Raw genomic sequence first — 121,896 nt, forward strand, 5'->3', positions numbered from 1 at the left:
GATCTATGTTAGTTATGGATAAGGAATACAATATTTCTGCAGAAGATTCTTTCATCAATTAAGCAGCAAAAAGTAACACTTTTAAATTAGTAACTATTTAGAGTTACGGTTTTTACATGCTGAGACTCTCAACTATCAATCTCTGTATAGCTAAAGAAGTATCATGTTTGTTTCCTCAAAATGCAATGATTTTCATATGCTTTCACCAGGAAAACATTAAGCCCTTTCTAGCCATTAAACAAATGTCTGAAGAAGCATTTTACTCTGCCCCTGCTGTGTAAATTGGTGTAAATGGTGGTTGTGCCTCTGTGTTTAAGGGTGCGATGCAAACCAGGTGCCTAAAGAACTCATCCTCCAAGTCGGTCCGTGTAGAGGTACCAAAACCTCTGCAAACAGAACATGCAGCTCAGTTACTCTGCTGCAGATTAACACAGCTTTCGATCATTGCCAGCTTGCTTTGCCTTTCTTCTGCTTTAGAAAAGTATTGGATCAATTTCTTTTCCTGGGACCGGACAAATAGTTGCTGATGGAAAGTCAGAAAATCACAGCAGGGATTTCTGTGAACTGCAGGCGTTACTTCTTACCCCCCACCTCCCTCATTTCTCTTGGAGACAGAGGGGACGAGGATTGTTGTGGAGGTTTTTCTGACTGTCTAGGAATCAGCAATACGGTCACGTTCCGCACGTTGTGCTGCTATGGGCTGTGCGCGGTTCTGAACGTAGATCCAGAACGTGGCTACACACAGAAGCTAAAATACTTTGAACCTGGGATCTTTGATTGTGGATCGAGCCTGGCTTTGTGTGCATTTCCATGCCAGGGATTCAGTCTGCATTCAGAATATCCAAAGCCAGCACTTGGAAAATTTGGAAACTCAAAAGAAATTAATGAAGCTTTGGAGTATCATTCTCAGTTACTAGCTCTCACCAGGGGAAATTACATTTGCTTTTGGTAAGGAGACCTCATTAATCACACTGTTTCAAAGGCTTGGTTATTAAACTCCCTTTTGCTTTATAAAATAATCACAAGGGTCATACTGTAATGTATCAACTGGAGGAAGAAAGGCGGTCCTGCTTGGGGGAGCGGGTCTTTTCGGCTTCGGACATGTGGTATGGCCTCGAACAGTCCCACTGGAATGAGATTCATACCCAAGTGTTTGCAAAATCAGGACCTAATGTCTGGATTCTGTAATTATCACGGATGCTTAATGGCAGTTGTTCTGTCAAGCTGCCCCCATTTGCAGCCCTCTGGAGCCTATAGGAGAGTGGTAAAAGTATCTAAATAACTTACAAGGAATAACTTTGCTGCAAAGCTCAGATCTGAAAAAATTAAGAGAACCTGGAAACTTAATTAGAAATCTTTCGGAGACCCCAGTTGCCTGAATAATATATTCTCGACTGAGAACAAATGTGCACTCAAGACAGAAGGGCCTTACAGTACAGGCAGATATTCTCACCTTTGTGTGAATTATAATTTCAAAATATCTGAAAGGCTTTTATGCTGAGGGAGGGAGAGGATTTTCTTCTCCTCTTTTTGTGAAATGCTGTTTCACCCTCCCCCGAAGATCATGGTGAGGATGGGGGAACTTCGGCAAAGCAGCTGTCAAAAAGATTGAGGTTTTTTTCTTTCTTTCTTTAAATATTGCTTTGAGTCTGAATAAAGTGTCTCTGTTTCTTTAAGTAATAAGAAAAGGTCTTTTTGATCTGTATCCTTTAGATGAGAGAAATCCCAGCTTCTCTTTAGCCCAAGAGGCAGTAGGGGGAATCATCATCTTCTGGTAACTTGGTTTCAATCTCTCATTTTGTTGTCTTCCACAAGTAAAATCAGGTCAGTCCCCGAGCTCATAGTGTGAGCTATTTAGATAATGAGAAGTTAGCACTTGGGGGGCTTTGGAAGCCTTTATTCCACAAGAGCCAGCTGAAATCAAGAGCCTCTTGTTCTACAGGATAGGCTGTGATTCGCAGGCACGGTTCTCAAAGCTCAGAGACCTTTCCAGGAACGAGCAATATCTTGCAATTAGGAGCGGAAGAATGGAGGCATCAGTTTGTGCTCTCTGCGTACATCGCGCACATCAGCGATATTCGCTGTGCGAGGCGGATGTGACACCAGGTAACCGAGAGTGATCTGTGGTCTCGTGCCCTTCGTGTAATCAGCACTCAGCACTCTTAAATTAGAAATGATAAAGCAAACAGAAGGAATGCATTTTGCAATCATCATCACAACAACGACATACCAGTGACAAAAATCACTGCAGGGCTTATTTTGTTTCAAGAGCCCATCCTTCCTTTTTGGGAGAGGATGGGTTTGCACAGACCTCGCTAAAAGAGAAGGAAAGAAGACTTGTGAACAAGCCCACCATTACCCAACGAGAGCCGCGGTATGTCCTAGAAAACCTGGCGAGGGTCTGATTCCCCATGGTGCTGTGGTACAAATAGTTATTTATGCAGGACTGGAATCATGGCAACTGCTGACTGTCCACAATCCAAACCGGTTCCTAACAATTGCTCAGTGCCTCTTTGCTCTAAATATTGACAGTATTTGTGTGACGGTGCCATACAATTTCAATATTTGTAGAAAACCTCTCAGAACTAAAGGTTTTGTGGGTAAACCAGCAAAACTTTCAGACATTATTTTCATGTGATCAGCGTAATCAGTAGTGAGCTCCTCAAGATGGAGATTTCAGTCTTGCTATGTGCAAGGATATGTTGTTTATGTGGTGCAGGGTCATTCCTCGGGTGTTAAGTTGCTCTGACACTTGGTGAGCATTTGCGAAATAGCAATTAGGGCATGACAAATGTCCTGACAGCCCTGAATCAGAACTGGGAGTTTGCTTCCAGGATTAAAGGGAGGAAATTTGTCTATTCTGGAATGGTTATTGGAATAGAAAAATCAATTCATAATCTCAGAAATTATAATGAATCTTAGAATATAGATTTAGAACAACTTTAGAAATTAAAGTAGGTGGTACTAATAAAGCAATATGTATTGACTAAATGGGCTTTTTTGGTTTCTTAGGAAGCAGAGATCCTGAATACAGCCATTCTCACTGGGAAGACAGTGGCCGTCCCTGTCAAAGTGATCTCCGTGGAAGACGACGGGACTGTGAGTGATCTTCTGGAATCTGTGGAGTGCAGATCGTCGGATGAAGACGTCATTAAGGTAGGACCATAGTGCTCTGTTGCACAAAGGCCCTGCAAAACACTGGTGGTTTCTAACATAACAAGTTCTTTCACCTTCCGAACTCTTCTGCTGCTGAAAGACAAAGGTTTATCACCCCTATGCATAGATTAGTTCAGTAGAGCAGTAGTTCAGAGACTGGACCTTCAAGAAAATTGCTGCTTCTTGAAGGCTTTCAGCTTGTACTAATATTACTACCAAAAGCTTTTAGGCAGTTCTATGTATTCTTACTCAGTTTGGTTAATGGTTAATGCACGTTAGTGGTGGTGGAAGGACACGGTCAGCAGTGGCGATTGTGGGAGATACAGTGGAAATGTTCCAACATGGTGACAGAAATGTTGGCTTGTCTACAGCAGCATTTATCTTTTCACAAACTTATCTGTGGCTGTCACTTGAGAGCAGGAAATGAGAGACATGGCTACAAATAAAAGTTAAAATTGAATTCTTTTTTAACATAACCAGCATGTCACAAAACGATTACAAATACTACAGGCCACCCCTCCAGCTGCTGGAAATCACTGTTATCCCATTAACTTTTGTGAACTGCACCATATTGAGGACTTGGCCTTTGTGAAATTTGCCTTAGCCTAAAGCTGACTGGAATGCTAAGCTCTCTGCCTGTTCCGTTAGTTCGTTTTAATTTGGATTCACGCAGCTAAGGGTGGTGTTTAGCTCCAATGCAAACCTCTCTGGGTCCCATCAGCTTTTTCAGATATTTCCTAGTGGACAATTTTTGCCTTTATAGGCAAATATGGGTGCAGCTACGGGGGTTTTACTGTTGTATGGGAAACTGCTGGGAGTTGGAGACACACCTGGAATTTCAGTAACTTTGTGTCACAGGGGGGGTGACAACTGGGTAACTGAAGAACAGAGCTGGGTATGGGTTTCAATTATCTTTCTTGAGTTATCTCTAAACAGAGTTTTTTTTGTCAAAAAATTGCAATGCTTACACTCTAGGCTCGTTTTAAGTAATCTCTTCATGGTAATTTCTTGAGATGAACCCAAGCATTTTAAAAGCACAGCATTTTTGGTGTTTCCTTTTTAGAATCTATGCAGGGTTTCTATTGATCTGAATAGCCACTATGCTGGTATTTTCTGATTAAATGTGTCTTTCTGGCTGTCTTAATAGAGACATTTTATTATTTGCTTCTCTGAAGCCCTTTTCAATGTGGTAAATTTGCCACACACAGCAAACAGTGGGGCTGAATCTAGGTTTAAAAAAGTAAAGTAATTATTTGGGGTCCTTGTGTTGCAGAAGTTAAATGGACTAAGTCTTCACTCACTAACTTACTGATTAACTAACTTTAAAGCTTTTTCAGTGAACTAGAAAAAAGAATTTGGAAACAAATAGATCATTTGGAAGATACTTTAAAAATCCGTTTTGCTTTCTAAAGTTTTAGTTTATCCAAATTCTTTGGCGTGCTCACTGGCTGTTTCTGAAATGGTTTTGTGTGCTATAAATCTGGATCAGTTTAAAGTAAGCAGTATGCTCAGCTCTAACCCTCGCAAAGAGGTTAAAGTGGTACTACGGCTTAAGTGTGCATCTATCATTAATTGTAAGTATGTTAATATACCAATAAAGGTTTGTGTGCTTAATATTATTAATAGATATACCGTTGCACAATTAAACTAATGATAGGCTTGATGTCAAAACAGGAAATCACTGGTCAGAGATCAAGACATTCTGGGCTCCTGCAAACAGCCCCTGAGCTGCCGCCTCCGCAGGCGGGTTTCAGCAGCACCAAAATGAGTTGCCAGTTTCTAATGAGCTCTTAATTGAAAATGTGTCTCCGAGTTTCCAGTTTACCTGCTCTGGTTCAGACCAAGCCTTATTCACAGACATCTTAGCTAATGAAGATAAAGATATATAATTACTGGCCAGCCTTCAGCCTGCAACAGTAATTAGAGTTTCTGTTCTCTGAGCTGTAGAGTGGTGAATATAAAATGGAAGAAAAAGTCTACTTAAAATGCCCGTTGAAATATAAAGATTAAGATTACATCTGTTTGTGTCTTTACTGTTGCTGTTTTTCAATGCATCTGTCATGTAGCATCTAGCAGATTGATTACGTGTTTATGGCTTAGCTTTTATTCTGTGTGTGTGTTGATTGATGATGAGTTTAAGCTCATTTTCCTTGCAGAATGAGGATACCTCATTCTTCTTTTAGTTTCAGGGACCACATTTATTACTCATTTCTTTCACTCAGACTTCAAAGAACTTTAAAGATACCAAATTCTGCGGTGACTTGTTTTCAGATAAACTTCTCTGCTTGGACTTGGTTGAATAAGTCAGGACAGAATTTAGTCCATTAAAACAATATTGTTATTGACAAATGATTGAAGTAGATAGTAAAACTCCTACTGACCTCATGGAAAAGAGAGATGGGTGACCAGACCTTTTTTGTTGAATTGTTGATATGGATCAAATACGCAAGATTATTTAAATCAAGAGTGAGGAGAGGAGAGAGGAAAAGTCAACATCTTTTAATCTTTCATTTTGAAAAGACATTTCCATTTCAAAATGGCCATTTTTTTCAAGGCTCAACAAAGCCTAAGGTCACCAAAGCAACACTTTGCAATGCTCTGGGTTTTCAATTTGATGAGTTGATTGACAATCTGTGTTTCATTGCCCTGAAATGAAAACACATTTAGATTAATTTTGTTTGGTCAGTTAACTAAAAATTCCAATATATTCTCAGCTCTGTCCAGAAGCCACTTGCGGGGAGTCACACACTGAACGGCACCAGCTCTGGGAACAGGGTACAGTGTCTCTGCCCCTTTTTTGTATTGCAGGATTTTACTAAACCTGTGTGCTCCAAACACACCCGTGGTGGGAAGTTATTGCTGATGGACTGAAGGGCTGGTGGCTGCTTCGTTCTGTTCCCTTTGGACTGTATTAGAGAGGATAACAATGCAATTGCAATTTGTAAAGTATTGCTGCAGGCTAATAAATCTTTCAGTGTGGTTTAGCAGTGGCAAAATAACTTGTTTTTAATCAGGTGACAGACTTTACAACAAACTGAAGCGTCAGAGCACTTAAAATAGCCTGAAGTAGACCTTTTAAAAAAACGTTAAGCTTTTAGCAGCTGTTTCTCTTCTTCCTTACACTGGTGCACTTTGGGCAGAGTTGAATTCTCCTAAAGTCAGTGGGGCGACAGAGTGAAAAATCAAAGGGAGGAGATAATGGGGTCCAGGATTGTATCTGTTGCTTAGTTCAGCATTGACAGCTCCAGCGCTGGAGATTTCACAACCACATTGCCAGCAGCAGCCCATTTGATACTCTTTTTACAACACATTCTTGGGTGCACGTGATTACACAACTATTCAGTTCCAGCTTTCAACTGGCAAAGAAAGTCCTCACGGCTGCAGGTCGAAATCATGGGCCCCCAAAATGCAGGTACTGCAAAGATACACAAAAATGTAAGAACAAGAGTGTGAAGAATCCCAGTTTCCCTGTGATCTCTTGAGTTCAAGCCAAGCTAAGGGTGATCTGAGATTCATGTCACCTGTGCCACTAGGTGACCAGAACATGCAGTATCCCCATCGGATGAGTTTGTTGCGTGGGTTGCTCGGGGTTCAGAGCACCCGAACAGAAGGAAAAGCAGCTGAAATCAGCGTAGTTTGTTGAATAATATCAAAGAAAATACATCACCGTCAGCAAATGGGATTTTGTCTGGATTAAACACTTGCATATAGAATATGGTTGTGTCAGGCTGTATTTTATAATAGGAAGATAAATCTCTACCTTGAGGGCCGGGTGAAGATCAAGTTCAATCTACCATGGTTTTCCACAATATAACACAGTTTCTCTCACCAGCTGAACTGCCTTATTCTATCCCAAATAATTTTGATCTATTTTGAAACAAACATTTGATTTAAGTCAGCAAGGGGATGTTTTTATTTCCTGCGATGTCTAAACATTTCATTTCGACAGAAAATGATGAAATCATGTCCTGTCATTTCAAGTCAGTTTCAGGATTCCTGCCATCAGAATCCTTCTGAACTTTTCACCTCAGCATGAAGCAACTGTGAAAAAGAGAATACTTTTCCTGGTCTGCTCTGGTAATCAGGAGATAGGACAAACTTAGAAAAATGCACTGTATAAATAAAAGTTGTAGTAACGGTTGAGTTTAGTGCATGTGCTGTTGATGTTGGTGATAAGGGAGCAGGAGCAGTGTTCCCCCCTCTCTCTGGTATGCAGAGCAGACATGGCAAAAACGAGCTCTGCATGTCGAACTGATCTGACCATCCCACATCTCCCAGGGATCATCAGAAACACCTACAGCTGTTGAAGTTACTGCATTTGTCTCTTTGGTGTTCTGCCAGTTCATCATTCTGATGGGAATCTTGAGAAATAACAAGGTTTTCCTGGAGCCGTTTGCCTTTTTGTAATCATCCACACTGAAAATCCCGGTGTGACTGCTACCGTTGCTGTTGACTACAGTTGCTTTATGTTTATGAAAGGTTGTAAGCATATAAGATACAAAGCTCCTCTGTAACAGAAAAATCCAAATTTCTGAATTGCAACTTTCTCAGTATTCTACAGAAGATACCAAGAAATCTGTCTTTTTGTGCTTAATGGGAGTGGAAATGTGTTCTTGTAGAGCCAGGGCTGATTTCTGTGGGTATTTCTGTTCTTCATGGGAAGGAATATGTCTTAGTTCCATGAAAAAAATGAGGCCAAAATCTAAAGAATATCCCAACAGTGATGCCAACGATGATCTGAGTGGGGAATTCTTTTGAGTAATGGGGCAGAGATGGTGGCTTCGCTTCTTGTAAGCTGCTGATAGTTTATGAAGAGATACAGACAGCTGGTAGTCAGCTGTGACCATGGGAAGTAAGAAAGAAGTTATAATGACTGGACTTGTAGAGCAGGTAATTTTTCACAGGTAGATCATTGCAAGTTTTGTATTTCAGAGATAGTTTGTTAATTAATTAATTAATTAATTTTCCCCGGCGTTTATTTTGTTGTTTTTTTTGTTTTTTTTTTAAGAAAGTAGCTTTGAAATTCTGGAGAGGGTTGTTCAGCCTCAGAGCCTGAGTGTTTGCATGAGCCGACCGAGCAGATCCAGTCACTCGCTGAACCCAAAAGATGAACGTCCCTGATGTACAGAGCAATTGCTGAGGTGCAATGCTGCGAATGTTTAAAGCAAACTAACATGGAGCTGCCATCCCTGTCGTTCTGCTGACCGTGAGTGCAGCTGAGTGAAAACGAATCCATTCTTGGTTTGGTGGATGAGCTGCCTGCCTGCTCAGCTCCCCGCTCCCTCCGAGCTCACGTCGGATGCTCACAAAGCTCGTGCCAGCACCGGGAAAGAAGTAATATTGGAGTGGGAATCAGTAGCTAAGGGTGAGAGGTGGCCAGGAGTGCTTCTTTCTATTGTATATTCGCTTAAGTGGCCTGTGAAGTTACCGGTTTGCACAGACCCATCGTTAGTGTGGTACCATCCTTGTAAAAGGCTTCTCCTGGCCCTGTGGCGGTGAACGCTCCCCGTGAAGATGCTCAGGAACCACGGGTGAAGATCTTCCCAGTGCCTCACCTGTTTCTGACTGCCAGATATAGCGTTCCTACTGTTTTTAGCTGCTTTCGAAGCTGCTTTATATACCAAATCCTGGTATTGAGAAGTGCTCCATCATCTCAATGGAAAGAGATTGGAAAAATGTGCCAAGGAAATAGGGAATGGACAAGAGACATTAGTTCTTTCTTCACTGGGCTAAGCCAGCCATGCGTTATGAAGCACATGATGTCACACTGGTACAAATGAAAGCTAAATTGGGCTCAGATCATCTGATAGCACCTGTTTGCAAAACAGGAGTTTGCATTAATCATTGTAACTTGTGAGTCTCTTAAAAAGTTCCCTTTAGCTTTAAAACTCGTTGTGTTCTTCAGTTCCAGTGACCGTCTGCCACGTTTTAGAAGATGTGGTATTTATAGCTCTTTGTGCCTGCTCTAAGCCATTCTCCAGATCACAACACAAAACTCTGTGTTGCTTTATTAGCATGCAGTAAAAAGTTACAACATGCCATAGAAACTACTGTCTTCTCAGCCCCAGTTAGGATTTTTCTGGACATACTAGATACAGCATAGCCGCTAAATTACTTTGCTTTTGCTTATCATTTGCAGGACTGTCCAGAGATTGTATTTGCTATGGAAGGGATTGGTCTTATGAAAAGAAAAATCTATGTGACAAGATACTTTCAGCTGATTTAAATGTGCTTAGATCCCATGACTATATCAGTACGATACTGATTAACATTAGATGAAGATTAGTCTGGTGATCTGGAATTAGTAGAGAAATTGCTGGTAAGACCTGAAATATCCTGAATATTTGCTATGGGATATTTGGAGGATTCTTAAAGTTCTCAGAGGCAACTGGAAAAACAAGGGGCTTATTTAGGACATACATATAGGAAGAAAAAAAAGTGCTTGCAAGTGTTAGGAAGGCTAAGAGGTCAAAAGACATAATGAGCCTGGGACTTGTAATCATGTCCGGTTTCTCTTCTTCGTTGGCAATGAAGAAGGGAAGGCTGCTCCAGTGTTGAGCCTGGGTTGGGTTACAGATCCTAATAAGGGCTCAGTCTGTTTGCAGTGTTTGGCTTTTGATTTTCATTTCATTAGCCTCTGCCTTAATGAGATTGGATAACAGTCGGATAACCCATTGGATGATATTTCGGATGCTGCATTGAAATGTGCTGGTTATAATACAGGCTCTGGCGTAGGTATCAGCTGTGACATTGGTGTGCTGTTGTGATCTTTGCCACGTTATTTATTTGATCTGTCTCAGCACAGACACATACAAAAATGTAGAATGGTTCTGAGTTACCTTGACAGATAAAGAGCATTAATATTAGATCCTTGAAAATTACCTTGGGATCTTTGCAGAAAAGGTACTATCTAAGCATCATCATTGTGATTGTTAATAATATACATAACCCTAACTAGGACGGAGCACAGACTTGTTAGGAAGCACCCCTGTTAAATATAGCTTAATCACAGCACATAAAAGTGACTGTCATGATAAAATACTAGTGGCTGAGTAAGGATTTAGGGATATTTCCAGATTTCTTACGTAACGGGCTCTGTGCAGGTCTGCTACTGAAGATTTCTTTCCTTCTATGGCTCATAAGCACCACTGCCTGCACGGCTGGGTCCTGCGGTTCCTTATTTAACATCGCCAGAGTGCTCAGCATCCCCCTCGGGAGCTACATAAGCTAGGGCAGAGCAAATATATCCTATGAAAGACCAATTAACCCTTTTCCAGATACGTTTTTGGTGTGGCATAATCAAATTTTAAAAATTGCTATCCTTAAATAGCTTGGAAAAAGCATGTTCTGAGCAGATGGTGTTGCATCCTTTCTTTCTGTCGAGTGCAGTGTGGTCCTGGCTTGTGCCCTCAGCTCTCCCCTGGTTTGCCATGATGACTTTCGGCTACACGTTTACTTGTTCTCTTTGCAGTTACTTACAGAATTGATGTAGTACTTCTGAGCATGAGAAGGTGAGCAGGAAAACACCTCTGAAAAGTGCTTTGAGGTGTCAGAATACAAGAAGTTCTTGGAGTCCCATTTATTATCAATAATAATTATCTGAAATAGTTCTCACGCTTTACACGTGTAACAGGATCTGGTCTATTGCCTTTTCTAAGAATGCGGTGCGGATGTTGTATTTGTTTGTAGGAGACATCAGTGCTATTATTTTTCTCACATCAGCTACCTATGGAAGTGCTGAACAACTTTCCTGTTTCAGTCATATTTCGCAGCACCGCCTTGTTGAACTGGTTATTGGGTGATAAGCCTGATTTCTGAAGCTGTTTAGGCATTCAAATCCTATTAATTTAATTGGGAATTAGAAACCTAAGCACCTACAAAAACTGGCCTTAATGGCTCTTTAATTTTAGTTAAAAGTATAATTGTGTATTTAGAGCAGGTGAGTATTATAGAAAGCTGATATTTTCTCCCAATTTATATAATCTCTTCCATATAATAACTATTAACAATAACCCGATTGTTTGCGAGCAGGTCATTATTTTGCATCTGTAAAAGGGGTTTGTTTGAGTAAATTTAGAGCATCTTCTTCAGACTCCAGGATTTGAGTGCCTTCAGCAATTTCTTTTGTGAGCATGTGAAAAGCTGTTGTAATGTTTGAGATTTTGTGCAGACCTGGAGCTGATACCGAAATGAAACCCGTGAACATGACGTTCCATTACACGCTCCGTTTCATTCTGCTAAAAGCCAGAGAGGGAGAAGTGAAACTTCAGTAATGAAGGAAAGTACCATTTGCCTTGGTGCCTCAGCATCTAAAGGCACAGCGGATGTGTACGAAAATGCATTTTATGCGTTGTCTGTAAGCATTAGATTAATTGCACTTGACTGTCACTTAAAGGAAAAACCAGGATCAGTCTCACGTGCACACATACAGTTTCTGTTAATGATTGGATCTCATTTCTGCCACTGGAAATCCAGACTTAACCCAGTGCGGTTAATGGCATTGCTCTGGACTTTGTCTGATGAAGAGAAGAGAAAGTCTAGTCCTTATTGTGTCTAAGCACAGTTCTCACCGTCACTGGATGGTTTAGTTTGGCTTTGGCTTAATGCTGAAAGCGAAGATCAGCCAGAGCCGTTTGGAGCGGTTTCAGTGCCGTAGCCGTAAGTCAGCCCATGTTTCCTTGAAAGTTCTTCACACGTTTTGATGATGCTGAGCTGAGTTTCAAGCTTGTAACAAATCTTGAAAGCAGCTGTTTCCCGAGGGCTGAGAATTTCGTCACAAGGATTTCACACAGGCCTGCAGACGGGATCAGAATCAGCCCCTCTGGCAATACAGTTGTGTGGACTATACTAATTTTTGAAGACACCTTGACAAGTCGTTTTCTGAATTCTGCCCTTTGTTCCCGGGTTAAACAATGTGTGTGTCTAATCTCATCTTCCACTTTCCTCTAAGTAAATTCAGCTAGGCTGAATTCATTGGTATTTCTTTCTTTGGAGCTCAGGCTGGGTAGGAAAGCCATACATAGGTATGAGGAACCTCATCCTGTACTTTTTCGTGTCCAGATCTGACAGTTATTATCTGGTCTCCAGCAGATGAGGGTTTTCTTCATGGGCTGGTTGGTTGTTTGGTTGCTATTGAGGCACCAACCCAAAAGCAGGAAAAGTCTCATTCACCAGCCAGACACAGTGAGCAAATATAGAAAATTCTGCTAAATCCTCAGACTTATTACTCAGCTATCATTACATTTTCCTTCTGAAAAAGCTTTAGATGTAAAATCACCTGTTCAGAACCACCTGGTATCTGCAGCGCACATGTTGGAATTAAGAGGGGCACATTGCTGTCTTCTGGAACCTAGTCCCTGTGCAGACCAGTTTGCTGTTAGCGGATTTCATGGGTGCTTCAGGGCTGCCTTAAGTTTTAATGAGGTTTAATGAGCTAAATCATAATGAGCCCATCACTCAGGCAGGCTTTCCTGCCGTTTGCTGTGGTTTATCTTCCTGGGAACACCCCCAGCTTGGCTCTTTAGTGGGAAGCCGACAGTGCAGTGACCAGTTCGTTATCTGGAAGGGGGCAGGGGCCCAAGGCTGACCCCACTGTGTGTCTGAGGATGCTCAGAGGTACTCGCTGCTCACCAAAAATGGAAATAGGAAAAAAACTGCTGAAAATAATCCGATTCTGCCTGCACTGGTATCGTTGTAAAACAGTGGCAAACTACTGAGAGCAGTTTTGTTACAAGGATATAAACCGATATAAAATAAATGCTGGCTTGTGAGGGAGCTGGGCACCACCATGGTCTCCCCCTGCTTAGTTGCCTGTTCCACTATAGAATTATCTAGCTAGCCTGGGGCTTTTGGGGGGTTACATCAAATCTTTCATTTGTTAGAGTCATATTTTTCCCCGTGAAATATAGCCTGAAATACAGAAAAGAGCCATTTCTAATTAAACTCCCACCTAAATCCATTAGAGCTTCTGAAGTCGTTGGGACAGGGAGATAAAAGAACTGTAATGATCCCAATATGTAAATATAGATGTAAAAGTTTGTTTGGAGGGATGGAGGTTAGAGGCCAGATATGAAACCCACCATAAAGCTTCTTGGCAGAAATTGAATAGGTGCATTAGTTATCATGGATTTTCATAAAAATAAAGTAATAATGCGCATTCATGTTTCAGTTCATAAATGTGAAGTGACAGCCTATGAGTTGGCCACTGAAATGATATTATAGACCCAAAAAAGAATAATAGAGGAAATTGAGAAAGCAGAAGAGAGAGTTGTAATAGAATTGGGCATTGGCATAAATATAAATCATGAAAGGGAGACTGATTTAATGAAAGATATGAAATTCAGAAACCCAAGGTGTTAAAAAGATCATCTATTCATCTGATCGAGAATCCCTAAGGCTACACAACTTTTAGCTGAAACAGCCAGATTTACTTGAGGTAGATGAACTTTAAAATTGCATGAGGAATAACATAATACAAGGGAACATGATTCTGCAGTCCACACAGTCTATTAAGAAGCTGTGCAACAGAGGAAGAAACTTACATTGACCCACTGGAAAATTATCTTTGCTCATGAATTTTGTCAGTTGATTTCCAAGTAGATATAACAATGAGAAACTGTTGTAATCCAGAGAGCCTAAATGGCACCATTTCCATGCTAGATACGAGGATTTGGAAAAAAGCACTCTTGGAGAAATGAGTTGGCCAGGCTACTTCTGTGGATGGTGTTTGGTACATAAAAAGCAGGTAGGACAGACACAGACACCATGTGAGTGATGTCTCCATCTAAGTGTCTGCTAATGTGGAAAGATCTATTTTAGCTTGTGAAAGCCTTTCAGGATTCACACATACCCATCTATAAGTGCAAAGAAATGAAAATCTCCCTTGCCTGCACATGTCTGAGGGAGGAAGGCTCGAAGATCCAGATGAAACTGTGCTAAAATCTCCTCTCAATATCTGAGGGTGATAGAACAACTCTTTTTTAGTACTGCTTTATGCAAAAAAACATGGAAGCCACCAAGTTTGGAGTGCAGCTTCATTCCCAGCAATCCTATAGGTGTGAATAACTGCATACCCAGATCTTGCAGCAATTGTAGTTCTGTTGTAAATATCACATCTTTCATTATATGAGGACTCCGTTATATGGAGTCCTGCCTTCCAAACAAATAAAAAGAAAAGGATTAGGGAACCTCTTCTTAACTGCTGTATAACAGCCTATTGATATATGCACATATGTACACAGAGAATGGATAAGACACAGCAGAGAAGAGCCCAGGGAGGAGCTATATGTACTGTAATCAGCCTTTGTCTGTCTGGAATGTGATTTTGTGTGATGAGGATCACCCCTGCTTCTGAAAAAAAACCCAAAACTGAATAATCGTAGCATCTTCCTGAGGCAGACAACCCTTACTCACCTGGGGGAGAAATAGGGAGTTCAACAGCAAATAATCTTGGAGAAGTTCAGAAGGCTTTGTGGAGCCCACCCCGCACAAAGAAGTTTTCCCTCTTCCTCGGTCCTACTCTCCCTGCACAGAGATGAGTGGCCATTGTCAGATACGTGCACATTTTTTCATAGTAGGTCTAGAAGTGGAGTGCAGCTGGGATGGCAGAGGCACCTTCCCACAGGGACAGTGACGGGTCCCAGCAAACCTTGCAATCTGCCGCTTCGAAGCTGCAATGACACTCACATGATCAGCAAGCACAGGGATACCAAATGAGCCCAGTTGCTGCTCTGTTTTAGATAAAAAAGGTAAGTTTATGAGCAACTGGAACTGCGGTACCAGGTTGGGCTCAGTACAGTTGCAGTCATATTTAGCCCTTGGCACCAGTCATCTTCTCAGCCCACTGGTGAATGTTAAGGGTAAGACCAGGGGGAGCTCCTGCCAGCTCGCTGTGCCGAGTGCTTGGCATGAATATGGGCATTTTTTGAAGGAACTTTGCATATAGTTGAGCTGTCCAGTTTGTTCACGTTGTCTGGAGCCCGAGAGGAGAGGCTGCAGCTGCGCGCCGCTCCAGGTGCCCGCAGCACGGCCGGGGTGCGTTCTGCAGGGAACTCGCACATTAGCGTAAGCGGAGCCCTGAAGGCTGAGTGTGTCTGGCACAGCATCAGCACTAAATACGTGAGTGTTGCTGGGTTTGGGCCATGAGGTCTTTATAAAAGAGCAAGTGTATCTGTGAAATGCCAGAAAAGATCTGACAGGCTGCGCTGTCATATCACTTGCGTGCCCTGTAAAGAAGTGAAACACTCGTGTATCCACCCAACCCTTGAACAAGCAATTCCTGAAGATCCTCACTATAAAAGCTACTCCACTTACCTTCCTGCGAATTTCTTAAACTTAAGAAGTTATATTAGCATCTTGGTTAAAACTAAGCAAAATGGTTCTGCTCTTTCATGTGGGTGTATGTGAGGATCTCAGATCTCTAACATAGATCCCAAATGTGAGCACTCCTTGCCAAGCTGAAGCACCAGCGTCACGAAGTGCATTTTCCTTGCCAGCTTTCCTCCTCCCCTCTGAGCTGTACCTGCAAAGGTAAGTGCTGGAGAGGAGGCAAAATCCAGATTAGAAGGCTTCCTTATGGCTTCAACTATTTTTTTCTTTGTGTCTTTGTTGCCTGTTGCCTTTGTGTCTTTGTGCAGAATGCAAACCCAGAGCTGCTCTGCTTCTTGCAGCCAAGCTGCTGCCTGCTCCGACTCCTCCGTCAACAGGAGTTTGCTGGACGAGGTCCAGTTGCTGAGGACACAGCCCCACACCCGCTCGTTCCTGTAGCTCCTGCACCCTGGTGTCTTCACATGAAATGCAGCTTCACCAGGGCTTCTTGACCAGTTGTGCAACTTGGTTATTAAGATAATCAATCCCTAAACACTGAGGACGTGCAAGATATGTCAATCTAGCACGGTAGTGTACTTTCAGATGGAGTCCCTTTCTCATAATCTGGCTGTTCTTTCTTCTTGATTGTTTGAAGATAGTTCAGATATCGAAGTTCAGGACTGGGTTTAACAGTAAACAGATACCCTGTATGAGTGTTTGTCAGGAGGGAAAGAGCATGAAAGCATTTAGAACATCAAAGCAACATGATTCCCATCAAAGTCAGTGCGGAAAAAGCAGCTAAAATCTTACAAAAAGCTTTCAAATTATCCTCCACCTTCGATTCCTCATCCTCACTGAAATGGGCTCCTGAAATGTTTTATTAAAAGCATTCCTCTCGTCATTTCTTTGACGGTGAAAGGAAGCCCAGGGGAGCTGTGGCTCAGGTTAGCAGCAGCATCAACTGCTTTTCTCCTGGAGGCCGAGTGGCACCTTGACAGCCCCACCATGGAACCCTGTTAGCTGCAACAGGGCTGGCAGGTGAGAGCTCCAGCACAACTTGGCTTTCTCTTTGGTTACGGTGAGAATAGCTGACGTTTTTCCAATCTTATACTGACCCTCAGCACGTTGTAAGATCTGTTTTGCTTTGCTGACTGTTAGCCCCAAGCACATTGTGGCTCAAGTCCTGGATATATCTGGCCCATTGTCTTCTGCATACTAAGAGCCATAGACACAAGACAGCTCTTACCATGTTTATTACTGTCTCTTTTGGTACATTTATATGATGGTAACACCTGCATCTTCCAGCAGCACCAGCTCTCAATGATCAGGCACTGCAGTTCTCTATCGGACACTGTCCTGTGAGACTCTGAACAGCTATGAATAAAACATGAATGAACAAAGGAATGAATGATCGAAATGAGCAGAAAACAAAACCTTTTGTGAGGTCAAATGGCAGAGATGAAATTGAAACTGCATCTCTTCTGTCATCACCTGGACTTCTATCCATTCCATGAGTGTGGTTTTTGTTTCATAATTTTTTCTGGAATATGTCTGTGAGAGGAGATGGTTTCTGGCCTGCCTTTCCTATCTCTGCTAAATGTGGCTGTTTTCATCGTTTGGTTAATTATTCTCAAACCTTGGAGTAATGAGGCTTCGTTTCTAGCCCCAAATAACATTTGCAGATAGTGTTCCCCAGCACTTTGTGACCATGGGGAAGCTACGTAAACATTCCATTCATTCACTTCCACAATGAGGACAACAATTTCTACATTATATAAAGGCGTATTTCTATGAAAAAATGCACACACAGACACGTTTATGTCATGAACACTGAGACTTCACTATGATGTGCTTTACAAGGTGGTGTTGGGAGATTTTTTTGCAAAATGCTGAGACACTATTAGGTAATAGGAATAGTTCTAATATAATATGTTCATCATCATCACCATTGTTATTATTTTATTAGGCTGCACAAGGAAAGAGATACGGAAATTAAACAGTATTGATCCATAGTAATTTAACTGGTCCTAAATCAGGCCTTTTTTTAGGTCTATGAGGAGAACGGGATGGCTATGCTCCCATCTTTTTAATATGTTTTTTCCTTGAATTTTCTTGATTTAATGAAATGCAATCAATTTGCAGGCAATGGCTTGTCTTGCACATCAGAACACTTTGCAAAGTGACCTAAATTATCACCAGTGTTGCTATAAATACAGGTGCGAATAATACATTTAGCATTTTATCACATCTTATAAGGAAAGAAGAAAGTATGAAATAACATTTACTTTTTGTGCTGCAAACTTATTTAATTGCATTCTAGCAACGTAAATGACATTACTACAAAGGCTTCAGTTCGGCGCAGGGCACCAGAAAGTGCTGCAGGCTGCTGTCCTCTCCTGGCTGGACGTTCAGAAGAGCTTCACGTGGTGCCTTTCACATGGATTGCCTTGTTCTGTCTGTGAGTGTGCAAAGTACATTTTCTAGTACAACAGGACGTGATTTTCTTCACTGCTCTCACCAGGACAATCTTTCCCCATCCTGTACTTACCTGTTCTTATCCAGCTTTGTACTTTACTCTTACCTTCCTTGAATTGCATCTATTTATTTCAGTCTATTTTCTACACTATCTAGACCGCTTTGAATTCTAATCCTGTTCCCCAAAGTACTTACAACCCCTCCCAGCTTGGCATCATCTGCAAATTTAATGAAATTAATTAAATGAAAATTAAATGAAAGACTCCCATTGATTTCAAGGGGCATTGGGGTAAACCCAAAGTGTCTTACCTCTTTAAGAAGTGGTTCTAGTGAAATACACTTATTGCTTTACAGGCCATATTTGTTAAGGGAAAAAGACAGATGCACACTGAATAATTCAGGGTCATTGTTGCTGACTGAGAGAGATTTAACTAATTTGTCAAAATAATGACCTTTGTTCACGGTGGGGAGCGAGTGGTTTTGGATTATTTCTCTCCCCAGAGAGATGCTGGAGGGGGCGGGTTTAGCTCAGCACCACCGCGAGGGGCTTGTTTGGAGATGGAAAATGAAAGGTAAGCATTAGCAGCAGTGATGTCTGCAGAGGTGGGAGGCATGTTAGAATGATGATGATGTTTTCCCGTAAGCCTGATGGAAACAGCACTGCCGAACAGTCTGGGGAATACTGGGGAATACTGCGGAATACTGGGATCACTCCCGCCCCGTTCCCAACTTTGGCCTTGTGTACATGTGCAGGTGTGTACATGCACACACATACACGCCACTCGATTTATTGCTGTTTCCTCATTACAAAGAAACCAAAGGCATTCAGTTGTCCAGAAACAGGCAACTGGAGAAAGAGAAGGTTGTGATAGTGGGTCAAGTGAGGACAGAAATCTCTGGCTGCTCACCATCCTTGCCCACTGCTCCAGTGGGGAAGGATGCTCTTTCCCGTTCCAGTCCAAACTTTGCAGTCACTTTTACAGCAAGTGTTGTTTGGAAAACATTCTCTGGCATTTCAGCCTGTCCATGTTGGCTGGTGTCAGCTTTCCTCTGGCACTTGTGTGTTACGGCTGCCGCTCTGCTGTTGGAGCACAATCCTGCTTAGATATGCTTCTCTGCAAGTGATTTTTGGCTTAAAAAGGCATAGGTTTCTTTGAGAAATTTTTCGTGCTTTCCTGTTGCATTATTTTTTTCCGGTTACTGCAAGGTGTTGGCCAACATTCCAGAGCCTGGCATGTGTGCATGAGTGTACGTATATTGCAACAGATTTTTCCTTTTTCTCCTAAGTGGTACTGTTGGATATCTGAATACTTGCCAGAGGAAAAGAACTAGACTTTGCCTGCACATACTCAGTATCAGAAAGAGGACTGAATCTTCCAAGACTCTTTGAAGTCATCCTATTACCAAGATGGAAATGTCTTTGTCCTTGCAGCTCTAACTTCTAAAGCCTACCATTGCTAAACATATTTCAGCTCCTTTAACCTGTGTTGGAGGGACTGAAATGCAGTGCCCTTGCTCAGGATGGTGTCTAAGTGACACAAGTAATTTCAGCAGCATTTGGTCGCTGTTCTATTAAGTACCAGCTGATGTGGCTGAACTCGAGGAGCTGCCCGCAGCTCCGTGCTTGTGGGACACTGGAGTCTGAGAGCACTGAAGAGTTCAGACTCCTGGCCTTTCATCTCATTTCTCTTCTCACTGCAGGCTCTTTTCATTCGCTCCTCCTGTGTGGCTGTCACCTCCTTAAAGCCTGTGGAGGTCTGGTCTCATACTTGTCTTAGGTCAGATCAGTTCTCAGTGGTGTCCATAATTAAAATCTGTGTATAACCCATTATTCTGTGGAAAAAAAATCAGAAGAGCAGGACACTTCTTGTTGAGGGCAGAAGTGCTGGCTCTTTAGGGTAGGATCAAAGCTTAACAGAGTCAAAGAATTATCTGAAGTTTGGATGAAATCCTTGCTCAGAAATATTGCATCCTTAATGCTCCAGACATTAAGGTTTTCCTATGAAGTAGAAAGTCCTGTTGTCTCCACTGAATGGCTGGAAAATGGCTCTGCTAAAAACTGGATCCTTGAACATCCAATCCAATTTGTTGCCGGAGGGCTGGAGATGTGACATGCCTGCGACGTCATTGATGTGCCATGGCCTATGTCACAGAGGTACCCAAGCTACTGAGTCTACACAATGCTGTGCTCTATGGAGCAAGGTATGGAGCTGACTCGTGATCACAGCGCCACACACACAAAACTATTATTTCAGTGCTCAACTGGTTAGATATGTTGTGAATCTCCATAGCTAATGTAACTTGAGGTTTGGCACATCCATAGTCAGCCCAGGTGCACCTTGCACACGTGTGTTTGGGAAGGCTTGGCAGAGGAGGCAATATAACCAGGTCGTCCTGGTTCCATGCAACTGCTTTCACCCTCTCCTGTCTTCCCTTCTCTATGGCTCTTTTTGTTAAGAACACGGGCCAAACTTTATAATCCATTTGCAAAAGTCAAAGTGTCATTTCTGAGTGTTCGGTAACCACCTGTCGCTGCAGCACGAGCAGCATAATTAGAACTGACAATCCCTGTCTAGAGATTTCTTGGAAGCTGGAAAAATGAGAATGTTGTCAAAAAAATAGCAAAGCTTCCAGTCTGCAATGCAGTGATGGAAATGAAAGATGAGTGATTCCAAGGAGGCAGAGAATATATCAGCCCAGTGCCTTTTTCTAACTAGTTTAGAAGTTCAAAATGGTCTATAAGGATTTACATTTCTCTTATAGCCTTAAAGAAAATGTATTTTAAGCTGGCTTCTCTATTTCTCTCTCTTTACTGGACCAAACCAACAGCAAGTCTCATAGCGGTCATGCTTAAAGCCACAAAAAGGGTGCTAATTTCTTTTGTATCACTTGATGCAAAGGAATTTTTGTATTTTATTCCTTTTTCATTTTTGTAATAATTCTCCGTAAAATTATTAATACCCCTTAGAAGAGGATCTTATATTTTCTAACAGAGAGAGAAAACCTAAATTTAATTGGAGGCAGTGTTGAATCATACTCAGTTCTGAGTAACAGAAACAAATTTCAGGATATGATGTGAATTCTTTGTTGGTGGACAGTGATTTCAGCGGCCTTTAGTGCTCACATTTCAGGGCAGAAACTCGTCTGCTGGTGAGGGAGGGGTTTCTCTTCAGGGGCTGTTAGAAAGGTCAATATGTAAGAAGCGTCGCCTTGGCTGACAGTTTGAGAATTGAGCTGGGGACGTCCTGAGTTAGGAGCTCAGTCTGAGGCAGGGCAGGTAAATCACAGCGCGTGTCTGGCCGTGGGAGCGGCCGGGCTGCGGCGGAGCCGCAATGCACAGGGCTCAGCGCATCGCGCCTGCTCCACTCCCACCACCCGCACCCTCAAGCAGCACGTGTGCACTAGTCATTTGGGTTTGCGCGTGAAGGAGAGCTCTCCTTTGCACATCTACAATACATCAAAAATGACCTCGTAAGGGTAGATGAGAAATGACTGGAAGCGTGTCTCAGGGTAACAAAGAGAAAAATAGGAGTTCTTTAGAAAGACAGACTTGTTAACATAATTGTAATATATGTGATGGCGGTGCCAAAAATGAAAGCTCAACATAGCCAATGGAAATAATGTACTATGCAGATATTGCAGAGGTTCAGAGTCCAATCTGTACATCAGCCTACATGATTATAGTGCATCACCCCAAAAGGAAAATGGTATGATGACTGGTGAAGCTATGAGGGCAGCAGAAGCGTGTGTGCCTGAGGCAAAGCGTGGGGCTCCCACGGGTGGGGGGACAAGGGAACTCCCGACTGCGAGACCGGGGCCTGGCCCAGGCTGGAACGAGAGGGCACTGTGGGAGGAGAGCCCTGTGATTTCTGGATTCGTGTCTTGACTGGGTCGGAAATGTTCTGTGAAGCCTTAGGCATGTGATTTGATCTCTGCGTGATTCTGCTCTATGTCTCAAGCAGTAAATAAAAGGCTGTTTTTCTGCCTTGGTTAGATATCATGAGCGCTTTGTGAAGGGAACATCACTAGCTGGGTATCGGGGGTCTCATCTCCTCTGTGACTATAAAGTGCTGCTACAATATGTTAATCAAACATTTTTAGGAGGAACAAGTGTTTGTATTTGGTGGTTATCAAAGGGGAATGATCTCCACATTGCAGAAACCATTCCTCACTGAGGAGCAGCCTGTCACGAGGCCACAGCAGAGGCACATGTGTGGTCCTCAGCGGTGGGTCCCTGGTACACCCACCCCAAACAGGGAGGGAGAGTTCAGAGAGGTGCTCGTTTGGGATGAGCCAAGGACTCAAGCATGGATGAAACAGAAGTTTCCCAATTAAGGAAAGGCTTAGTAAACAGTGGGTCGTCTAGTCCAGCTGTGCTACCAGCACATCTCCAGCTTGTGAGGCGAGGATGAGCCTTGGTCTCTGTGGGAGGACAAGCCCCCAGCCTGCTGCAGTGGGAAGGGACATTTTGGGAGGCTGCACTCGCCCCGGGTGGCACAGATGAGAGATCTCGTTGTCATGCAGGGAAATCTTTGCTTAAAAGGAACTTTTGTTTTTGTAGAGAACAACCAGCATTCAAGTAAAACATTTCTTTTAGCAATATGTTTGTTGCCCTAGCAGGCAGCTGGGAATGATGTGCATACTTTATGTGGTCAGCATATGAGGGCATAAAGCACCTGGTAAATTCATCCAAATACAGATTTGTTGCTTAATACAGTACAAAGCAGTGTAAAATCAATAAGTATTATGGTAGCCAATAGAAATATTTTTGACCATCTGTGAATGAAAGAAATACAGTGAAAAAACTGGTACACCTTCAGCTGAATCATGTGCTGGAACAGAAAGGATTTGGCAGAAATTTTTAGTTTCCTATGGAAGAGGGGAGTATGAATTATCCTGGATATGGCAATTAGATGCTTCGCACACCTAGTTTTATTGTCGTGATAATTATAGACAAAATCAAAGTTACTGACGGCAGTAACTGCACCGCACCAGCACTGCCGGTTCTCCTGCGCCAGCCCTTTCTGCATTCGGGGAGATTCAGTCTCCTGTGGTCCTTCAGATGCCCTGGGAGAATATAGGAGGTATTTGAAATACTTGGCCTTCCTGTACCTTCGGTCAGACCCGTACTGCATGCAGTTCTGCCCATTTTCTTCTGTATATTCAATCAGAGCCGTACTGCATGCAGTTCTGCCCATTTTCTTCTGTATATTCAATCAGAGCCGTACTGCATGCAGTTCTGCCCATTTTCTTCTTAGCTGCTCCCAGAGTGGGGGTCCTCTCATACAGTGTGAGGCTATTCCAGGCTGGATGCAGCTTGGTTACCTTCCTTTCCCCAGCATTGCTTCGCTATCTGGATCTGACAAATCCAGAGGACTGACCCATCCCCTCTACAGTGTGGGTTTTTTCGGTGTTTAGCTCACCCAATTTGTCACATTCTTTATCAGCTCCGTGTCACTTGGAAGTCAGGTATTTATTACCTGCAGACAAACAAGCAGCTTGTGTGTCTCCTTTCTTTTCACAAGTGTGAAGCAAAATTGTTCTATTCTTATTACTCCTCTTGAAGCTTTACTGGAAGGAGAAATGCCATTCTCAGTTTAGTAATAAAAAGGTTGGGGTACTGGATGTGTTTAACATCCTTCTCCCACTCCACTTGAATGACTGCCGTGAGTGATACACAGTGTATGCAGTTTTCAGATCAAGAGAGAAAGAGGAAGATGTAACTTAATTAACATAGGCCAGAAAGTGTTGTCACATTCATTACAACCAATTGTGGCTTCTAAAATCTAAAGTACGAGGTGGTGGGTTGAGCTCAGCAGCTCTCCGGCTCCTCGACAGACAGTCCTTGCCTGTCTAAAGCTCTCGTACGTGACAGCGCTGACATTCCTGTGTCCCGCTGATTTAGAGGAGCAGACACCGAAGCCATCTCCTTCTTCTGCTTATCCTGTGCTGGCAGGAGCGCCGCTCGCTGAATATCAATAGCAGCAGGTGGGCAGGAAGCCGCCACCTTCCTTTTCCAGCTGGAAAGCAGGAATTGCAGCCCAGCCAACAGCAAATGAGGGATGGCCATAGCGGCGAGAGGAGCGGGGAACAGCAGGAGCGAATGAAGCCATTTGATTTCTCTGTGCATCGCCTGCTTGCCAGGGACACGGTTTCACCCTACGCTGCATCCCACAGAACTGGATTGTGCCCGTGGCGTGGTTGTGATCGAATGCTGGTGCGGCTGGAAAAAGTGAAGGACTGTCCTTAAACTACAGAGAAATTTAAGCAACAGAAAGATATACTCGTGTAACATGAGCACCTGAGCTCTGTCTTGTTTCTTATAGATTAAGCTTTGCAAAAAACCTGTAAAACAAGGGTGTAGTATCCTCATTTTACAAATACATAAGCCGGAGATTAAAGCCCAGATTCTTAAAGACATTTAACCACCAAACTCCCCTTGAGTTGCTTCAATATCCTTGAGAGTATGGATCTCAATAAATTACACACAGTCATCTAATAAGTGTGCGATGGAGTTGGGAATTAATCCCAGATTTTGGAAAGGTTGTTCTGTGCCTTTACATTCATTTCCACAAATGAGAATTGCACTATTCATTGCACTAAAGGTGCTCCAGATTTCATGTGATTGTATTTTAATTGAGCAGACTTTCATTGTGATGGTTTCAGTTTGATTTGTGGCCCCAGCTGATTATGGCTTATTGGGGGAAAATTTGGCAGAATATATTGTCAGAATTTGTAGTTGTGTAAAACAGCTCCATAAAATTATGCTGATTTCCCTGGAATTTCATCTCTGACAGAAAAAGGAAGAAAAGGATGCTAGCAGGTTCCCGTTGTGTCGAAGAAACATCTTGTTTTGACATTTCCAAAATGAAATGTTTTGATTTTTCATTTTAAAATAACTTCTTCCTTGATGTCACAGTATTTTGTACATAATTTTAATCATTTGAAATTGAAATGAAACTGAATTGCATGACCCAAAAATGAAACTGAACGTAGGTGTCTTGAAAGCCTGAAATGAAGCATCCACACCCAGGACATGGGAGGGGGGAACACGTCACCCGCGGGACGAGATCAATTGGAATGACCTTAGTGGTGGAAATGGGTGTAAAAGCAACACAAAAGGAAAAATCCACCATCATCTTACATGCTAAATCTTGATTAAAAAACAAAACGAAGCAAAACAAAGGTGATTCCCGAGGAGACACTTTTAACGAGGGCGTTTTTCAGTTAGTAACACCAACACACTGCAAACACGGTGTCAGGTTCATAACGTTCACAAAGGAAGCATTAAACTTGCAGCTGGACTTGGGTGCTTGCCCGGGATTGTAAGTCCTTCTAAAATGTGCCATTGCTTATGTCGCTCAGGTGTATTTTGCTGAGAATAACACATTGACATTTGCCACAAAGCTGTAGAACAAAGTAAAAAATTTCTTAGAAATTAATTGCCATCAGAGTTCTCTTAATCAATATGCTCTTATGATGTGCTGCAGGTGGATTAGTGCAGTAAACCCATCTCTCATTGGCATGGGTCTCTGCTAATATTGATTTATGGCTGAACTCCCTCTGAAGCAGCACTAGGTGTCCTTCCACCAGGACACTGTGGGGATGCCTGGCTGAAAACAACCTTTTAAGACCCTTAGAAACTAAGGAAGATGTTTCTCTCTGGGTAAAAAAAGCAGCTACAGCTGTAGATTACAGTGTTTTTGGTGTTGTACAGCACCTCCTCTAAAAAAGGCACAAGCTTTCTGCAGAGAGTGGAGAACCAGCTATAAAGGAACCTCATAGTGTGAAGATTCGTGAACACAGCTCATAGTTTACTGACTTTGAAACGGAATTTTCAGATTTTGGCTGATATTTTGATACAGTCTAAATTTGAAATATTTAAAATTAAGACCTTATGCAGTGTAAATCCCCCCAAACAGGGAAATCTGTCTGGAATCCAATCACTAGGGTTCAAGCTGAATCTTTCTTCTTTCAGCAGCTGAGGAGCAGCCCAGCTTGGGGCATTAACCCTGGTGAATGTGCAAGTCATTAGGTAACTGAGGAAAAGCATCCCTAAACTTGATGTGATACCCATTTACCATTATTGTTCCTTTCTGGGGGAAAAAAAAGTCTTCTCTGCAACACAGGAGGTGCTCTAATTATTCCTCAAGAGCAGCTGTTCAGTGGCTGTTCCTAATTCCAGCAGCATCCAGGGTGGTTTAACAGATTTGCTGCTGCCACCAGATCTGAGGATGGGGATTTCTTACCCTCAGGGTCCTCACAGAATCCCAGAGCAGGACAGGGCCCTTCTCGAGACATATAGTGGGCTTAGGGCTGATCTGCCTCCTGTGCTGCTGCTTCGTTATAGTCATTTATCTCTGCCATGCGTAATTTCAGGCTGGATTTGGTTATCACAAGAAGGAATCTCATTCCGACTCCGCAGGTTAGGTGTGGGTGATTAAAGGTGACTCCAGCTCCCCCGGGTCATTTATAAGTGACTCACAGAGCTAATAATGGCCTCATCCTTTTGTACCTTGGTACACAGCTTGTGTTTTGGAGTCTTTTATAGCTCAAATGAGCTGCTTTTGCTTATTTATTTCCCTCCTCATTCATTTTTAATGGTTAGGAGAGCCTCCCCCATTCTTCTTCTGACGGCAGTGATTTAGGCAGGACTCATTACCATAACTTATGTTACTAAATATCGCCATTTATGCTGGTAGACCAAGGAAAAAGTGTGCAGTGATAAATCAGAAGGGATCCCCTGAGCTTGCCACGGTGGCAGGGCTGTGTTTGAGGTGTATATTATGAACAGAGAGCACTTGTACGGGGGAAGCATCACTTACGGAAGCGTGGATTGGGGACGGTGTCCCAGAGTGTTTCCAAAACTCAGATTTTACGTGGAAATATCAGAGACTTACTTTCCTAATTGGCCACCCTTGAAATGTCTAAGCCAGAACTGCTCAAGGTACATCTTATTTTCAAAGATTTATTCACTGTGACTTCATAAGAGTTCCGGCAGAATTACTGCAGCAGAAAAGCAGTTTCCTGTGAGGGTTTTACCATTATCCCATGGGAATTTAATAATGATAATGATAATGAGGTGGGGAAAGACTGTTACAGCCACTTGAGAGACCCAGCAGTGAAATGCTGGGTATGTCTTCTGGGAGGGATGATGTACGTTCCCCTTTCCCTCCCTCCCATTAGATCTTTGGGTTCTGTTCAGCCCAAACCTCACAGGGAGTTTATGGGAGCAGAGGAAGGGTCAGCCGCACAAACCTGCATCCACCATAGGCAGCTTCTGCAAAAGCGTAATGGGAAAAGCGCTAAAATCCTTTCAGGAAAGGGATGGCAATATTTTGCACTGCAGAAGTGGATGCAGGAGGTCAGCGTGATGGGGATCACGTGTGATTTGTGAGGGGCCCTGTTGCTTCTTTCCATGTTTTTCCCGGGCTGGCTGCAGTCCTGGTACTTACAAGGCTTCAAAGGGCTGAGTGTTTTCTGTCACAGAGAGTCTTGCAAACTGTGAAATAAAATAAGAGAAATTAATAAAAACTGATTTTCCTTGCTTGTGATCACACCTGAAGAGCATACAGAATATGGGGTGTTTTGAAGGAGAGTGCTGACTTCTTTTCAAATAACACAAAAGAAGTCTTTTAAGTAAACAGAAAAACAAAGCAGCGCCTTGGACCAGCAATATTCCCCTCTTTTTCTGGTCAATATTTGCTTGCCAAGGAAATGATCCTGTGTTGGAGTGACACAGCAGCATCACTTTCACAGCTGCAAGGCTACCAGCTGAGCTCTGGGCTCCGTTTTGAGGTGCCCAGTGTACAGAGCGGCATGTGGAGCTGACAAATATTTACAGCGAGGATTCTATTGTAGGAAACAGCAGTGACTTCAGTCTATTCCCCTTTCTGCCAATAGGGCTGGGGGGCTGAATTAAATGCAGCGCTGAGCACATTTGAAATATTCCACTCTGCCCATTTAGTGGCAGTGGTGATTGAACTCGACATCCAGCTTGCCAGAAGCCACGTGTTTGGTATGTACATGGCGCACTCGGGAATCTAATTCCTAATTCTGTGCTGTGCTGGCAATAAGGGACCTCTGACCTCTGCTGCCCTGGTGCCCGGAGATTAAATGTGTGCGTGTGACTCAGGGGAAGCTGTCTCAGTTGTTCACTGGTGGAAGAAAAAGAGGTGGAGCTGCAGGAGCCAAATGAAACCCAAAGCACTTTTATAACCTACCAAGTCCCTGCCCAAAAAAGCCATTCAAACTCCAGTTCTCTCAAGAGATCAAAGCCCCCTGTATTGAGGGAATTTCTGGAGCATCTTGTGAGCACTAAGTACAGCCTCCCTTAATTAATGGAAGGCAGCTCAGTGTAGTTGTGTGAAAAGCTCCTGTGACACAAAGCCCAGAAAGGCTTTAGCAAGGGAGCACAGCACCAGAAGGGTTTAATGGTATTATAATGTCCTTGAATTACAGTGGCCACAACACAGAGAGATGTATTCCAGCAGTACATTAGCAGTAAAAGCAAATCCACTCTTTCCCTCTTGAGCCCTTGTCACCTTTGCTGACAACTGGAGTCGCCATCCCTGAGATATCAAAACACAAAGGTGGGAGGAAGGGAAAAGGAGATATAGGTGGGATTCCTGGAATCTGGAAAGAAAACAATTTTTCTCTACAAATTGCCCACCCTACTCCAGCCCCTTTGTAGTTCCTGTTGCATTTTATAATGTCATTAATAGTTTTCTGAAATCCATCTCTTTTGGGACAAAGCCTTTGCAACCTCATAATTCCCTCCCTAGCTGACTGTCGGGAAGCGGTTTGTTGGTTTAGCACAGACCCTCTCTTTCCTGCGCACACATATCCCAGGGTAAGCGCGGTCACTCCGTTCATGCGTTTAATAAACTTGAACCACAGCCATTTCTGATGTGTGTGGTGAGGCGTGTAAAGCAAGAACTGTACTACAGGAAGGAGGGTTGGTAGTTAAAGGCTGTTTATATGAATTAACACTAAAGAAAAGGAGCTGCTCAGCAGACTGAAGAACTGCAATCCATTACAGACTGAAAAGGAGACATGCGGGCTGGGAAAAGGCGGTGGCAGCGGAAGCTCCTCTGTGCTGCCCCCATCGCCATGAGGGTGGAGAAGCCGTGGGAGGGGGGACCCATCGGCCGCTCCCCCGCCCGTGTTGGCCGCGGGGCCGCCCGGGGCTGCCAGCGCTGAGCTGCAATTGCCGGCTCTGTGCTCGTGTGCGTGTTTGTCCTGCAGAGCCTCCGCTGAGTCCCGTCAAACTCATTTCACCAAGTATTTGCTCATTTCCAAGAAACAGTTTAGAAAACTCAATCTCAAAAGAGACAGAGAAGCTCGATTTTTCTTCTTTCTCTACATCTTGTTAGTCTTTCTCTTGTGCTGGAAGATGAATGGTTCGGATGTGTCTGCGGTAACACAGGCATGGCTAATCTGCCCGTCTATTGATGATCCGTTTCTGAATGTCCTGGCCTGATTTATGAAAATGTACTGTACTTTGCGCCATGTTTTGATGTTACTCTGTTAGGACTGCATGCAAGCTGCAGCAGAACAGTGATGCTTATTCATTCAAACAGTGAAGGGCTGGCTGGGAACTGAATAAGCTCATAGTTGTTGCTGTCTGCACTTAGAGAAAGGGAAACAGAAGAAAGCGGGTATCCCAGGCCTAGTGATTCTTTTCCTCACCATCAGTTTGTTTTATAAATCATAATCTTTGAAAGCACAAGGTCATGATATGTATTTAATTATTCATAGAGTAGGTTTTTAGGGATGAATTCTTATTTTAACTCTCCTTTCTGATAAAGTTGGACCTGAGGTCTGTTTGTCTGCCAGATTCCCTTTCGCTTGCTACTCCTTGAGCCTTAATGAGCTTAAAATCTGGGAGTCTGATTCTCATCTCTTACTAACGTAATTCAGCAGTTACCTCTATTGCCTGGGAGAGTCTCAGCCTTGTTCCAGCCTCTGTGTGCTGATCTGCTCTTCATACGCACAGACCAATAAACACAACAGCGAGATCCCACCTGTGCTGGCTAAGTGTGCTTGAAAAGCTGCTGCTGGGGCAGGGAAACGCTCCCCTGGTGGAAGGATGTTTGGCAGGTCATGCAAGGAGCCCAGCTGCCCGTGGAGCGGGATCAGCAGAGCTCTGCTGGGGACACTGCGCTGCTTTGGAAACATCCCTCAACCCTGAGTTCTGTGCTGCAAGGCCCTCAAGTTTACCCGTTACCTTAAATCACTAGGAAATGGTTTGAGTCGTAGGTTGATGACCCATGGGGACATTTAATTGCCTCATATTAATTAGCTAAATATGCCCTACTAAAGGAAATCGCAGTCTTCAGGCTGTTCGCTTGCGTGTGGTCCAGCCTGCAGAGCACAAAGGCGAATGAAGGACCTCAGGGCAATCAGCTCCCAGGCAGAATATTTTCCTTGGGGCCACCTTGTCTTCAGCTTTGATCTGTTGCTCTTGGGTGGAAATCAGCACTTTGAGACTCTGCCCAGTTTTTCTTCTCACTGGCATCCCAGGGAAAGAGGAAGGGTAGAAAGCAGCAGACGGAGCTTATGAGCACATCAGAGAGTTGTCTGGTTAAAATATAAAAAGGCAATGGGTATAAGTGTAGTGCCAGCAAGGAATAGACAACTTTCACAGACAGAAGCAAGGTATCCCATGGGTGGAAGGAGGAGCACGTGTCCGAGGCACTGCCCGAAGGTCTCTGACGTTCCCGTCCGTCAGACAGGCCAGCAGACATTGCAGGTAGGAAGCATGATGTAGTTCTTGGCCTGAAAATATTACACTTACATTAGCGTGCCCTCTGCAAGGATGCAAGGGCAACGTCTGCTCTCTCGCTGCTGCCCAGACACGCTGGTCCCAGAAGGGGGATGTTCCTGTGCCTCCAGCCTTCCCTGTAGCCGTTTCTGTAGCCTCACGTGAACCTTCTCCCGGAGTTCTGCGGAGTCTCATCTTGCTCAGCTCAGTCGGGCTCAGCGTTACGGTGAAGCGGGTGTTACATGAGGACACGGCCCCCAGCCGGAGCCGCTGCGAGGTCGCTCCCCTGTGTCGCACACTCCCCTGCTTTCAGGCTTTTTTGACAGAAACCAGTTTTCTTGCTGTGCAGCACAATGAGATTGGATCCTGACAGGAGCTGTTAAGAGCTAGTTTAAAACACACCGACACGAGAATATCCTGAAAAACTTAATTCTGCCTGTAAATAAACTCCTTACTTTCCTGCTGAAACCAATGGCAACTGTAAAACAGACATTGTTTGCAAGAGAAGCATTGCAAAAGTCAGGATAACCTTCTTTGATAGGTTACCTAGGCTCAGACAAGCAAGGCTGGAAATGGATTTGCTATGGATCTGTCTGTAAAGGGCTTTGTTGTTGTTTAAAGACAATAATATTAGGAATGCAAATTATCCTACAAAAGCTGGTGATATTTAAATACGATTTAAATTTATTTAGCATTTAAACAGAAAAGTAGAAAATGGCATTAAATTTAGATAAGGATAAGACTATGCATTCTGGAATCAGAAATATTAAATACCTCTACAGAATGGAATAGAAGGTCTGGCTGGTAATGGATTCTGAAAGGAGTTCAGGGTTTTAATAGATCATTCCTTCAGATCATCAATATGGTAAAGTGGTAGTTAATAAATTATTTGACATGTACATTTACTTGTATATTTTAACTAGCTGTAATGGGCAGGTCCTGTCAGCTCACCTGGATCCTCGCAATAGCTGCTAAATCGCTTGAGTGAGATTTAGTAACTCTCAGCAACATTGGTAATAAATAAAGTGACATCAGGACTAGCCTGAGCTTAATGTTGTCTGAGACCTTTGTCAGGTTTGTGGCGGTTCCCAATGAGCACCGCTGGGCATCAGTGAGCTCTGCCCTGGGATTAGTTTTTGGTTGGTGTGACCACCCCATGCCCTGGGACCTGCAACGGGACTCCTGAAGAAGCCTTTGTCCCAGTTTGGGGTTGACTAGAGAAATTCATCCCCTACTCAATGCTGTATGAACTATGAGCAATTCCCTGTTCCTCACAGGTTCGTGGTGTCCCTGGGGCTGCACACGTGGGAGAGGAGGATCGTAGAGCCCGAGCTTTGGGGAGAGAGAGGGATCCTCTCGGTGCCAATAATGCCAGGGCTGTTCTGATGTTGGAGTGGGAACTAAGGACAGAAAGAAGCTGTTCTTCTATCTTAGATTATACTGGAAATGTTTATAGCAGAAAAAGCCTGCCTGATAAAATTATGCCAAATTATACAGGCTATTAAGGACACACTAGGCACCTTTCTTGTTAGTCCTAGCTGTCCTCTGAACTCGGAGCTAGTTTAAACCTATATCCTTTCTCTTCCTCCCACTCACTTTCCCAGCATGTGGTGTACTTTATAATTTGTGAAGAGACTCGTTAATTTTTGGTTTTCTGTCTCATTTTTTCAGGTTTCTGACAGATGTGACTATGTCTTTGTCAATGGGAAGGAAATGAAAGGCAAAGTGAATGTCATAGTTAATTTTACTTACCAGCATCTGAGTGCCCCTTTAGAAATGACAGTCTGGGTTCCTCGTCTCCCGCTGCAGATAGAGGTCTCTGACACAGAACTAAATCAGATCAAGGGGTGGAGAGTCCCCATCATCTCTAATAAGAGGTAGGTTTCATTAGAGGATGTTCACTCTGGGCTGTGCACTTGCCAAAAACCTGTCAGGGCCAGTGGATCTGAACATGCTCATTTGGCCTTAATGCAATTCTGGTGTAAATTTGAAGGTCACCAGACATTTATTCAATAGGCTCCTGCACTGGACTTATGAAGGAAATGGAAGCTGCAGGTTGCACTATCCTACATTGGAAATCAATTTTGTATTATAGCGCTAGTGACTGTGATGAAAAACTGCAATTGGTCAGGTTAGGCAGGACCAGCCACGAGGCAGCAGGAGGACACCAACAAGGACCAGCTCTGGTTGATCTCCAGCCTGGTTCACAGGCCCTTCCAGTTAATTTATTCATCGTTAATGACCACAATTAGCAAATACTTGTTTCTTATCACTGTAGGGTCCAGTGGCACTGATGAGTGTCCCAAAGTGATACACTAGGGCTTTAAAAATACTTTCTGTGCCCACAGGTCAGTGACGTGAAAATGACAGCACAGAGATGGATATAGGCAGATATAGACTGTATCTGTTGTCATTGTTGTTATGAACAAGAAGAACCAAATTATAAAGCAGGTACTTGCTATTCCAACCTACCTATGAAGACATCGTTTATCACCTGGTTTCTGTTAGTATCACAGCAAAGAGATGGGGATTTTGATGGAGATTTGACTTCAACCTGAGTGCCCCACAGAAAGGGACATATGCAGGTTCAGACAGGGGAGACTTCCATGGTGACACAGAGATATTTATGGAAGATCCAGATAGAGAAAAGTGTGAAGGTCCTGAAAGTAAGGACTTAACATGGAAAATAATGGGAGGTGTTTGGAGAGGACGATGTGGTAGCGAAGCTAGCAGGCTGATCTCAGCAGCTGTTTCAAAGATACAGGCGGCATGGATGCTGTTGTAAACAAGGGAAACAGGATAAAAGTGGGGGAACCTGACTGATTTCAGAAATGCACTGAAGGAAGCAGCTTCAGCGCAGCAACAGAAGGGGCAAAGGTCCCTTGTTCCAGCAACTGGGCTGCAGACTATTGTCAGCAGGAGCTCTCCTGCTGCAAGCTCTCCCAGCATCAGTTCCGACTAATTTTTGATTCTTGGTGTCCTACCAGGCCAGCCAGGGACAGTGACGATGAAGAAGAGGATGAACGTAAGGGCAGAGGCTGCGCCCTTCAGTACCAACACGCGATGGTGCGAGTCCTCACCCAGTTCGTGGCGGAGGCCCCGGAGCCCGGCGGGCAGCTGAGCTACTTACTGGGCTCCGACTGGCAGGTGGACATCACCGACCTGGTGAGTGACTTCATGCAGGTGGAGGAGCCAAGTATCGCCAAGCTCCAGGACGGACAGGTCTTGATTGGGCAGGAGCTTGGAATGACAACCATCCAGGTAGGGAACATTAATTGCTTAATCCTTTTCCTCCATTAACCCACCACTTTGGGAACCGAGGCACTGATCAGCCGTGCAGCAGCTTCTTGCATTAGTGACAGATATTGAAGCCACGGACTTTTGAATGGAGTTGCAGTGAGGACTGGAAGACACAGAAAAGATGGTTTTCTCTTCTTATCTTGTGCCCTGACGTAGATAGATTTAGTAAATTTAGCCCAACCTGTGTACTTGAAGGCTGTTTTCTGATTGTTTTTTCCTGAGGCTGTTTTTGGACCTGGAGCCGGTATATGGGCTATCACAGGCATGCAGCAGGTGAAGCAGCTCGGTATTCTCAAAGCCTACATTGACAGAGCAAAGGGTAAAGTAAAAACTAACAGGGGGTGCCTGAGAGACTGAGACTAGAATGTGAGTCCTGTGGCATCAAATCCCTGCACATCTTGCAGTGCGTTACAAAATATAAATGTTAGAATATGCACAAATAAATGTTCAGAATATGCACAAAGCAATAGTAATAAGTGGCACCTCTAGAATGATGTTAAATGACTGACTGATTAGTGACAACTAAGCTACGTTCTCAAGGGATGCAGGTTTAGCTTCATCAGTTTCAGCCAGTATGGCCAAGAATATGGCCTATAAATAGCATTGGATATGTGGCTGTGCCTTAGTGTCCCCATTTGGAAGTAATTCACCTAAACCTGTGCCCGGTGTCGTGGGCAGCTTTTCACGTAGAGTTCCTCCTGCTGTGCAGAGAAATACTGGCCTAGATGAATCCATTGCTAGTACAAAGTAGACAACATGTTAACAAGCACTTGAACAGGAAAAAAAGCCCAGCTCTCCAAACACTCTCAAGATCCCAGACTGTCAAAGCAGAAAGCAGCAAGCACACCTGTCGATAACACAGGTTGTCAGGGCTGGAGAAATGGGATCTGAGATTTTTGACTTTCTGCAAAATCTGTGAAGGTTTTCTGAGTGACTTTCCAGAGCTCTGGGGCTTTCAGTGCTCCAACAAAAAAAAATCTAAGGGAAAAAAAGCTGAAAGCACGTTATATTTAAAGAATACCTCTTATCAACTGCTTCCAAAATGCTCTGCACCCTCTATGGATTGTTAAATTCAACTTGCTTGCTAACGAGTGTCTTTGGATGTCATGTGCACTGACCTCCTCGCACTTTTTTTTAACCAAAATAAGTTTTCTCTGTCGATTTTGTTTACAGTATCATGACTGTTCATTGTAGCAATACATTAGCCTTTCTTTCTATAGGATAGAAATAAATACTATTTATTCTATGGATTTTATGTAAATCTACAGATTGCAGAGAAATATATGCTACATAAAAACCTGATCATTATTAAAATAATTGCATGTCACATAAAGATTACATTCACAAATAATAATACATCTGCGACAGACATGATTAGCGTATCTCATAGGTGAATGGCGTAGCTGATTAAAACTACATTGGCAAAAGGTGTTATAAGCACCCTATTATTGTGAAGGAGTTATCAAATGTGACCAACCATTTTTAAAGCATATTTTAATAGTATCTGTCTGCTAAGAGTAATTCTGCCCATTACTATAAATATCACTTATCTGTACCGCAGTAGCTCCATGCAGCCGTTTTGCTTGGTGCTATGGAAAAAGGCTGCTGCTGACTTGGATATTTCTTTCCAGATCTTGTCCCCCCTTTCGGACGCTATCCTGGCTGAGAAGACAGTGACAGTTCTGGATGAGAAGGTGACAATAACGGACCTGGGGGTGCAGCTGGTGACGGGATTGTCGCTGTCTCTGCAGCTCAGTCCGGGCAGCAATAAAGCCATTTTTGCTACAGCAGTCGCACAGGAGCTGCTTCAGTCTCCAAAGCAGGTACTACTGCCCACAGGTGCTGTTTGTGGAAGGACTCTGATTCACTATACTGAACATTACAAGCTGATGGAATCAAGCAGATTTTTATTAATAATATGATAAGAAAATGTTTTACTTATGGGCACTTTATTCTGAAGGCCACAAGGTGCCTTAACAGAAAAACGAAGATCCCACAAAAATGGCACTATACCTACACAAGCTCAGTCAGCAAACATTTGTTGTCTCTGCATCCCATAAATAACACATACAAGTCAATGACGTGTCAGAATTAAGACACAAAAGTCCCCTTACACATGCCCCCGTCTCCCTTTCTGTCCCACCCAGCACCTGGTAGATCACAGGAGACATTCCCACCTAAATTGCAAGTCCAGCCTCCCACCACAGGCAAATCAAATCAACCAAAGGGTAACAACAAAAGTCTGTCTTTAAATGAGAAGGTATTTTGCATAGTGCCAACTCTCCTTCCTTTAGTTACTTTCTGTGAGCATTTTCAGAAGCTGGGGAACATCCCTCTCATTCTGATTCATTACTTGAATATGAATCAGCATCATTGACTCATTTCCTGATTTATGATTTCATAAACCAATTTGTTCTTCCTGTTATTCTCAGTTCCTATATTATGGATCACTATCATATCATGGTCCCTTTCTCTTCACTCAGATCTCCCCCTGACATGATAAATCTTACATCGTGCCTGAGGAGAATGGGAAGGTTTTCTCTCTGCTGCAGAGCAGCTTTGTTTCTGCCTTTGCTGTGGGGTTCCTCCATGAGCAATAGGAGACTTGCCCTCTTCTGGTGCAGGGAGCGGTTCACTCAAACCCCACACTACACAGACTCTCACAGATCTGAAATCCTTATGCTGAGCCACCCACATGCTGTCACTGTCCCTGTGCGAGGTTACCAAGGGCTTTTGGACTTGGCCATGGCCCCATCAGCTCCTGCTTGATGGTTTTCCTTGTGCTTCTGTCTATGTTTGAAATTTAAACCTTTTGATTTTCAACCCAAATCCATCAGTCTGGGATGTGCATCAAGGATGCACTGGGCTCTTAATGCTTAAACATGTTCTGAGCGTTAAAGGTAAATGATCATGGCGTGCATGTTTGGAACCTGCCGAACTCTTGAGATGCTTTAATTCGTCACAGGGTCTTATCCTGTGGGGTGTGGGATGAGAAATAATGCAGAACTGCAGTCTTTACAGGGTGATAAAAATCAGGCTCCCATAGTCTTCCAGGAGTTAAGAAATCAATGCCAAGCAGCTAGAAATAAGGCCAGTGAGCTAATCCATTGCTGACATGGGGAGTTAAACAAACTACCTTGAAATCAGCCCAAAAGCTGGGGTTGATGGCATTTAGTCCCAATATGCTGCCCAGCACTGACATTTCAGTGCCCAGCAGCGGAGTCTGCCTGAGTCCCCCTCTGGATGCCGAGGAACAGTCAGAACAACATCGGATCAGCGTTAAACCAGCCAGGAAGATGCGCACCCCTTACCCTGCCAGGACCGACTCTGTTTTAAAAGCATCTGATCCCTACCGTTGCTTAGTACAAGATTTTCAGAGCACAATCCCTATAAGCAAGGCAAGGCAAAATTATTAAACGATTATGCAGGGTTAAGCAACACAGTGGGAGGATGAGAGTTGATGACATAAATTCTATGCAGCCTTCAAGAAATATCCAAAGATTAATAAACACAAAGCCGGGATTTATGACAGTGTCAGCAAAGTCTTAGGGCTCTGTCCTGAAATAGAGGCAGAAGAAAATTTCCCATTGAAGCAGGGGGAGCTTTATGGCTGTAAGGATTTCAGAATCAGGCCGGTAGATTATGCACAATACAATCCCAAAAGACCAGAGGCTTATTCTCTGTGATCTGAACTGGTGAATGACTATGTGCTAGAAACAATTTCAAAGATAACGATAAATATTTATTCTCTCTATATATGTTGGGTTATAATCTAAATACCATCCGTTTGAAAACCTGCTTATTTAAAGAAAGAAGACTTTTATAATCACGCTTTGAGCAAGTATGGGTATTAATCTTTTGGTTGGGTGTTTGTCTGTCTGTCAGGCTCCCCCGCAGAGCAGGATGATCCCAGTTCTTACCAGACAGAGCTCACATCATTTCACACACCAAATAATCCACTCATCAAGCCAGGAGTCTTTCTGGTGTGGATTCTCGGGTGTTTAACGAGGTACTAATATCCCAGGCAAAACAGAGCAAGTCAGACCACCAGAAGCAGGATTTACATTCCAGGAGAGCAATCTGAATTTTGTCTGGAAAACATTTATGTGCAAATGCCAACATTTTTTCAGGTAGCACAGCAATTTTCTGTAGCCATTGGAGAGTCCTTAGAGGACCTGATTTTCAAAAATGGGTGAGTGCATGTTTTCTAAACTCTAAGAATACTTTAAAATGTTTCAGATTAGAAGCCAAAAGTCAAGGTTCCCAGGAATACTGCACCATTGCACATGTATAAGTACAGAATTAGTACTCAGGTCTGACCCATTTAAACTCAGTAAACTTCCATGCACTCCTAAGTATACAATCTGTGTTGCTGTAACACAAGATTAAACTTCATTATTGTCTTGCTTTTAATTGCTAACAAGCATGAAAATTGCCCTGGCTGTTTCCTAAAGAAGCAACTGATGGGTTTCCTCTGCTTGTACAAAATGCTTATTTAATTGAGACAAAAATCAAGGACTGAAGGTATGGAGCCATGTATGGACCTCCTTGCTATATTAGGTATTTTTTAACATGTGTTATGTGTAACAAGAGGAGACTTTGTATTTTAAGCAGTTTAGAAATAATGTAATTTTTTCTTTCATTTAAATATACAACAGTAAATGATCTCAGTCTCTGGTAATGCTTTCTGACATGCAATTTATTATGGTGCTGAAGTAGATTCTGCAGAGCCCAGGGGATACAGCTCCTTTAAGCACCTTTGGGGAAACAAATCTTATTATCAATGAGTGTTTTAAACGAGTGTTTTTCTTCATATCTTGGCAAGATATTAATTTTATTGCTTTCCCTGTTTATTTCTTTTCTGGTTATAAATGTTATATGGATCTTGTGAGGAATAGACCAGGACAGAACATATTTCCCTCAGTGTTTATTCTGAGCGTGCATATATTTGTTTTATATATTGTAGGAAGCAGCCATCAGCTGCTGGATCCAGTTCAGTGATGGGTCCGTCATGCCCCTGGATGTTTATGACTCCAAAGACTTCTCCTTGTCAGCCACATCTCTGGATGAGAAGGTGGTCTCGGTTCACCATGATCCCAAATTCAAGTGGCCTGTGATTGCTGCTGAGACAGAAGGCCAGGGGACTCTGGTGAAGGTGGAGATGGTGATCAGTGAATCGTGCCAGAAATCCAAAAGAAAGAGCATCCTCGCTGTTGGGAGTGGTAGCATCAAAGTCAAGTTTGGGCAGAGCGATGCCAACCCTAACATCAGCAACAGTAAACACAGTGGTGCTGGTGTCCACCTAGAGAACCACGCGAGTGACCGGCGGCAGAAAACCACTCTGCAGGAAAGAGCTGGGCTAGACGGTCAGTATTACAGCTCCTCAATGGGCCACGAGCAAGGCAAAGGAACCACCACTCAGAGGTCTATTTTAAGTAAAAAAGAAGACAGAGAAAGCCTCCTGGACGATGACAGTCATCTGCAGAACATCCCAATAGACTTCACAAGCTTCCCTGCACAGGTGGATCTGCCAAGAAACAATGGAGACTTGGAAGAAAATGACCTAGTCCAGACCCCGAGGGGACTCAGCGATCTGGAGATAGGGATGTATGCTCTTCTGGGAGTCTTTTGCCTGGCAATCCTGGTCTTTCTTATCAATTGTGTCACTTTTGCTTTGAAGTACAGAAACAAACAAGTTCCCTTTGAAGAGCAAGAAGGCTTGAGCCACTCGCATGACTGGGTTGGGCTGAGCAACAGGACAGAACTTCTGGAGAATCACATAAATTTCTCATCCCAACAAGATGAACGTATCACAGCCATTGACAGAGGAGTGGACTACGAAGAGAGCAAATATCTCCTCAACACAAATACCACCAAAAATATTAATGGACAATCTTTCAGGTCTACTGAGTCCACATTCACTGAAGGGAAAGAACAGAAAAGTGAACCAACTACTTCTCCTACCTCTAAGAGGAAACGGGTTAAATTCACCACCTTCACCACCATCTCCTCTGATGATGGGTGTCCAACTGTCAACTCAATCTTGATGAGCAGTGAGGATGACATTAAATGGGTCTGCCAGGATATGGACCTGGGGGAGTGCAAAGAACTTAAAAACTATATGGAGAGATTACATGAAAACGCGTAATGAGATACAAAAGACTTTTCTGTTTGATTTGTTCATTTGTTCATTTTTTCACTCACCTTCTGCCTTTAATTTTGGGTAGTGGGGCAAAATGTTATATTGATAACAAGAATCAGCTGGTGGATAATAACTCAGTGGAGCCCCAAGAAGCCACCCAAAAGCAGCTGGGAGAGCAGAGATCCTGGACAGCTCTTAAAATTCAAGTCTTCTCTGTGCTCAGAGATGCAAGTGAGAGATGTGTGTAGGTTTTTGATGCATGGTAACATGAAAAAAAAACTTAGCAAAATAATACTGTCTCATTCTCTGAGCTTTCCCAGGAAATCAATAAATATAACAAACTCCAGTGCAGTTTGGATATTACAAAGTTCGCACAGCTCTACTGTTCAATATTGCAAGCTTTGGTTAAAAGCAAAAAATTGGTTTCAGAATAAATAGATCCATGAAGAGAACATGTCATTCAAGCCACATGCAGAGCATATCCATCCTGAACTTTAATTTAAAGCTGACAAAAACCAACAGTGTGAGCAAAGCAGCTCCCAGAGCTGGAAAGTCATGAGTTTCCAAAGAATCCGGATGGGAAAAAGGAGTAACTGGGCTGTTTACAAACCAGCATGTTTGCCTCCCAAGCGCTGAGAATGGATACACATATACAGTTAAAACTGAAACTCTCTTTTTAAGTAGATGCCAAGGTAATAAACTTTGCCAGCCAATTTTCTGTATTTCTTAATTTGTAAAATAGGAGAAGATATAATCTATACTCAGAATATCACTCATCTAAAGGAAGGTCTGTTTTGGAAAGTTTGAGAGAACAAGCTATTTTTCAAAGCCCACTTGATTTGATTGTCCTGTTTCAAATTTGTATTTCCTGGAGCGCTCCCCGTCCAGCACCCCGAGGGCACTTGGGAAGCGTGTGGTTCCGTCCCTCGCTCCCACGCACGCTCGCTGCTCCAGCGCCCGCTCTGGCCGAGCACGGACGCCGTGGGTACCGCGCTGGCACTCGCTTTGCGTGCTGTCATTTACCAAAGTTGGCCGCTCTCTCCCGGGTCAGTGTAACTTGTGCTGGACTCGGACACCAACAGCAGCTGCCGCTTTGTCCGTCCCGTGTCCCGGAGAGGTCAGGTTGTTCAGTTCCTTCTGCTGGTGCTGCTTCAGACCCTGCGGGGCACGTTCAGAGGGCGCTCGGAGGTCACGGAGGAGAGCTGCACATGCGACATTGAACCCCGAACAGCGAAACTCCGGAGATAACATTTGTTTCTCCCAGAGGTGATGATTATCTTTTGTTGTCCTCTGATAAGGATGTACATATGGTAGGATTTCAGTGATTACCCTTTGAATCCGATGTGCCCTCCAGCCCTAAAACCATGACATATTTTGTGCGGTCCACAAGCAGTCTCTAATGACCAGTGGCAAAGTGCCAAAGCACTAACTAAAATCCAGCTTATATTTCAAGTTGCCCTTTATTTTCCAGAGTGAGTCTTTGCCCTCCTTTTATTATTAAGTCTCTGTCATTGAATCTAGGCTGCTCAGTTTAATACACACCCGCTCTCCCACAAACACTTAGATTGGATCCCTCTATATTTAGAATGTACTGTAGATTTTAAGAATGTAATATATATATATTTATAAACATGCCAACTGTGAATAAAATTTGCATTTTAGTGGCTTCATCTTTTTTCCTACTCTTAACGCCTCTTTCCTTTCACTGTCAGAAGTTTTACCCTAAAAGAGACTGGCAGCAACATGGAGAATTGTCCTTTGATGAAACAGCCAACTAAGGCTCTTGGCACAATCTGGTCACAAAGCTTTACATTGTGCGATGTTGGGTGGAGAAGATATAACATCAACAACATGTTATGCTACAAATGTATTTGCACCAAGTCACCCTTCCAAGATTTGAAACTATTTGCAAATAAATCCACATGTATATTTCTAGCCTGAAAGCCTGATGTGTGAGTTTCTGATTTTGGTGCGATTGGGAGGATCCACATTTGGCTAAACGCCTTTGAAGACAATTCTAAAAGAGTAAGTTGGTGTACATAAGGCAAACATGCCCAAGATTTTGGAAATCAATACTTGCACATCAGACGGTCTTTGCTTTCTTTCAGCATCTCTCATCGGTGCCTGGATTACTGGAGCTCGAGGACAAGGTGCAGCGTGAGGACAGCTCAGAGCAGGGCCCAGACTAACTCAGGCTGAGCTCAGGTGAGGGGAGCAGCCTCCCAGCAGGTTCCGCACTGTTCTAGCTCACACTCTAGAGCCATTTGGGGCGATTTTTACACATCGCTACATCACGTCCACAGAGTCTTACCCTTAGTAATGTGGAGGTCAGGGGAGAAGTGGTCAAACCTCAGCTGGCGGGCTGTGCAGAGCAGATGTGTGTGCGTGCAAGGCTGCCTTGCACAAGCGGCACTGCTGGCCAGCCTTTCTCCTTTGGCAGGAGCAGGTACCAGCCACGCTGGGAGCAGCCTGTCACAATCGCTTTACCAGTGAGCTGCTGTGGTAAATCCAGATTTCTGCGTTAACCGCCTCTGGGGAACGTGACGAACTAACAGCAAGTTCATCTGGTAGCACAAACCACTGAAATGTTCTCCGAGGACAAAACAGCCGCCAGCTACAGTGCTAAGGATACTGACATTCAGATTTATGCCTCTCTGCTTGCTCTGAGGTCCCTGCTGTCTCTAACAGCTGTAGCTTGCTATTATCCATAGGGCAATGCTATAAATAATACCTAGTGTTTAGAGTGCTCTTTGTCCACAGATCTCAAAATGCTCTGAGCAAGGTGGATTCCTTATTGACGTGGAGAACACCAAGGTTAAGTGATTTGCCCAAAGTACCATAGGAAATCTATGGCCAAAGCAGGAAGAGGCATCGCTCACCCTTCAGTGCATCGCAGTCACCGAGCAGGACCCTGAGCTCCGCTCCAGGAGACGCCAGGGTGGATTGTGCCCATCTGTATGCAAGCAAACATTCTTAATTGATCTGCTAATAGCAGAATAAATCAACTTCCTATAGAATTTTTTTTGTATGTATATATCTATTTATTTGTCGGGGGTGTGTGTTTGTCTATGTTCACTTTTCCCATAGCACAGGACCCAGACTTTTAAGTGAGAGCTTCTGCACCATGGAGCACCTCAAGGGGGAAACTTGTGCTTCAGGTAAACACATAAGAATCCCATTTGGCAAGTGAAGGGGGCTGAATTCTGAGGGTGTTTAGATGCTGCAAACACATAATAGTTTGCAGCTGTGGCTCCCATTGGCAATCTCTTGAGCCTGATAATGAGCAAGAAGTCACCTGTGTTATTAATTACCTTTTTTTTTTTTTGCAGTTGCCTCCTTATTTTCATGTTTGAGTCTCTTTTCAAGTGAGTAGCTAGACTGGTACAGGCATGGTAACAAAAGGAAATGGATCTGATGCAGTTTGGCTTGTTTTTAGAGACTTAATGCATAAATAGAATCAGGAGTAGAAATGCGGTTGTCTTCTAAATCAGGTAAGCTGGTTCTTTATTGTCTTCCTTCATTTTAAAAGCTTCCTCTTCAGCAGTCTTTAATATGTGGTGGTTTAGACCAAGCTGCATTAATACACTAGTGAGTTTGAAGTCTGAGGAATGCAGCTAAATAATTGGTTTGGAACAAGAGTTCTGTGGAGGTAACTGACTTGAAAAGCCAGAATAGGTATTAAATCGATGTGCAGCCAGCACTAAGTAGCTCTAGAACCTACTTTCACACCTCTTTTCCATAATGAAGGAGATGTAAATGAAATGAGCGCACTGGAGACACGTCAGTTCGGCTCTGTGTGTGTTCAGCCCGCCTGTCTCGTTCCCCTGGGCTCTGGGGCTGCTGCTTTGTGGACGATCCTTAGCGAGAGCTGAGGACTCATGTCCTACAACTTAGAAGAGTCTTACACGTGTGTCACTTAGGAGAGAGTGTCGGTTGGACTCAGGTGTGTATCGATCAAGCCAAGTCCAGGGAGCATCACTGAGGAATTAACTGTGGCAAGGAGCTATCGCTGCCAAATGTTGTGTTTAGAAAATGCCTCAAGCATTTAAGAAAACTCTTCAGAGGTGAATTTGTTTAGTCTTTTAAAGCCCAGGAACTCTGTTGCATGTTTCTATATGTTTATTTTAGTACCATATCCTATCCACACGCAGCATTAAAGCACTGCGGCAACACATCTTATTGCCTATAGCACAATGCCTACTATATAAAATCAGTTCTATGTTGCTACCATCTCAGACTATCAGAAGTACACAAGATAATGTACCTGTTTGTAGTAGGAGAGGCTTTTGTCCTGCAGGAGAGTTACATAGTGCCCACCTGAGCTCCACATATGGGGTACCAGGACTGACCATCCTTCACTGCCGTGTCCAGCCCCAGAACGAGCTGTCTCCTCCTTTAGAATGAGCTCTTTAGAATGAGAATCTTTAGAATGAGTTGGGATATCACTTGAAAAGTGCTGAGGAGATAGGATTTGTGTTCTGCTTCCAGTTCACTTCTCACTGTTTGAAATCTCACAGGAGGGGCTGCTTATGCACTTAACACCAGGCACACGGTTAAGCACCTTTCTGAATGGGTGCTTGGTTTTCAGCAGCCATCATCTTCCTCATGCATAAATAACGCCTCTTTCCTGTGAAATTAGTGAGTATTATTGTGCTGTTTGGCTTGGTGAAAGCTTTAATAGATGAAGGTCAAAAGTGGCAGCGATAGATAGTGGCCTGAGAAGAGCAGAGCACCTGGTACGTTGTGTCCATAATCAGGAGTGTAGGAAGGGCCAAGGTTACGTGAGTCAAGCCGGTACGCCTGAAACTGGAGCATTTCCTACCTTTTTTGCTGATTTGATATGAAGACCTCTGTCAACAAATCCTTCATTATTCAGGCCTCCTACTCCAGTGCTGTGAGGAACAGCAAATTAAGCAGCCCACGTATGTAATATTAATGGCTGGAGAAGCAGCACTGCTACTCTGTTTGTATGTACTGCCAATGCTCATTAAGAAATTCCTGTCACACTATAAAGATGGTTGGTAGATTATATATGACAAGTTCCTGCATCTTCCTCCTTAAAACAGCCCCCGGAGCCTGGAGGGACCCATTTAGTACTGAACCACGTTTGTTTGCACAGTCTACCAGAACTTGCTTTCCCCTTGTTTTGGTTGATGCAAATGAGGCCTCCTGTTGCATTTTCACTTTTGCAATTACAGATGCTTCCCTGGCTTTGGCTGGTGCTGTCCTGGCACATGGACAGTGGCCGGATTTTAGCTATTTGGTACCTGAGAGAACTCAAACCAACATTACCAGCATCAGAAAGCTGTGGCTTTGAAGTGTAACAGGGACTTTGCTTATTCATGTTCAGGCCTTTGTTCCTAGTAATTAAATTAGAGCTTTCTACAGTTAGTTAACATACTAATGACCTAAAAACCAATCCAAGGAAATTCGCTGCTCAGCCCTGATGATAGGAGACTGTAAAGATGACCAAGAGTCCCATTTTCACTGTGCTCAGTAAGCACAGATGAACAGAATGGGAGAGAAATAAGGAGAGGAGTAAGGGGCTGTGCTCTCCATGAGCGCCGGGGGTGTCCAGCTGTCCTCAGCAGTGTGGGCCCCGTGCTCGCTGTGCATTTCCACTGCAGCTTCTCCCCGTCTGCCCCCGTGTGTTTGTGGCTCCGCCGGTGCGGGTCCGGGGAGCCCCGTTTCGTCCCTGCCTGGCGAAGCTCAGCTGCCCAGCACCGCAATGGCCTTTGGTGGAAGGTGACGCTGCTGCCGCCCCTGGCAGGACCATCTGCATCCATGTGCTGAGTTCCTGGGGGATTCTCCCACCAGTACAGATGCATCTCATGCCTCCCTTTTTCTCCAGCGAATCCTTGGTCTGATTGACTGTGGATACCCATTTTCTACCCTGTTGTCATCAAGACAAAACCGAAAATCACTCTGTTCCACTCTGCCATTAACCTTTTACAGCTTTCTTTCATCCGTCCTCCCTCTCAGGCGTAATCAATAGCTTCACTCTTAGCGTTTGGCATTCCCTTCTGTTCTGCCAGTCAGGATATCAAGGTCAAATCAGTTCCTTTTGTATTTCTCCCTTAAATAAATAGTATCAGGCTGCCATGCTGTAATGCAAAATATTTTGTAATATTGAAAAATCTCAAGTATTGATTGGATCTAGCTCTATATCTAGCTCTCTACAGAGCCTTGACTGTAACTTTAATACAGCACTCAATAACATGTCATTTGTAAGACCAGTTGATAGAGCTGAAGCGGCATTCTTGGCAGGCTGCGTGTGCAAGCTCGGGAAGGGTTTTTCATCACATCACACAGCCCTCACACAATCACACCAGCCCCTGAAGAGCAATAGGATTTTAATCAGCTCTTCCAATTGTTTTGTCCCCGGTGTCTAGTACAGAGCCGGTGTCCCCCACTCCTAAAGCACCAGTGAGCAGGGACTGTAATTGAAGAGGATGCTCTTCTAACCCACTTTTAATCTGATTTGTGAGGCTACTGGGGATGATTGCTGCAAAGCAGCAGCAGAGAGAGATGACAGACAGACAAGCCAAGCGCTGTTATTCAAGTCAGGCCTTAAACCAGAGAGAATTTCAAGTTTTTGGAGCAAGAGCCATGCCAGAGCATAGAAAAAATTGTGAACACCCAAATCGTGCTGCTTTGTTGCTCCTAAAAAAATAACATCCCCCTCGCCTCCTTCGGAGTCGCACTCTGACAGCTTGAAAACCTGCTTCAGCTTCTCAACCCCGGCAATGGCCCCGGCTATAAACAGCGTCTCAGCGTTCGGGTGTGGGCTGGAAGCTCTGTAGGGAATAGAAGAGAAAGCAGCAGAGACGGGGAGAGAGGAGCGAAAGGGAAATGCCCCCCTCATGAGTGGTATCTGCTGCTTTGGCTTTGGGTGGAAGCAAAGGGTGGGTGATTATAATTTTATATTATAAGGCAGCAGGAAGCCTTAAATAATACGTATTTCTCTCTGTTTGTATATACATGCACGTATGCTTTCTGCATATGCAAAGTAGATTTACGCCGTCCTTGTTTCCAGAATTAATTCATCATTTGCTTACTACAACTTCCCTATCCCCCATTTTAATATTTTCACTTACTGTACTTTGAAGAGCTAGAAATAGCTTGTCAGATTGAGACAGCTCTTGAGAAGTTTAATTTTCCTAATGCTTGTTGGAAATCCCCTTTCTGAATCTGCAGGAATATTAAGGTTCTTAGCATGAGCTGTGCAGAGAGGGAATTTGCAAGTAAAGCTGTCAGTGTAATGCAATTGGGTTAGGGGAGGCTTGATGGGCAGCACCGGTGGGTGCGGGATCTGTGTCCCGAGGAGGGAAGGATGCGTGCTGAGCTGGGAGGGGATGGGCAATACAGGCAATACAGGTAGTCAGACAAAATTAGAGCAGAGGCACATGGAGCGTTTACAAGCAAAGGTAACAGTTGTAATGGCTTTGGCTGCTGATTCGGCTCCTGCATTTCTAGCGTCCCTGGTTTTGGCTGTCTCGGCTGGTAGGAACTTGCGCCCTGCTCCTGGCTGCTGGGATCCTGTGACGGGGTCTCTGCAGAACCTCCCGGTGTAACTGGCTGTGCCCAGCTGGGGACAGCACTGAAAGGTGCAGGGACAGGGCTGAAAGCTTGAACTACAGCTTTACTGCCGGCACTGTGTGTTACCCCAGCGTTCAACGCGCTCCCAGAACGGCAGTACTGGTGTGAAGGATTCTTCATATAGACAGGAGAAATAAAAAGGCATTTTGCAAAGAGCCAGGGAATAGCGAGTGTCCCCTGGGTACTGCCAGTGATGGGAAAGCACAGTAATTTGAGAACAGGTCAATGTCTGGATCCTTGTGCTTGGTTCTGTGTCCAAATAGAAGTCCCTGTCTGACAACTGCACAAACAAGGGGGATCGTTGCCCCTGTGTCATCAGGAACGTGAATCAGCGGCCACATTTGCAAAAGCAGGAACGTGGCGAGGAGCCCTGTGCCCATGGCGAGCTCTGCGGTCTCAGCTGAGCGCAGACCCAGAGTGTCACCGAACCCAGCGCGCTGCGGCTCAGGGCGAAGGTGACAATACCCTCGGTAAGGCCGGTTGTAGCTGCCGCTGGAGCTGGGCTCGGACCGGACTGCAGAGCCGCTTTGCCACGGCAGGCCCACGTGTTCTGGCTCAGGTTCGCTCCTATTGCACGCCATGGTATATATTGTTAATCAAAGGCAGATAATTTGCGAGTGGGGTGCTCGCCCCAGCAGCTCATGGGCTGCCGGCTCCAAACCCACGGGGGCTCCAAACCCACGCTGGGCTCACACCCCAGCTCAGAGATGCAGGCGTTGCCATCAGCCCCTTTTCCTCCATCCTGAGCAGAAGCAAAATAGTTAACTGAGATCAGAAAAGCTGATAATTCCTCCTCCTCCTCTTTTACCACCTGCTATTTTCTTCTTGAGTATCTGGACTCGAAGTATTACTGAAATTAAATATAACAATTTAGAGTTTCCATTGTTCCCTGCTCTGTAATGTGCTGGAGTGGCACCTTTATATTCATCCATCCATCCCCATCTCCTCAGATATGCTGCTCACACAATGGATATTGTTGTAGAAGGGACCTGGAATGATCTCCTGCATTATTCACTTCATTTATTTTGATACAATATTTGGAGCCACTTCATTAAATTCTCTTACAATGTCCTGTCATTTTTTCCCCGTCTCCTTGCCGGTGCCTGGTTCATACCGATAGTATAACAACAACAATATGGGGTGTGGGGAGGTGGGGGAATAGACTTGTTTTCTATAAAAGGGACAGCTGTGCATTATTTAACTTCTTTTATTGATCTCAGGATTCCCTCCTTCCCACTCCCCCACCCCCCCCGAAAAAAGAGTACAACTAGCTTAAAACACATCATTTGCGTGTAGTAGATGTAGTAAGTAAATACTCAGAACAATTAAGTCTTGAACAAATTAAAAAACATAGAGCTTTACAGGCAGTGTGAATGTGCAGAAAATGCATAAACTCCTGTTTACTAGAACTGAAAAATGAACTACAGTTTCTCCTGTTTCAGTGTTTTCATGGATGCAGAAGATCAGTCTCGTGAAATGTTTGGTTTGGTCGTGTGGTTTTTGGGTTCTGGTTTGTCTGGGTGTCAGGACCTTTCCCGCCAGGTGTGGCTCACAAATGGCCCCCGGGACGGGGAGATCTGGGCTCGGCGGTTCGGACTCTGCAGCGAGAGCGGTGGGTGGGAGCCCCGCGCAGCCCGTCCCGCTCCTTGATTTATGCCGCAGAAAACACTTGCTGGCAGTTTAACATCAAAAGGTCAGGACGTCGCGGTTCCAGGAGCACACAGCTGATGGAGCACATGTCGGCCGCTTGGGAATCGGAGTCTGGACTTTGTGGGTGGTTGTCGAATAAAAAACCATCACCAAATAAATATATTGCATCCATGGGGCTGTGGTGATGCCTTGAGCTTTGTCTTGGCCAGGACACTCAAAACTGAGCTGTGTCTCCAGCTTAGGCTCGTGCTCTGCAACACATGCTTGTCTTTTTAAGTACATAGTTAAGCTTATTGGAGTGAAGTGATAGAGCTGGTTCTATGTTTACCTAATGTATGTAAAAAAATATTAGGTTTCACCTCTTTGTCCTTATATTTCTCTTTGCTGTTCATCATCCAAAGCCAAAATACCGGAGGAAAGGTCTGTATTGTTGAGAGGGGGAAATGAATAGTAATCTGGAGGTAACACATGGACCAACAGCTGAATTATTTTCTGATTTTTAGTGTATACAATATCACTATGTAGCAGCCACTTGTGTTTTTTAAAGCCTTGTGAGCTGTGTCCTGCCTGGCACCTTTTGCAGTGGAGCCTTCCCGCAGGCTGCCCGGCACCCGCTTTGATCACTTGGGGTTTATTCTGGTTGGCATCAGACGTTTTCCAGCTCCGAGCCCGATCCGGAGCTCGGAGCGCAGGGACGGGGCTGGTGCTGGAGCCGCTGTCCTCAGCAGACCCGGCTGTGCTGGGTTTGCAGCCTCTCGCAGGTACAGGGCAGCAAAAAAGAGTTAAAGTGAAACATTTTCAGAAGTGTAGGACTTGATGTTCCTCGTAGGTCCAGCCGCTGCGCCGGAGTCACGCTGGCTCGGAGCTGTAGAGGATTCAGAGAGGGGGATGATTAAAAGATGGGAAAACATCTCATAGAGCGAGAGAGGCAAAGAGTGCAATCCCCGTCAGGTATCAAACGGAGCTTACGTGGTGCTTTGATCACAACCTGCAAGGATTTATGTGGCGAACATAAATTTAAGAGACTCTTTAATCCATAGGCAAAGACGTGACCACCAGGGCATGACCCTGGAGCTGTGCATGTGCAGAACCAGTTTCTCGTAGTGAGGGAACAGGTCACCAAGGATGGCAGCAGGTTTATGGCTGGTGTTTTCGGGTGTTCTCTGGAAGCGATGTTCTGGTTCAGGTGCTGCCGCTGGGCCAGGCTGACAAAGCCAGAGGTTCACTGCTCTGTATAATTTTGAATTAGATGGCCGTAGGGCTTTCTATCGGTTTCAAAACATAATCTGGCAGTCTCTGGGTAGGGCTCTCTGTAGGAAAAAAGGCAAAAAACAATGTTCTCAGCTCTTATTCAGCTCTAATTCCTTTGAATAGTAACTATGTTGTATCTAAGGCATGCTAAGGTTTGGGTTTAATCTGATGCAAGTGCCTGGACTGCGGTCACATTATTTCTCATTTCCCTGAGGTTAACTGAGAACACGTTTCAAACTATATTTTGCTCATTCATCATGGGGTACGATTCCCACAGACTTCAGTGAGCGCTAAATCCTTCAGCCCTAAATTCTAATTTTAGCTACACCAGAGCACTCGGGACGGTGCTACCGCAGCGTTTCCATTGCTTTTCAGCATCGCCCGTCTCTCAGAATATTCCATTAACCTCTGGTGTTGGTGGCTTCCACTTGGTAGCAGGGGTAGAATCTCAACCTGCCACCTTCTGCTTTTAATCCGAGTCAAGCGGTGGGGATGAAATTGCGTGTTTTGAACGATTCTGTGTGTTTTCTCAGTAGAATTCTGAGTCTCAGCCTTAACCTTCCCAGTAGTTCATGGTGGCTACAGCCGAGTTATTTGATTAAAATATTTTTACCAGCTACTTGAAAGTACTGCAGCAATCTGATTTATACCCATTGTTAGTGCTTGTTTGTTTAGTTTTTCAGACGAAATGAATTTACCATTCATTTAGTACTCATGCCAAGGGAACTATTGTATTCAGAAATAATGGAGCACAATATGCAGGAAAACATGGGTATTTTGTTCACGCAGTCGCATACATACACAATGGAAATTATTTGGTGGCTTAGGGTGTTAATCATCTGCTTCATCTGTGAACGGGGACCAGTGGGACCCCCAGGGCTGCAGCCTTTGGCTCGGTGGTGACATGCCCAGCGTTGTCACAAATGACAACGTGCTTGTCGCAAATGACAACGTGCTTGTCACAGCAGCTCTTTTCTGGAGTTCTCTGAATCTTCTGTTGGCCTGAAAAATAACTAAAGAGATGGGATGTTTAAAATGCTCAAGTTTAAAGCAGGAGTTAGTGTCGAGTGCCCAGTTTCTGACACAAAGGTCTGAGTTCAGAGGGGGCTGTGCAGTCAATATTCTTCATAAAATGAGTGGGAGATGGGAATTCCATTGGAAATCAGGCCCTGGCACCTCAGAGCAAAGACACATGAAAGCTGCTTGTAGCCTGGCATCTACGTGGTGTTCTTCATGCCCCAAATCTGAACACGAGGTCGTGGCCATTAACGTCCTCCTAAAATGTCTTTGCAAGGCTTATCCTCTCTATTTTTTAATTACATTTCTTAACAAATTTCTGCCAGTTGACAAGTTGTTGAAAATGTAGTTTTCACTTCTCATGTGCATGGATACTCAGTCACACGTAAAACTTCATGTAATTGAATTTTAACACTGCCGTAACAGAAGTCAAGTAAAACCTCACTTATTTCAGACTGCTATGCAGAGAGGTTCTCACCTGGAATCTGTTGCAGGGAAAACTGGCAATAAACAAAGAGAAAAGCAGGGAAAGGATCGTCAGTGAATCCTCATTATTGCATTTCCATTCCCATTGATTTTTGTCCCTTCCAACAGACAAAGCAACAAGGTTTTATTTTAAATAAGTTTAGCTCACTCAATCCTTAACGGCTCAAAGTTAAAGCCCAGAGGGATGACTTGTTTTCTCTTTTTTAAGGCAGCGATGCTCCACAAACCTGCCCCGCCAGATTCCCGATCCTCCCCTGGCCACGGTGTGCGCAGCCCTGCGTTGGCAGCTCCCCATGGGCAGGAGGCTGGACCTGCTTCTCCCGTGCTGGTCAGGCACCTGCTTCAGCTCTAAACTCTTCTGACGTTGCTGAGGGAGATAATTACAGTGCTCTGGGGGACTTTTGGCCTTACCAAAAATAGATGGGAACAGGGGGACATGCATTTACAGGGAAAACTCAGAAGGTGCTGAGCAGAATAACATCTATATTACGTGACAGCTTCTGGAAGAGCCTCACAAAAGCGCCTCCTCCGTCCCCAGGCTTCCATTTCCCAGGATTAAATTTGTCTTTCCAGAGATCTTCCAATATGAAGACATATTAATGGAAGTCGTGCATTTGTTTGTGTGACAGCCGTAGTGGAGCAGGAGCGTGTTTTACATCAGGTGAGCCAGGGTGACGCTTTAGGAAGGGCCCAGTAAAGCTGTTCTGGCTCTGCACCCCGGCGCTGAGCACAGCCAAGGGTGGACGCTGCGTCCTGTGGGACTTGAGCTCAATCCATCATGTTTTCTTTGCTTAAAGTAGAAGCCTGGCTTGCCGTGATTCGGGAAACAAACTTTTCTTCAATTGGAAGTTATCTAATTTAGTTTTTGCAAAGCGTTCGGATTGCATTTCCTTCCCCAAATGTTATAGCAAAATTGATGGATTTATTGATAGTTTTAAATGTATATAAATACAGAAAAAAATAGTAACATATGTGAGCGGGGTTAGGAGACTTGATCTTGCTGTAGAGCTGACTGATGGCAAAATGTGAGCTTGGCAAGCAGTGGGATAAAAGAAGTAGATTCACTCTGGAATATTGTTACCTGAACAATGACGCTGGGACACTTCCCCCCATGCAGGCTTAAAAACATCCTGATGTTTCATTCAAACAAATGACAAATGTTTTAAGAGTGGAGGGGACAGAAAAATGATCTCATTAAGCTATAGAAAAGTAACTAAAAAGGATGGAAGGTGCAGTAGGTAACAAGATGCATAATGCTCCACGGCCAGCTTGGAGCATTTCCCAAGGCTACAACAATAAGAGATGTAATCAGTAAAACACAGTAAATACAAAACCAAAGATGAGCAACAGGCTTTGTGAGAGACTTGCAACCTGTTCCGAACAGAGTCATTACCAGGGTCATACTGAGATGAAAAAGAGAGTGAAACGCTATTAAAAGATGATGAATATTCAGAACGTGTAATACTAATGTTCTCCTATTCCAGCAAATGGTTATGATATTTCCCCATTACCTCTTACTTTGCTGTACTTGGATACACGAAAAGATGCAACTTTTTGCCTGCCTTGCAGCCAGTCTGTAAACCGGGAGATTGTCGCGAATGCTTGGCCAAGACAGACTTATTTTAAATCCCGTTACAAAGCGTGAGCCGGCCTCCCGTGCCTTGGAGCACCTTTAATCCCAAAGCGCCTGATGTTGTTTGAGGAGCGAGGGGGGAGTCCCGACGGCATCGCCGGCAGGCTCGGGACGCAGCGCTGCCTTGCAAAGTGCGGGTATTTTGTACCGATATTTGACGGTGTTAGTCCCTCATTAGAGTGCGTTACCTCTTTAAACAACTGTTGTTGCTGCTGGATTGTGCCAGGTGTGTAAATAGGGACTGCAGAGCCAATAGTTCCTGCCAATAGTATTGATTATTTGTCTGCAGGCAGACAAGGCTGCGCTGAAAGCTGCGTCCTCCTCCCCATATATATATATACATATATATATATATATATGCTTTAGGGCTAAGTAAAGAGCAATCCGAACTGAGGCGGCTCTGGGTGCACAGCGCAGGGGGATTTGCTGCTGAATTGTCTCCCCTTGAGAAGGAATCGCAGCAAGAAGGGGCCCAGCAGAGCGGCACCCGCTGCACAGGTCACTGCTCTCGTTCCGTTCCTGGGGGTTCAATGGCAGAATTAATTGCAAAATAAAATGCATGTAATTGGATTAATTACCAGTACATTTCAAGGGGCTGAAATGCAGAATTAGCCATGGGTAAATGCACTGTGCAGGTTCGTCGGTGAGCACAAGCGCTATTTTTGGAGCCGTATCTGTGGCCCATCGAGCTGTGCCTTGGAGAAAGCTGCTAGGGGAAGAAATGGGGCTTTGAGCAGGAAGATAAATACTGTAATTAGGGCTGCGGGACAACAAAAGGATTATTCTTAAATATAAAATCATTTGAGTGAAGTTGCTTCCAAGATAATTATACCTAAAATTGCTTGCATGGGTCTAATATTTTCTTTACAAGGACTTGTAAGACTCATTGAATATTTATGGACCTGGAACACAGGGCTGGATGAAATTTGAAACATAAATTCAATAGCAATTTATGATGATGAAATTCCCCAGCAGTTGTTGGCCCAACCTTTTAGCCTTGACAGAGGCAGAACACGAGCCCGTGTGCTAAACGCTCAGATCGCTGAGCGCTGCCGGGGCTGATGGCTGTTCAACGGTCCTGCGGGCTCCGCTCACCACAATTGGGGTTGTTCCCTTTTTTGTCTTCTTAACGCATATATTGCAGAAGGGGTGTTTGTGCTTCTGGTATGGTTATCACATGCAAATGATCATGCTGTATGTATCCATATGTATGGATTAAATACAGCCTGCAAAATCCTATGTTAATTACATTCTGAGGGTGTAGCAGAATTTATCACTTGAACATGTTTTGTTTTGCTAGAAATAGCGCAAATTCCAGATCAATGCGTTCAGTTGCTGGAAGCTTGGGAATAAATATACCATGCTTTAGAAAAAGCTTTTTAATCATTACTATTACTAATCATTTCCTATTAGCTCAATGCTTAGGCTTCTATCCCACATTCCGTATTTGTTTATTTGTTTTTAAATAATCTGTACTTCTCAGAAGACAAGAAATACCACAGGAAGGAGGGGAGGGGGATGGCAAAGGATCAAAGCCAAACAAGCAGATTATCAGAGACACCGGGAGATGTTTTGAGAGAGTGGGCCTCCCTGCAGGCGGCTCAGGTAGCTAGAAACCATCTTCTTCTATTGCTGCAAATCCATGTTGCAGGTTCTTCCTTTAGTACAGAGTTTGCTGTGGCCAAAGGAGACGCCGCACTCCCAGCAGAGACCCCACTGGTACCAGAGATGGCCGAGGGACCACCCGGCTGATCCAGCTGCAGAGCCAGAAACTGCTCAGTGCTTTCAAATGAGAACGAGCAGGGATGTGCTTACACACCTGCGTGTCGAAGGACGTGCCGGAATAATGAGGAAAAACGTACTCAAAAGGGAGCGTAGCAATTATTGAATTGCCAGTCAGGCCCGTTTTGCCCACGAGGGCTGCGTTAGCCAAGGCAAGGCCGAGCAGAACCTGTTGCAATAAAGGGGAGGAAATTCTGAAGAAGTCAAACAAATACGTTCAAATTACTTTTTTGCTTACTGTCCCAACGGTAGCAAAAAATATCAAAAATAAAGAGGAAAGTTTAAAATACACCATGAGCTTTATTACTACAAAGAAAAGTTTGACACAACAGCCATTCAAATCAATAGAAGACATCCCACTGGTTCTCACTGGAGGCAGGATCAAGCCAATACAAAGCAAATAGCATTTCCTAATAATAAATAGTTAAAAAATATGACCTTTTTTTTTTCTTTTCTGTATACATAAGTCCTTTGATGACCAATTATGGATTCGCTGGGCTGGCAGGAATGATTAGTATGGATTTCAAGCATAACAGGTAAGTCTCACTTTAAATAGCCTGCAGTATATTGCAATACATCCTGAAAGCCACAACTGAGAATGAACAGTACCAAAATACACAGTAAACTGAAAATACCTTCCCCGTTTCATCCCTTTTTACAGCTTCCATAAATCTTTTAGGTGTTTTAGTAAATAAATAAATCCCAGAGGTACTAAAGGAACTGGCGAACCCGGAGGTAGCTCCGTAACGCAGCAGCTGGAGCAAGCGGGTCGAGCTGCTGCGGCAGGAAGGTGAAGCCAGGCTCAGAAACCCCAGGACGGCCTGGCCACAGCAGCTCAGCTGAAAGCAATTCACTGCTAAGGGGCAGCACAAAACCTTCCCCAAACATCACCATTTCATTTGCTTTTTGGCCCCTTGCTCATCATACAGTCAATAGCTATGTTGATCTTTCAGTCTTAAGACAGCTTTCATCCTAACAATTTTGTACTCTTCTTATACAACTAATCTTGGTTTTATGAACACAAATGTGTGTCACATACCTGAATACATTCTGATTGGTGTAATGGGAAAGAAAACTGCTGCAGTCGGTTCGGATGCAGCGTGATGGAACGCTCGCTGTAAGCTCTGTGTAGTAGAACACACCACTGTGCACGAGCAATCGTCCTCCCTTTGAGGCCTTACAACAACAGTTGTGTCTGCCTTCCCCTATGGGATGTTACAAAATTAGATTGGTCTGTGATGAATTAATCCACTAGAGACAGTGTGTGGAATTAGACGGATTGGGTAGTTGGAAGTAGCAGGCGCCTCCTGCCACGTTGGTATGCTTAAACAGAAGAGGAATGTATGTCTTACTATCTCTTCTAAAAAGAAACCAATAGAAACCCAAAGCTAATTACACATCCATCACTAAAGTGCTCTGCACAGACTGCTGGTGGCAGCTGTAGTCTTGCAGTTCACTGGAGCCTCAGGACAAGGTTCTGATAGGCTTTTCGTTCACTTTCCCATGAGTGATGCTTCTTCACGTAGTCTTTGGCCCTTGTTACAATTTCTCTTTCCATAATGGGGTCATTCATCAAACTCTTGGAGAGCACCACAAACTCCTGAAAAAGATAAAGAAAATAACAAAAGTTCCTTGAAATTCTAGTGATACTGAAATAGCTTGTACCTCTGTCTTGATTCCTGTAAAGCGCTTCAACTATGAGCCAATACATGAATCTACTCAAAGTTATTTTTCAGGGTCAAGTGCCATAATAATTATTTCATATATTATTTTACACAGCCCAACAACCAAGATAAGTAAAATCAAAGGCAATCCCAAGAGCATTAAGACAAACATGAGCAACAAATTTAAAGATCCAAAAATTGTTTGTCTACCCAGGTATTAGAAAACTAGGCTGGTTGTAAATGAAAATTCACCTGTTCTGCTGTATTGAAGACAACTGGCATCAGGTGTTTGAGCTCAGCTCAGCTAAACTTACATCGCATTGCTCCTATGATCTCTTTAGTTAATTCTATGGTAAGACTGAAAAACAAACCACTACATAAACATAGTCATAGTAGGAAGAGAAGACGGGCATCAGCAACAAGCTCTTCCAGAGCAGCATTAGTGCAACAAGCTCTGCAAAAAAAGCCACATATGAATTTACTGGCAAAATACTGGACCTCACAGATCACACCTATTCCTTTGCTGGCTCCTCTGCCACTCTAATTTAGTTCCAGGGAAGAGAAATAGTGAACTTCAAACATTTGAAAGGAGATTTGATGTCTGAACTAATCTATTCTGAGCAGCTGGTCTAATTTTTTTATCAAGAGACTTCCAATACTTCAGCTTGATTACAAATGTACTTAGATCTTCGCAAAATAGTGTCTGGGTTCAGCTCAGAAAAGCAGATAGCTATCAAGTCAATGGAAAATGAAGATAATGCATTTCTACACAATGGATAGTGAAGATCAGCATATAGGGATGAGGGGGACAAAAAGCATGAGGGAAAGAGATATATTATTTACACAATCTGTCAGCTATGAAAGGAAATATAACAAATAAGACCGGAGTTGTTATCAACACTCATTTAACTACCAAAGTATACTTGAAAACCTAAGTACACAGTGTATATAAACACACCCACAGATATAAAATCTTTGGTTACCACAGAATCAATGTTGCTGTTGCAATGCAATTGATGGTTATGCATAATACATAAAGATAACGTGGCCCCTGGGAAACACCGATACGTGAAATCACATTGAACACGTTATAATCTCTGCTTGGACTCTCACTGACCAGACATCTACCAATAGATGCATCAGTGCTGTGAAATGTAACTAGAGATGCACTTGGGTTCTGCTGGAGAGGCCTCCAGCTGCTCTCCGTCCCCAGCACCTCGCGGTGCTGAGTTGTCCCGGGTTTTCCGTTCCTCACAGGGAAGCTGCAAAGCGGCTGTTTGCTGAGGTCCCGGCCCTAAGGAACATACGTGGGGCTGGTCTAGAGCGTTTCTTGAGGCTGCGTCTGCCAGACGTGGCACCTACAACTGCAGAGACGCTGCCAGGAACACAGACCGGGAAGGTGGGAAGGTCTCACCTGACTTATGGTGCTTCAACCACTCGCCTGTATAATCACCATGATAAATACCGTTCACACTGAACTACATTCCAACTTCAATTTTATGCTCCTGTGGAGGATTTTATTTAAAGTAATGTTTAAAAATAATTTATGTAAATTACCTAAGAACAGAAGCAGCAATGTAACTTTTCTTGACAGGTAGTCCTATTAGCATTCCTTTAAAATGTGGATATAGAGGACAAAAACTTGGAAACATGTAAATGATAGAAGAAATGAGATCCTTTTTCACAGTTACAGTACTTAATATGCTGGGGATAATTTCAGGAAAATGCCAAACGGAGTCCAAAGCACAGAAGTTGAGAAACGGCAGGAGGGAGAAACAGCAAATGGAAAAATACCAGGAGATGGAGAAAAAGGCCTTCCCAGCTTTATCCCCACTTCTTGTGCTAATCAGATGTGACCACCTACAAGTCACTTGCAGTCTGAGTGGAAGCCAATGGGAAGATTCACGATGACTTATCTGGGTTTTGGCTCCGACTCTGCGAGCCGCTGGCTGAGCCTGTTTGCAGGTTTGGCCGCTCGGCTTTACCCAGCAACAACCTCATTCTCCAGGTGCCCCCCTTAACTCCAGCTGACTCGCGTTGCAGGTGCGGGTTTGTGTAAGTCTGAAGCACGGGCTCCCACACTCACAGAATCTGCATTTAGTGTTTCTTTTCTAGAAGCCCATGATATACAAACTACTTACAGTGTGATACGTGCCTTTCTAGCAGCTGTTATCCCATTTGTACAAGTGATATTTGCACAAATATTTGTGCGCTCCCGTATTTAGGTGTACATGTGAAGCCAGCCTCACTTCTGGTGAGAGGGGGACAAAAATTACAAATGACTTTTCAATTATCAAACATGATAACTGAAGGAGGTGATTTGCATGCTAACTTACTACCCGCGGGAGATCCATATTTCTAACCATCACGTACAGAAATGGCTATAAATACCATCCATGCGACAGACAAACACAGTGAAAAGGTGAACTTCAGTAGTTAGCCACAACCCAGAAAAAAAACGGGAGAAGATCATCTTACGTACATCCAGAACTAATATTACATGTGCCCTTTTTATGGGTCGTACTTCACTTCAAACACAGGCATTTTTCAACAGCAACAGCCATAATACATTTTTCTCCTGGTAAACTGACCAATCCTCTTAAAAGAAAATATCAGTTTCTCTATAGAGTACCTAAAGAAATTCTGTATAAAGTTTTGCAGAGAACCAGAAATACAGGTATATGGGAGATGAAGCTTGAAAATGAGTGCAGCCAGTAAAAAGAATGAATATTCCTTCAATTACCATGAGAACTATACTGGCGCCGCAGCTCACACGTAATGAAAAGAAGATGCATGGTTAATGAAAGTAAGTCTGCACTTAAACCATTTCATAGCAGCTTCAGCAGATAACAGCACATGATTCTTAAACAGCAGAGACTCACCGCGGGGAGGGCGAGCGCAGGATGTGACTTGGGAATGGATCTGCCCAGCGGCAGGTGAAGCAGAACCAGCCGTGGGCCTCGCGGGCAACGGGCCGGGATGGCCGGGGGACAAACTGATCGCTGGCACTGCCAACAATTGCCAGTTAGGCTGTTCAGAGCAAAGGTTCAAAGGTCTACAAAATTAGGCTCTATTCTGGCTTGAATCCCTCAGACTCTGGTTATTTGTGTCCTCCCTCTTATTGGCTTTCAAGTTTATTCACCTCCTCCTGTTTCCTTAGCAGCTTCTCTAAGCTTTTACAGATGCTAAACATCTAATTTTGAAACTTAGCATGCTCAATAACTCTTTGGTCTTCCCTTCCAACACGGTTTTGCATCATTTCTTGCCCAAAAGCCACTGGCTATTCTTACTTCTCACTTATTTTCTCATTTAAGGGTCCATAAATTTAGTGTTGAATATTCAGTAAACTTGCAAATTCAAGTAGCGGCAGGATCAAACTGTGATTGCAAAGTGATGTGCACAGATGATGTAGTATTAAGGACAAACGTTTCATAGCTTTCACATTCACATTAACTGCTTCCACCTTTGTCTTCAGCGATCGGCAAAGGTTTCTCTACTGGCAGCCACGAAGCCTGTGTGCCAGCGGTTGATGATGATGACAATCACACACAACATTTCCTACTTTGACGTAAGCCACAAAAGCTCACTTGCAGCAAGAATAGAAGAAGAAAACCAACAGCACTCACAATTTAAAACAATTGTCATTGCACAATATTCAACTTACATCCCTCTCATTTAACTTTCCAAAGATAGGATAGTCCATGGACCAGACATCATTGCTTATATCTAAGCCAAGCGTATTGTAAAGCTTTCCCTCCCTAGATCAGTAACAACTTGAAAATAATAAGCAGTGTTTTCTACTCCTGACCTGTGCTACAGTCTGTGTCACCACAACCACACCGGATCTGCTGAATGGAAATTCCTTTGACATTTTCTAATCTTTGGTGGTCCAGATTCTTCAAGACACACGTTTCCCAAGCACCTGAGCATGGCACTAATCTCTCTGTATGACTGAAAGCATTTCCATAACTAACCTGACGCAACTGAGGTTACAGCAGCAAATAGTTTACCAGATACTTAAGATGTCAAAGTCATCAGAGGAACAAACCCCAGCAAACTGCTTCCCAGAACATCTTTTCTGATCCCTATTGTCAGACTGAATCATCTAAGGCAGCATTCACAGTGCCACGGGCACACTGTTCCATCTTCCACCGATAAAATTAGGAGATATACCTTGAAACTGTAAGTGTTCTAACTTAATCGCATTTTCTCGATCTAATAACTCTCAACCCCTGATAAACTGTGTACAGTGGTTTAGAAACTGTATTTGACATGGTTTAGGGAGATAAGGAACAAGAGTAAATGGTAACTTTATCTTTAAAACCATGGGCGATGATTCGCATTCGGAGCTCATCTCTGCAAGAGGAAAGTTCTTTCAACAGCTCTGCAGTGGGATTAGAGCATTACCCTGTACACAGATCTGTTCCTGACCCATTTGCAGACTTTGATAGTTTATATATTATTTGACACCAATGAAAGTATAAAAGGGCTTTTAATAAATGAGATACAACTACTGTTTTATAGAGAAAGAAGGGATATCAGGGATATCAGTTCAAAGACAGGGTAACTGGAAAAACACTGCTATGGGCGTACAACAGCCACTATGGAAATGCAAGTTACCATCTCCACTTAAAAGGAGATTCGGTGGAGTTCTGAGATAGAATAACAGAAAAATGGGTCAACAAGCTGCAGCAGAATAAGGGGATTTCTGATCTCGGGCATAGCACGGTGCAGAGAAGGAAGCTCAGACAGAAGGGGTTATATAAACTAAGATTATAGTGTTCTAGACATATTTACCACCTGTGACTCTAGTTCTGATAGAAAAGAAAGTCCTCAGCCACTTGTACAGAGTCACGGATGTCACTGGGACTACTTCTGTGCTTAAAATTGCACTTTCCTCTAAGTGAGGCAATATATAGCATATTTTAAATTGATCTTGAATTCCAAATAAACACTTAGAATGTAGGATGCTTGGAGATCACAGAAGAGGCTTCTTAGAAGGATGTATGATGAAGCTAATTGGGTCTGGTATGAATAATGTATTTGAATTCCAAGCCAAACATAACCAGCATGTTGAAGGAAACAACAGAACGTATCAGAATTGGTATCAGGAGATGCATCAGTCCGAGTGTTCAACACCACCGCTTTGCTTTGAAGTTTTGAAGAAGCATATGGAAGTCAATGGGCTTTTTTTGCAGGGAATACATGTACAAATAATTTTACAAATAGCTTTACATCTCAGCCTTCACGAGCCTGGAAGTCCCCATTTGCAAATGATACAGCAAGAGGCAGGGGGACACAAACCAAACCAAACAACATGCTGCAAGAATTCTTCTGTTAACAAAGCCTCCCAAACTAACCGAATGCACCTTCCTGAAACACAGCTTAACAGGATGCATTAACCACACTCTCCACAAAGTAAATAAATTTAATACATTTTCTACTCTGCAAAATCATCTAACGGACTATTCTTCTGCAGGTTTGCTTAATCCTGAGTTAGATCCAAACACTCAGAGAATCCGTGTCTGAAAGGCATTTCCATAACATACACAAACATGGAGCGGCAAAGCCATAATGCGGGAAAATACACTGAAATTAACATTTCCAGCATTTAAATACGAGGAGTGTTCCCTCTCTCCCCGCTCTTACTTATCTTCACAGAAACTCCATTCTAACACTTAATTTTAGTCACTAATTATTTTTTGACTGAGCAATATCTGGGACCTAATAATGCTTTATATTAAGACTAACTGCTAGAAATTATAGATAATATATTATCTAAAACTTCAGGCTCATAGTTCTCTTTTGGTTAGCGACCAGTTGTCTAATATAAGGTCATATATCTCAGTTAGTCCTTGAAGCGCGACATACACGCAGCATCTTCCCGGGTTCGCTTACGGAACCATCAAAGCTCAAGTGCCACAAGTCGCTGAGCACCGACCCCGTTCCCACGGCAGGTTCTAAAGCAGCACAGGCTGGAGAAACGCTCAGCAAGGCTGACACCTAGTACGAGTCTGCAGAACTGCAAAGGGAACGTGAGAACAGCAGAGCGGAACCAAGGCAGCCTGGCACCCAGCACTGGAGGAGAATCTGAGGAAGAGCCAGGTTTCCAGACACAAGCACATAATGGACAACGAAGCCAAGCTCTGGAAGGGAAAGAGCTAAGGATTTGTTGTTTTCTTACCTGGGGATTTGAAAATAACAGTCCTGTCTCCTTGTGGTTTATTATTGCTGCATTCCCAGGAATGTTCCTTGCCAGCACTGGAATATCTAAATCCATTGCCTAGGGGCACATAGAAAAAGGAAACAAGAGGTTATTAGGGATTTCAAGATGTTCACGATGACAATTTCAGGAAGAAAAGCAGAAACAACAAACCAAACTCCTTTCCCATGTCTCTGCTTTTTAGGTGGAAAAATACCATGTCTAAGGTGATCTTCTATATGGAGCTTCTCCAAAATATAAACCATTCCCAAGGCACCTAAGGCCTGGCAGCTTTTGAAATACAGCTTAGATTTTGAAGTAACTAGTGTGCAGACCCTGGCCACTCAACTCTGTTACTCATGCACAGCCTGATCTGAAACTTTAATTACTATTGATTGATTTGGAAGTCTTGAGATGCACTGACTGTAAAACCAGAAAAACTCATATTGTACAATTATCACAGCGTCAAACAAGAGAAGGAAATTCACTCCCCCTAATCTTCAATCTGCTTTATACTGATTCCCTGTCACTTCAGAGTGAATGCATTTTTAATTACTGTCATTACACTCCCAGATGGGGAGCAAATTTGCTTCAGCCTACATAGCAAGAAAGCAAAACTCCAAGAAGAAAAAACATCCTTTTGGACAAAACTGAAGACAAAAATACCCTGGCTGATAACGTACAGAACCAATTATGCTTTGAACAGAGAGGGACTGCTGTGACTTAGATATTTTAAGCTATTAAGACATGTTGCTAGGAGAAACACTGTTTAAATCACCACTGCAGACGAATTTACTCTGGACATAGAAATTCTAGAGTCCTTCTGGCACAAACATCTGCTTTGCAGCAGTTAGCCTGAAAAATAATAGTAACTCTTAAGGAAATAACCTGTTCTGCACTTTGTATCAGAAACTAGTGGGTCAGCTGGAGGTAATTCAGACAGATTAATGAACTGACCAGAATAAATAAATGGGAAATATAAAAACTACAGACCAGATTGTCTGAGTGTCTAAAGTTGAGACACAGAAGCACCAACATCTCAGAGACAGAATTTCTGATTCAGTTCTTTTTCAGCCCTTCCTATTGACAGCCTTAAACACGCTCCTGTTCAGTCTCATTCAAAGATGTTCAACGAACAGGGAGTGAAGATATTTTACTTGAACTTCTGAACTGAAAATCAAGGGCTTGATAGTGGCAGTGAAGTGTGTCACACTCATCGACACCTGCCTAAGGCCTTCTCCTCACCTCCCCGCAGCTCTCCTTCGAACAAAACCAAAAATGTAAGAGTATTTCAGGACTGGCTGCTTTCCAAACAAGTGATTGTCCATTCAGGACTGGCTACTTTCCAAACAAGTGATTGTCCATTCAAGATTAGAGGAGAGGGAGAGAAGAAGAGGAAGAGAGAAGAGAGAAGAGAGAAGAGAGAAGAGAGAAGAGAGAAGAGAGAAGAGAGAAGAGAGAAGAGAGAAGAGAGAAGAGAGAAGAGAGAAGAGAGAAGAGAGAAGAGAGAAGAGAGAAGAGAGAAGAGAGAAGAGAGAAGAGAGAAGAGAGAAGAGAGAAGAGAGAAGAGAGAAGAGAGAAGAGAGAAGAGAGAAGAAGAAAAAGAAGAAAGAAAAAGAAGAAAGAAAAAGAAGAAAGAAAAAGAAGAAAGAAAAAGAAGAAGGAAAAAGAAGAAAGAAAAAGAAGAAAGAAAAAGAAAACACCCAAACCCCAGCACAACCACCCCAGGACTGACGGTTCAAAGTGCCACTGTCCCCACAAGCAGTTACCTGCATAATAATTTCTGAACTCTAAGGGGAAACACATTAGTTCTGTCTCAGAGACTTGGAGGCAGTAACTGCTACACAGGAAAACTTTGAAGTCCCAAACCACACAGGTACCCATGAATTCCAGCCGCTGAAAGCGGAACAGATGGCCACGTACATAAGATGAGGGGCTGGCTTTGTACCAGCGAGCCTTAAACAAATGGATTGGGCTGTAAATAATTACCGCATGAAGTAGCTTAGAATTTAATTTAGATACTTAGTCTATTTTTAAGCAGTAAAAAACATCATTTGCATTGTTGAAAATATGTATAATTTACTGACCCAGGCTCTACAAATAATAGCATAAAATAACATTTTAGTCCACTGGCCATCTGTTTTGTTACATTATTCTGACTGCAAATATGTTTTAATGCTATTTCAGAAGAATGCAGGGTGTAAATTTTAGTTTTTGGAAGCATGTTATGGAGAAAATACAGGTTTTATTTACTATTTTGTCTTCTGGACTGTCCCTCATTTTCTTCCTTCCAGCCTATACATCTTTTTGTTGGCCTCTCTTCATTTCTACTGCTCTACAACATCCCTTCATTTCTATTTCTTTATGGTTTGCTGTGGTTTACATTGCAAACTACTGGGCTGGTTCTTCACACGTTGTCTGAGCCTGGATTCTGCCCACAGAACCGAGTCTGCCCATCTTCCTTTGCTGTGATTTTGTGTGTGTGGTTTGGTTTGGTTTTGGTACAAGTGTAACAACCCAATGATTTTTACAACAGTTGTCACACTCTTGAGAGCACAGCAACTATATTAAGAACATATACAATTTTCCAGTAGTGCCTTTTTCACCATCACATGCCTGGGAAAACACATTTTAAACGCTCACTATAATGCTTGTTTTCTCTTCTTCAAATGCCAAACGGAAAATAGACCGGCTACGGCAAAATCTCTGAGATACAGTACTACTGACAAAGTGGTTAGTCATGGCTTCTAGATCTTTCATACTTTTAGACAGGTTGAAATAGACACGATTATATATTTATCTAATTTATTTATATTTATCTCCTACTAAAATACTGTTTACAGATTCATGATCTTGTTAAATTTTGAAGTTTGAAGAGAATGAAAGTAGCATTTCTCAATTCAGGCAAGATGTTCTCTCCGGCCTGGGACCTGAAGACTTTTATACATCGTTTTCTGCCTTATTAATTTAACAAGATCCTAACAGATGGCCCTTCCTACCACTGGCCATCTCAAGCGGGGACTTGACTTTATTAGACTGACACTTCCTCTGAGAGAGAGACTTTTGCAGGAGGATATTTTATAAGCATGTCATCAAATCCCACTGAACAACTGTCTAGTAAAAAAAATACACAATACCCCTTATAACTTTAGAAGAGGAATTCAAACAGGTCTGAGGCACTAAAAAGGACAAACTTCAGGTAGGTTCTCAAAAGATAAAGACCTAATTCTGCTTGTAAAAAGTCCGGAGGCAGCCGGGATGGGAGCTGCTGTCTCACACCACCGGTGCCCTGTCCATTAGACTTTCTTTCCTATCATACAAGATTTCAGGGTCACCGGTAATTGGTAACTCATTTGCTTGTGACCCGTGTGCACCTGAACCCGTGTGCTCAGGCTTCTGAAAGCACATCAAGCTCTTTTGATCCCTGTTATATTTTCTTAGAAAGCGTTTGACACTAAGCAGTGCTCTACTTCAACACGTATGAAATAAACCTAATTTTCAATACTGATGGCAACGAAACCAACCCAAAACAACTGAGCATGCCATTCATTCATTAATCATTTCAGAATTACATAACCAAATACAGCTCTTTGATTGCTTTTTGAAAGAATGTAAAAATTAATTGAAAGTCTATTCTAGCAACATTATAAGGAAGTGGATGTTGAATCAAGAATAGTGACAACTCCAATAAATCAGAATGATTCTTGTATCTCAGGTCTGTATTGTTAATCTAACAGGATTAATAAAATCACATTCTGTCCTTTAAAAAATAAATAGACAAAACATAAAAACTGTCAGTTCATGGGAAGAAAACCTTAATTACCAACACTTGTAAAAAGAATATATTTTAGTCTTCACTAGCTTTGAAACATGGACATAAAACGTTGACACACATTTCACTGTAACCTCGGTGACAAACCTGCCCGCTAAGATGCAATTACCTCCAGGATTGCCGCAGACATCCCCTCCGAAATGGAGCTGTTCACCACGGCAAAGCACCTTTTCATAGCAGCATGAAGATCATCTTGTGGCATCTCCTGTAATAAATGTACTCCAGGGGCCCTAGAAATAAAAGGCACATAAATAGGGAACCTCCTAAGAACGTGCTCTAACAATTCTTCCTAAAATTCAGGGCAATGCTGGAAGGTGGTCAGAGCAATTCAGACACGGTTCTGATGCTAAGAAATCACTTGTCCGTGGGCAAGCCACTCCACCGTGCTTTTGTTGGCTTTCTGTCTCTAAAGGCGGTTAGAAACTCAACACAGAATCCATTGCTATCGGCCATTTCATTGTCTGTTGTTCTGAAGTTTCACAGTTGATCACTTAACCCCAGGCTCTGTTCACCACAATCAGGCTCATAAACGAAGGAGCTGAGTTGAGTGGATAGGGGTGCAATTTTCCCTTAAAAACATTGTGTATTAGAGGGAGGATGCACGCAGAGATTTATGAAAAACACAGAGCTTAAATACTTAGGGACTAAGGGAGCACAATCATCAGAATGGTCAGCTGCAGTAGATGCTGGTTTTTGGGGATGGGGGTGGTTCTGAAAGACCTTTTCTGCTCCTCGGTTATTGCAAGCACTCCTGTCCTGAAGGGTGGAGAACAGGGCAATGGGGCGCTCAGTGTGGGTGAAGTGAAGGAGATCTTTAGGACTGGTGGTCATTTGGAAAAGCTCCTCCGCTGGCTGAGCCTGCCCCTGCCTCTGTAACTCCACATGAGGTCACTAAGCCAGATGGAAACACAGTGCATTTGACGTTATATCACTCCCTGTTGGTTAAACATTGCTTTTCTGATCGCACAGCAACATCAGCTTCTGTAAAGACAAACACCTATAGGAACTGGCGTATAAATCCGTTATTGCAGGAGTCATGTTTCCCATGAATAACATCATAGAAAACAAAAGCGGTACCTCACGCTCCAAAAATGGAATTGCAAAACACATATTCTATGCAGATTTTGTTATCAGGTGTGATCAATCAAAGATAATATGGTTGCTGTGTTCAAGTCAGACAATTCCGGGTTCTGCAGGCACACAAAAAATGTCTTGTTTCTCTAACATTAATATCCTTCAATCAGGAAACATATAAACTAGGGACAGAGAAAAGCTGTACAGTGTTAGCTTGTCTGGTTTCTCATTTACCAGCCAGCAAGCACGCGAAACCTTGCAGAAGCCAGGATGAACTAGAAGACCCAAAAGAATAACAGAAATCATGCTAAATCAGATGTGATTTAATCAGATGAAGAGATCTACTGGTTATTCTAAAATATTAAGTGTGTGAGAATGTTACATGCCCAATTTGTTAGTCATATAAAGAGTTGTGTATGTTCAATTGTATATACAAAAGAGCATTTACACACATGATATAAAAAGCTCGTCAGGCACCTGCTTTCCCTTGCAGCACATAAAAGGCTTAACATTAACTTCTTACCTTTTAACTTTTTCCTTAACTTCACTTGTAAAAAGCGGATCAACCTAGAAAGGAATATACGCATAGGTATATGGCATTGCTTTAGGAATATAGCATATGTTTGAAATACCAAGAAAAGAAAAATTAATTTTAGCATGTATTTTACAAAAATATTTCAATAGACAAATGTGCTGAGCTTTAAAATCGTGGCACAGCTCTGTAAGGTGGCGGTTCCAGGGGGCTCTGCAGACAGCGCTCTGGTGAGCGATGGACACGCAGAACAGCCAGCTGGGCTGAGCCAGCACAGCAGCTTTGTGCAGAGAACAAGGGCCGGTCCGCTGCTGCTCCCGACACCCCTCTGGCTGCAGGTTCTCATCAGAGCCGCATCGATTGAATGGGAATTATATTTCCAGAGGACTCTGCTCAGGCTCATCCGATTCAAATGACCCATTTGACAACTTACAGTCTGAGGGACAGCACCTGTCCCTGCAGGGCTGGAGCAGCCAGCGGGAGGAAGAAAAGGAACCTTTCGGTCTCTAGTTAACACGGGAAACGATCCCCATGTAACCTGAGACAAAGAGGTGTCATGCACTGCCAGAAATATTACAGAACTAATAAACACAAAATTCTAATCTATGGTCTAACACGAAGGCATGGTAGTGTTATTAAAGTTGCCTAAACTGGGCAATTAACTCCAGCAGGTTTATTTACAAAGCTTAACTATGTCTGCTATTTTCATTTAACATGACTAAAAGAAATAAACAGAACTTGGAAATCCCTAACAAGACATGGAGAACAGAACTAGACTTTTTTTATTAAGGCAGAGTGCCTATATTAGATTAATTTATGACAGCTGCACAGCAAGCAGCAGTTGGAAGTACTGGGAACAACATGGCTTACTTTTTTAATGCATGTTAATATACAGTTTTCTTAATTTCACATTATGAGATAGAGAACGCTAACAAAATATTTCAGAAAACTCATCTGGAAAAAAGTCAGAATTTATTTTATAATTGTGTACTTTGAACACAAATTAATTACTTTATGAAAACAGGGCTTCAGAAATTAAAAGATTCAAGCAAATCACTCTTGCACCAAGGAATTAATTCCTGCTGAACGCAAGAAATAAAAGGCTTATATAACTGCTGAAGAAAGTATTTTTGGTAGCAGCAGGGGGGGAACCAAAATCAAGTGTCTGAATCTCTACCCGATCCTGTCCAGACCCATAACTAAACCAGTGTGTCAAGTCACAGGTTCCTTGGATATTTCATACTGAACTTCACAATTGCTGTTTCTATATAAACATCATTTTAGCTTTTTCCCCAAAGTACTATTTTGATGCTGAGTTCTTCTCAGGAGGAACTATTCTCCGTTTCCATTAAAATCAATGGAGCACTTGCAAGTGATTTAAAGAGCAGTGGGATATGGTCTTTCGCTCTTCTCCCTTCAGAAGGATGAGAAAAACGACAGCCTGTGACTCATAAAATTTGTAAGATATTAATTTCTATCCCATGCACTTCTGTGGAAGCCAAGAAGTTGCCATCTGCCTCATAAGCAGCACAATCCTTTAAGCTGCATTCTCCTATTGGTAGATATTCCAAGAAGCCTGGCCTGAATATGAGAACTCAGTTAAAATATTACTTGCAGGATGGGTGTAGCACTGACTTCAAGACGTGATCCCCCGAGCTACATTTAGGAACTTGTGGGGGCACAGTTATCTAACCACAGGCTCAATATAACACAAATTAGATACAACAGAAGCTGTTCGGTAAGTTGGAAATGCACTGAAAAGATGTGAGTGCTTCCAAAGCCGGGTGGCTATGGCAGGATGCCGAGGAACTCAGCACAGGCACAGAAAAAGCTACTGAAAAGAAAATAAAGCTACTGCCACCCCAAATGTCTCCAAGATCCAGTTCTTGTACAGGTAGAGTGTTTGTTGCCACATTTTGTTACCTATCAACATTGCAGGCAAATATGAACATCAGTTACCCATCATCTCTTGTTAAAAAATCATCCATCCAGAGGAAGACCCTTCGGAAAGCTGCGAATTTCCTCAATTAGCAGGGATCGGAGGAAAGCAGCTTGTATTATATGAATAGTTTCTATCAGAAGAGATAAGATGACACATGGGAAGTGGAGTGGGTACGTAGTGAGAAACCACACCAAACAGAACCAGATCCGCTCTCGGGGACGTTCTGCTCTGCCCCCGGGCACAGGAACAGCGGAGACGTGTGGGACAGGGCAGAAAGACACAGGTCAAATGCTGCACCAAGATGAAGGTGCCCGTTGGGTGCAGGGCCCACCGCGATCAGGACCTAGCAAATCTATAAATACACTATGTTAAATTGCTGTCATATACACATTAACTCAGAAGCAATAGTCCAGAGGCATCTTCATGATAATGCTGGGACTACTGTGGCCCTCTAGACTTCGTAGGGAAAAAACAGTTTATTTCAAATTTCATTACAGAAATGAACAAAAGGGAAACTGGAAGAGGAAATAAACGCTAAAAAAATTTACATTATACAGGACCCACTCCCGCAAAATTACTTAGATTGCGCCATTTGAGACAATGAGGCATAGCAAATGCAGGGAAAAGGTTATAATCTTATGGAAGCAAAGCAGAAAATAGTGTGTGGGCCTTTGTTCTTTATATTCTTAATTAATATAATAATAATGTGTATTTCTTCCATATTCGCAGCAAACATGACTTGCTTCACAGATAATGGCACTGATTTTCTTAAGGTTTTGTGGTTCGAGAAGTAACATGGGTAAGAAAAGTACAGCTAAATACCAACAGAGCTGAGATTTATTTTCATCCTTCAGCAATATTCTAGTACTGTGGGAGAAATATGTTTCTCGGTGTTTTAAGGAGGTTCAGTCCTGGATCCCTATGCGCTGCCACAGGGTTATTTCTGGTGGCTCACTGTAAAGACGTCAGCTATTGAAAAAGTGAAGCAAATTTTAAAAGATGACAAAAATGTTTAAAATCCTCACTGGAGGCAGCAAGTGCATCTTTGGACTCTAAAGCCCGGCTTCATTACACCTGCTCTAGATTCGCCTTCCACACCAGTTCACTTCCAAATCACTTTGTGTATTAGCGTAGAAAACAATGCAGATAAAATAAAAATGTAAAAACAACTTCTAAAAATAAAGCCCTGTGTTCCAAAATCTACAAAGAACAAAACTGAGTGAGAAAATAGAAAAACAGTTCTTATTTGACCATTCAGATCCTAATTATTTTCTTACAAACCAGACTGCCTGTGAGTTTTCAGGCTCACGTGAAGATGAATCAGAGATGAGATTATATTATAGAGGGACGCAAACACATTATGGAGATGAAAAAGTGAAGCTTTTAGTGCCCTTTTAGCAAGAGTTTCTTTCATGTGACACAGCTTCCTACTCGTACCTTTTCCACCGGTTAGATTAAGGCTACAGCTGTGTTTTCAGGGCTTCTGCCACTATGGACACACATGGAGCACAACTGGTTTCTTTTCAGAAAGTCCTGCAATTAGTTTTGTCAGTTTAGCATAATGTTCCCTGGACAAAGGCACCATTGATTCTCTAAATAGTTTTGTACTATCCTGCAAGTATAAAACCAGAGGCCAATCTTAAAACTGAAGTATTTTTATACTTTTTATCTTCAAAAGTTGATCCGGTAGTCAAATGAAACACTAAAGGCTTTGCTCTAAGAGTCCACAATAGATGAGAAGCATTACCAGGTCACGTGCTTGAGCTAAACAGAAAATCACAGCAATCCAGTGGTTGCAAGTCCTCTGACTTTGGTTCCGTTTGGAAAAAAAATCTCAGATGCGAGTGAATTGTAGAATCTTGCATCTGGGCAGGAACAACCCCAGGTTCCAGTATAAGCTGGGGAATGACCTGTTAGAGAGCAGCGTAGGGGAAAGGGACCTGGGGGTCCTGGGGACAGCAGGGTGACCATGAGCCAGCACTGGGCCCTTGTGGCCAGGAAGCCAATGGTACCTGGGGGGGGTTAGAAGGGGGTGGTCAGTAGGTCAGAGAGGTTCTCCTGCCCCTCTGCTCTGCCCTGGGGAGACCACACCTGGAATCTTGTGTCCAGTTGTGGCCCCTCAGTTCCAGCAGGACAGGGAACTGCTGCAGAGAGTCCAGCGCAGAGCAACAAAGATGCTGAAGGGAGTGGAGCATCTCCCGTGTGAGGAAAGGCTGAGGGAGCTGGGGCTCTGGAGCTGGACAAGAGGAGACTGAGGGGGGACTCATTCCTGGGGATCAATATGGAAAGGGGGAGTGTCAGGAGGATGGAGCCAGGCTCTTCTCGGTGACAACCAGTGACAGGCCAAGGGGTAATGGGTTCAAACTGGAACACAAGAGGTTCCACTTAAATTTGAGAAGAAACTTCTTCTCAGTGAGGGTGTCAGAGCCTGGCCCAGGCTGCCCAGGGGGTTGTGGAGTCTCCTTCTGTGCAGACATTCCAACCCGCCTGGACACCTTCCTGTGTAACCTCAGCTGGGTGTTCCTGCTCCATGGGGGGATTGCACTGGATGAGCTTTCCAGGTCCCTTCAACCTCTGACATTCTGGGATTCTGTGAACCAAAGTATTTAGGAATAAACATACAAATAAAATAAAAAGTTACAACAACAACTTACTGCAGGGCCAATTATGCCCAGATGGACACTGGGATCCCTTCTGTGCCAGTCTAAAATGGAAGAGGAACATCATTTTATTAATAAAAATTATTAATTTTAATTCTTTCTCTGAAATCAATGTAAATAGTTCCATTAACAAAGAAGAATTAGGCAAATATTATATTACTACTTAAAAGACTGAATGAGGACCAGATTTCATGCTCAGCCCTCACTTTACTCCTCAGAATTCCAATGATTAGCAGATCTGATAGTTACTATTTAGCATTTCTGCTTCATGCAATCTCTTATGATTCAAGGGTTATTTAACTAAGTTCAGATATTAATTTTGAAACATCTCAAGAGAACAAAGCTCTATAGAATGCAGTGACTCTGGCCACAAAGACAAAATGATCTGAATTTGTCTTCCTATGTGAAGAAATGTGTGGAAACAACTGCAACCATTGTAATTAATACTTACTTATTGTGTGTGGAAGAGAAATGTGCCACTTTTCCAACACCAGAATAGAACAAAAACAGTTACTTGACTTTAATAAACTACATTTGTCACTAAGCTTCACAAGGTGGTAAAGGCTTAGAAAAGTAAAGTGAACAGGGGGGGCTGCATTTCCAACTTGGAATATCTGAACCTTTCACAGACACACAGAACCTGGCAAAACATTCACCTGCATGACTCTAAGGAAACTTCAGCCTAGTTTACAGTGCTGAGCCACGATGATGGGTGGCCAAACCTGCTTGTAATTTCAACTATATTAATTAGCACACATGCAAATTGGTGTCAGATCCACAGGACAGTGACTTAAAAAGTTATTTTGAAGTAGGTGAACTCTTCTTTTGTCTTCCATTAATATTGTATGCAACAGCCAAATAGTTTTCCCAGCAAATAAAATAACCACATATTGTTTTGATTTTAATGCTCTGTTATTCTCAGCAGGCTGGAAAAGACGCAGTACAGAAATAATGTGTTGAACAGATCGATGGTTACATGAGCATTTTTTAAAAATGTAAATATATGATGAAGTTTTCTGCAGTGAATAAAATAGCTTATGCCAAACTTAGAAGCATTAAAAGAAATGCATTTGAACCCAGGGACAAAACAAGGATATTCAAAGAGCAAGTACCTACCTGAAAATACTTCTACTAAATAGAGAGGATCTTTGACTCTTCGAAGTCCGCATATCAACAGAAACACGTGTAAACTGGCTGTATCTGTAGGAATGTCTGCAACAAATAATTTTTAAAGACTGAATGCAGGTAAAAAAGCTGAACACTCCAAACTGTTCCATGAACAAACACAAAGAGTGGTAAAAGCAGTACTAGGGTGGATTCCCAAAAGTTCCCACTATTGGTCCCTCTGTTTCTTGCTCTCACATCAATCCTCCCATCAGCTCCGTGGAAAACGTAATCATGCACATCATTTTATAGGAGTTGATTTCAGAGGCAGCGAGCGTATTCTTGAACAACAGAACCAGGCCTGGACCGACCAGGCAACTGTACAAATCAGCCTGTTTCTCAGTTTTTCTACCCATAAGAAGAAAAAAATTGCATCCATATAGTAACTCAACACCTGCTTCAAGGATATTGTGAGGTTTAGTTAATCAATGGCTGTAGAGATTAGAGCTCTTGATCTGACACATTTTGTACAAAAGATCAGGTAAACTCCCCATAGTTATCTATCCCTAATATGCCAGCACTGCTGCAGAATAATTAACTAAAGTTATGTAATTGCAAAGCATTTATTTTAACCTTATTGCAAAGAAACACAAATGAAAAATAATTTGGGAAAAAAATTTCAACATGTGAGTTCTTAACATTGAAAATCTCTCTTGCAAATACACAGCAACAACCCATAAAAACAATTTTGTGAGCCGTGTTAGAAAAAGAAGATCTGATGTACGATACTGCAGGTGCCAGTGGCTCTATGACAGCACAATTAATTCACAACATACTCCTGGAGAAGGGTCACTACGTGATGAACTTTGGTGAAATGTGTTTATGATAAACCAACATAATTCACAACTTGCTGAAGGAACACGCACAAAACAACAACATAATTTAATAAACACCAGAGGGGTTGGAATGTTCACGTTTGATTTACCGTACTGAACAAATCACTTCGCTGTCCTTTAGTTCACCTATTGATGGGGCTCATGGCAAGGATGGATGAGATGGATTATCTAACACCGGGCGGTTCAACAAGGAGCATCCAAGTGCCGCTCTGCAGGTGTCTGAGGGACACGAGCACACGGGTCCCGCACCAGGCCAGGTCACATCGCTACCAGCACACAGCATCACTGAATTGCTAACATTTGTAACTTAACATCACGCAAACTTGATACCAGCTTATGGTTCACAGAATCCCAGAATGTCAGGGACTGGAAGGGCCCTGGAAAGCTCATCCAGTGCAATCCCCCATGGAGCAGGAACACCCAGCTGAGGTTACACAGGAAGGTGTCCTTCAGAATCACTATACGCTAAACACACGTCAAGCCTTGCCACTGTAATCTACATCTACTTCGGTGTCAAAAATAATTGTTTAATATCGGGCAGAGATGCTCCTTTAAACACACATTGTTGGTATTTGTCTGTGGCTGCTGTCTGGTTTGTTATATTGGCTTTATCTATGAACACCAGCTGCACGTTGGTCACAGCTAGTCCTGCATCTGCTGAGCATGTCACCTGTTTAGCAAGATGCGAGAGGTCAAAACTAGAACAGAGATTGAGAGGATGATGAAAATTCATTCCTCTCATCAGCTGGACGGTGTTCTGTCCTGATACACTGCCCAGGACCACGGGGATGGGAACAAATGAACTGCAGGTGAGCTGAAATGAGACACCGGGGAAGATGAAGCCTGACATGGAACTCCCACAGTCATGCAAATCCTTTTTTGTGCGGAGCTGAGGTGGTATAATACTGCGCAAAATTGAAATACAGCAATGTCGCATTGGCTCTTACAGTTTCAGAGAGGAACTGCGATCAAAAGGGTATCCAACTGCTGTGCCAGGGTATTTGTTGATAGGATTGGAACCTGGCACAAAATATATTGGCTAATAGATGAAATGTGATTAATCCTCAGGATTCATGTTCTCCTGCTGGCCGTAACTCTGAGTCATGGCGTAGCCTGGAGAAAGTTTGTCAAATCTACACGTGTCCATCTAGACTTACCCATTTGTCTGCAAGCAGGTTTAGAAATTGCTTGACATGAAGCAGCAGCGCTGGGTTGAACTTTTGGTAAACTGTTTTGAGGTCTTCATTTGCAAGACAGAATGAGATAATGGAGTGTAGTAAAAGCCGAAAACCTTTTCATAATGCAACACTGGCAATAAGCAGTTTATTATTGAAGATTTCATTGGCTCCTTGTTTGTTATCTGAAACTGTGTAACTGTCACAACTATTTTACTATTATGGCACACTATGATACACTTTGGCCTTTATAAAAGTCCATACTTAGGTGCCAGGACAACAAAACATGAACACAGACAGCTAACACTAAAGCCTAAATCATTTCTGAAGCATTAGTAAGTGTAATAATTAATCAGATGCAATAAGCATCCGATCCCATGATTCTGTCACCTTCCCGGAAACCAGTTTTTAGTCTCATCTGTTGGGCAAACGAGCTTTCTCAGTTCATTAGTGTAGATTTCGTTAGTTATCTACATCTTCCAATCATATGATGCCCAAGTGTTTATTAGCATTCACATCTTACAAGCTTCAGCCACTTCCACTGAACTCAAAAGGAGCCTTTTCTTGTGGTGCCCATGATGTGCAGCAGCCACGCTCCATCCTTGGGCTCGGCTGGTACAGGAGATCAGGCTCAGTTTTCACATTTACTGAGACTGTCTTGTGATTTTCTGTCAATCAAATCACAGCAAAAGCCCGAACTATCATTGTCTCTCTCGACTCTATAGAGAAGCATCTAAAACTGCTAATGAAACGATTATCACAGAATTCATTGGGAACTCCTAATTAGGCCGTGGTAGGTGCAAAGGTACAGCCAAAAAATCTGCCTCCATGAGCAATACTAAAAGAAGTGGAAATTGTAGGCTGGACAAAGAGGCAAAACTGATCAAATAAATGAGATTAAACAGTCACAAAAAACAATATTGAATAATCTGATGCCGGGTTTCAAGTTATTATTTAACAGGCACAGATGTTAGAGTCACACTTTAGTATGCTTTTCATGTGCATTATGAATTATTTTGCACTTTTGCATTAGTACGCATTAGGCAAAAAAACTGTCTCTAATATATTAGATGAAATGCACCGCAGGGGGAGCATCCCCCTCCTCAAGCTGTTGACGGATCTTTTAATCATAAAATGGTTGGACATGAGATCCGATGAACACTGAGGCTGTGCTAGCAAGTGACAAATCATTTCGCTTCAGAAAATTATTAATCTTAGTGGTGCTGTGCTGGTGCGCCGTGATTTACTGAGAACAAAATAACCCCACAATGCTCAATTTAAAATTGGACACTGGTTTTGAATAATGGCAGACATTTACTGATGTGATAAAGCAATTTACCAGTGAGGAATCATTTGTAACAGAGGGAACAGCCGTACTATCAGAGATCAGATTGATGAGGATAATATTGAAATAGTTTTACCACAGTCAAACGCCTACAGATTCTTCTTTTGGGGAAAGACAACTGGAGTAATTAAAGCATTGCCAACGTTAGGTTTTAAATTTCTAAATCAACGTCACATTCTAAATTTCTTTCATCGACATCCACAAAGAATAACTATAGTGAATACAGGGAAAAAAGTGAGTTTTACCTGCATTTTGCAGAAATCTGTACCAGTCAAATGTTTCACTTGGTGTTGTCTTAATTCCTGCATTGAAAAAAAAAGAGAAACTCAATATGTTTTACTTGTCCCTGGATGGCTGGACTATGGTTCTTGCTGTCTTGCCCCAAGAAAACAGTATTTCTGTCAATCACACTGAATTCCACATACAGCTCTTCCCGTCTCAAGCTTTTCCCATCCCAACAACGTCAGGTTGTCGCACAATCCGTCCATAGTCATCTGACTGAAATTCAGCTGAAAATTCTGCCCGATCACACAGTGCACGAGCTTCTTTAGCGACCCCAGGAATAAAGCTCACTTACACCATGCTAAATTCAGCCTTTTAAACCCTAAATAACATTATCTAAGGGAGCATATTATTCCAAAACAGATACAGGTTTGCCAAGACCCAAGTCCTTAACATAAGGCAAAGAAAGTAAATTAAATTTATATAAAATATTAATATAAACTGAATACAAATGTATTTGTTTCACCTTATGTTAAAGATTAATTACCTTACTAATGAAACTATCACATTAATATATTTAATATCTTATATTTTGGATTAGGTACTTGTTGGGTGTCCTTAAGCTGGGAACTCGAAGCATTTAAAGGAATTTGGAGTTTCATTCAGCATCAAAACTTCCTTATGTTTTGAAGAAAGCTTCGTGTTACATTAGGTGTTGCCTCAGCTTTCAGTCTCCTACTGTTCGACATCTGGGAAAACTTTCTTTAAAAGCACCAAACGAGTTGAAAATTTAGGCAAAATATTTCTTGGGCAAAGAAGGTAGATACACAAAGATCCAGGTACTAAACACCTGATTCAAATAAAGTGACTGTCTTGGTCAATAGTTCAAAACTCACCTTGAGTTTGGACATAGATTTTCTTCCTAGCATCTGGCTTTAAAGAGAAGGAGAAGAAAAGTCACTTTCCTAGTTCATCATAAAAGAATCTGTTCAGTTTTCAAAAAAACCCAACTAGTATAACAAAATGCATATCAGCGTGACTTTCTTTTCACTGGTAAAAGATAGAAAGATACATTTAAGTAACACCAAACGCCAGCCAGCAATTTAACGTACATTTACTACGAACCTTTACAGTATCAATGGATCAATTTTGCAATGAATGCAATTACCAAGTTAGTACAAACACATTTTTAGTTTATCTCTGTATCCTTTCTCATAATCATTAACCTGCTTATTGCACAGAAAATTAAAATATTTCCTTAGAATAGAAATATTTTCAACTACAGAACAGCCCTGGTTCCCAAAAATGTGTTAGTTTTGAAAGAACAATTGTAGCTGGCTTTGAAACCACAATCTACATTTATCCACACAAGTTTTTTAAACACATCAGGCATGAAATAAACCGCACTTACCTCTAACCTTTTCAAAAATTGCCGTCAAACTTCTGTAGACTTGACTATATAGGAAAACCTGCCAGTAGTAGTTATTGCAGAATATTTCCAAATAAAAATTGCTTAAGAAATTATTTTAAAATAGCTGCAGTAGAAGAGGTAATTACTTCCAAAGCTACTCCTGAAGTGCTACTACGCTAGTTACATAATTTAGGTAATTAAATAAGCAAGTTCTCATTTCAGTATCTTTCTATAACTCCAACCATGAATTTGTGGAATATATTTTTCATAAAAATATCGAAATATTATTGGGATCTTTCCGTTATTACTGTCAGTTCTTTGCTGGCCAAATAACCTCCTTAAAATACATTGGTATTTAACCACTATACCGTTGGATGAAAATAATTGTATTCAGTATTTTTCCACGTATCATTCAGCACAGTGTGTTTTGTTTTCAGAAGGAGAGATGAGTTTTAAGCAAATTAAGTGCTATTTATGCGCTACATGTCCCTCACGGCCTGGGCAGCGGGGCTGTACGCGACACTTTGCTGGGCGCAGCGTAACTTCGGTTTTAGCTTTGCGGTTCACCTTAAGGAGTTCATTCTCTTTCCAGTGTTGACAAAACAAGTATTTTCAATTTATTCTTCTAAACTCCTTATTGTAAGTTAGGCTGTTTAGTGGAATTTTGGCAACACACAGTTTACTAAATGATGCAAAAAGAAACAATATATGCACATGGCATCAGAGAGACTCGATAACAACAGCAATGATTAGTTTTAAATGTTACAGAGAAGCACTTTCCAAACTGCTGCATACTCTTTTCAAATACTAAACAGCTTTTAAATGCCAGATCTCTTTGACTTGTTGAAGTACATAAATATGAAATGCTTTCTCTGACAGGAAAAACAGCAATAGAGAATATGAAGATTAGTACAATTCTCTAGCATTATTTAGAACACATTTTAGGAGGATGCAGAGTTGCTAATACTATAAGCATCATCACATAAACGTACCCATTCTGCTGCTGCCAGTTCCTTCATTTTCACTGTGAAAGCCACTGCAAACCTAGTGACAAGGACAAAAATAGTTGGGATCATCTGCTTAAAGTTCTAAAACATAAAAAGAGGAACGTATTCAGAAAAACATCTTTATAAGAACAAAGAGCAGAGGCTTATAAAAATGATTACAGATGAAAAGACAGAAAGCAGGCTTGCTATTTGTTTTAGCAGAAAGTACTGGTAAAACACATAGTATCTCTTCAGGCTTTACAACTTAGAGCTCTTGGGGAGTACAAGTGAGGATTTCTTAAAGTCAGAGAATTCAAATGAAAGGAACATCCCCCAGTTTATCTGGATTAATCTATACAGGCTGCAGTGGCGCACTGGCATGGCCTGTTTCTCCATCATTGCAAGTTAAAAGCAGAGAGATGATCCGGGGCCCAGGTTTCACCTCTGGAACCTCTGGGCTCGGACGCTCAGCTCTGACGTTGGAGATCTGGGTGGAGACGACACGTGCCGCGCTGAGTCACACACCTGACACTCCTCGTCATCAACAGGGGACAACTGGGTGCGCAGAAATGAGACTGACCACAGTCACCGTTTCAGGCAAAGAGACCGTGCCACTAGTCAGACATAACACTGACAGAAAGACATTTTGACTGTTTTCTGGTTAAGGCTTTTCTTCATTATAAGAAGGGCATTTAAATGAATGAACTGTACAATAGTATATGAACACCTTCTACTCCTCCTCTGCAATGTGTATAAATCATAACGTTGAAGTAAGAATAAGCAAACCAAAGCGTACTTGAACAACTTAATGGCCATGGAGGAGGCTGGAGAGGGAGAAGACAAACCTATTCCCAAGCTCAGTTCCACTTTTTCCCTTGTGGCTGTTTCTAATGGTTCACCCGGACTTCCATTGATGTGCCTTTGAGAAATGGAGGTAGCGCTCCATCATTCCATATAACAGAAGAGTTATGCCAGAGACCAGTTAAAAGCAGCATCGATACGAACAGTGTTCTTTTTTGGGTGTCTCATTACAGAGAGAATTCAGCCACACAAGTCTGATTTCTAAACGTAACTAGATAAACCAGTTATTCTTACTGGGATACTGGTGCAATACAGACAAGTCATGAGATACTCAGTGAGTCACTTCACAAAGGATCCCTGTTCAGACAGAACAGAGCTGGGCTGTAATGTAGCTTTTAAGTTGTGATGAAACATAAACACGTGCTTTGACGGTTCTTAAATGGAACTTTAGTGTTAACTGGAATCACAAATGGGACCATTTCTGCAGACTATCATCAGTCCTGTGGCACAGAAATGTTTGAATGCCTCCTTCATATGAGATGCAATGTGTCTGCTCCACAAAATCCTTTTTTTTAATTGCCTTTATAGGTATTTAATGTAGAATAGAGGTTATCACACGTTACATTAGTGATTCGGTGTTTCTTTTTCACAGAATGAACGCAATGTCCCTGTCCTGAGCCAGCCCTGCCACGTCAGCCCACTGCTGAGTCACCACCAGAAAGTGCTTTTCCATTGCCAACATCAGGTCATAATTTGAGGGCTTGAAATCACCGTCATTCATTGGAAGTCTCATAAATGCTGAATTATAACTCCTACTTCTGTTTGTTGAAACAAACCTTATTCCTATACATTTGTTTTGTAGTATCTGCTTTATGGTGCTGCAATGAATTTCACATACACAAGCTGACAGTTTTAAAGTTAATAAAGCCTTTGCAAATGCTTGTTTTGTCAAGTTGCACATGCTCCCTTCCCCGTTATTGCAATTATACTTTCAATACATCACAGTAACAAGCACAAAAAACTGTTGCTCCCAAGTCTACAAAATACTGTTCAATAGAAAAAAAAAAAAACAACCTACAGGACTACAACCACCATTTAGAGGAATTTGATTAAAAATGAAACACTCATTATAAAGCTAGACAGTGTTCAATACTCAGTCCTATGGAATGTGGTGGTATATTGTACTGGACAAGTCATCTACAATTCATGATGCTTTCTGCTTAGAACCCTGCAATCAATAAAGAAAAACAAAAAATCAATGTTTCTTTTAATAACTATGCAATGAATAATGCTGGTGATAATATTGGAGAGGAGACCCACTCAGAATAACTTCTAGAAAACTGAATTGCTTTTCCTGTAGCAGAGAAAATATTATGAACTGCATAAGGATGCAGTAATATATTTTGAAACACAATAGGAAATCCAAGCTACTAAACTATACTTCAAGTTCCTAACTTAATTATCATTAAAAAAACGTTCGGTAAAGCAGAGCTTTTTCTTTAGCTATATTTGTGACAAATCATATTTTAAACACAGAACTGTATTAAATGGATACACTTAGAGATTCTGGTTTTATATACTTTTCATTCTCCGCTGTACTGAAATTTAATTGACACATTAGATGTATTTTTTCTATTCCTCCTGACCCGTTTAAAGAGTAACTTCTGATTATTTGATAACAAAAGTAAACAAGTATATAAATTTTGCCTTGAATGGGGCCTTAAGTTCCTTTTCAACTACAAATCACACTGAGACGCAAGAACATGCCCTAATGATTTTTCAATGAGTGTGATTAAGTGCTGTCTTTAAAATCTGTTTACCTACCACATTTTATAGGGCAGTATAGACAGAGCAGCATATCTATGCCAGTGGTATTAGCCAAGATAAAACCATGAGATACAACCCTGCTGCACGTAATCCCTCACTGCGAGCAGGAACCAAACCCCATCCTGCCGTACCGGAGCCGGTGATCTGCCAGCGGGGAGGCGGCGCTGAGCAGAGCATCCTGAGCAGAGCATCCTGAGCAAGCTCTGCTCAGCCAGATAGCCAAGCTCTACGTAAGCAAGCGGTACCACTGGATTTGATCAGACAGTCCAGATGTTTAAACTCTATCACACCTGGGCACACTCAGGGGCCCTTTTTGCTCAGGCAGACCCAGTTGTGGAGCGACGGCTCTTCAGAGGGCTCAGGTGCAGCTCCCTGGGGCTGGGGCAGCTCCTGTCACACAGACACCCTCCCTGAGTCCTCCCGCAAGGCGACTTTTCTTGTTAAAGTGGTAAGAAACTAAGCGGGAAAAAAAAAAAGCACCAATTTTACACCATTTATGTAATTTGCTCTGATTTCTGATCAGTTCTTTAATTACATTTGATGGCTACACTGACATGTCACTGGAACTTTTCTGGACTTTAAAACATCCTGAAAATTCCCCCTTGTCGATTCACCTAAAAAACCAAGAGAATTTGCCTAAAGACATTTTTCAGTCTCCGCTTTTTCATGCATCTAGAGACAGGATCGCGACAGCAGGAAAAAAGAACAAAAGCTCTTTTCAATCAGTCTCTGTGTCAACAAGCTACACGTGAGGCCTCCAGAACCGGTCTGACTCTGTGATGCAACAGGACAAAGGCCGGTTAGTTTTAGTTGTTGTTTCACTTCAGCCAAACTGCTGGGCACCTTGGTCTGGATGTACAGGTAGCACTTAATGCATAAAATATGCTAGTTCCAATACAGAATACTGTATATGTTTGAATATATGTAACATAAACTAGAATTTACTAAGAAACAGAGATAAAAAAAGCCCAAACTTGGAGTAACTGCTAGTTCTGGCACAGAGCCTTGGGAAACGGGGTCCAATTGTGTTTAGGCTAATAATATTATTACAATAAGATTTAGTGAGAATATTCATACCTCCAACACTAACAAAGATTTGCTATTATATAATCATTCCTCCACCACTAACTCACTGTTAACCACTTCCACTACTAAAGATTCACTATTTAAATACTAAATATCAGTCATTTTGGTCATAAATTCAAACTTGATTGCATAAAATGGTATCCATTACAAACACTTCAAATAAACCACAGCGAGCTGCTACAGTCCACAGTTATCCTAACCAAAGGCTGTCTTTATAATGTCTACCCATAAAGTAGATTATTCTGCAGAGCAATATGATGCCGAATCCCAGGTTAAGTATTCTTGCTATTATTTTTCTCATTTCATTTACCTGCCTTAGAATTTTATACCCTCATCATATGCATAGTTCTATTATTCTAGAAAACACCCATGATTCAGAAGATAAAGCACAGGATTAGTTAGCAAGAGCGCAGATTTCATTAGCTTTTAATGGGATTTGAGTCTTTTTGAAAAATCACAGCCCAAGAGACCAAGTTTCAGCACCACATCTGCCAACTCTTGCACCCACAAATACGATGAAACAATTGTAACAAAGGAAATATAAAATGAACAGACTACATACAGACTATATTTTATGAAGAAACCATTCAACATCCCTTGCTGAATCATAAAATAATATGCAGAGATCGTAGGGATTTCAAGTCCTCTATCCCTTGTCCGCTGGCCTACAGATCTCCCAGTGATTCTGTGCATTTATGGAACAGTTCCTAAAACATCTGCCATTCCAAAAAAGCAATTTCCCATCATAAACCTTCCACGGATGCGTTTACCTGGCTTCTCCTAGCACTGCTCCCATTACCCGATGTTTCTCTTCACATTTGACATCTTCATTTACATCTGTCCCACCGAAGATGATTCCAAAAGGAATTCTGCTGCCTGCAAAGCAATGAGAAGTTGGCCAACACATCAAGGTCCTTCTAAAAAAAAAAAAGATAGTTCTAAGACATTCCATAAGCCTCCTCCAAAACAATTCTAGGTCCTGCCACAAAACCAATCATCTCTGTATTCCAATAAGTCTTAATAGATATGTTAGCAGAGATCACCTTACAGACTCAGAAATCAGCTCCATTGGAACAAAAGAGCCACAAACGTGCCAGACATTGTAATTCAGGCTTTCTGAAAACCCACCAGCACAAATTGCGGGGGGACTTCTGAAGTCTGGAAACCAGCACAATACAAGTTATGGGGAGAGCTGATGGAACTATCAAATTATACACCTTTGTCCAAGTGAATAGATTTGTACAATATGAATGCGATCTCAAAAACGGATACACACTTGCAATTTCAGTAGGTGACAGTGTCTGTAATTTTGAAAGCCAGTGCTTCTCCTCTATCATTAATGGCAGCCTAAAATTTTGTTCTACATGGTTAGATACAATAGAAAATTTTATTATTTGTCTGATAACATCCTGTCTCCTACAGTTTAGCTGGCATGAACGACATCTCAGTTATTTCATGTCCAAAAAACCCTGATTCATTTTTGAGCAGAAAAATCAAATTAGCCTCTCTGCTTTCTCCTATTTGACCTCAGCTCTACTTAGCCAAGCCACTGTCCTCTGAAAGAACACATTTGCTGAAAGCATCTTAACGCTAATATGAGGTTCTTATCTTAATGTAGTTAAAGTACTTAATTCCAAAATGTGCTATGTGTTTAAAAGTACATTTATTTAGTTGTCTCCTCTCTGGATCAGATCTCCCACAGAGAAAGATTTCCAGCATTTCTGAACATTTGTTGAAGTGGATAAACAGAAGAACTATATTAAATGTGGGTTTGGACATTTATAGCCATTTATAACTGTTTGTATTCATTCTCTTCTCTTTCAGTACCTTTCCAGAGGTGTTTTTATTGCAAAACGGGAGGAGGATTACCTTGCAGAAGTCTGCCGGCTTTATAGAGATGAATGGCCAGGGCCGCATTGAACTTGTCTGTGGAGGTCAGGTTTGCTATTTCGGTTGGACTTTCATACATGAAAGCATCTCTAAGAACGCAGATATGGCCGGCAGCATGGAGATGACTCCTTCATTATCAGAACAAACAGGAAAAGAAAAAAAAAACACTATTAATGTTGTAGGCATGCCAGTATATTAAATAAACATCATCAAAGTGTTTTTCCTTATTAATTATTGCTCCAACATTCACCTTCATGCTAATTTTGTTCAAGCAACCATGAAGTTATTTACAAGGTTTTGGTGTTGTACTTGTTTGTTTGTTTTCCCATGGAAAATATTTGTTCCCTTCCAAGCAACATAATCTGCATTCATTTTACAGCCCAAGCCTACAAAGTATCAACAGCACCTTTGGAAACCAGCAGAACTGAAGCATGATCAGAATCCTTCCTGATTGAGGTGCTGCTCAATATGCTGAAAAGATTCTTTTTGAATTGAGTGTGTGAGACCTGGAATCTTGTGTCCAGTTGTGGCCCCTCAGTTCCAGCAGGACAGGGAACTGCTGCAGAGAGTCCAGCGCAGCCACCAAGATGCTGGAGGGAGTGGAGCATCTCCCGTGTGAGGAAAGGCTGAGGGAGCTGGGGCTCTGGAGCTGGACAAGAGGACACTGAGGGGTGACTCACTCATGTTTACAGATATATAAATGGGGAGTGTCAGGAGGATGGAGCCAGGCTCTTCTCAGATCAAAAAACAACCACCCCTATTCTAGTGTCAGCTTACCCATTTATCTGTCTATCCAGTGGTTCATCATATGAAAACATTGATGAAAAGATTGCCAAAGTCAGGAAACTGATTGATTTCAGGGAGCTTTACTTCAGGCTGTGTATTAATCTTTCCTTTTATTCTGTATGCTCGTAATTCCTCCCATTGAAAACAGAATCAGTTATCAAGGTTACCAATGACATCAGTCGAAAAGCACACAAGAAAAAAATCCATGTTCAGATAGAAACTAGCACACTCTATCTGCTGACATGTACTGGTTACATTATTTTTAATATTATAAAAAGACCACAAGAATGTTTTCTGCTTATTACATATTGTTCCAGTTGATTTATTTCTCATGGCGTATTAATTGTTCTGGCATTAGATTCCTGCTAACTCAAGAGCTTCTTGGATAACGTCAGCTCTTTCCTGATCATTTCATATCCTCCCAAGGAATGTAATTTTCTGTCCTGCAGAAGTTAGTCATTACTGCACAAATTGGTGCTAAAAATGTTGTAAAATGTCTCGAGGCCTTGGCAGGAATGTATTAGCACTAGATCAGATAGAGCTCCGCTGGCACAACATATGGTGCTGTATTTCTTCCTTATTCTAAAAAGAAATTCATTTTACTTTTAACTTCACCGTTTGAAACCAGACCAATAAATTATAAGAAGTACTAATAAATAACACAATGCAGCCAGATTGTAAGCTCCTTATTTACACTGTTGAGCAATTATTTACATGGGTTGTCCCATGAACTTGTACCAAGTACCTGTTTGCCTTTTGAAAGAGGCTCTCGATTTATATCTGAATAACGATGCCCAAATCTCACGGATGTGGGAAGAAAATCTCTGGAGCAAACACCCGGGATGCTCGTGCACACATTCCATCATTTCACAGGTGCTCATTAAATAGTCCAAAAGAATTTCTTCCCATCAGTATTCCCATTACCATAAATCACTATCATGTACAAGCAATATGTTTGCACATCACAATTAATTTGAAAATAACTCTCTCAGGACATGAAGAAACCAGCAACTCGACTAGGAATTGCAGCATAAAGTGCCTTTTTTTTTTTTTAAATATACTAGGAATTAATGCTTTTCCTTTCTTCCCCAGTTTCCAGAGCTCCGAATCTTGCAGCTGAGCGGCAGCTGGTTCTGCAGTGACAGGGGGACTCCCCGAGTGCTCCCAAGGCTCACAAACTGCACCACCTCTAGTACTTCCATTGATTTTCTATGCAGAATGACTCCGGAGCACGGAAAAAATTTGCATACAGCTTAAGGAAAAATTACCAGATTATTCCCACAATAATTTGCATTCCCAAATGTAAAGAAGCCTCCATCCCATAAACATACCATTGAGTTCGATGTGATTAGTTTCAGATTATGGATATATGGAAAGGTACGTGCGTAGAAGCAGAGGTATTGGGTAGTATTTAAGTGCTGAAATTTACAGTGATATTTTCATATTTTCTAAATGGCTTCTCATCTTTATAACCAAAAAAAGCAGACTATGATTTTCACACATACGCTCTTCTCAAGGATCATGATAAGACGGCGCTGCAAAGATATTGCAGGAGATTCCTCCTGCAAGCTCATCTGTCTGTGAGGTCACAGATGTCCCTGAATGGAGCCAAGACAAGAGATGTCACCCATATCTCTCCTCCTCATGGCAACTGTGGACTCACATTACTTTGCCATTTCATAAACAAAACTTTCAGAATGAATAATAAAAATCAACGTGTCTCCTGCTGCCTGTGAATCTAAGACAACCCTGAAAATGCTCAATCTCTAGGCTACATCTTCTCTCCATCACTTTGTACGTGGTAGATAAATTTCCAGGTAAGGATCTCAACAAGCACTGACTTGCCTGGATCCAGAATTTGCCTCGCTCTGCCGTATCTTTCCCTTCTACCAAAACTCTCGTGGAAGCCAATGCCACTACTCGAGGAGGATGTCTTAGAGGATATTATATTAGTCACTGCTTACACTCTGATATTTATACACGTCTGAATAATGGACAAAATATTTCCCAATATACCACTGATTTTAGTATTCAGGAAATTCATATTTTTTATTCTCTTTGGAAATCATGAGGCTTACGAGTGAAATTTGTGTCTGCTCTGGATCCACCCTGTGTGCAGAGATATTGCTAAAAGGTACAGCCCTTTTCTGGCATGTTTTCACTTTATTAAAGATTTCTATCGAGAAACATTTTTATCTAACACAACTATGAAATACACGGTGATGTTTCACAATGGTTCTCTTCTGATTTCCTACATTCCTGATCAGTACTTCTCACTTGTCCTGGCTGTCAGTCTTCCCTCCTTCAACCCGAATCTGCAGTTCACACATCTTCATATACAAAACCAGTTTTATATTTCCAAACAAAGCCTGGCTGAAGCTAAAACACGAGCAAGTTCAAGTCATTCTTACTTCTGAAGTATTATAGTTTTGAAACTTGCTTTATTTTCTGTGATGTCTCACTCTCAAAAACATTTATGTCCTAATTTTACAACTGATATTTCAATGGAATTGCTTGGAGACAAAGAATGTTTGATTTCAAAAAAAGCTTGTGGTAGGTAGATACACTGACAGTGAATAGCACAAAATGGGTTTCATCCAAAAATATTAATTAACTCTTTCCATGGACTGTCTGTTCTGTAAAGGAGCTATGCAACAACTGCTGCTAAATCTATACAGCACAATCCAAAGCTTATTAAGCGAGCAGAGTCACTTCTGCATTTCCGAGACTTGGCCAGAGCTGGATACTTGCAATTCCCACTGAACTTGATGGAATTACAAGAGCTGAAACTCTGCTTGATCTTCTCTGTTTTCTTTGTATTTTTTTTCACACTTGTTAAAATATTCTTCATTTTATTTCTCTCTCAAACGTCTCCTTTAAGCAACACAGACAAATTGTGTTGGCATGAACAAACTATGAATAAAATTCCCTGTGAATAAGAAGAGAAATTAAAAATGTGAGTGCAAATGAGGAGAGAATCCTTCTGTCTCTGTGTTCTCAAGTCAGCAATTGTCTTCTAGAAGGACAAAATCACTCTGCGAAGTTTAACCCTGCCTTATAAACAGGACTAGCCATGGAACGGCCACGGGGAGCAGAGATCTGCTGCACCAGCACTCTCCTCTGTCTGTCCAATGGGAGCAGATAAGGCAAGAATAAGCAGATGAAAAGTTGGGGCTCAGGATTACTCCAATACATGTCTAAGATGAAAAATAACTGTAAAGAGGAATGATGAGCATTACTGAATTTGTGGGTTTAATTCTCTCGCAGTTGGTTACCTGGAGATTTACAGAATCTACCTCCACTGTCCAATTTCAAACGAGACCTGAAACAAACTCTCCCTCTAGAAAAGATATTTACATATTGATCAAATACTTCATCTAAATCTTTCTAATTAACCAATTCAAGATTTCTATTCCTCCTTACTACCAAGCAATAAAAGATGAATGGAGCCTATAAACTGGCAGAGAATATTCATTTATTTTCTTTCCTGACACCTTCTTTGAGCTCATTCCTATGGCTGAAGAATGGCAGCCTAACCAAAGACTTTTGCTTAGTGTTTTATTCTCTACTCATCCCTCATAGTTTTTTTAAGGTGAATAAAGATTTTGCACACCAATACGAATAAAGCCCACAGTACATTCATTATATCACTTGGGTTAGGAGGCTGATTTCTAACAAAATTAGATTCTAGTATCTTTGTCACCACTCACTTTAAACTCAGGAAATGAGTATCTTATTTATGAAAAGATTAAGCAGTTATAGGAACAGCTGTAATATCATAAACATAGTATACCCAGTGATATTAAGCCATAAAATGAATCTACGCTGGCAAGCATCCAACCTAGAGACAACTTCATTGTTTCATTTATACTTCACCAAAAGTTGCCATGGTTCAATAAAAAAATTGAATAAATAAATTCATGAGCATGTTCACAGATGCAACTGAAGCCAAACCTTAATTGGAATATATATTTTATGGGTATTAACACACACACTACAAAGGTTACCACATGCACTTCACCTTGGGTATGGCAGAGCAGTGCAAGAAGTGACATACCAAGCTTTTGGCCATACATGTAGATATATATATTTTTTTTCAAATGGCATAAAGTCTTAAGAAAACCAGTATTAGATGGAAGTACCTATACAGGATGGTTTTAGTGATAGCGGTCACTTGAATTGCCTTTCAGTGAGGAAGATGGATTTAATTGCTAGCTGATACTCTTTCATTTTTTCTTGATCATTTTTTCCTAAACAGGCTCATTTATATTATTACTAAAAAAAAATTTATGGTAGGTGATCAGATAGCAACCGAACATTACATAAATTACCAAATCTTAAACATTATTTCTGTTAGAATCCTTTATTATGAGCATGAATTAAATTGACCTTTCACTATGTAGCATCCACTTTCTCTAAGGTAAGGATGCTAAAGCAAGTCCATGTACTCTACACAGATCACTGCAGATGTGTTCACACAGCTGCAAATGATTGCGTTAACGTGGTAATATGTTAAACCATCTGTTAACTGGGCTGTTGAATCTCACTGAGTCTGTGCCTTCTTCTGTACTAAAGCACATCAGGTCAGGCCACCGTGCACCAGTCACAGCTGGGGAGGGTTACCCAAAATTGCTGGTTCCCCTGCTGAACCACCATATCTCGATGCAGGATGATCACAACCTCATTGTAGTTAAAAGACAAACTGAAATAATATGTGGACATGTGTTTGTCTGCCTTATTCAGGCTTAGTTTAACTAGAAATAATGCAAAACCAGCTTTCCATTAGTTCACCTCTGAATGGCTCCACAGTCTAAATGTTTGTCTGACTTCCCTCATTTTGACATGGAAGGTGAAGGTAAGTAAATATTTAGTTTGTAAAGGTTGAAGAAATAATCTTCTGGAGGAGAAACATCCACAGACATCCCCAAGAATAAGTAGTTTTATCCAGTGAGAAAAAGATGAACGCAAATACAGAACGCCACACAAACTACCACACGTGAACTCTGCTGACATACAGGTAAAAAAATGTGTATTATAAACATTAGAACATAATTATCTCAACATTTTATCAATAATTCTTCTTTTAAAATAAAGAAAACTTCAGCTTTCTCTGGTCTTTATGCTCCATTTGCTTTATATTTTCAATGCCAGGGTGACTGACACGAGGCAGCCCGTACGTTCCACTGTTATCTTATACAATACAGTAGCCCTGCACAAAAGACTGAAATTGGTATGACACGACTAGTGTGAAAACTTAAACCATGTCAGAGGACTATTTCTCTGTATAACGTATAATATACAGATCAAGATCTGCGAAAATTTTAAATAGCAGAATATATTAATCCCGAGAAAAACAACTAAACTCTTTGACAGGTAAGAAGCCACCAAGTCCTTATTTTGGGCCTCAAGAGGACAAAACCATTGAGAAATGGTTTCATTTTTACAGTGACCTTCTTTTCTTTAAACAAAGCTCACAGGCACAGCAAAGCCCTCAGAAATGCTATCAGCCACATCCTTTTACAACATTTCACCGAAAACGTTAAATGGGGCCATTACGAATAGTCGGTATTGATGCAGTTCTGTCAGCCCAAAGAATCTGGAAGCTCTACAGATTCTTGTCCATCACCCCCCGCCTGTTGATCCCACAGCACGGGCACTGCTGGAGCAGCTCTAGGAAAGCTCCTCACTTCAGAGCTTTCCACATGGACTTCTCATACTCTGGGTACTCAGAAAACCCGCTGCAGCACCAGCACCAGCTGTGCCAGCGCTCGGTGGGGCGGCTGTGGGGGGACACATGCGCCAGCAAACTGCCCTGAGCAGAAAGGTCTTTTGTTTGGTTTCGTGGGGTTTTTTTTGGGGGGAAACCCCTCTTCTCCCCCTCCCTTGCACGGGCAAACGGGGCACACGTTGCCCATGCAGAGCCGCAGCAAAGCCGCGGCGGGGGCCGCCCCCCCGGACACACGCTCGGCCTCACATCCAGCAGGCCCCGCGTCCCCTCGCACGCCCCCGGCCCGGCCGTCCCCGCGGCGCAGACGCCGCCTCCGTGCGCCGGCGGGGGCAGCGCATGGCGGACAGACCCGCCGCCCCTCAGCCCCGCACCGCCAGCCCCCTCAGCCCCCTCAGCCCCGCACCGCCAGCCCCCTCCGCCCCACAATGCCAGCCCCACCGCGGAGCCCCCTCCGAGCGCTGCGGCGGCCTCGGTGTGAGGGGATGCGCTGCCGGCTCCGCCTCTCTGCGGGCTCGCCGAGGAGCGGCGGGATCCCCAGGGGCGAGCAGGGAGCGGGTGAGGAGGCAGCGCGGTCCCGTCTCCCCCGCACGGCGCGGCGGGGACGGCACTCACTGTATCCTGGCCGCGGTGGTCGCGTTGCCGGTCTGCGCTCGGAGCGACGCCAGCAGGAGCAGCCTCATAGCGGCCTCTCCTGCCCGCCCGGCCGGGAGCCGCCTCCTTCACCTGCCGGCGGCCCCGCGGAGCCCGGAAACAGCCCCTGCGCACCCCGCCCAGGTGGCTCCGAGCCCTCCCGGGAGGGGCCCGGTCAGAGGGCACTTCTACAGACACAAACTGGCCTGGTGCCCGCAGGTTCGGGTCCCTTCCCTCCACCTCTGATTAGCGCTGTGGTTTTTTTCATTCAACAGCCACAAAGATGATGTGGTCAAATCATGGCCTCGGAGAAGCCTCAGAGATCTCCTGAGAAGATGACCAGGGGAGGGGGTTGGTATCAGCCACGGTGTCCTGAGGCGGTTCCTCAGCTACACCACGGTCACCACGGATCTCCTGAGGTGGTTCGTATTCAGTGCGGGGATGGAGAGAAAACTAATTGTGGGTAAAATGCCAACAACCACAAAAGCTGTTGGAATGCGGTTGTCCAAAGAACAAGGCAACGGGGTGGTCAAAGACCACACGAAGTATCAGGTTGGCCATCTGCTGAAGCAGAGCCAAAGGCGTCTCAGAGCAGGGGAAAGCTCTGTGGGGAACCACAGCCTCCACGGCAGCAGGCACCATCCAAAGATACAACGCAGGGAAGAGAAAGAGGAAGAGCCCAAACTCGGGATCATGACAACTGTTATGTCAAATTATCGAGCCAGTCTTCAGGATAAACCCCAATTATAACCAGCAGCTACGAGCAGATGTGTGGGGCAGCAGGCAGCAAGACCGAGAGGCCAGTTCAGGGAGTCTGTTGGGAAACTGATAGGGGCCAGGTGGTTGACTGTAGATATCCATGGCCTTGAACTTAACTCAGCATTTTGTAGAAACATTGAGAACACATGCAGGACATTTGTGGCCGTGAGAAGGAGGGCTTGATCTAACAAACCTCACTCTTTTGCCTGTATACTGATAACATGGCCAGGTTCCCTGATGGAATTCACCACAGGGCCACATGGATGCTTGTGCTTCCCCAAGGCTGTAGGAGACAGGGAAAGGTGGTCTGCTAACTGCAGGGCCTGGTCATTGTGGCTTAAATTACTTTTCCAGTCAACAGTGTCAGGTAGAGGGAGAAAAATATGCCACATACAGAGAAAGGCTCTTAAAATTAATGATTTTTAAAAATAGTAGTTCTTCAAAAAACTTGTGTGAATCTCTGAGGATGACAGGTATTCTGGAATTGAGGGTTTAGAAGTGATAAAGATATATATTGAAGGGTATTCTGGCAAATTGTTAGCACTTCAGTGCGCTGGCTCGCATTTTGCTAATGGGTCTTCGTGCTGCAGAGCTGTGTTCAGCTGTCTGCATCTCACCGAGCTACCACTTGGAAATAATTCAGCGCAACATTGTTCAGAGCATTTTAAACTCCATCCAAACTAAAAAAGATGGCTACAAATTAACAGAGCAACAAATCTTGCATAAATGCTAAAAATAGCATAAATGCTAATCTAAAGGTAGGCAGGACCACGCTATTTTCATCGCCACTTTAGAAAGCGTTTCTGGCACGAAATCCCCATTGAAATTTTGAGGGCTTTTGTCAATCCAGCCAGGATTCTACCCTTGAAGTTTATTTCACTGTAAGTGGTCTATATGAAGCGTATTTGGGCTTTTGAGAGCACTTAACCACCCTCAAATCTAGCACCAGCCGTCTCTGTTGGTCACTGCTGCCCAGCTGTCCGTCAAACGGACCTGTTGTGTATCAAACAGACTGCAGGAAGCTGATGCCTCCTGATACATTGCTACTCCAAGTCCTTTCCTACCAGACCCTCCCGCTGCTCCCAAGGTCTCCCCCACACACCACAGCTCATCCGGCTGCATCGCACCAAGGGAGGTTGGCAGTGTGTGTGCCAACCAAAAACCCCCCCTGGCCCTGTTGCTCCAGCCCTGTACTCGAAACAGCCTGAACCAGACAACAGCCGTCCAGTACATTTTGTGTATAACACAAAGACAAAAACGCAAACATCAAAGTAAGACAAGGCCTGCTCCATAAGACAAATGAGGAAACTTAACCAATCAACTGGGAAATAAAGAGGAAATAAAGGAAACAGTCAAAGAGGTCCTAACATTTTATTACTACTTATGGTAACTGTTCTTTATGCTATATAGGCCTTGACTAACAGAAATCTACAAGTCTTTGCAGCACTAAGTATTATTGTGTCTTTGAAAACACATACATGCACTAATATATCACTATATACACACAGGTGCATTAATTGTATTCAAAGAAAGGATCACAGATGTACCTTAATGAAGAAGTTTTAAATATACTGTAGCTAAGCGTTCTTTTTTGGAGGAAAATTTTAAAAATCACCTTTGTAAAACTGCTACATTTCCAGAGAGTGTTCTTGTTACAACAATAGCTCTTGAATTTTAGTGAGAGTACCTACTTCTCGATGCCTGAAGATTTAAATAACATTTTATAATGTACATTTCAAACACTGTTCATCTTTGCAAGGTGTTTGTAAGAGCTGCTGGGTAGGCCAATATAAAAATCTCACCCCACTCACTAAAGTAAATTATGAAGGGCATAGAATGTGGTAACTGCATTTACTGAAACACACAATAACGCAAAATATGCTTAATTACTTTGCAGTCTCCAGGAAATACTACTAGACCCCTTAGAAGATATAATCCCGAATTTCATTATATACTGTATTAAGCTAGGCAAAGCTGAAACGTAATTTAATTACAGAACCAGTCATGTTACAGTAGTTCACAAAAAGAGGTCTCTGTACAGCTAGTTGCATTTTCCTCATTGTCCTTTGTCATGGGGTTTAACTACTGAAAAGAGCAAATATATTTAATGAGTCATTTTTATGGCATGTTATTTACAAAGGCCCATCATTAAATGAATATAGTTACTTTTACAAGCATCACTTGCTCAATTACCAACTGTTCCAAAAATGTTAAGTCATACCTAGATGTTGGGTTTAACTACATGATGTCAATGAATCTACCTTTGTCATTGAAAACACACAACCAGGAGTATCTTTCCCACTTTGTTCTGGTCATTGTGATGACTTCAAGACCTGCTGTTGAAGGGAATTACATACTTTCATGATCTTTACTTCAATATATGTGATGGTGAAACAAAAGAACATCTCAGGGCTCTGAACTTGCAACCACTAATGTATATTTTCTCATAGTACATTTTGTTCCACTCAAATCACAGTATTCATTCTCCACATGTACTTATGATGTATTATTACAGCAGGAACACCTCGGAGAAGCCGAATTTCCCCCAGGGCGGTACCACCCCAGGCCGGTGGTCAGAGCCAGCCCAGCCTGGTTCTCCTGCCACCCCAGCAGGACACAGGCAAGAGCCCCTTCCAGCACACGTTCGGGTTTGTCTGCAGAACAGCTGCTGGTCAGGGACAATCCTCGCTTTTGCTTTTCCAACGAGCAGCAAAGTAGGGAAAGAAACCACATTCCAACTTTGCTTTCATTATTGCTGAATAAAACTATGAAAATGAGGGCTCTCATGGAAGCCAGCGCTGAGGCTGTGTCACTAATAAAGCCGCACAGCTCCAGTTGATGCCTAAAACCTAACTCCCAGCCCGAGCTAATGCACAACGACCACCAAATCACTGCTGCAGCGCCCCCCCGCCCCTCGCTTTACCCCGCCCGGCATCCTAGCGAAGGCCGCGAGGGGAAAGCTGCCGCCCCGCTTCCCCAGCGAAGCTCTGCACATCCCGAGGCGCAACCGGCCGCACGACTCGACTCAGCCCAGCACTGAGGAGGCCCCGCCGGGCCCTCCCGGTCTCCCCTCACCACCGGTAACTCCGAGCGGCCCGGCCCGGCCCCGCCCCGCAGCTTCCGGTCCGCCACGCCACGCCCCCTCGCTTGCCACGCCCCGTCTCGCCTCAGCCGCCGCTCCCTGCGGCCCAGCCGCCCATGTGACGGCGCTACCGGCGGAGCGACAGCGCTCTCAGCCAATGGCCGAGCGCCGTCCCCCCGCGTGGGCGGGTCGGGCCGGGCCCCGCCGCGCGGCCGCGGCGAAGTTCCTCAGGGCGGGCCGGGCGGCGCGGCGGGGCCGCCATGGAGGAGAATGAGCCGAGCGAGCGCAGCCCCTTGCTGGGCAGCGGGGAGCGCGGGCGGGCAGCGACCAGCGCGTTCCACGGGCGGCGCTTGGCCTGCGCCGCCGTGCTGCTGGCCGAGCTGCTGGAGCGAGTGGCCTTCTACGGCATCACCTCCAACCTGGTGCTGTTCCTCAACGGGCCGCCCTACGGCTGGGAGGGGGCCCAGGCCAGCCAGGCCCTGCTGCTCTTCATGGGCATCACCTACCTGGTGTCGCCGTTCGGCGGTTGGTTGGCCGACGCCCTCCTGGGCAAGTTTGGCACCATCCTGCTGAGCATGGCGCTCTACCTGCTGGGCATGCTGGCCTTCCCCGTCATCGCCGCACCGCACACCCGCCAGGGCCTCTGCGGGGACATCCCCCTGTTCCCGGTGCAGAACTGCTCCTCTCCAGCGGCCAACGCCACCGTGGCACCTTGCTCCCAGGTGGGAGCCACCCGCTACTGTGCCACCGCCACCTTCATCGGACTGGTCCTCGTGGGGCTGGGCGTCGGGTCGGTCAAGGCCAACATCACCCCTTTTGGGGCGGACCAGGTCAAGTATCGTTTGGCAGCTGACAGCTTGTGTGTGGGTGCTGAGGTGAACCAGGGGATGGCTGTCAGTCATTCAGAGGGGGCTGCCTTGGTGGGATGGACAGCGCACCTACTGATTCACGGCTCTGGAGATGTTAAGTCTCAGAGGGAATCAGATCATCCAGCTGTGTTCCCTGTGTAATGCAAGCTGTTGAGTTGTACCCCATTAGATATAATTTTGGTGTCTGTGTGGCGCCTGATTTCTTAAGACCCTTGGTTTCCTGATAGCCCAGCCTTACCTGTGGTGCCTGCAATGGCTAAGCCATCACCATCTTCAGGAGCTGGGTTGAATACTTAACAGCTATTAAGTTAATTTGACCTCAGAGCTCATCAGGCGAAATATCTGATATACATTTTAGCTTTGACAAGGATACCATGGGCCTTCTAGAGCAGTGGTCATAGGCCTTTATCATCCTGAGATAAATGAAGGACAGAGAACAGTTTTTATGCCTTAGATATTCTCTGTGTGCCGCAGTTTGCCCTTGAGCGATATTTTTGTGCAGGCTTATGTTGTGCCACATGACGGGTGGGAAGGTGCTCTCAACGTGATAAACGTATTACCTGGGCTGTTCTCAGAAGGACATGTCCTGTCAAATGACCTTACTCAGATCCACTTCAGTGATATCACTCATTGGGTCATCACTGCAGAACCAAGTAGATTTACAGAAAATATTTGAGAGACAGTTCATAGTTCAGTATCAACTGGAATGTGCTGTTGCATTCATTTTTTTTCAGTCTTATGCTAAGGTAGTATACTGATTGTGGATGTTGGTGTATAATTTCTGCTCTATAGTTGAGAATTTCAATCAATTAGATACAGAGCAGCTCTTCTAACCAAACTGTTCTTGATGACAAAGCAAGGAAAATACTGCCGATCCAGTTGTATGTCTGTTTACTGGCCCATTAAGTTCTGGTTAGTGCAGGTGACAGAAATGCCATGAAATTCTTTGTGAGAGGTGGGATCCACCACAATATCTTTTCAAAACATACCTCTGTTCTCTGTTGTGCAGTTTACATTTATCATTCTTTGGCATTTCATATATTATAAGTTCTAGAGTTCTGGATGAAAGGCAGTATATAAATATAAAACATTATTATAGCCTAGGATTGTGTGTCCCCAATGTATTGGTTCTGTTTAAGCCAGCATAAGCCCATCAAGTGAAATAGCTTTAATATGACTTTATCTTGTAAAGTGTTTTTCAAAACTGACTGCTTATCCCTGGAACACTTTATGAACGTTAAATATAAGAGATAAATAATGACAGGAGCAGAGCAAAAGAAGAACCATTGCCAATGGAAGTGTAGCTGTTGTAGCTGGATTTTTTAAAGGCTTTCCCCCCAGGATTTCACAGAAAACAGTTTTTGGCGAGGTCTGCAGATAATTCACAGTGATTTATGTAGGGTGAAGCAAAAGAAATACTCCTTTCTGGTTCATAAGAATCAGTAGAGCTCCACTGAGGACTGATTTTTTTTTTCTCCTTCTCTTTTTTTTTCTGGCTTATCTATTGTTAAATATATTACAGCATACCACTTACCTTGTTGTGCAGTTTTGGGCCCTCCTGGGTGCCGTCTCCCTCCCTAGGAATGTGGCAAACTGCTGGGCAGATGGAGATGTATTGCTGAGAATAAAGTCTCTCTCCCAGAGTCACATTCTTGGGAGGTCAGAATACAATGCAAACGTGTTCTGGCTGGATGTGTGCTGATAAGATTTGTCCTCTTTCCCTTAAATACCAAACAAAGGAAAATAGGAATTTTATGTTGTGTACTTTAGCTGACATGAACCACCTTTCAGATATTGTTAAGTACATTTTGTTGCAGATTTCTTTAAAATTACCATGTACATTTTTCTGATTTAACAGATGATCTATAATTTGTGTGGAGGACTCAAATATAATGAGGGGGGCTTTTAATTTAGAAGAAAATAGTAACTTGGGGGAAATCTGGAAACTAAATTCCTATATGTTTTTTAATCTGAGGTTACAAAGATATAGTTTCTTCATTTCTGTCAAATGGATGATTTTAGAAGTGGTGTTACAAGTAACCAAGTAGATTTAGTATAGAGTAACTTCTGCCAGTCAGCTTAGCAAAAAAACACTTACTACAAGCCAGGTATAGAGCAGCTTTACTTAACTGTGGTTATAAATAAGGGCCGTTTTTCTAGAAGTTGGAGATTCATCCGTCGTACAGATCTAAATCTGAACCCATGGTTCTCAGAACATGTTCACAATCATGTGATATGTACAACCTGGCACTTTCCAGTTCCCCTTTCAAGAGCGAGTGTTTTGCGGTCACTTCCTGTGCTCTCTAGCAGTTTGTGACTTTCTGTTGTTAGGAAACAATCTGACTGTCCCTCATTATTGTGAAAGCTGGTTTAATTTCAGCACTGGAGCCAAAATTAGTAGTAGATCACTGATCTAGTATCAGCTATAATCATTTTTCTGATTGTAGATGAACCTGTTTTGGGGTTATGGTGATTAGACACGCGAGTTTTAACCCATGGTATTATCTTCTTTTTGAATTGCCATCTTACTAATTAGATGTATCAGCCCCAAACCTGCCAAAAATCTTCTAGATTTGCTAAAACCGTTGTCACAGTAGCATGGCCAGAGGCAGGGTGCTATTGGAAACTGCTGGCGTAAAGTTACCATTAGAGTGATTTTCAGCCTTTATTTATTTGTAGAACTTAGACTTTCCAGCCTCTGGGGGAAGGATGGGGGATCACATAGAAAGAATTGACGGTCACTAACTGCAAGTTACTTTGTTGCTGGTGTTGAACTTCTTAGGAAACCATGGGCATCCAAGACTCTGCAGACTTCAGATGGAAAACCGAAGTTGTGGCATTCACATGGGCAGTACTCGTTTGTTTCTGACAGAGACAGATATGACATGAGTGAGAGGAAACAGCCCTTAAATTTTAGTATAAAATTTTGAAATGATTTAGCAGCTGAGTAGTACTGTACAGCTCTGTCACCGAGCTCTCTGCAGATGCTCCCAAAGAATAACTGGTGTCTGTAGTGCTGGAATTCTGGTCAGAATTATGGAAATTTGACCGTGGGAAACCGTTGGCATTGCACTTTTGTGGGCTGAGGGCGAACTTCTACGTTTTCATCCTTGCTCTGTGGTGTGGCTGCCCACATAGTTGGCTGAGATAAGTTCGGGGGTTTTTGTTACGTTGGTCACTTGTGACTGTCAGTTGATTGCACCAACAAATGAAAACAGCTTATGCCAGTAACTTTTAAATAACCTTTTTCCGTTTCTGTGAGTCAAATAGGTCATAGCTGCGGATCTGTTGTGATGTGAGGAGGGAGGGAGGGAACATAATGACATACTGGAACTCCGAAATGTTGGGGTTTAGGAAATACTGGCGGTCATGAGCAGATGGTGTCAGATGTCACTGTGGAATGCTGGGCACCAGACGGGCACTCACTGGGGCAAAAATAAGAGACTGTGTGGAGAACCATGTCTTTGAAACCAACCTGGCTGTACTGGGAAATGACTTTGTGACAAAGCAAAGCATCTAAACACAAGAACTGTGGACAAGGAATGATGTTTGTATAGATGCCTGGCTCTTTACAGAAAAATCAGGACAATCCAATACAATCTTAATATTTGAGCAGTGTAATATTTTTAGTCCCAAGCCGTACAGACTGCTTGGGTTAGTACTTGGGTCATCTCCTAAGGAAGATGTTGGTGTTGAAAAATCCAGGGGAGGGCTAATTCAGCAAGTGATCATCTTAGTTCTAAGTCAGAATGAGGTCTCAGAGTTGGAAGTTGCCCTTGGTCAGGTATTTGTGATTGACTTCTCATCAGGTGTTGTAGCTAAAGATCTAGTTACTCTTTGCTATAGTTGCATTTAAAATTTGGTTTTAATTGTAAGATGTTAACCACGTATCGTAAATGACTTTAGGGAGTTGTAGTGCAGACTTACACGTCTGGCGTGTCCTCTGCTCCAAGCGGCTGTAAATAACCTAATGATTACACAATTCCCATAACATAGTGTTCCCGGCACTCAGGATCCTTTATCATGAAAACTGTGGTCGTAATTACATCTCATCTCACCAAAATCACTCTGATGTAAGTGTTTTGCATTAGAAATTTTGATTTTCAAACTATTCCTTTACTGGTTTGCAATCCAGTGCTGTTCAGGTCCCAGTTATGGAACTCAGAGTGTAACTGTGCTGCTCTTTCTGCATTTGGATTAACTGTATGTACAGTTAGCAGATATATCAAGAAAAACACCTTGTGAACTGTAGAAAACTCAAGTGTTAGGGTAGATTTTCTTTCTGACAGTTGAACTAGATGTCTTGAAAGTAGCCAGAGTATTTTATTTCCTCTTTGGAGACCCACCTGAAAGCAGCAGCGTTGATGTGTGGCCAATGACCGACAAGGCAGCTGTGGCCACAATGCTTAGAGTTGCTCATTTCCCTCGAATTTTTTTTTGGTGGGGGTTTTCAGTGGGAGTTTTTTGTGTAGCTTTTGGGGAGTTTTGATGAGGTTTTGGGAGTTTTTTGGTTTGTTTTTAATTAGAATTTTCCCTGTAGTTTAAAAGAGGAAAATGTAGGGTAATTGGGATGCTCCTTGTAGGGTCGTGATGTATTTGTCTTGAAGTAGAAGCACTACTGGATTGTTCCTTAGTGTTCTTGGCGAATGATGTGCTGTCCCATTTAGTGGGGAAAACAGCTGTGTAAGGTTTGTCGATGCAGAACAGGGAACTGGACACTCAGGGCTGGGTATTACACAGTAGGAGGTGATCTAAATAAGTGACAGCTGTCCAAGTGCTAAATTCTCTGGAAAATGTCTGAATCTGAGCTCATCTGTTAAACAATGTTACCTAGAGCAAATAAATTGTGTGTATTAGATACTTGGTCATGTTCATTCAAGTTCAGGGCACCTTTGAAACTGTTTTACTACAGTGGTATTTTTTAGCATTGCACTCTAGCCGTGGCATTTCGCTCATATTGTTTGTATTTTCCTGTTGTAAGGAGTTTGACTAAACCATAGTAAACAGACCTTGCTCTATGACTTTTTTAATCCTTATCTCGGTCTTGTAGAAGGTCACAGAGATAATGGGGTAGCTCAGGAAGGTGTCATTTCATCCAATACCATGGTAAGCCCAAAACACTTATTTCAGTATGACTCTAAATTAAACTTAAACTCCTCAATGTGTTGAACTTGATTGAATTTTAATAAGCAGGCTTAATTTTCTTCAGATATTCGGTGACTTGGTTTTAATCTTTTCCAGGTTAAAGATCGGGGTCCAGAAGCCACAAGAAGATTTTTTAATTGGTTTTATTGGAGCATTAATTTGGGAGCTATTCTCTCTCTGGGAGGCATTGCGTACATTCAACAGAACGTGAGCTTTGTTGTTGGATATAGCATCCCAACGGTTTGCATTGGGATTTCCTTCATGGTTTTCTTATGTGGTCAGAGTTTCTTCATCACCAAACCGCCTGACGGGAGTGCCTTCACAGACATGTTCAAAATCCTCGCATATTCTTGTTGCTCAAGAAAGAGACACGTGGAACGATCAGCTCAGAGGTTTGTAAAGAGCTCTTTTGTATAGTCTGAACTCAGTGAATCAGCCTAAGAGTTGCAACTAGCAGTTCAAACTAGCTGGTAGGAAGTCACACTAGAGAACACACTAGAATAAGCAATTTTGCTTTGAGAACCAGAATGGGAAAATTGGAGTCCAGGAGATATATTCTGGGGTGAAATAGAGGCATGTTTTGAGATCACTGGATCTCCAGGTTGTAAGATCAAGTCTGCTGTTTGCAATTCAATGCTATGTCTTGCCAGTGAAAAGCTTCTGAAAGTGTAATGTAACCCAAGTACGATGCTTTTAAGCATTAGTTAACTTTCCTCCCTGCTCATATATGTTTATGGGACGTCTTCTAATTTGAAAATGCTATCATCTGCGTTTAATGTTGCGAGGGGCCTGATGAGCAGCTGAAACGTGTACTAGCTTTTTGCTTTCCAAGTGGTTACTCCACTTTTAAGAGATGCCCATGGAAACCTGGTGGCTGAATCTAGTCACTGATCAGAGGGATGTCAGGTGCCTCCTCTGCAACAGGCTTTCACGTATTCAGATTGCAAAACTATTCAATGAATTAGAATAACCTCTATTTTGTGATACTCTTTCTTAATTTCTGCAAATTGCAGTGCCGGTTATTTATGCATGGTGGGGGGAAGATGGGAAATAAGGAAACCTTTGTAATGCAAGTTTTCAGCTTGTGCTTTCATCTGCTGATGGTCCATTCTGGCCTAGTTGTTTTGCTGTAACTTATATAGCTTGTTTTGGAAATGTATGAGCTTTTTATAATGAAAGGAAGTGTCACAAGATTGCCCATTATGTCAGTTTTTGCTGTTGTTTGACTAAACCTTTCAAATTCTTTTCTAAAGCGAAGGCCAAGGAGTCCTTCAGCAGCCTCGCAAGCAAAGCCTGTTTGAGATGGCCAAGCTGTCCCGTGGGGGCCCATTCAGAGAAGATAAAGTAGAAGATGTGAAAGCTCTCGTCAAGATTATCCCTGTCTTTTTGGCTTTAATACCTTACTGGACAGTGTATTTTCAGGTGAGTAGTTCCAAATGGTTACATTTTTATTTTATGTGTCTAAAAATCATGATTTCTAGTGTAAGAGCCATAACTTCCTCTTCTCCCAGTTGCACTTGAAAGTTCTTGGGGCTTTAGCTCTGCAGTTCTGAGCCTGTGTTATAAATCTTAACTCATTTTGGAAAATTACCCCCCAGAGCAGTTACCTGGAGGAAACACACAAAAGCTGTTGGGGGGAAACTGTTCTATAGGTTTACTTACAGTTTGCATTCAGTAGCATGACTCTAGAGAAGATGAATATTGAAGTGGATTTTTCAGAGTTCTGGTATGGACAGTTCGACTTGTTTAGCACCTGTGTGTTCAATAATGTTAACTACTTGTCTTTCACACCCCTGGGGTTGCGTTTTAGCAATCATTTTAATAATACTATGTTTGCAAAAATAATACTGCATGGTGGTAGCTGCTTCTGAATTTATTTATTTGCTGGATAAAATTGTGATGGAAAGCTGTATCAGCTTACCAGTATGCCAGAGCATCTCATCTCATCTCATCTCACACTTTTCTGGGGGCTCTTTCATAAATATGAAACTTACCCTGACACTGAAGGATGAAAAGTGGCTACTAAGAATACTTTCAAATATTTTGGCTTGATAATAAAAAGGAAAATAAGTCATTAAAATGATAGTTGAAATTAACAGTTGTACAAATTAACATATCTTAAATATTGCACTCTGTTTCATTATGCAGTTGATTCACATTGGTCAGGGCAAGAGGTCTGGGTTTCATTTTAATTAATTCCTTTCTGGTTCTTCTGTCTTAGTGAGATAAATTAGGATAGCAAATATGTTTGGGGCAAAACTATGCAGAAATTGTTTATAAAGTCACATGAATGATTCTTTGTGCTTTAAGTAAAAGCAAATGTAAGGGTTAAAAAACCTTGCAGTGTTCTATCAATAATTCTTTTTGGTTTGCTATATTAGCATTTCATCTCTGGTATAATCTTTGTTAATTATTAAAAATGTAAAAATATTGTGTTCTCAGTACTCCTTGTCCAAGTAACATCAACTCATCTTTCCTCATGCTAGATGCAGACAACGTATGTATTGCAAAGTCTCCATCTGAAAATTCCCGAAATATCAAATGACAGCAACTCTATTCATACGGTAAGCAGGGCAAAACAACTGAAAAGCATGTTTTCTTTAGTTGAAATCAAAAACTGAATCTGCATCAAAACCACATGTATCAAGCAGTGCTTGTATCATGGGTCAAAGGGTCGGAATGATGCATAGTACAGTATCACACTGTTCAAACCAGGACATTTTTATATATCTTCACACACTCTTAGTTTTCTTTGTGCCTTATTTTGGATCTCAGCGTCTCGTGAAAAATATCTTTTCCTTTGCAAAATAATAGAACAAATCAACCTGTAAATCTGAAATCGCTAACTGAAGTCATCTGGCCTCTCAGTTTCCAGCAGCCTGGCTGACTATGTTTGATGCAGTGCTTATTCTTATCCTAATACCCTTAAAAGATAAATTGGTGGACCCCATTTTGAAGAGGAACGGCCTGCTCCCTTCCTCGCTGAAGAGGATTGCCGTTGGGATGTTCTTTGTGATGTGCTCTGCGTTTGCTGCAGGTAAGAAACAGTCTGACTTCCAGCTATTAAAAAGTGAAATTTCACCTAAAATCCTTTCCCTTTATCTGAAATAATGAAGTTAGATTATGGCTGACCAAGAGTTTCCTCCCCCTTTAGGTTTTTTGTTCCCTACCTTAATGTTTGGGAATTACTGTAGTGTAAACTAACTTAGCTATAGCATGAAAGGAAAAAATGGCAACTGTGGAACCATAAATCAGCTGCTTTGAGATGACTGAAAGTTGTTAAGCACTGCTGGTGTGGAACCGAACACCTCTGAGCAATGCGTCATGGAACCCAGAGCCTTCACACAGCATCACTGCCGTCAACATATTGATCAAGCATTATAGCATTAAATACATTAATTTCAGCACTTGTAATCTCCTATATTTTAGAGAGAAGGACACTTTATACAGCTATTAAGATTTCTCTCAATGAGAAAGATAATTACCTTATTAAGCCAAGGTCATTTTGTACGCGGTCAAATAAAGTTCTTAAAGCAAAGTCATTTAAACTTAAAACAGGTCTGTTTCTCTGATTGTGTGTTACTTAGGACACTGCTACCAGTAGAAGAAGAAGATGTAAAACAATTAAATGTCAACTCTTTAAATAGAACCTGCTGGCTCACATAGAAGTGAATTCAACAGCAGCAATATCTGTCTTTATTACTACTGGGGAAAAAATAACATCTCAAGCTGAGTTGGGAAACAGTTTCATAGAGCAGAAGGCTTTAAAAAAGTCTTAAAAATGTCAAATGCCTTCTTGTTTTCTATTCAGCTACAAATGTAACGCATTATTTTGTTCCACTGTAGAAACTGAGAAGGTGAATTCTTTGGGTGATTATCTGCAACCTGGTTGGAAAGTTTGTCCTTTTGGAGTAACTTTACATCCCTTCATCATCACGTGAATTTAAGAACTTCAGTTGCAACAAATTTGGGGCATAGGAAACTGTTTATTTCTAGCAAGAGGGGAAGCTGCTGTTGGTTTATATGTTTCAGAAAATGTTTATTTTCTCATTAAATTATATTTAAAGAAGCCACATTTTAATATTCTTAAATTACAACATCACTGTCAACCATTTCTGCCTCAGAGAGAGATACTGATTAAAATCGTAAATGCATGAAGATGTTAATATCTTAACTTTCAGTCTTGGAAGTATCTTAATGATTTGTTTGGGCTGTATTTCCATTTTAACTCCTTTCACAGAGGTCCTTCCTGGGTGAAGCAGGGAGTTTGATTAACTGTTAGCTATTCTGTGAATTTTATGTAACAATAAGGCAAGTCCTTTAATCTGGGCAACTTCAGCAAAACCGCTACAGCATTATTTGATATTCACTTTCTACTCTAAACTGTTGTGTTGAGCAAGCTAAAAATGGTTATATTTTACAATATGATGTCTGTTTTTCATTCTACATGAAGTACTTTCTATGCAGTGTGTTGCTTGTAAATCAAGCTGTAATGAGCTTTTGGATCTCCTGAGATTATAAGTGTCATATAAATGTCATGATCATATTCCTAGAGGGTTTTCATAGTTCTACAGCCATTTCAATAAGAAAAATGGTCTGTAATTTGTTAGTACTGTGGTGGCAGATGCAATGGTTCAACACTGCAAAGTAGTAGTTTGTGAAAATCAGATTGTCTTTAAAGAAACCAAAACCATTTTTTGGATGAGAAACCTCTGGGCTCATCCATCTGGAAAAGGGTTAGGTGTCTGTATCATTGTTGCTACTGAATATGAATATAATCACTATTTCTATTGCAGAAGAACTCTGTGTCTTGATATAACAATAGCAAAAGTAGTCTGAAATGCGTCATGTTAGGAGATAAGTAGTATGTAGTCCTGGTTTATAATCTGTAATTGCAATGCAGGACTGAATCCTAATTTAATTCTTAACATGAAGAAGCAATGTTTGTATCTTAGATCAATCTTTTTTCCCCTCCCTTTCCATGTAGGAATTCTGGAAAGCAACAGACTGAAAATTGTGAAGGTGAAAACAATTAATCAGACAATTGGGAACGTTACATACCACGCCGCAGATTTGCCGATATGGTGGCAGATTCCTCAGTACGTGCTGATCGGATTCAGTGAAATATTTGCAAGTATAGCAGGTAAGAGTCTTCGTGTGTTTTAAATCTGCTTTCATATCGATCATTAATGATGGATTCTTAGAAAAAGAAAAAAAACATCATTAGAAAGATTTATCACCAGTTTAAATTCATGTTACTTGAGTTTTTACATCTCTGAAATAAGAAGTTATGTGACTCTCAATCCAGCTCCCTCAGCCTTTCCTCATAAGGGAGATGCTCCACTCCATCTCTGACCTACTGACCACCCCCTTCTAACCCACCCCAGGTCCCATTGGCTTCCTGGCCACAAGGGCCCAGTGCTGGCTCATGGTCACCCTGCTGTCCCCAGGGCCCCCAGGTCCCTTTCCCCTACGCTGCTCTTATATTCTTATTTTCTGTTCTGTTTCGTAGACATGCGGGGCTCACGTGCAGGAGGAAAGCAAAGGCAGGTTATCTGCTGGCACTGGGTGTGCTTGCCACTGGTTTACTGTGACTAAACAAGGGCAATGCCATTGTGAATCTCTTAGCACAGTGTTTGCAGATCTAGTGCTTGGGAGCAATGCTCAGTTACCAGTAACAGAAACCTTTCCTGATCATAGCAGTAGCTATTCTGATACTACTTAAATAGAATTACAAAGCCACCTGATGCAATATATTGGAACTCCTCCAGTGACTTGATTTAAAAGTCATTTAGTATTTGCTTAACTAGAGTTAATAACACTTTGAAATACTGTTTCAGAATGTTGAACTTTGAAGATCATCCATTCAGCTCTTTTTCTTCAGTTCCTATGACAGAATTTCCTGGTTTCGTTTCCCTGGCAGGAGGTTACTTTCGTTCCTCACTCTGGGCAGGCCCAGTGGGTTAAACGCGATTCTCTAGCTCTGTGAGATCTCGCTGGCCGCAGCCCCAGCTGTCACACGGCCCGTTTGTTCCCCTCTTAGTGGAACACAGAACTTTACTGCATCAGGTTTCTGGTTACATGTGTTCTCCTGTCATCGCAACTGTCAGGGAATAAAACAAGGTGGCAAGTCCTTCGGTTGATCTGCTTCAATAAGCAACTCGTAAGATGTGGGGAGCGTTCATTGTCTTTAAAGCACACTAAGACCCACGATGCTAAACATTTTAGATTCTGCAATGGGAAGGATGCTTTAGCAGAGCAGTTGGTATCTGTCCTTTGCTGGAGGACGTACCTGCATAGTCACCGCTGTCCTGGATCACGGTACATTTATTACGTGGGAACAGTAGCCATCACAAATCTACCACATGGAAATCTGAAAATGGAAGTCTTGCTTAGTCGAGTTACTCAGATAAACAGATGACTTACGAGCAATGCAAGTGTTAATGCAAAAACAAATACCTTTCTTTCCTGTTACGCATTCCGTTTCTCTGTCAGGCACCGTTTCTAGTTTATAGGTGTTTGCAAGGAACAAATAACAAACCTCTCTGCAGCTTGTAGAAAGGTCAAGGGCTTGATGCATTCTCTGTTGAACTCCAAACCGAGGACTGTTTTTTTCGGCTGCTTTAGTGGACTTCACGAGATGCAAAGTACACGATTCTTATGTGAATACCCTGCTGTTCCACACTTGCGGAGTCTCTGCCAACAGCTTTAGAACTTCAAAAACTGTTGGTCAATGTTAGGAAAAATGCAAATGCTTCTCCTCCTTTGAACCAGAAATTCTATGCAGAACTTAATTGCTTTGTGTATTACACTTTAATTTGTTTTGTTTTACAAAGCTTTTTTTTTTCCTGCCTTCTGAATGTTAATCTAAACTGAATTCTTATTATCTTTAAGAAGGCTTCTCAAGACCTAATGGAGTATACTTCACTAATTTGCTATTAAAACTTGATAAAGGCATCTATTGTGCTATGAAATTCAGATTTAAATTAAGTGAAGTGTTAATGGTTACAAAACTATAGTGATTTGGAAAGGTTTCTTGTGAACAAAAAGCGACTGTATATCATAAGAGCAGAGACATGTTTGTTTTTTGTTTACTGCAAAACTAAGCATATTCTTATTAAGCCACATTAGTCACACTTGAGGTACCTTTGAAAAGATGACACACATTGCATTAATCTTTTGTATTATTCTGTCAATCCTCTTAAAGCCACCTCATTTAACGGGCCATTGTAATCTCACATGACAACACCAACTAGAAGGTTTCATTTCCAAACTGCTCATTTGAGGTAGCATGAAATCGTTATCAATGGCTGCCAGCAGGCGAAACCATCTCTGAAGGCAAAGATTTTATATTCCTTGTGCTAAATTAAATATTAGGGTTGCTGGAAACATTATTCAAGTTTAGAAGCGTGCCTTGTTTTGTTGCAAAAAGCGCATGGTGTTGCACCCATTTTGGTTTTTGATTTTAGTCTTAGGATCTTTTTCCAGCAGTACCACTCGCATCCAGTAGAGCTGTGAAATGAACAGGAGAGTATCCTTTCATGTGACATATTTGAGCTTAACTTGGACAGAACGTACAAAAGCCTGGTGACCAAAATGCAGCTGATACACTGGAGGCTTGTGGCAACTATAACTTAACAAGAGGTTAAGAACCAAGTTAATGTATCCTGAGAGCACTCTATTTTTTTCTTCCTTTTAGTAAGATTGGCCAGATAAATACTTCTTGAAAAACCTGAACTGTTATATTAGTGGCAAAGACTAGAAAGAAAAATACATTTTTAATTTTCGAAATAAATGTAATTTTGCCCCTCCCCGTTTGCAGGTCTCCCTGCAGCGATTCTCTGCTTACGGTTCAAATTGACAGCAGCTCCCCAGCCAAGTGGCACCAACGTTTCAGTTCCCTTCTAGAATCACAGGCGGGTCGCAGGTGGCTCATTCTAAGGTGTTTTGGGGTGGAAAGGAGAAGCGGGTGCTGGTTATCAGAGGTGTCGGGGGTGGCGCTGCAGGAGGCCGCTGGGGCAGCGACAATAGAGTTCTGGTTCTCTGACAAGAACAAAGTTGCTCCCTCGCAACACCCAAACTGACCTTTCTGGCTTGGAGCGTTAGCCCTGCTATTGAAAAGAAACGCCAGTGCATTTCTAGCAAAAGTCAAATAGAATTAACGGTGAAAATAAAGCACGGCTTTGTTATGCAAGACATAAGAGCTGTGTCATTTGCAGGTCTATAATGTTCTCTTTGCCAAGAAAAATGTTAGGTGAGGTAACATTAATTTTCAGTATGAAGTAGACTGTTTTGAAACAAGTGTTTCACCTGTCAGAGGAAAAGCTCTGCTAAGAATGTATTTGACTGTCTCTCGTGAATAATCCCATTTGATTTTTGACAGGAGTATTATTCTAAAAAAGCAGAGTTATTCACGGCATTAGTCTTTGCAAGGCAGAGCCCAGCTCAGTGTGTTCTGGCGGTACTAAAATTCAGTAGCACAGATTTTCAAATTGATGCTACTGATATGTTTTATTGGTTGAAATTTGAGTAAGGATATTTTAAAGTTGAAGTCCTACAAGCCTTAAAAAGAACAGGCCAGCAAGCCAAAACCAGAACAAACTAATGTTATTTCTTAGCTCTTCCAATAGCATTTTTTTCTCTTTTAATACAGGTCTAGAATTTGCGTATTCAGCTGCTCCCAAATCCATGCAGAGTGCTATCATGGGGCTGTTTTTTTTCTTTTCGGGGATTGGCTCATTTGTTGGCTCTGGATTGTTGGCACTGGTGTCTATTAAAGCAATTGGCTGGATGAGTAATCACACAGACTTTGGTAAGTCATTTTCAGTATATTCGTGGTTTGTAAGGTAGAAGGCAGCGGAACATCAGGCATGGGGAGCTGGTGAGTTGTTGTTTTAACCGTTGTTATTTTAAAAATATCAATTTGTCTACTGTCTTGTTAAAGACCAAGTTGTATCTTGCATGTAAGTGTGAAGTAAAGTGACTATGCAAAGGATATATTGCCCTCGGGAAAGCAGGGGAGACACAGGGAGTATTTTGCCTCTGTAAGGCCTGTCAGCTGCCTGCTCAGCTGTGACTGCATTTCATCACTAGAAATGACTTGTAAATCTTTGCATTTTAGTAAAAACTATTTCAATTATGTGTAGAAGAAGAATATATTTGCTGTAAAGTACTGAAATTACTTTCTGCAGTTATGGGGAGTAAAATGTACCCATCTCTCTTCATATTATTCAGCTTCCTAGTTTCAAGAGACTTCATTGGAATTACCATGAGTTAATTCTGCATTTCTGTCTGCTGGCTATTTATACTCTTAAAGAGTCCAATGTATCATCTGCTCTGTATTGCCAGCTGAAGCTAAAACTAATTATTGGCACTGATAGGTGGCACCTTGGGAATTTCAGAAAATCATACCGTCATCAATGAGCTAATTAGTTCCAACAGAAGGAGTGCGAAGAGTTCTTAATTTGTTATGAGGGAATTTGCCATTTAAGCTTGATTTGTATGCTACCAAACAGTGGTGTTGTCTGGAACAGTACATGTGCCACAAATTGTTGTCTTTAGTTTTAAAGCTGTTCTTTAAAAAACTGCACAAGATGACAAGCAGCCTTAACTTCATGGACGTGTCCTCACCACATGAAAATCTGATCACCTTGAGACTTTTTCCCCCAGTTAGTTTCAAAATCAGCAAAGCATCTTTTTCTGCAATTCTCTATACAGATAATTCAGTTAATAAGAGCTCAGTGGGAAGATAATAATTTAATACAAATTACATTTATGTGATATTTTCTTAGGTCTTCTAGGGTGGGAATTGTAAGGAATCGTTTTTATGAATGAATTGGATTTTTTCATTAGATGCTTTGTAATACCCACAAGCACGTGCACCAAGTGTCTGTGGTTTGTGGTAACTGCTTCCAAAATCTGCTCAGCAAATCCCTCTGCTGGCACTCGAGTGGTGGTTCCTGCCACTGCTGTTTGTCTGACAAAAACTGAGATTTCCTGGGTTTAATATCCCATCTCATAAAGGATAATTACTATTCTTTATACACGTCTGCTCTTCAAATGGAGATTCACATGTATATTGTATTTTAAATGTCAAGGAAAAACTCCTTTTACTTTTATTGCATTTTATTATAAGTTCATTTAATTGAATCTTAAGTTTCAGTAATTAAAAGTAATTGAATCTGAACATTTATAGGCGTGCTGCATGCACAGCTTGTTAGGATCGATGTATACTTCACAATTGCTACTCTCTCTAACCTTTTTGATAATCATAATGGTCCAATTGGCTGTGGCTCATGTGGCATGTTGGAAATGAGCCACAATAGATTGTTCTTGGAAGTACAGCAATAGTTAGTGCTCATTTCTTAATAGAGGAATAATGTTTTAGCAATGAGCTTTCCTAATTTAACATTATTTAATGTGGTATGAATCACTAATTTATAACAACTTTGAGGGAGTGTTGAAGGTGAATTGAACCAAAAAGAAACCACATACGGTTTAATGAATTCTAAACGTTACTCCAAAAGCAGGCTGAGAGAAAATCTCAGTAATTGCTTTCTTTGTATGTACAGAGTTGCCAGACTTTTTCCTTAGTAGCATTTGGGTTTTGACTCTCTCGATTTCCTCTTTGCCTTCGCAGAGAAGGGCGTTCCAGGCCTCCAGAAGGACCATCCAGCACCAAGCAGGGCTGAAAAGCCTGCTGGAGGGGACTCTGGTATATACAGGACCAAAAACATCACAATCATACTTTTACCTCTTTCAATTAAGCTGTAGAACATAAGAGACTTTATTATTTTTTCCTTGACTAAAGCCTTATCACTTCACTGTATTCTCCAGGCTCCTTAAAAGCATATCTAGTGAAGATGGCAAAGGCTTTAAATTACTGGCTTTTATGAGCATAGTTCGAATGCTGCATTGCACTGGGAGCTTTTTTGTATCATCTTTATTAATGTTGATTTTTTTTTTTCTCCCCAATCCTTTCTAGGCAATATTAATGGCTGCCAATTAAACTATTATTTCTTTTTGCTGGCCGCTATCCAAGGAGCAACCCTCTTGCTTTTCCTTATTGTTTCTGTGAAATACGATCATCAAAAATCCAAGGTTCACGAAGCGGCTGCCAACGGGAGGATGTGAGCGCGGTTCCAGAGTGGCCGTCGGTTGATCAGCGCAGGGAAGCGCCGGAGCCCGCGCCAGCCCGTGTTTGCTCTGGTGAGACTCTTTCTAGACTTGCATGTTCCAAGAGCTCTTGCCCCCTCGCTCGTGTAACACAGGTAAGTGCCTTATGTTGGTGGGGTCGGTTCTTGCACTACGTCCTGGCACGGGAGGACAAACCCAAACCTCGGAAGCGTGTCAACTCGAGGCATTTGAATTGCTCTTTGTGAATCGTGAGACGTTTACTTACGTCTTGCAAGTTGGGATGCTTAGGCTTGGAAATGGAGTATAACAAGTGACATGGGACACGATTGTTCTGACTGGAAAACTCTGCTCAGTGAAGAGCAGAGAGGAACACTCAACGCGCTCCAGCCTGCGTGGAGGACACAGGAAAGAAAACATTCTACAGAAACCTCAAGTAGTGGTTACAAGAATAAATGTTCAGTCCTGAGGGTCATCGTTGGGGGAGAAACAGAGACAAGTTAGCCCCTATTAAAAAGAAATGTGGTATTTTAATTGACCTTTCACTGACAGTGTCTCAAGGATTGAAGTCCAAACTTGCAGTCAGGAGTATCCAATACTGAAGACTGAATTATGTGTCACAGGAGCTTGTCCTGTAGCTGCTGTAAGTTGTGGTGCACAATGAACGCTTGTTGGGACTGAAATGGTTTTACTTCAGAGATGTTTTTATTTTTGAACCTGCATTGGATGGAACATAGATCATTTGACAAAGCACCGCTCAGTCTAACGCTGTTACTTCCCTAAGGAATATTCTAAATATTTGCAGAAAGCAAAGTGAATTCCCAGCCGATGAATGCGCAATAACTATTTAGAAGCCTTTCAGCCAGTTCTTTCAGTCTTTTGTCTTATTTCTAGCTAATGTGCTGCAGGGGTTGGATCTTCCAGCAACACATTCCTCTAGCAGAGCAAGTGGTTTTATGTTCAGCCTCTTGAATTTTAATGATTCTAACAACTGTACTTAAGATTGCCTGTAGACTGGTATGGAAGATGCAAGGAATTATGCAGAAAGAAAGAAAATAAAAACTCAACTTTTTATTAATGTGTTGAATTTTTATAGTTTCCTTTGTCTGCATTTACGTTGTTAAAATGTCCTTCTTTTGTACATGGACATCTTTTAAATGAGTTTACAAAATAAAATGAACTTCCATGCTGTGACTTTTGACTCTTTGTTTCTAGGCGAATAAAATTATACTACAAATATTTTGTTCCTTAGCCTCTATTTCCTAAATATATAGTGGAATCCTATTAGATTTCTAGAGCTGGGTCTGCTGATTATAGTTCAAACTGACTTCAATGAAGAATGGAGGATAATTTATGGATTACCAAAGCAACTCGGTGTCTAACAGCAACTGGATAGGCAAGCTTCAGTAAAACTTCGGTAAAACTATTATTTAAGGAAAAATATAATGAATAAATAGTAGGCTAGCCTAGTCAATATTTAGGCAAATATCTTTTACCCTGTTACAAACATACAGTCAATGGCTGCAGGTTTCTGCAGGGCTGTGGTGGTTCTAACATTGGAGATGAGACTGAACATGCAATCAGTTGTATGATTTAATTTTGATTTGGAATGACTTGGCTGAGCTCCAGGCACAAGTAATTATGACCATTTATGAAGATTAATCTGACGCTTCTCATCAAAGGGATGAGGCCGTTCTGTGACTCAAAGGCTTAGCTGACTTCTCCTCCCCATCTCACCTTTTAGTGTCCCACTCCTGTCACAGAAATAAAACTAATCAATTAGCTTTGTGACTGAGCACTGCACCTCATTAATGAGATACCTTGAAGTGTACAGTTTGAATTTAGTTACATTCATTTCTTAGATTGTTCCAGTGCAATGGAAAGATCTGACAGGACTCACCCCAATGGACATTTCTAAGCCTCTGTCTTTCCAGGCGTCTTAAATTCAAAATACATTGAAAAGTAAGTATTGTTCAACACAAGAGCAGGTATCTGATTAAAGATCATTACTTCTACTCATAAAGAATTATGAAAAGGATAAGCATGGACCTTTTATAATGCCTGTGCAAGCTATAACCTAATCATGTATGATGAAAAGTCGCCTGGGCCGCTGTGTTCAGATGAGATTCCAGGGTATCCCAAGGCATTGCTCGTTTCACCATGGACCTTTCAGGAGTGCAGCAAGACTGTTTACCTCAATCCTTTGTGTCTCCAGCCCATATCCCTCCTCAGCAAACAGGAGTCTTTTTTAAATTTCTTCTGCCTATATGAACCTCCAGAGGGAGTTTAATCACAGTAGTTGAGGCATCTATTATATTTCCCATAAAAGTCCGTAGCCAACTCTGTGAGTCGCTTTTGTTTTGTTGGGGTCATTTTTTTTAACACAAGTTGCTCAGGGCTGACACTTGTCAAACAAGGTTTCAGCTCAGCAATAAACCTGTATTAAAAGATGCATGGAGTTCTTAACTTGTTTTTTTGTTTGAAATTGCTTTTTGAAAAATGTTATCCTAGCTCTTTTGTTTCTATGCAGGGCAAGTGATGTCAGCGCAGCCAAGCCCTCGGGGAACAGATGACAATGCTTTCCATCTGAACACTCAATAGTGCGAGATGCAAATTCACCTCTGAGCAAGCGGCGGATTTGTAAACCAACACTGGGTGCTGCTGGTGGGATAACGCACGTACCTGAGAGCGCGGTACCGGCCGGCCCAGAGCAACCATGTACCTGCGGTCAAAGGAAATAGAAGAGAACCCAGGTCAGAAGCTATAGAAAGATAAGTATGTAAATAGGTGCTTCGCTCCAGGTAGCACTAAGTTCAGCATAGCACTGAACGCTGCTTCCAGCCCAGAGTGTCTAGTGGCAGTTAATAACATCTGGCTCTCGGCTGTTTTTTCATGTTACATACACAATATGGTTTAATGGTCCTTTCCATCTTGGCATTAATTTTTCCATTACAGTATTCACAACATAGATTTTGTTCTCTAAGTCGGTGGAAGGAATAGTTGTCAAAACCTAGTTATACAGTAATTGAATCCACTTTTCAAGTGAACCTTACTATGCGAGTAGTCATCTCTAACCTACAGTCTGCTGGACTTAAAAGATCATAATGAAGGATGAAAAAATTACACTTTTACAAGCATAGAACTGGGAATTAATTACACTGCACCCAGTACCTTCTTTCTGCCAGTGGCTGTAGTAACACTTGAAAAAGGAGGTAACATAATACAACCGAGTGTATTGAGGAACGATCAGAACAGAAAGAACTGGGAAGTACCTGAAGGATGAAAGCTTACTTTCCATTCTTTGATTAATTCCATACTCCATTATATGTACTTTTGTATTATCTTTCTTAAACATGCTTCCTTTATCAGGCCATTCTCCTATAGTGAATAAGTTCAAAATACGTATGTAACATGGACGTCCTGTGGTGGAAGGAACGTCTGTGCTCAGCCAAGCTGTGAGTGCATTTCAGACCAAGCTGACGAGACCCCGACAGGCAGAGCTACAGCACGGGCTGGGGGGACCATCCTGGGCTGGGGGATCCAGCCTGGGCTGGGGCGACCAGCCTGGGCTGGCTCTGCTGCTTCCGAGCAGAGACAGGACCTGAACGCAGGTCCCACCAGTGCCCAGGATCTGACCCACACTAACCACAGGCACAGGGAGCCACTGCACTGCTGCTTTGCTACATTACTGCACTGATAAGACTTCTCATCTCTCTTACTAGGAAGTGTTAGTCAGTAATGAGATTTGGTGATATAACAGAGTCCATAAATCACTTTTGACAGGGATTAGAACATTTTAATGAACAAGTGAAAACAAGGCAAATATTGCTTAGGCTTTTGAAGATGGAACTTCAGGCAGATAACGTGCTTTCCAAAAGCTGTGAAACACACTCGGCTATCTCTGCACATCTCATGCACAATCTCTCTATCTATCCCACCACCTTCTCAAAAGTAGTTTTCTCTTGGCTCTGAACTCTCAGGAGAGCCCAAGGTCTTGAATTGTTCTGTCCGCTGTAGCTATGGAAACTGGATAATACCATCTATCAACATAAAATGGCTATAGCATATTTAAGTAATAACAACTGTTAACTTGATCATAATGACAAGTGGCTTTACTGTCACGCAGACTAAACGGCTGCGAACCAAAGGTGTGCAGAGCAGCGCTCTGCTCCGGGTTCGCATGAGGAAGATGCTTCCAAAGGTCTGAAACCCTGCAGACTAGTCTGGATGAAACAAGCTCATTGTGTATTTCATCTGTTCTGCAAACAAAAGCAGCCTCTAGATTATTCAACCTACAATTTAAGACTTGGTAAATTTATTCTTGATTCTTCTATAAATGAATTCAAAACAAGCCAAATGTTTCCACTTCAAAGCCTGCAGAACTAAGTGGAGGCAGATGATGTCTCTCCAGCAGCAGACATTCCACCTCAAAGGCAGAACTCAGAAACATGAACCAGGTGTCCTGTGCTGGGAAACACAGCACAAGCACCGAGAGAGGTAAATTACTTAAAATGGCAGAAAAAAAGAGTTGAATAAAAGCAGCAGAAGCCATCTCTGCTGTAACCCAAGCTTTTACTATGCCATATACAATTAAAAGGTGAGTAGCTTGAAAATTAATGAACAATTATTGCATTTTATAACTTCTTCACTGCTTTTTGCTTATAAAAGCGTGAAGTGCTACAATCATTTTACATAGCTGCGTGCTTCACAAAGCACTCCCGTATTGCTGCAACACTTCAAATATTTGTAGAAGGATGTCAAACTGGAATGTGGTCAAATTGCCTTTTGAAATAAAAGTGGAAGATATCCAAATACAATCCACTGAGTGAGAAAAGCACTTGGGATGTCTTTAAAAAGAATAGTTTCAGGTCATTTTCAGCTTTCTGAAGCGAGAGTCTCTACGTTGGTGCAGTTAAAGCAGAGGTTTGTGCTCGCGAGCACCCACCAGTGCAGGTCGGTATCTCGCTCTTGTGCGGTGAAAGAAAAGATGGCAATCTGCAGATTACACTGCCCTCATTTGTACAGATTTCCACACTCGAGACAGCCGCTGGCTCGCAATGGAAGTTCATCCACTCTCAGCCACCACCAGCACACGTGCTCTTACTACACGTGTCCATACGTGCCGTGTGCCCACCTGTGCGCGCACCACAGAAGTTCTAAGGAATTTCACGTGATTTCTCAGCGGTTCATATGTGCTGAATCCAGCAGCCTGATTTTGGAAAAGATGCCTAATTCAGGGTTCAAATTCATTTTGTTTGGTTTTTCACATATAAGTAAGACCTGACATGAGCTGCCTCTAATTAAAATTGTGCTACTGTGTCACTCAGTCCCAGACGCGGTAGTGGGAAAATATGCCATGATAACATCTCCTTCAATTTCCTCTTTAATTTTTGGTACAATAGATGTATTTTCATCTGCCTTCTGAAGAAGAGACTAACGCATCCCTAAAGTTAATAAAATGATACAGGGTCATTTTTATTGCAAGGAAGTTAAACATCTGCTCTGTCTATTGCAGCATATTAAACAATATTTTATTATTCTCACTTCCCTGACCTGACTGGTGGCCCTGGCAGGCAGAGAACCCTATTGTCTGGTTTCATACACATGTAGCAATTTAAAATGTGAAATCAAAGGTGGAGATGCCGCCCGGCTGCAGACACAAGTCGTGGGCAGGGGGTGTTAATGTCCCCGGCTGTCCCGCATGTGCTCGTTGTCCCTGTTGTGTGTGGGACATGTAGGAATCGCTTTGTGCTTTGCAAAGAGGAGCGAAGGGCAGTGCTGGAAAGAGGACACAGCCCCAGCCGCTGCAAACAGCATCCGCGCTTCCAACAGATCAGCCTTTCCGTGCTTGAAACAGGCCCATGGGAAAGATGGGGACAGACTTTAGCAGGGCTCGTTGGGGTAGGACAAGGGGTGATGGTTTAAACTAAAGGAGAGAGATTCAGTCCAGACATGAGGAATTAACTGTTGCCCTGAGGGTGGTGAGAGCCCAGCCCGGGTACCAGAGAGGTGGTGGATGAACCATCCCTGGAGACACCCCAGGCCAGGCTGGACGGGGCTCTGAGCAACCTGAGCTGGTGAAGATGTCCCTGTCATGGCAGGGGGGGCACTGGGGAGGTCCCTTCAACACAAACCATCCTGTGATTAGCAGCTCTCCCCATGGAGCGGCAGCACCACGTGCAGCAGCAGCACCTCGTCAGCCTGCTCAGAACTTATCCCACCCCACTCACATGGACCAGCTGGGGGCTCACCCACAAAGGAGCTTTTAATGCATGTGCTAAGCCTGGTGCAAGTGGAGCACAAGAGCGTCTGGCCCCGAATGACACCAGGGAATGGGTATTGGGAGAGGCAGAGCGCTATGGGGTCACCCACACCTCCGAGAGCAAACGGGCTCCCAAGAGGTCCACATACCTACGGGTTTAAAGCAAGGCCAGAGTAACACAGCGCCAGGCCTGATCTTAGTCTTTTCCATCTCGAGCAGGATGCTACAAGCTGTTGGGAATGGGAGGCCCACAGTATTGTTTTGTCTTTTATACAATTCAGGTTTACACAGGTGATAATGGATTCTTTGTTTAAAAGGGTTTTCTCTGCAGATGGGAAACCAAGGCTGGCAGACTGCTTATGGGCCTGCAAACCAAAAGGTCTGCCCACAAAAATAATAATAAAAAGAGGTTATTACTGCTGAAACTCATTGGGATGTTAAACACTAGACTGTGAGAGCAGAAGCGCTGCCCCAGTCCCAGGTCCCTGCAGTTCTCTGCTGTAGCCAGATCTCCGGAGCTTTGTCAAGGTACAAAGAGGGGAAAAAACCCACGGTGATTTGCTTTCCCTTAAGCTTTGCTGAAATTACAGCAGTTCTGGTAATGCTTTGTATCCACCGCGGGGAAGCACGTGGGGAGGAGGAAGGCGGCTGAACATTTTTAGTCGTTTTTCACCCCGTCCTGATGGAGGCTGGGAGCTCAGGGACAGCACGCAAGAGAAACACTTCACATTAACATTTCCTTCCGCCCACTTAAGAGCCCTGTATGTGCCAGCAAAAACCAGAACTAGAGCATCCGTGGGAAGGGAACACAAAGCGATGCGAGGGCAGCCCAGCTCTGCTCCAGTGGAGCTTACGGAGGGGAGGAGAGGCCGGCTGAGGCGCTTGCCCAGCTCTGGATATTCCATAGGGATGTTTGCCCCAGTTGCCAGGATTTGAAATAGATTTGTTTATAGTGAGCATAGTAAAGTGACTGTCTACTGAGATGCTGACAGTTGCAATTAAGCCATCATTATTGGCAGAAGATACAGATTAAAACAGATGGCAGGTTTACGTGGTATTAGAAGATGCCCATTCATTCCACTACTGCTTTTTCTTAAATAAAATCAACTCAATTCTGTTCCTGTATGAACTGAAATAAAGTAACACCTCTTCAGGCCAACTGTTCCCCTTTCCCCCCATCCATCCCCTCCCTCTCAGGTTTGTGATGGTTGCTCACAATTAAAAGGTAAATTATATTTACAGCCTTTCTCAGGAATCAGCCTCTTTATTACTGTCAGGTCTACAGAAACA

General features: G+C 42.5%; 3 protein-coding genes across 8 annotated transcripts in view; 2 read left to right on the plus strand and 1 right to left on the minus strand.

Annotated features, from left to right (window-relative positions):
• Positions 1-40,151, plus strand: part of TMEM132D (transmembrane protein 132D) — a gene marked incomplete at both ends in the record, with an annotated part of 200,627 nt that extends 160,476 nt beyond the window's left edge. Inside the window, 5 exons of the mRNA XM_082066324.1 lie at positions 3,013-3,156; positions 32,375-32,580; positions 33,691-33,964; positions 35,635-35,826; positions 38,970-40,151. Coding sequence (XP_081922450.1) covers positions 3,013-3,156; positions 32,375-32,580; positions 33,691-33,964; positions 35,635-35,826; positions 38,970-40,151 — 1,998 coding nt within the window. The remainder of the gene's footprint in view (positions 1-3,012; positions 3,157-32,374; positions 32,581-33,690; positions 33,965-35,634; positions 35,827-38,969) is intronic.
• A 15,692-nt stretch (positions 40,152-55,843) lies between these two features.
• On the minus strand, positions 55,844-98,699 carry GLT1D1 (glycosyltransferase 1 domain containing 1). 6 transcript variants are annotated; one of them, XM_082066173.1, is made up of 13 exons: positions 97,191-97,220; positions 96,377-96,451; positions 86,192-86,340; positions 85,093-85,198; positions 80,615-80,666; positions 79,108-79,144; positions 78,235-78,291; positions 74,586-74,681; positions 73,464-73,513; positions 68,859-68,902; positions 67,371-67,491; positions 63,412-63,510; positions 55,844-57,163 (listed from the first exon to the last, which is right to left on the minus strand). In XM_082066173.1, the coding sequence occupies exons 3-13, from the start codon at positions 86,289-86,291 to the stop codon at positions 57,017-57,019; spliced, it is 909 nt and encodes a 302-aa protein (XP_081922299.1). In that variant the 5' UTR covers positions 86,292-86,340; positions 96,377-96,451; positions 97,191-97,220; the 3' UTR covers positions 55,844-57,016. The 6 variants fall into 6 exon arrangements, with proteins under 6 accessions (XP_081922299.1, XP_081922301.1, XP_081922303.1 ...); XM_082066175.1 differs by lacking the exon at positions 97,191-97,220 and adding an exon at positions 97,039-97,160; XM_082066177.1 differs by lacking the exons at positions 96,377-96,451; positions 97,191-97,220 and adding an exon at positions 98,627-98,699.
• On the plus strand, positions 97,397-115,538 carry SLC15A4 (solute carrier family 15 member 4). The gene is made up of 8 exons (XM_082066171.1): positions 97,397-98,027; positions 103,308-103,603; positions 104,465-104,633; positions 105,698-105,775; positions 106,080-106,248; positions 108,199-108,354; positions 111,865-112,023; positions 114,196-115,538. The coding sequence occupies exons 1-8, from the start codon at positions 97,458-97,460 to the stop codon at positions 114,342-114,344; spliced, it is 1,746 nt and encodes a 581-aa protein (XP_081922297.1). The 5' UTR covers positions 97,397-97,457; the 3' UTR covers positions 114,345-115,538.
• The last annotated feature ends 6,358 nt before the right edge of the window (positions 115,539-121,896 follow it).

This window comes from Streptopelia decaocto, assembly GCF_964273445.1.
Source record: "Streptopelia decaocto genome assembly, chromosome: 15".
Taxonomy (NCBI): Eukaryota; Metazoa; Chordata; class Aves; order Columbiformes; family Columbidae; genus Streptopelia; species Streptopelia decaocto.

Coding starts and splice junctions, on each gene's coding strand:
- GLT1D1 (XM_082066172.1), bottom strand. CDS start 93,406: ATGAGGCTGCTCCTGCTGGCGTCGCTCCGAGCGCAGACCGGCAACGCG. Junction 86,341..93,338: donor ACCACCGCGGCCAGGATACA/GTGAGTGCCGTC, acceptor CTGATAATGAAG/GAGTCATCTCCATGCTGCCG. Junction 74,682..78,234: donor CAGATTTCTGCAAAATGCAG/GTAAAACTCACT, acceptor TATTTGTTGCAG/ACATTCCTACAGATACAGCC.
- SLC15A4 (XM_082066171.1), top strand. CDS start 97,458: ATGGAGGAGAATGAGCCGAGCGAGCGCAGCCCCTTGCTGGGCAGCGGG. Junction 98,028..103,307: donor CCCCTTTTGGGGCGGACCAG/GTCAAGTATCGT, acceptor AATCTTTTCCAG/GTTAAAGATCGGGGTCCAGA. Junction 108,355..111,864: donor AATATTTGCAAGTATAGCAG/GTAAGAGTCTTC, acceptor CTTTTAATACAG/GTCTAGAATTTGCGTATTCA.